Source organism: Lissotriton vulgaris, chromosome 5 (genome assembly GCF_964263255.1).
Source record: "Lissotriton vulgaris chromosome 5, aLisVul1.2, whole genome shotgun sequence".
Lineage (NCBI taxonomy): Eukaryota > Metazoa > Chordata > Amphibia > Caudata > Salamandridae > Lissotriton > Lissotriton vulgaris.
Window position 1 is genome coordinate 1,590,406,147 of NC_141693.1, and position 144,179 is coordinate 1,590,550,325.

The following is a 144,179-nucleotide window of genomic DNA, read 5'->3' on the forward strand; positions in this document are numbered from 1 at the left end:
ACCAAGGCTCCAGCGAGGTGCTCGAAAACAGCTCAGTGGTTAAATGCTGACTTAAAAGCAAGTAAAACGGAATGCAAAAAGTTGGAGCGCATTTGGCGCAGTAAAAATGATGACTCGGCTAAACTCAATTATAAAAAAAGAGTTTAAAGAGTTATCATAAACTGATTAGATCTACCAAACGTAACTTCTTAAAGAACAGAATTGAATTGGCGGAGAACTCTACTAAAGAACTCTTTGTTATTTACAAAGAGCTCACCTCATTGGAGAGAACTATAGCCCCTGATCTGCACTCGACAGCTATGTGTGAAGCTATTGCTGATTTTTTTGTGCAGAAAGTGGACAATATCTATAAAACCTTTCCAGAGGTACTGGAAGAACCCCTTAGGGATACCTCCACCAGCAGTGAGATGACTAACAACGAGTGCCTTAATCAGTTTGCGGTGCCTAACACCACTGAGTTGCTGAATATTATCCGCAGCATCAAATCAGGCTCCCCTAAGGATGTGGCTCGTCCCAACGTCCTTAGGAATCAAGCCGAGCTTCTGGCGACTTATATAGGCCACATGGAGAAATTGTCTTTTCTAACAAGCCATATACCTCAAGACTGGAAAATAGCGCAGGTCACCCCTTAAAGAAAAAACCTCATCTTAGTGCTGCGCGGTTGGATAACTATCGGCCTATATCGCTGCTGCCCTTCTGCGCTAAGGAGGTGGAAAAGATAGTTAACAAGCAGCTCTCTGAATATTTGGATAGGGGACTTCATCTGCATCCCTCGCAGTCAGGATTTAGAGCGCACCACTCGACTGAATCGGCCCTCCTTTTTTCCACCGAGCTATTAAGGAGTAGAGTTGACGAGGGGAAGACAGCCACGCTCCTCCTACTAGATCTGAGCGTGGCATTTGACACCGTCTCCCATCCCCTGTTGCTTTCTCGTCTTAGCGAGGCTGGCATTGAGGGTCTGGCTCACGAGTGGATGCGTACATTCTTGGCGAATAGGCAATTCCAAGTTTACTGTCCACCTTTTAAATCCGAGGTGCGTTCGCTCAGACATGGGGTGCCTCAGGGCTCAATTTTGAGCCCGACTTTGTTTAACCTTTATATGGCGCCCCTGGCCAAGCTGGTTGCGGCGTACGGGGTTGAGATAGTGTCATATGCTGATGACACCCAGCTGGTAGTGACACTGTCTCAGCCTCCCGAAGAGGCCTCGGCCAACTTTACAGCCTGTCTGAGCGGACTAGCGGGATGGATGAATACAAATGGTCTACGCCTCAACGCTAATAAAACTGAACTTCTGGTTTTGGGGAAATCTCCATCCATATGGTCGTCGGCATGGTGGCCTAAAGAACTTGGCACGGTTCCTAAACCATTGGAGCAGGTTAAGAATTTAGGGGTTAAACTGGACGAGACTCTATCCTTTGAACATCACACCAGAGGGATAGCAGGTAAATGCTATGGGATCCTGAAGACCTTACGCAAGACCCTGGACTCGCTCCCTGCTAACAGGAAAACATTAATTCATACTCTGGTGACGCCCCATCTCGACTACAGCAACGCTCTTTATTTACGCCTGAGTAGGAAAGGCCTCCATAGGCTCCAATGTGTTCAAAACGCAGCAGCTAGATTGGCTCTTAACCTATCTAGAAGATCTTCAGGGAAACAAGCCTTAGTGCGACTCGACTGGCTCCCTATACAGGAGCGCATCTTATTTAAAAGCATGTGCATGACTCATCGCATTGCTTATGAGAGAGGTCCCGTCTATCTTCAAAAATTACTTACCAAGTACTACCCCAATCGTTATCTACGATCTCACGGCCATATGCTCTTTCAGGTGCCCAGAATCCAGCGGGCACGGATGGGTGGCCGGGTATTCAAATATTTGGCCAGCAAACAGTGGAATGACCTCCCCATTGAGCTCCGGATGGAGCCATCTGAAGGAAACTTTAGGCGTAAATTGAAAACTTACCTTTTTCCTAAACTCTGAGATCTTTTCGCCCTTTCCTTCAGCGGCCTTTTCTCTGGGGTTCTGTTCTAGTAATTAGTTTTAAAGCGCGGGGACACACTGTTGCCTAGTGTAACCAGGCGCTCTACAAAAGGTGTTATTATTATCATTATTATTATCATCGACGCGGTCTCCTCCACGTGGAGAGCAATCAGCACAGGTCAAAAAGTCCCAGCAGGCCCTCAAATAGCGAGGCTGTCGCATGTGGTATCAAACACACACCTGTGAGGCAGAAATGTAGCCAGTGTCCAATCATGTGGCCAATAGCAGGGACCCAAAGCAACCAGCAACCCCAAAAAGGTCAACCAAGAACGAGGCTGTGCCAGAAATGCCAGCTCTCTATCTAGTGAATACCTCAGCACTACACCAGTCATGGAGCACTCAGGGGGGGCCGAGGGGAGGAGCAAAAAAAGCCCTATTCAGCCCCGCCGCCGCGACTGCTCCCCGCCCGAGCACCGGGACCCACCACAAACCCACCCCCCAATCCCCGCCAAGCCCAGCACTACAGGCCCCGGTCTGGGACCGCCCACAGGGCCGCAGCACCCAGAGTGCGCACCAGAAAGCGCGGGGCCTGCACTGGAGGGCAGCGGGGAGGGGGAGAGCCCACGGGCAGAGCAGAAACCAGCGGAAAGCAGCGCAAGGGTAAAAAACGGGCCAGACCCACCGCCCCAGCCGCGACGATCTAATGCTGTGATGGTGGCCGCAACGTCACACCAGGCCCTAGCGTCAGCTCACATCAGCGCGGATCAAGGACAAATGGCGCACCGTTCCGGGCGTCTAACTGGACACAGCATACTCCGAGCACTGTAAGATGGCGTCCTGCTGCTAAAACAAGCCCCTACATCAAGCTAGGTAGCCGCTTCTAGGCCTGACCGGACGAGCTTCAGGCGGATGCGGCCATCTTGGTCGCCTCCGTGTCCACGCCCCGCGTTTAGGAGTCCTAAAGTTAGGACTCCTAACTTCTGTGAATACCGAAATGAGTAAGTGCCTTCTGTGAATACCAAAATGAGTAAGTGCCTTGTGTGAAAACCAAAATGGTAGTAAGTTTAGGATTTTGTCTTAAGTTAGTTCTGTGAATCAGGCCCACTGTGTGCAAAGTTGGAACATTGCAGAGACAATGGATGTCCTAGTTTGGTTAAATTTAACTTTGCTCTACAGAGGACAGAGCATTTTTGAACCACGTAGTATTTTTTAGCGCTCTATATTAATTTTGCAGATTATGCGTCACTGACTTACATCTGTTTCACCTAACAGAGTTGTAAAAATATTTCTTTTTTTAGTTAGTGCCAGGTAGGTTTATCATGTGGTTTGTATAACTCGCAAGTCAGATTTATTGAAAATATTGAACAATGTGATTTAACTTCCGAAAGACAACTATGCACAAAATAGTGTATTTGTTCTGCAAAACAACATGTAAGGAAGTAACCTGTGTGGCTGAATTCCAAACTGTGCGACTGAAACCTAGGCTAAAATGAAAACTTCTTCAGTAGACAAAATTGTGCGATCCTTGGAAAACAACTTTACATCTGCTGGGGCGGGAATATCCCCTTCATGGTATCTAGTCATGTCACCTACTCCGAGTGCCCAGCTGAGTGTACCTGGTATCCCGGTTTTAGGCCCAAGCCACATTCTATCTAGCATGTGTACTGAGGCTTAGGCCGGCCTTATTATGCAAGTATGGTCCTGGACCTGGAGGGGCACACTAACCATACTCCCTGTAGTGGCAGTAGGCTACGCGCGGTTCTGTCCTATAGAGCAGTGGTGACAGCATACCATGTTTTAGTAATCCTATAGTGTGACTACGCCCTGCACCTTGTTAGCGCTTTGTGGGACTAGCGCCTACCTGCCGCCCTTGCTGTGGTTTGCTGAGGAGCTCGCAGCACCCGCTCCGCGGGTGCCGCTTCGCGCCCGGATCTGTGCTGCCTCTGCCTGTTGCCGTGGGGGTTCCTTGGTTTGGCGAGTGGAACTTGGTAAGCTTCAGGGCTGCGAGCGTGCAGGGACTACCGGATCCAGGTGTCCCTGCAAGACCGAGCCCATCTTCCGGTCCGCTCTCCCTGAAGCTCCGCCCCCCGCCCATTGGAGGAGTGATTTAAGCAACAGGAGTTGCTCCTGACTCCTGGGACACCTGCACCTTGTTAGCGCTTTGTGGGACTAGCGCCTACCTGCCGCCCTTGCTGTGGTTTGCTGAGGAGCTCGCAGCACCCGCTCCGCGGGTGCCGCTTCGCGCCCGGACCTGTGCTGCCTCTGCCTGTTGCCGTGGGGGTTCCTTGGTTTGGCGAGTGGAACTTGGTAAGCTTCAGGGCTGCGAGCGTGCAGGGACTACCGGATCCAGGTGTCCCTGCAAGACCGAGCCCATCTTCCGGTCCGCTCTCCCTGAAGCTCCGCCCCCCGCCCATTGGAGGAGTGATTTAAGCAACAGGAGTTGCTCCTGACTCCTGGGACACCTGCACCTTTATAGCGCTTTGTGGGACTAGCGCCTACCTGCCGCCCTTGCTGTGGTTTGCTGAGGAGCTCGCAGCACCCGCTCCGCGGGTGCCGCTTCGCGCCCGGACCTGTGCTGCCTCTGCCTGTTGCCGTGGGGGTTCCTTGGTTTGGCGAGTGGAACTTGGTAAGCTTCAGGGCTGCGAGCGTGCAGGGACTACCGGATCCAGGTGTCCCTGCAAGACCGAGCCCATCTTCCGGTCCGCTCTCCCTGAAGCTCCGCCCCCCGCCCATTGGAGGAGTGATTTAAGCAACAGGAGTTGCTCCCGACTCCTGGGACACCTGCACCTTGTCAGCGCTTTGTGGGACTAGCGCCTACCTGCCGCCCTTGCTGTGGTTTGCTGAGGAGCTCGCAGCACCCGCTCCGCGGGTGCCGCTTCGCGCCCGGACCTGTGCTGCCTCTGCCTGTTGCCGTGGGGGTTCCTTGGTTTGGCGAGTGGAACTTGGTAAGCTTCAGGGCTGCGAGCGTGCAGGGACTACCGGATCCAGGTGTCCCTGCAAGACCGAGCCCATCTTCCGGTCCGCTCTCCCTGAAGCTCCGCCCCCCGCCCATTGGAGGAGTGATTTAAGCAACAGGAGTTGCTCCTGACTCCTGGGACACCTGCACCTTGTTAGCGCTTTGTGGGACTAGCGCCTACCTGCCGCCCTTGCTGTGGTTTGCTGAGGAGCTCGCAGCACCCGCTCCGCGGGTGCCGCTTCGCGCCCGGACCTGTGCTGCCTCTGCCTGTTGCCGTGGGGGTTCCTTGGTTTGGCGAGTGGAACTTGGTAAGCTTCAGGGCTGCGAGCGTGCAGGGACTACCGGATCCAGGTGTCCCTGCAAGACCGAGCCCATCTTCCGGTCCGCTCTCCCTGAAGCTCCGCCCCCCGCCCTTTCCGTCTACTATAAACATTGTGTGAACTCCCGCAGCGCGGGACGCAGCCCGGGGCAAAGACCGGGCTAAGAGCGGGCCGTTTGAGGCCGTTCGAGGACTGAGCGGACTGGACTGGCCCATCCTCTTTCGCCCGCTATTCTCTACCACTGAGGACCTCAAAGTTCGACCCTCGCCCTCCTTCTTCCCATATAATTTGCTGTGTGGCCTTGCCCCTTGCTTAAGATATGTGCACCAGAACAACCAGGAGTAAGGCCTCCAAAGGTGGTCACCCAATTAGTGGTCCAATGGATGACTTCATTACCCGCACTAACTTCGCCATTGACCAGGAAATATCCAAGCTTCAGACTCGGGTATCTCTCGAGTTGGCAGCGGCTAGAAGATTGTCTGAAGTCATTGCTACTTCCAAAAAATCCTCCTTGGGCTCTATAGCTGTGGCGGTCACTCCAGAGCGTCCTCTCATCCCCCACTGTATAATTTCTCAGGCTGAGGTACACTCGACCCCACCCCAACTCATCCCTTCCCCACACCACACCGCACAACCCAATCTACTGGAAGAGAGCGCGCCCGTCTCCTCTTGTGCCCAGAATGCCATTACTACCCTTCCCCCCCCAGTGGTCTTTAATGCCCCTAGTGCCACCCAACTAAACCGGAAGGCTCGCTCTCGTTCCGCCTACTCACGGAAGAAGGCGAAAATCGCGGTGCCACAGCATTTGACACCGACGAACGGTCCAACACCTACCATCAAAGTTGTCCAGCCATTTGGGGAGCAGCTACCACTGGAGGGAGTTGGGGTGGGGACAACCATCGGGCAATCACCTGCTTCCATCCCAGTAACTGAAGGTTTGCAGATAGATGGTTTGGGTAACAATGATAGGGAATTTATAGATTTGGTATGGGAATCCCTTAAGAAGCTTCTTTCCCCCTTAGACCTCAGACTTTCACGAATCGAAAATAATTTACTTGAGATGGAAAAGAGCATTATTGCTCTGGCCACTCTCGGTTTGAGAAGTCTTGAGAATCAGGGCCTTCCTGTAGCTGATGCCATTTCTCCAGCTCCCACAGCACAAACACACCAAAGTTTGCCCACTATACCCACGATTGCACGCCCGGTTCCTAAACCGAGGACTGTGAAGGTGGACCAAATACCTACTGTCACAATCCCTAAGGCCCCGAAGCGGACCCAAACCCACCTACCTGTTAATTCTAAAGCTGGGCTAACTCCAAAACTTCAGCCTGGCAAGGTAGCTATACCGCCCACCCGGGACTTCCAGGTTAAGAATAACTTTAGAGGGGCTATATTGACCTTCCCCCAGAAGCAAATGATTTTGTAGTTGTGTTGATGGGGGTTCCACAGATCAGCAATGACCAATACGAGGATCATTGGTCCTTGAAAAATAAAATAATGCATTGGCTTAATGTCAATAGACCTATCCCCAATGGCCGTAGAAGCAAAGTTCTGATGGTGCGCAGAACTTCCTGGGTGGGCCCAACTAGGAAAACGAATGCGGGGGATTGTATAGTTGTAACTTTCGATGACCCGCACACGGCACAGCACATAAGCTCGTGGCCTTGTAGTGAAGGGTCCTCTGTCATTCCGAAACCCTTGTCCTTCTTCTATCCCCCACGACCCATGCACAACCAGATGGACAATTGGTCATTAGTCCATCACCAATCAAGGAGTAACCGTTTTATCCACCAAGTGGATTCCCTTTCACATTGGAATGGTTTCCCAATCTCAAATAGATTTGGAGGCCTGGAGGAAGTAGATTGACTCCCCAGGCACTCAGGTTCCTACACAGCTGGCAATGCACCATCCTTTCCAGCCTATGGGCGTCCTGGGTCCCTTTGTGCAGGTATCGAACCCTCAATAACTGTACATCCTTTTGGCCTAGTTCGAACACCACATAGCTCTACTTTTGAGGGGGGTCTGATAGCTAAGAGTAGTGCAAATCTAGCCGAGCTGACTGTATTGGGAGCTGTTAGTTCACAAGGTAGGGATGTCCAGTCCTCGCATATCCTTCCAAAGGCCCCAACACAGGCCACATTATCATCTGTAGGAATCCAGCCTGAGGGAATTATGGTCCCTACAACCTCCCACAAAATTTCCCAAGATGAGTCCCTTGACAGGTCACCCCTAGCGGCTGTCCCTATTTCACCTGCATTTGCTTACTCCCCCAGCCAACCTACCACAGCTGTACCCCCGTTAAAGTTTGTAAGCTGGAATGTGGCAGGGCTAAAGCGGAACTTTGATAATCCCGAATGGAATGTGTTTATAGAGCCATTTGACATTTGTATTTTACAGGAAACCTGGACCTTGGACCCAATACATAGAGTAGGATTTACCACCTATTTTGTCCCAGCTCTCCAACAAAGGGGTTCAAAGGGTCGTCCGTCTGATATGGGTTAGAATTGCTTTGGGTCTAAAAGTGAGTCATAGGTCTACTCATTCTCCCGACTTGCAAAGAATCTCAATATATTGCGAGGGGGGCAAGATGTTAGAGGTCTTCAACCTATATTTGAGGGGTGCTAGGAGCGGGACATCAAGCCTACCTCAGACAGGTCTTAGCAACGACTTAGCTGCTTGCAAGATTGACTCTTATATTCTCCTTGCAGGCGATTTTAACTGTTGTTTCGAACCGTTGGCAAAGGAAGATATTTTGAATTCTTTCGAGGAAGATGCAAGAAGGGGTATCCCGACCTTGTCCCTTGATCCGATCCCTAAATGGACACAAAGTGCGATAGATATCAATGCACTCTGTTTGGAGCATAATCTGAGATCAGCGAATGGTCGTTCAAAATCGGACCCTTTGGGAGCTCACACTTACAATAGACCGGGTCACTCCTCCAGAATCGATTTTATTATCTTGAATTACAATCTCTGGCCATTCCACCTAGATATGGAGGTTGTAGCATCCTGCGACAGTGACCACAACCCCCTTTGCCTAACCCTCTCTCCAATTTGGCAAAACAAGAAGCACAAGCAAGCCCACATTTGGAAGTCATCTCATGAAATTGTTCCGTCTAATTGTGGTAGGCGTTTGAAGTGGGCAAAAGTTAAAGCTGATGAGGCAAGGTTGGCGCAAGCCGGGTCCATCTTGTCAGTGGTGGAGCCTCGGCTTGACGCTATAAGCTCAGCCAGTACTAAAGTCTTACCACTTTTCATAGAGACCATAGTATCACTGAGTAAACTATTTACTATTAAATATACTAAACCCAGGGTGGGTTCCAAAAGAGATTCCAATGCTAGAGACAATTGGTACTCTCCTAAATGTCGTATTGCTAAGGGGGAGCTCATTGCTGCAGTAAAGAGTAGAGACCAGGTCGCCATTAGATCCGCGAGGAAATTGTACAAAAAAATTGTGGCTGAGGCAAAGGTGGCTCATGATTACCATTTCTGGTGTGACCTAACTGAAGCTAGTACCTTGAAGGACTCCAAATGGTTCTGGGATCTCCTAAAAGCAAGGAACAAGCCCATTGACCAACAAATAACCTGTAACATTCCGGGTGATGCTTGGTTCAGTCATTTCTCCAAGCTTTATTCTGTTGCACTGGACTTGTCTCCTCCATGCCCGGGATCTCTGCCCATCACAACAGCTAATTCTCTTCCTATAGACCTCCCTTTCACTAGTCAGGAAGTTGAAGGGGCCATTAGGGGCATTGTCCCCAACAAGGCACCAGGCCCTGATGGGATCCCAGGGGACCTACTTAAATCTTACCCAGCAGCGTGGAGCAGATTAATCGCTTCACTCTTAAATGAGGCTTTGCTAGGGGGTTCTTTTCCTGACTCCTGGAGGGGCGCAGAAGTTGTGCCTATTTTTAAGAAAGGCAGCAGGGACGACCCAGCAAACTATCGCCCCATAAGCTTGCTGGATTCAACCCAGAAGGTTGCGGGGAAAGTTGTCCTGGGTAGGATCCTGCAGTGGGCTGATGAGGGAAAGATCCTGTCTGATTTTCAGGCAGGTTTTAGAACAGTGACAGGCACCATCGAGCAAACATTCCGCCTTCTGATGATATATTGGAAGGTGGTGGTGCTGGGAGGGGGTACGTTATATCTAGTCTTTATAGACCTGAGAACGGCCTTCGACCTAGTCCCACGGGAACTACTATGGAATGTCCTCGAAGGTCTAGGGTTACCCACCTACCTGTTGTTCTTGCTTAAAAAATTTCATGAAGGCAATTTCGCCCAGATCAGGTGGGGTGTCCAGGGAGAAAAAACATCTCGTATCCCAGTAGACAGGGGCGTCCGCCAGGGGTGTGTGCTTGCCCCCACTCTGTTTTCTCTATATGTCAACGGAGTGGTGGAGCATCTGCTGCAACATCCTGCGGATGCACCTACCCTGGCGGGCAGGAAGATCCCAACGCTCCTGTTTGCGGATGACACCCTCCTGATCTCGAAATCCCCAGCAGGCATTCAGAAATTGCTTTCTAGCTTTAAATCCTTCTGTGACAGCAGGGGTTTAGCCATAAATATAAGCAAGACCAAATTCCTTGTCCTTAATCCCCCCAAGAAATCCGTCGCCCCACCTGTTTTAGATTCCACCCCCCTGGAGAGAGTCAAAGAATTTGACTACTTGGGAATTCGCTTGTGTGACTCAATGAGTTGGAAGGCACACCATCAAAAGGTGTTTCTGACTCATAAAAGGGTCACGGGCGTTTTGCTCAAGGAACAACGAGCCTCCTCATTGAAACCAATTGGGGCTGTGCTAGATATCTACAGAGCAAGGGTTGTAAGCGCTGCTTTATATGGCGCCGAACTGTGGGGTACGCAGAGAGTCGATACGTTGGCTAAGATGGAAAACAACTTCCATAAAGATCTGATGAGGCTACCCCACAGCACTCCTACAACCCCCCTCTTGTTGGATGCAGGCACTCACCCAATTTGTGAGCAAGCAAAACTGCGCCCCTTGTTACTTTGGTCCCGGGTATGGAATGTCCCAGAATTGGGTAGTTACGCTGACGCCCTGAAAGATCTGTTGTCTCTCCCAGGTTGTAATAAGATACCCTGGTTTAGGGAGGTAAAACGATTGCTCTATGAGCTGGGATTGGGAGACGCTTGGGCCAATAAAACAGCACCGCCCAAGCTGCTTCTAAAGAACATCTACTGGTTATGGGTAAAAAACAACAGAATGCGTAACCCCAATCTTTGCAAATCTGTTGCCCAGTTTTTACTAGTTAAAGACCTCCCCTTCAGGGAACCTTATTTGGACCTAATCCACAGTTCTGGAGATAGATCACTTTACTTCAAATTTAGGGTGGGTGTTCTCCCCCTAGGATTGTTTACTTCTTCTTGGAATCCTCCTTTTCAAACGGTCCCATTTTGTCCATTTTGCGACTTAAGGGTTGAGTCTGATGCCCACCTTCTGTTTGAGTGCAGTGTCTATGCAGCTCCTAGATTGAAATGGTTAAAGCCCTTGTGCAGAAGTCTGGGAACAAGATCACACTTAGAAGCCCTACGTATATTGCGCTCTGATGCCCGCCCATTCTTTGCATGCTGCATGGCAAAATTTCTTGGCTGGGCATGGCGTATAAGATCTGCAAAAAAGCTATTGATCCAGTAATGCCCTTTTTCTTTGTAACCTGTTTTTAGATACTAGTGCAAACATGTGTAAGGATAGCTAAATTGTGTATTTCATGTATTATTGTCTAATATGATTCCCTACGGTATTTTATATTATGCATCTTGGTAATGATTTTACTTTTTGTACTGCTTTTATGATATGTACCGTATCGAAATAAAGCTATACTACTACTATTAAGTGAATCCAGAAGTGGTGGCTTATCAACTCACTCATGTAAAGGTGAACCAAGCTAATCTAGATCTTTGCACTAGTATCCCAGCACATGTGTGTACAGCTGAGTGAGCCCCTGGCCTACTCAGGTGCACAAGTTGGAGGAGAGGTGACTAACCCAGAAAGTGGAAGTGTAATGCTGGCGTTCCAGAGACTAGAGGTGGTGACGGAGGGGGCAGACCCAGACACCTAAGTGCGGAAAGATGATTAATTCAATACATTCCTTTTGTTGCAGGTGGCTTCTGATTAGTCTCCTGCATACTTCAATTTGGAAGATGATTGGAGTGAAGGTAGGGACTGTAGCCTTTAGAAGAGATCAGCCTTTTGTCTCGCTTCCTGACCATTGATGGTATGGCTGCTTAAAACCAGATGCCGTCTTCCAACACTTCTTTGTGCCTCTTTTGTTGCTGTACTAACTTGGAGTGAACCCTCCTGTGAGAAGCATCACTCTTGAGAAAGGCTGAGCCTGAAAGACAGCCGAAGAAGGACACAAACAACTGACCCAAAATGATTCTGAAAGTAAATATTCCCTGTTAGCTGTGCATGGATTAGAGTGGAAGCTGGTGACTCACTTGCTCCAGTTCCAAGTTCTCCCTGACCAAGTATGGGACACTCCACATAATGGGGTGCTCCACATATTACCAAGATGAGTACTGCACAAACAGAACTGATGTCTGCCTGGCAGGCAGATTCCAAAAGGTAAGGAGACATCAAGTCTGGACTACAGGAATAGCCGTTTCCCCTTCCTGGAATGCATAGGAATACCCTCTTGGGAAAAGAGGGAAGGAGTGAGTCAACCCTAAAAGAGGAGCAGACCACCGATGTGGGCAAGAGCAGCTGATGACGTGGATCCATTGAACAGACTCTATACTGGTATGCTCTCAGCTTTGATCCAGTCACTCTCGCAGGAGATGAGGATCCACGGCACTGCCAAAGGAGTCCTGAGCGAATCATCCCAGCAAAATCTGCCTGCTCCGAATGTGCACCCGAGAGGGACTCAGCTGGTGCCGCAGGTGCACAAAGCCCAGAGTGGGCCAGAGTAGTCTGCACCGCTAAAAAGAGACTTCTGCCAAGCCTGTTGCACTACCCAAGTGTGCCAAAACAGATTTTGCAGTGGCTAGCCATGCAGCATTTCCTCAAAATGTGCCAGACTGTAAGTAAACCTCCTGTCTCAAAAACTTGATCACAGTGGGCCGGAGTGACTGTTCGGCAGCCTGAGAACTGGCCAGAAGTGCAAAAATTTGGGCTACCCCATCCCCAATGAACGGAAGCATTTAGAAGTGGCCTAATTGTCACCACCTGGCCTTGAGACAGAATGTTGAATACATCGCCTCCAAAACCCCAGGTCTGCCCAATTGAGCTGCAAACTCACTGATCGGTGGAAGCAGAGGGGGTGGCCCTCCCAGGCCCTGCACCCCAGCCTCCAACTAACTCAGTATGCACCCAGAAGGCCACAGTCAAGAACACAGCTGCACTCTTGCCACCGCCTCCAGACTCTACTTTGCGGCCCTGCATTTGCTTGCAGAGCCGAGGCTGGGTCACTTACAGCTCTGTAGGCGCATCTTCCCACCTTCAGAGGAAGGCCTACACTGAATCACACAGAGGCCATGCCATGACGTACTGCAGAATCACAGTTGGAGAGTTAAAGACAGGCAGTACTGTACACTCTTTTTAGGTCTCGCCTAGGCAGCGTGCATGCGCTGCTGTAGGAGATGACTTTTAGAAATTGGTCAGCTCTTTTCAAGCACTCGTGCTTGTGCTGACATCCACAGTGCGGGAGCGAGCAGCAGCTGCTCACTCCCGCAAGGTGGATGCCAGCACAAGCAGAAGTACTTGAAAAGAGCCGTTTGCATTTGCCTCCTCGCGGTCAGCTTCGGAAGGGGCTTTCTTTCACTGTGAGAGTTCATAGCGGCTCACGTTCACAAAGAAGTCTGACACGCCACATCTTCCCTTGATTGCGTGTTCTCCCTGTCCTCGCTTTGAGTGGCTGCATCCTTCCGACACTGAAGGCCACGCCGGGCCTTGCCTGGGAAGGAGGTGCACGCTGTGATAACCATGTCCTGCTCCTCTCCAAGGCTGAGTAGTTCAACTCCTTCCATCGCAAACAGCTTCTTTTTTTTTTTTTAGTGTGAAATACATTTAGGATTCAAACACACCCTAATTTTTGATACTCTGTAGGCTTTCTTCTGCGCTGCATTTGAATATGAGCTGGCTGTACCTCCGGACCAGGTCCGACAGTTCTGCATCTGGAAGAGTAGTATGTGTATATATATATATATATATATATATATATATATAAATATAAATATAAACCTGCCTGTTGTCAGAAGCATGCCGAAGAGTGGCTGGCTGAGGACATACAAATTAACAGAGTGAACTCGCCAGCAATATTCCAACACATGCTATAAACACAATAGGATGGTTCTGCAAGGTCAACAGTCACCGTTAGAAGATGCAGTGATCAGAAGGTCAAGAGGTTAAATCTGAGGACGGTACTCTCTGCATTCCATTCTTCTGAAGTTGGTAAAATTCAGCAACATTAAATTACTTACATATACCTCCAACGAACAAGTTACTTCCCTTCGGTAACGCTTTTTCTGGTGAATACAGTATCTGCCTGTGGATTCCTCACATTCTCCAGGACGACGTCACAGAAGCATGAATCACTGAAGCCATAAGAGTCTCGTCGGCGTGATGACGTCAGTTCCGCCCTTTTTTCCGTGCCTTCGAGGCACACGGATGGCCTGACACAAATATATACAGTATACACAGTATTCAAACCAACCCACAAAGTGTGAAATCAATGCAGTAAAGCAAAAAGAATTAAACACTTCCATTGAAAGCAACAGACATAAATAACATCATTGCAGATATACAAGGATGGACAACGGGGAGGCGGGTGGGTCAGTGAGGAATCCACAGGCACATACTGTAGCCACCAGAAAAAGCGTTACCGAAGGAAAGTAACTTTTTCTTCTGATGGATACATCTGCCAGTGGATTCCTCATCTTGTGAATAGAGCCCCACAGCAGTCCCCAGTCCCGGAGGAGGGTGTCGACCCTTCTATACCAAAAAGTCCTGTAGGACGGAACGCGCAAAGTGACCGTCCCTCCTCACCTCGGAATCTAAGCAGTAATGCATCGCGAAGGTGTGGAGGGAGGCCCAAGTTGCCGCTCTACAAATGTCCTCCACAGGAACACCTCTAGACAAGGCAGATGTTGAAGACTTAGCTCTAGTAGAATGAGCCCTTATACCCTCTGGAGGATCCTTACCGGCCAAAGAGTAACAAATCTTGATGCACAAGATAATCCATCTGGAAAGGATGCACTTGTGCACCGCTCTGCCTTTCCTACAGCCAGCAAAGCCCACGAAGAGTTGGTCATCCACAAGCTAGTCTCTAGTCCTATCGAGGTAAAAACTCACTGCCCTTCTGGGTCCAAGCTGTGAAGCCGCTCCTCCTCCTTGGAAGGGTGAGGGGGAGGATAGAAAAAAGTAAGGGTAATGGACTGCCCCAGATGAAAGGGAGTTACCACCTTAGGCAGAAAAGCAGCCAGTGTCCTGAGAACCATTTTATCAGCATGAATAGTCCGGAATGGGGGTTTTGAACTCAGAGCTTGAAGCTCACTTACCCTCCTTGCCGAAGTAATGGCAACAAGAAATACAGTCTTTAAAGACAATAGTCTCAAGGGACACTTGTGCAAGGGCTCAAAGGTAGAACCCATCAAGTAAGTCAAGACAAGATTTAAGTCCCATTGAGGCACAATAAAGGAAGTGGGCGGAAATGTATTACTAAGGCCCTTAATGAACCTTAACACAATGGGTGATTTAAACAAAAGACGGCTGGTCCGGCAAGCGAAGGAATGCCGAAAAAGCTGATAAATAGCCGTTCACAGTAGCCACTGCAAAGCCCTGCTGGGCTAGAGAAAGAGCAAATTGAAGGATGTTGGATAAGCAAGCCCTCAAAGGGTCAATAGACTTCTCCCCACACCAATGATCAAATTTGGACCACCTATAGGAATAGATAGACTTGGTAGAGAGAAGTCTGGCGGACAAAATAACGCCCACACATCGTCAGAAGGAAGAGAGAAAGAATTCAGGTTGTCCTGTTCAATCTCCAGGCATGAAGGTGTAAGCTCTAGAGGTAGGGATGTAGAACCTGCCCCTGCGACTGCAAGAGGAGGTCTGCCCTGAGAGGGAGACAGAGCGGAGGGCACAAGGAGAGGTGGAGAAGATCTGTATACCACTCCCTTCTTGGCTAATCCGGGGCGATCAATATGACTTGGGCCCGGTCTTGGCGAATCTTCCTCAGAACCCGAGGAATCACAGGTATGGGGGGGAAACGCATAAAGGAGTTGTGAACCCCAACTCAACTGAAAGGTGTCCCCCAACGCTCCCTACAACGGATACTGGAGACTGCAGAATGGAGGGCAGTGAGCATTTTCGTGAGTGGCAAACAGGTCCACCGAGGAGTTTCCCACGTCCGAAAGACGTGACAAACCACCTCCGGATTAAGCATCCACTCCACTGATGAAGCCCGACTAAGATTGTCTGCACGCACATTCTAAACTCCAGCCAGATGATTTGCCATCAGACAAATCTAATGGACCCGAACCCAGGACCAGAGACAATGCGACCCCTCTCCTACCTGCTTTTTGACATACCACATCACGGTAGTGCTGTCCGTCAGGACTTGAACGGACTGTCCGCGAAGGGAAGGGAGGAAGGCTTGAGCGCCAAACGTATTGCCCTCAACTCTAGAAGGTTGATATGAAGCAACCTTTCCTCCAAAGACCCGTGATCTACAGATCCCCCAGATGAGCTCCCCATCCCAAGGTGGATGCATCCGTTATCACTGTGGCCACCGATGGAAGGGCTTTCCTTGAGACAGATTGCCCTCCACGCTCCACCTAGACGGATCCACTGCAGCTTCTCTGGAGATCCTCACAGACTCCCTGAGATCTTGTGTTGATACCAATGCCTGCGGAGGTACCACTGGAGCGCCTTCATGTGCCAGCGTGCATGGTCGACCAACAGAATGCAGGAAGCAAACAGACCGAGCAGGCGAAAGACCTTCAGGACTGGAACGACAGCTCCGTTGTAAAACAAGGCAATCATTTCCTGAATGTCGAGAATCCTTTGTGGAGGAGGGAATGCTCGACACACAGTAGAGTCAGTACTGCCCCTATGAACAGGTTGCGCTGAGAGGGCACCAGGTAAGACTTGAGCACGTTTATCTAGAACCCAATTTGTACAACAGCTGAGTTGTAATCTGCAGATGATGAAGCACCTTCTCTGGCGACTCTGCTTTGATCAGCCAGTCGTCCAGATAGGGGAAAACCGGAATCCCCAATCTCCTGAGATGGGCTGCTACCACTGCCATCACCTTGGTGATGACTCGAGGTGCAGTAGTAAGTCCTAACGGGAAGACCACAAACTGATAATTTTGCCACCCTACCGTAAAACGGAATTACTTCCTGTGCGACTTCAGGATCGGGATATGAAAAAACGCGTCCTGCAAGTCGATCAACACTATCCAATATTCCTGTTGCAGCGCTTGAAGAACCTGCGCAAGGGTGAGCATCTTGAACCTCTCCTGTTTCAGAAAAAGGTTAAAGGTCCTGAGATCCAGGATTGGACATAACCTGCCATCCTTCTTGGGAACCAGGAAATACCGGGAGTAGCATCCCTGACCCCTTTCCCGCTCTGGAACCACCTCTATCGCACCCTTTTTCCGTAAAGTTAGCACTTCTTCCTGCAGGAGAAGAAGGTGGTCCTCCGAGCAAGCCCCTTGACAAGGAGGGTAATTTGGAGGGAATTCCCGAAAGGGAAGAGCATACCCATTCTCTACAAGGCTGAGCACCCAAAAGGTCTGTAGTGACCGATTCCCAATCTTGAAGAAAATGAGTAAGCCGACCCCCCCCCCCCCCCCCCACAGGACCAGCATGATCCAGAATGGGGGGATCTAGGGCTGCTTTACTGTGGTAAGAAGAGGGGAGGTAGAGGAGGAGGAGGAGGAGGAGGACTGACTGCCTCGTGGTGACCTCTGTTCTTGCCCCTGTAGGAGTTGTACAAGGTGTTTTGCTGCTGCTGAAGCGGTCTGTAGGTCCGAAAAGACAATCTCCCAAAACCCCTGTACTTCCTGTACAAGGAACCTCTAGGCTGAGCTTGAAGGCCCAGAGACATGGCAGTGGCTTTACGGTCCTTAAACCTTTCCAAGGCTGCATCCACCTTCTTTCCAAACAGCCCTGACCCATCAAAAGGGAGATCCAAAGTGCTGCACATCTGGGGAGAACTCCGATGATTTAAGCCAGGCACTCCTTCTTGTGACGACAGCATATCCCATGATCCTGGCAACAAAGTCTGCAGTGTCCAGACCACTTTGAATCACCTGACGAGCAGACACCTGAGTGTCTGACAAGACCACATTAAAATTCTGGCTATCCTCCTGAGACAATTTAGGGGCAAGTTACTTAGCAGAGTCCATTAGGGCATGAATGTAATGTCCCAAAAAGCCCAAGAAGATATTTTGGAACAAGCAGCTTGAACCGCCAGACTCTCAGGAGAAGGATGGGATGTTAAAAAGTCCAGGTCCCCTGGAGCTGTCCTGTATCTCCTGGCAACAGACTTAGAAACTGCTGTAGCCAAAAAGGGCTTACGCCAAACCTCCATTACAGGCTCAGTGATGGCATCATTGAATGGCAGTAAAGGCTCCACCACAGTAAAAGGTGAATGAAGAACTTCCGTCAAGATATTTGATTTAATTAAATTCAGCCTTGGGAGGCTGGAAGACTAAAAGATCTGCTGCCTTCCTTATCACTGTGTAATAAGGAACCACATCCTTTGAAGGAGCATCAGATGGAGGTGAAAGCTCCCATTCTGGAGACATATCAAGGCCACTTGCCTCCTTCAATTCTTGGAAATAGTCATCCGACTCCTGAATCTCACCTTCCTCCAAACGATACCTCTGCTCTTCTAAAACCCTCTGAGCTTCTCTCCTAGATCTTATTCTCAGCACCAGCATCGATGGAGCCGGAACCGGCGTCGAACACGGATCCGAAGGCACAGCCTGCGTCGAACGAGGTCGAGCTGACGGCGCCAGAGATGAAGGGAATGCCGTTGACGTCCTCGGCGCCGGGAAATGCCAAGACGGAGGCACAGGTAGAAATGGCAAAAAGGGAGCCTGAGCATAGGCTTGAGGAACCCCCAGATTAAACGCCATAGGACCCATGGGATACGAAGGTGCCCCAGAGGGGTACATAGCCCTTTGAAAGACTCCATACATCGCATGTAAATAAATCGATGGCTCTTGCTCCGGGCCAGGGAAGGTGGATAAGCGCCTAGAGAAGGTTACAGCTCAGGCATTACCGGACTCGGGCCAATCGGCGCCGACGGTGGAGCCACTAGAGCACTGGAACTTCTTCCTCTGGAGCAGGAGAATGTGCCAAAGTCGGAGATGGAGCCAGTGTCTGAGAATGTGCTGGTGAAGCCACAGGCAGAGCAGATCTTACCGGAGAACCCTGATTCGAGGGAGAAGTTGACACAAAGTCTTTACGACGTAGAGGAGCTGGCGATGTCAACTTCAGAGCCGTATCTTTATCTGAACGGCATCTTGATCCATGCCTCTTCTTCTTCCTCTTAGATTTATAAGCATGCCCCGACATAGACTTCGAGCCCGACTTCGACCTGGAACGAGACCTCGACCTTCTTCTACCTCTTTTCTCCTTCCTCATCTTCACCATGAAGAGTTTTGATTCTCTTTCCTTCAACACCTTCGGATTCATTTTTCTACTAGCAAGTCAAGTCAATAAATTTATATAGCGCGCTACATACCCAGAGGGTCTCAAGGCGCTTGGAGAAGGGAATTACTTGTCAAATATCCACGTTTTAAGTTGCTTTCTGAATGCAAGGTGGTTCTGAGTAAGGCGAAGGTGAGTGGGAAGTGAGTTCCAGGTTTTAGCTGCCAGGCAGGAGAAGGATCTATCTCCCATGGTGGTTTTGTTGATGCGAGGTACAGTGGCAAGGGCTTGGTTGGAGGATCGTAGCTGGCGGGAGGGGGTGTAGAAGGACAGTCGTGTGTTGAGGCATTCGGGACCGATTTCGTAGAGTGCTTTGTGTGCGTGGGTTAGGAGCCGGAAGGTAATCCTCTTATTGACGGGGAGCCAGTGGAGGTTTTTCAGGTGACCAGAGATGTGATCTTTACGCGGGATGTCTAATATGAGCCAGGCTGAAGCGTTCTGGATGCGTTGGAGTTTTTTCTGGAGTTTTGCGGTGGTACCGGCGTAGAGGGTGTTTCCGTAGTCCAGTCGGCTCGTGACCAGAGCGTGAGTGACTGTTTTTCTAGTTTCGGTGGGGATCCAGCGAAATGTTTTTTTGAGCATGCGAAGAATGTTGAAGCAAGATGAAGAAACGGCGTTGACTTGTCTGTTCATCGAGAGTGAGGAATCCAGGATGATGCCCAGGTTCCGTGCGTGGTCCGTCGGGATGGGTGCTTTTCCAAGGGCCACAGGCCACCAAGAGTCATCCCAGGCGGAGGGGGAGGTGCCTAGGATGAGGACTTCTGTTTTGTCTGAGTTCAGTTTCAGACGGCTGTGCTTCATCCATTCGGCTACTTCTTTCATTCCTTCATGCAGGTTGGTTTTGGCAGTGTTAGGGTCTCTGGTGAGTGATAGGATCAGTTGAGTGTCGTCGGCGTAGGAGATGATGTTGAGGTTGTGTTGGCGTGCGATGACCGCGAGGGGGCTCATGTATACGTTGAAGAGGGTGGGGCTGAGTGAAGATCCTTGTGGTACGCCGCAGATGACTTCAGAGGCCTCTGACTTGAATGGTGGAAGGCGGACTCTCTGGGTTCTTCCGGTGAGGAACGAGGTGATCCATTCCAGTGCTTTTCCTTGGATTCCGACGTTTCTGAGGCGTTGTAAAAGGGTGCTATGGCAGACCGTGTCGAAGGCTGCGGAGAGGTCGAGGAGGATGAGGGCGACTGTGTCTCCATTGTCCAGTAGAGTTCGAATGTCGTCTGTTGCTTCGATGAGGGCGGTTTCAGTGCTGTGCTTGGCTCGGAAGCCGGATTGTGAGGAGTCGAGGGATTTGTTGGTTTCGAGGAATGCGGCGAGCTGGTTGTTGACCGCTTTCTCGATGACTTTGGCCGGGAATGGAAGGAGTGAGATAGGGCGGTAGTTTTTGAGTTCGGTGGGGTCAGCTGTGGGTTTCTTCAGGAGGGCGCTGAGTTCGGCATGTTTCCAGCTTTCCGGGAAGGTTGCGGAGTTGAGGGAGCAGTTGATGACGTCTCGGAGGTGCGGTGCTATAATGTAGTCTGCTTTGTTAAAGATGTGGTGAGGGCATGGATCTGTGGGGGATCCTGAGTGGATAGAGTTCATCAGACGGGTGGTGTCCTCAGTGGAGATTGGTTTCCAGTCATTGAGGATGTTCAGGGGGGGTGGGGGTCCTGCAGGGGGTTGGGTGGGTTGGTCTTTGGGTCGGTTGTCGAAGCACATCCCTCGACGTCGTGATCCGACGACAGGCACCAGACACAATCTTCATGTGGATCTGTAATAGACATGTGTCCCTGCAGGGCTTGAACCTGGAGTTACTCGACAACATCCTCGAAAAGGAAACAAGAAGAAGACCAGAAATACAAGCAGAAACACAAAGTAGGAAGTGAATCAACAGAGAGTCCAAGAAAAACAGTTAGGGTCAATGGCGCTGAAAAAAGGGAACAGACGACATCACGCCGACGAAGCTCTCTTATGGCTCCAGTGACGTCAGACGGAGCCATGCTTCTGTGACGTCGTCCTTGTCGGCGTGGAGAGCTACAAAACAGTTCCGGATATGTAGAGGATATTCACAAGGTGAGGAATCCACTGGCAGATGTATCCATCCAAAATACACACCAGCAAAACACACTACACACATACATCCCACCAACACACATCATATCACAACTCACCACGACATTCCACAACATGCCACTGCCCTTAGGTCACTACACTAAGCACATGTAGCGTGAATGAAGGTATCAAAGCACTTTACCCAAGTACTAGTTCCATTACAGAAATCTGTCCAGTGGGTGATAATGTGCTGCATGGCTAAACACTTATAAGGTCCCAAAGGAGAGACCTATTGGCTATGCCAATGCTTGTTCTCAAAGATAGGAAAGGGAGCACTGCACCCCTGCCCAAGACCCACAACGGGGTACCATAACTATAAGAGTGAGGAGAAGTGACTGAAGAAACAGACTGCCACAGGACCACTCTGAGTGAGGGTGGCAGAGACTCCGGGTACCTGAGCTTTTGTAGTGCATCGTATTGTGTTTTATAGTCTATTAAAGCACTTATTTTATGAAGCTAAGCACTGGTCTGGACAATAAAGTGTTTTACACTATTGGGTGTCTGTTGTAAGCTAATCTCTGCGAGAAGCCGCTCACTACAGGCTCCCTGTCTCCCATTTGGAAATATACCACAACTCGTATGCTAACATCATCCAATGCCAATCTCTTAGGACCCTCAGATACAAGAAGAAAGGTATAGGTGGCTAAAGTTTTTATCAACAGGAATCAACTCTTTGGTAGTCTCTTCCAGTAAAATCTTTCAGACAGGTGTATTGTAGTTAGGTTTGCCTTTTTCAATTGCAACGCAATAATATCCTCAGATACTTTGCGCCAAGAAACTTTTTGGTGATTATACACTTCATCAAATATTTCTAACATAACATACCAAGTGCGGAAGTCTTTTTACTTGGCCCACTTTGCAAAGTCATAGCAAGACAAGCTCTGGGACAGAGGCAAATGATGCCAGCCCCCACAACTAAGGTCCAGTAGTCAGTCCTTGCTTGCCCAGTAGCACTCCAAACAGGGTCAAACAGTGTCCCTGTACCCCTTCTTAAGAAACCCTCTGTCGACACTTGTGATCTCAAGAACTACCGCCCCAGCTCTCTGCTCCCCTTTTCCGCCAAAAGTGCTAGAGAAGGCCATCAACCGACTCAAACATCTGCAGAACAACAACCTACTGGAACCCCCCCAGACCGGTTTCCGCACCAACCACAGCACCAAGACTGTCCTGAACACCAGAAACCTCCACAACCAGGGAGAGGAAACAGCCCTTAGCCTCCTTGGCCACTCAGCAGCATTCAACATAGTATCCCACCACAATTTTAATAGGAGACCCCGTAATATCGGAATCCAGGGAGATACCCTCAAATGGATCGCATCCTTCCTCACAGGACGAACCTAGAGAATCCGCCTGCCACCCTTCACAACCTAAGAGCATCATCTGTAGTTCTCAAACTTCATTCCCCATCCTGTTCAACACCTATATGACGTCCCTGGCTGACATAGTCAGAACCTATGGCCTCAACAACATTCCTTACGCAGACAAAACCTAGCGTATCCTCTCGCTCTCAGAAGACCCCCCTCAACCAACAGGACCAATTTACACAACTGCATGAAGAGTGTCGCAGATTAGATGAAGACCAAATACCTGAAGCTCAACATGGACAAGACCTTTGAAAACAACGCTGTCCTGTGTAACAACACCTGGTGGCCCTCCGAGTCGAACCCACACCGACAGACCTTGCCCACAACCATGGATGGCATCATCCTGGAAAGCAAACACACCATGGATTGCCAGATCAATGCAGTCACCTCTGCTTGCTTCCACGCCCTTCACATGCTCCAAAAGGTCTTCACATGGCTTCCCATCAATACTAAGAAAACAGTCACCCACGCCCTGGTCACCGGCCCACTCGACTAGGGCAATGCGCTCTACGCAGGAATTGCCAATCAAATCCTGAAGAGACTCCATGCTATACAGAACTCAGCTGCCAGACTCCACCTCAAACTCCCCAAATGGACCCATATCATCTCCCACATCAGGAACCTCCACTTGCTCCCCGTCCAGAAAAGATGCCAATACAAGATGCGGATATATGCAGACAAGGCCCTCCACAACCAAGGACCTGCATGCATTAACCACCGCCTGAACTACAACCAACCTGCCAGATATCTGCTGGTCCGCCTCCCTCACCCACCTTCCCTGCATCTGTGGTAGCCACAGTGGAGGATGTTCCTTCTCCTACCTTGCCCCTAAAGCCTGGAACAACTTTCCCCTCCACCGTCGAGCAGCATCCTCCAGCCCGGAATTCAGAAAAGGACTCAAGCCTTGGCTGTTTGACTGAACACAGCATGACCCGAGTGCCTGGATACCCTCACTGGTGATAAACCATGCTCTACAAATCCAGATTGACTGACTGTTCCCAGTTGTCGTGGACTGGGAAATGTAAGGGTAAATTACCAAAGAGTTTCTCTTATATATAACTTAGTACAGTGTGGTGGAAATCCAAATTAACATATTGAACATTTATATAATGTGCACCAAAGATTTAACTATTTCTTTGCTCATGCATGACAAGTTATCCAAATGTTTCTAAAATGTATGTTTCAAAATGACAAATTTTAATAAATGTCATACTTGATTAGAATGGATTAAATGCAAACAGCAGTGAATCATGTAGCATGTTTTTTAGCAGAATGTTACCACCCCCCCCCCCCACCCGCCCCCCGGCATTCCCTAGGAATAGTCAGCAATTTAATTTTTTTATTGATAACTTAGTGCTCCTCAAGAAATGTCTGGAAAACTAGTAGGTTTTTGACCAAAGTCTTTGGAAATGGCCTATTTTCACTATAACACCCTAGTGGAGGAGTGTGGCTCACTGATTAGAGCGGCAGACCCTGATGCAGAGGTCTGGCCCGGGACCAGGGTTCAATTCCCGACGCGGCAGGGTCCTGAGCCCAAAAATGTCCACGGACTCGATAATTCTCGCCTCGGTGCCTACTCTAATCATGGGGTCCCACGCTGCAACTCTGGGCAATAGCTTGCTTAATCTCCACTACGGCGGCCCACCCGCTGCGGGATGCCTGGCTTTCACCTTGGGGATGCCCAGTAGGGGTTATCTCACAGGGAAAAGCCAGGACGGGTTCCCAAGGCAAGCGCCTTGATGCCTTCGGGTGATACGTGCGCTATATAAGTCGCAATACATTTACAGGTCATTTACAATGTGAGGGAAACATGTGTTTTTTGGCTACTCTATGTCCAATCGGGCCCTAGTGGCAGGTGAGACCATAAACCTCAGGTTGTCCCAGGAACCCGGCAGTGGTGACTCCTTTAGGGCGGAGGGGCTTCGCCAAAGTAGCAAATGTAAATATAATAGTGATTACCATTTTATTATAAAGTGCTAAAGTGTTATGGTCAGCTCAAGTGTGATTCCTGCTGATTGGCAGCAGGGGCGACTTGGCCTAAAGTTTAAAGTGCACTTCAGATGGGCCAGCTGCCTTACGAAGACTAGCCTTACATGCACACTTAAGGCCTCTCCAGCTCAAGCTCTGTCAGTCGGGTGGAGTGCAGACACAAGCCCCCGTCTCGAAAGGAGCTCCAACCAAACCTTGCACTTCTCTTATGCCAACTGCTGTTATAAACAGTGTGAGGGGCTAAATCAGAGTGACGCATCTCTCCTCCATTGGCTGGCCTCTGTTTACGAAGCCAGCCAATGGAGGAGAGACAGGGCAGGGAGGCAGGTTCCAAAGCGCTACTAAGGGACATTAAATCTCCGACCCCAGACTGCGCAAGCGCAGCCTTTAGGTCCTCGACCTAAAAAGGGATTTGTTATGGTTGCCTTTAACTGATTTTCTTTCCAAACGTATACCTTAATTTTTGCTTATATATTGTTATCATACAGTTTATATAATGTTTGCATTTTCTTTCTCTTTTTCTCTTTCCCCTACCCCTCTCTCTTTCTTCTCCCTTCTTCCCTTCCTTACAAAACCTTTTAAAAATGCATTTTCGCCGAGTATGTTTTCGTATTTACCTGTTGGGAAATTTCTCGATTTTACCTTCAAATTGTTTATTTCAACTTGTTTTTACTCTTAAAGCTAGTAATTCTGTACTGATGTTTTACATGGTATGTTACTCTCAATAAAGCTTTCTAAACTAAAAAAGATGCATCCAGATAATGGCATGGTAAAAGTGGTAGTTCACTTCTGTCAGAATGCAGCATAAAATGCGTGGGAGTCTGTGCCTACAAAAAGGAACATGAAACATTAGGCATAGGCCTGGCAGGGTGCTGTCTATGGAGCAAAGTTAAGAAGCATTTTAAAGAGATGTTGACTATTTAACATATCTAGAAGGGATTTCAATGGACAATAAAAATCTGGTGTCCATAGTCAATTTCCATGTACCGAAGGACTTTACGGAGCAGGATTGCTGAATTCAGGAAAAGCATAATATAAACCCAATCGTTTTGTGTACATTTTTTGAAGCCTTTTACCAGCAGTTCCAACAATACATTCAAAAAGGGTAGAGGAAACATCTTTTACTGCTTGGTTTACAAGTCATATGCTTTCATTTATCCTTGTTTAACATTTTAATTGTAAACATACATTTAAATTCTAAATGACTTATTAGAATGGACAGCAGCACAGATCTGCATAACCAATAGTTACAGTAGGACTGCAAGATATATATAGAATAGCTAAAATGCAGAAACGTCTAGCTCAAAATCTCCCAGAATCCCTTTAAGTGTTCTTCGTCATCTTTCTTCTGATGTGGTTTCTCACAATGTCTTTCCTCAGCTGATCGTCTTCCTTTCGCTAGCCAGCTTTCTACATAGGACAATGGTTCAAAAGTATTGAGAGGTGGGCCATTAAGATTCAGCCATAAACATGAAGAAATAGTGGCTGCATGAGATGATCTTGTTGGAGAAACAATTACATTCATGGCGCCAAGTCCTCTCTCACAGTCTGCACTGTTTGCTGGCAGAGTTTCCATGCACACAACTAATTCTTTAAGTATTTCTGGGCATCTCTTACCACCAGAATCTGTAAAGCACCTATAAGCGTCTATGGTCTCTCTTAGGGGCAGATTAAAAGTTGAACATAGCTGTGTAACTTCCACTTCTCCATATAAAATAGGTGTGTCACCGACTGGTAAATTCTCCTGATTGAGTACGCTGAAGCTTTCAATTAATTCTGCATCTGAGCCTACCCTACATCGTTCATTAAGCATTTCGGACAGACTTTGATAAAATTGCCTAGGGTTAAGCGAACTGAAGTTGACCCTTTTTTCAGAAATCTGAATACTCATGAACTGCCCTTCGTCTGCTGCTCTCTGAGCAATAGTAGCAAACTTTCCAGGTGTGTCCTTCATAGCTGTAAATCTATAAACCTGATTTAGCAAACATCTGTGGGCATTAACAATGGTCATGTCATGCCTCTTTAACAATTCTGATAAGTCACGGAGTTGCTCGAGCGCATCACACATTAACCCTAAATCTTTTATGAATGAACAAGAAGTGAGTTTATACAGAAGCCCTTCGTATTTACCCCTATCTCGTGTTGGCCTGGACGGGTCCTTAGAGGCATCTTCAAAATGCTTGCACAAAGCTGGAAAGCAGTGCCACACAGCTTGAACAGCCCCATAGCTCGATGCTACCCACCTTGTGTCAAGCATTCTGCCAATTTTCTGCAGCTGAATAACCAGTTCTTTAGCAGTCATTTCCAGCTGCCTTGCATTCCTTGGTGACATGCTGTATGTTGCATACAACGAGTCCAAGAAGATTTTAAAATGATTGGTTCCAGCACCATGGTCGATTGCATCTGCCACAGCAAGCTCCAGGCGGTGTGCTAAACAATGCCACGACAATGCAATATTCGGGAAGTCTGACCTTAGTAACCCTGTGACTTCTTTGTTAAACACAACGGCTGCCCCATCTGAGCACAAGGCAATCCATATTTCATGCAGAAGGCTCATAGATAACCCTATATTTTCAAAATACTGCAAGAGAGCCTTCTTAGTGGCCAATGAATTAATTTCTTGTAGCTCCACGAGACCAAAGAAAACAGTCACTGGTTTACTCTGGTCACCAAAAGCACCACGCAGATAGATAATTAATGCTGGTTTGTTGATTATGTTAGTACTCTCATCAACAATCACAGTAATCTTTGGCTTGTGGTCCTTGATGTAACCAACAAGTTTGCTCTGCATTTCTGCTGCTATGTGTCTGACTATTTCAGCAGCTGTGACGTTGCTGTGTAGCACACGACCCATAGCACTGCCACTTGTTTCCAGGAGTTTAATTAAATTGGGATAATCTGTAAAAGGGCAGTTATGCTTTGCTAAGTAGTAAGCAGTTATAAAAACTCTGCATGTGCTGTCCAGGCGGGTGACGTTGCTTTGCTGAACTGCTTCTTCCACTGTGCGGTTTTGGAGCGTTTTACAAATTTCTTCTGCAACCAAGTGAGCGCCACTTGCCTTATGCTCTGAAATCTTTTTCCTAATCTGCTTTTGCCGGAAAGATTTTTTAGTACCAGAGGGACCAACCTTTCCTTCTGCCCACTCAGAGCTTATTCTCATCCCATGGACACTACCACCAGCTGCTTTCACCTCTTTGCAAACAAGACATCCAACACGACCCGAACTCAGATATAACCAAGGATTTTCCTCTTTAAAATAATACCACTGCTTTGTGTTCCAGCAATCTGGAAGCTCGGTGACGTCTACTGCGGATTCTTCATACAATGTATCCATAGGCACCGAATCCATATCAGGTCAGATATGCTGAACATTATCAATGTGCCAAGTTGGAGTAGCCTTGTCAGTTATTCGTGTGTTGTTTCTGTGGTAAGGGCAAAATAGAAGTCTGCAGAGATTTGAGTTTCAGGAGTGCTCTCGCTGACAGCGCTGTCATATTTAAGGAAGAATGGATGAGGGGGGCCCTCTGCTGGTAATTTGTTTCCTGCGGGTCATTCCTTGCTGTACTTGTCTCACCATCCAATCTGTAAATGAAATGAGACAAGTTTACTTCACTAAACAACTGAACAGCTCTCAATCAGGCATTCGCACCGACCACAGAACACAGACAGCCCTCATTGCAGTCAACAATGACAGCAGAAGCATCCTCGACCAAGGAGAAATGGCAACACACATCCTCCTCAACTTCTTTGCAGCTTTCGATGCAATCTCTCACAAGTCACTCATCAGAAAGCTTCAGCACTTTGGATCTGCAGACCGGCCTACAAGCGGATATCCTCCTTCATCACGGACAGAACTCAACAAGTTAGACTTCCCCCTTACACCTCAGAACCCAAGAAACTCACCTGTGGTGTCCCTCAAGGATCATTGCTCAGTCCAACACACTTCAACATCTACATGCAGCCACTCAAGGACATTGTCAGAGCCCACAGCATCAATACAGTATCCTTCACCCGACGACATGCGTCATCCTTACTGACTTAACCAGCATCATCAAAGCAAACTTAGCCAACTGCATGAGCAACGTCCCTGCCTGGATGAAAAACATGGACAAAACTAAAGTCTTAATCTTCTGCAACTACTCTCCCTGCCACCACTCTTGTGGCCCTCTGAACTTGCCTCCCCCCATGCACCCCAGCAGACCATGACAAGAACCTCGGCATCATCCTGGATGCCAACCTCTCCATGAGCAGACAAATAAACGTTGTCTCCTCATCAGGCTTCCACATCCTGCAAATGCTACGCAAGTTTTTCAAGTGGATCCCACTGAACACCAGTAGAACGGTCACCGAGGCGCTTGTCACATGTACACTAGATTAAGGAAACGCTCTACATTGGAATCCAAGCCCATGTCCTATACAGACTCCAAACCACTCAGAACGCCGCCACAAGATTCATCCTGAACATCCCGCGAAATAACCACCCCTCAACAATCTCCACTGCTTCCCAGTCCAGGAAAGTTGCAAGTTCAACTTACTCACCCACACCTACAAAGCTCTCCACAACACTGGTCCAGTGTATCATAACCACCGCCTCAGCTTCTACCAACCCACCAGACACCTTGGATCTGCATCCCATGCAAGAGCACACCTCCCTCACATCAAGACCACCAGAAGCGGAGTACATTCATACCTCGCAGGTAAGTTTCGGAACAACCTTCTGAAACACCTCTTTGTATTATGAGGCCACTCATGGGGATACCTTACTTTCCAGGTGTTTATACGCTCTCTAGAACTACAGGAGCCTAAGGGCCCAACGTTATTTTGAATTGAATCAGCCCCAGATCTTTGGAGGCACACTTGGTAATTGTATGCCTCACTTATAGTCCATTACCAATTAGTTGTTAGTCTGTTAGTTTACCTATTTTTCTTATTAATCCTAGGTGCCCTCCCCCACCCCACCACACCACACCACACCACACCACACCACACCACACCACACCACAAGCTCTAGTCCTGAGGAAAACCCCATAGTACGGTGAAACACCACCTACATGATCTCGGGGTCGAAACGTCAACTTTTTTACACCATCACCTACCCATGAACAACAGCTTATTGATTACTGTGTCTGATTAGATGGGATAGGCTACCAAATATTTTTCATGTGGGTTAAACATACTTTTGTGATGTCAACTATTTACTTGTGTGACCACACTATTCTTTGAAACTATTCACCTAACCTCTAACCCTCACAAAACCACTTACCCACCCTACTCCCCCTGAAATTTTTCTCTGTGCACGTTTATTTTTTAATACATTTTGTACATATACATATATACTCACACACACACACACACACACAAGGATGTGAATAAACAACATCTCTCATATACGGTTTAAGAATATTTTTGTGCGGGCGTGGCCAAGTAATATGGCGGAGCAGACGTGATCCTGCTCAGCTCCGCAGGCTCCGGATCGGCTGAACGGCTTCTCTGCTGTTTTTCGGCGGTGTTTTGTCACCTACTACCCGTCTGATGCCTGCCGACATGATCCTGGTCCCTGTGTGATGTTTGCGGCGCCTCTCGATCAGAGTTGTGGAGGCTGAGAGGCGGGTTGGTGGGGCTCCCGGGCTTCGGCCGCCATTTTGTGATTCTCTGCGCCGGCCCCAGAGTCCCCGAGCATAGTGGAGGTTCCGCGTGTGCCACTGGAGGGGGCCTCTTGGCTGACCAAGAGGATACCGCACGCCTGCTGAGATGATGAGTCACGGTCCAGAGCTGCAGTGTCAGAGCCGCTGCGAGGCACTCCACGCTGTGACGGAGGCGGCGGACCAGTGAAGCGACGGTGGACTCCTTGGGCGGTTGCGAGTTGCCCCGGTTGTGTGACTTTGTCCCCGCATGAGTTTGTTGTGGTGCCGCCTGCAGCTACCTGCAGTCGGCGAGGGAGCTGATCCCCCTGTGCCTGACCTTAAGATGGCGGCGGCCCTGGCGAGGAACCCTAGGCACTGAAGACTCTGCACCGAATATCGGGCGGCGAGGCTGCGGGCTCTGCTGGGGGGCACGCTTATTGTTGCTGGCAGAGTTTTGGGGAATCTGCTCCTGCTGGCACTATTGGGGGCCTATGTTGCTGCATGCTGTGAAGCCCCCCGGTGTCTCAGATGTCAGTCTACCTTATTTGATCTCTCAGAGCACCCCTGGGGCCACGGTTTACTCTGCGCCTCATTCGCCTTGCCTAGTCTTGGGGCTCCTTGGATCGTATCTAGGTTGGTGGATTGGCTCCTATGCCTCCTAAGAAGGCTACCAACAAAGTCTCCAAGTACTTTAAGGTCTCGGAGAGGACGGCTGCCCTGAGTGACGCTGTGCACCTGCCCGATAAGGCGCTCACACAGGAGGATCTGGTGGCCACCCTCCGTGATTTCAAGGTGGAGTTGTGCCGGGAATTTAAGAAAGACCTTCGCTCCTCTGTGGATCAGTTGAAGGCTGATCTTACTGAAAAGCTCACCACCCTTCGGCAGGACCTCAATGCAGTGGGCACCCGTCTTTTGGAGGTTGAGGGTCAGATGCAGGATTTAGTGGCGACTCAGGCTAAGCTACAGGATGACAAGTCCCTCCAAACCCAGCTTCAGCAGGCTTTGCTTAAAGCGGAGGATTTGGAGAATAGATCCCGGAGGGAGAACATTCGCATTAAGAACTTGGAAGAGGGGGTGGAGGGGCCGGACCTGAAGGCCTTAGTCGCTGGGCTCTTCGCCAAGATTCTAGCTCCTCAGCAGCTCAAAACCAAGATCAACAGGGTCCATCGTGTTGGGTTGCTCCAGGCGTCCCAACGCAAACGTGCTGGTTAAGCTCCACTCCTTTGAGGTGAAAGATGCCCACTTCTCAGCTGCCAGGAAAAAGGATGAGGTTTCCTTCCAGGGACATAGCTGTGCTCTTTACCAGGATTTGGCCTCAGCAACCCTGGCGCGCCGGCAGGCGATGAGGCCCATTACTGCTAAGTTTCAGAGGATAGAATTCACTACAGATGGTCCTTCCCTTTTGATCTCATCTTGGACTATGGCAAAAAAAAAAAAACACCACGTGTCAGACATTACACAGGGGCTATGAGTTTTGGGGATTCCTCTTCCGGAGGGGACTTCTAATGGGGCATCTTCCGCGGGGCGGCTCCGCCAAAGGATGGCCCACGCACCTGGCACACTGTCTCGAGGAGGCGCTAATATGCTGCGGCTGATTGGGAATTTATGACCTCTAGGGGGTGGCAGGGGGGGGGGTTCCAGTGGTGACTGGGGGGGTGGGGGGGGGGTTGATTCGTTTTTGGCCTCTTGTTTTGGGGTTGGTACCATGTGGGGAGGGTGGGCTGCGGAGAGAGTTCTGTGCGTACTGTGATCCGGAGAAAGGCGGGGTCTCTTTTCCTGATGGTTAACGTAGCCTCCTGGAACGTTAAGGGATTGAACTTCCCCCCATAAACGTCATAGGGTGTGGAAATATTGGACCGATCGCAACTTTGAGGTGGTGGCATTACAGGAGACCCACCTCAAACGGACTGAGGTCTCTAGGCTGCGTTACAGGAGCTATCCGTTAATCTACACCTCCTCTGCTCCTACGAAACACAATGGGGTGGCCCTGCTCTTTCATGTCTCCGCACATTTCCAATTCGCGGCTGTCCAATCTGATAAGGAGGGGAGACTACTGCTTGTTAAAGGTCGTTTGAAAGGTACTCTTTGCACCTTTGTTTCACTATATGCCCCGAACTCTCGGCAGTCTGCCATCATTTCACTAGCTCTTGACCTGATAGTGGGCTTTGCCGAGGGTCCTATTGGGTTGTATCACGATCCATCGTCATCATCGCGGGCGATCACATGGCGGCAATTACATCACAAAGGAAGTTACACCGGCCATTTTCTCATCGTATGTAGTTGCGACGCAAATGCGGCCATGTAATAGGATTGCATGTCGCATCAGCGTCTTTACATCGCGCGACATGACAACGCGATGTTTGAGCCCACACGTTTAGAATCTTTTCAGCCAATGGGTTGGTGGGGGTATATATTGTATTAACCACCGTGTCTGCAGCCATTTGTGCCTGTGTCGTGACCCTGTGGAAATCGGTAAGTGTACATTGTTTTTGGTTGTCCTTGTTTTGCCTCCCTCTGGTTTGTGCAGACCCTATCTCTGGATATTTGGCACAAAAGTTACATAAACGATAGCCTTGTTTGCTGAGGTAAGGGACAAAAAGTTGCAGCTTGTTACGTTGCGTTGCGTTCGAGGCAGGGGTGCACGGTCTCCAGAGCATTTCAGGGAACCTTTTCCCCTCCCCAACTATAACATTTAGCTTGAATTTCTCCATTCTTTATTTTACTTAACAATGCAGTGACTTACTTTTTGGCGCCTGATCAAACGTGCTGGCTGTGGAAGGCAAGGTCACTTGGTTCCCTTTCTGAGGCAGACATTAATTATCCAGTTGGCTCTCCTGTGACCTTGAATTTCACAAGCCTCTTTTATTAGAAATCAGCGAAGCTTTGTTGAAGCCCTGTACATATGTGACCAAGAGGAGCTTACGCTAATTGCACGTGGGTGCCATCTTCCTTGTAAATGGTGCAATGATATGTACAGGCCGTCCGTTTTAATAAAGCATTGATTTGCATGCTTATTTTAAAACATCACCCTTTGCTAATAGTCAAAGTCTAGGACTGGGCATGATCTGAAATGATGTGACTATGCTTGTAACAAATCAAGTACAAAAATAGGATGAATTTGGCACATCCAAAACTTCCACTTTAACAGCAACTGTTCAAATGCATAAAACCTCTGTATAAGGAGGGCCACCTTCTATTAAAGAGCAGCTGCATCATTGCACATGTCATGGGCCAGATGTTTGTCCGTCTGTGTGCAAATGTGTAACTCAATGGAAGAAAATTAGGCAATTTTTAGGTAACTTGAAGAGCACTACTTAATTAATAAACATGCACACTTCAAGTAAATGTTTTTGGATCGGAAATAAAAGCATGCATCCGAGTAGGAGACAAGTATTTCGGTCTCAGGAATCTAAGGATGTATGAATAAAATAAACTAAATTGGTCAGTGGCTGCCATCCATCCATCCATCCATCCATCCATCCCCAGCCCCCATACATGCATCCATCCACCCAGCATCCATCCACCCAGCATCCATCCACCCAGCATCCATCCACCCAGCATCCATCCACCCAGCATCCATCCATCCATCCATCCATCCATCCATCCATCCATCCACCCACCCACCCACCCACCCACCCACCCACCCACCACCCATACATGCACCCATCCATCCCACAGAGGGCACCAGTCAGGGGTGCACTCTGTCGCCCATTTTGTTCGCTCTTAGTATTGAACCGTTGGCGGTCCGCCTGCGATCTAATGCTAAAATCAAGGGCATCCCCTTTGGCGGTTTCGAGCATAAGGCCCCTTTCGTTGCCAATGACATTCTCCTCTCGCTTACGGACCAGATGTCTTAGTTACAGGTGGTGCAACATGAACTACATGATTTTAAAAGGGTGGTGGGCTTTAAAATAAATTTCACGAAATCTTTCATACTTAATCTCACCCTCCTTCTGCTGAAGTTAGGCGCTTGAAACTCCTGACACCTTTCCAGTGGGCTAAATCCTCTTTGTTATATTTGGGGGTGCAGCTCACTGCCCAGGTGGGGGACCTGTTTAAAGCGAACTATCCCCCCCTGGTTACTCAGCTTCAGCGTGATCTCAAGCGTTGGTCGCCTCTCTACCTTCCCTGGCTAGGGCGCATCAATGCCATTAAAATGACGGTTTTGCCCAAGTTCTTATATCTGTTCCAGGCACTTCCTATAGAGTTACAGCGTTCTCTCTTACCGAGTCTCCGCATGCTGATCACTAACTTTATTTGGCAAGAAGGGAGAGCGTGTTTGCCCTATCGGGTACTTAAGCGACCTCTGGATATGGAGGGGACTAACTCTCCCAGACTTCACTTTATATTATCAAGCTGCTCAATTGCGGGTCATCGCTGAATGGTCTGCTAGGGATTCAGACAAGCACTGGCTCCATATGGACCATGCTGTTGTAGGTCGCTATATTTGGGATGTGCTGTGGAAACCCAGAAGTGACCACCTGCCTAACGCCTATCTTAGCACACCCACCCGAACGACATTGCTCATCTGGGATGTTATGTTATGTTAAAATGTATTTATTAAGCGCTCGTACGCCCGAGGGCTTTATGGCGCTATCGTAGAGAACAAAACACATTGCAAAACTCAGCAAAAAACATAATAATTGTAAGTGTCAACAGTAAGCCTGATTAAAAAGCCAAGGAATGTCTGAAAGTGAGGAGATCTGGACTCATTTTTAGAGAAAACGGTAACGAATTCCAAAAAGTGGCTGCAAGATGGTCAAAGCAGCAGCCGCCAAGGCGTTTTTTCTTAAAAGGTGGAACAACCAATAAAGCTTTATAAGCAGAACGAAGATTTATTGAGGGGTTATATCTGGAAACAAGGTTTTTTATAAATTTCAGACCCGTGTCCTGTAAAGTTTTGAAAATGATACAACCCGTTTTGAACGCAACTCGCTGTGCAACAGGCAGCCAATGAAGTTGTTTCAAGCCAGGTCTAATAGACTGCCATTTTGCCTGTTTGAGAATAAGCCTAGCGGCTTGATTCTGGACAAGTTGGAGTCTTTTTGCAGGCCTGCTGGGATTCCCAAGTAAAGACTATTTGAGAAATCCAGTCGGGACAAGACAAGGGCAATGACAACCTGAATGAGTGCGGCTTGCGTGAGAAACTGGGCTATTTTTTTTATTTTCTTACGTTGAAAGAAGCTGGCAGATCCGCACTAAGTGTGACTCCCAGACTTTTAACCGAGGAAGATCTCAAAGGTGGAGCCCCTATGCTAGATGGCCAGAAGCATGGACTCCAGCTTAGTTCGCTTTTCCCAGGCAGGATAAGTTCTGTCTTGCCTGGGTTAAGCTTTAGATGATTAAGACTCATCCACCTCTGTATGTGAATCATGGTGTTCTGAAATTCCACCACAGAGTCTGGAGTGTTAAGGGGAAAAACAAGTTGGAGATCATCCGCGTAGTTGTAAATGGTGACTTTGGCGTTCTTTAGGGAGTAAAGTAGTGGGCAGAGATACAGGTTAAATAATAAAGGTGACAATGATGATCCTTGCGGCACCCCGCATGTAGTGGGAGTTAGAGGAGCTGTGAAAGCGCCAAGTCTTACTGATTGCGTGCGTCCTGTGATAAGAGGTAATACAACTTAAGGCAGGACCCCTGAGGCCGACTTGTTCGACACGGTTGATAAGAATGGTATAATCAACCATGTAGAACGCTGCCGACAGATCTAAAAGCACAAGGGCCTGGTGGATGCCTCTGTCTGCATTGCGTCTTAGAGTGTTTTGGACAGCAAGGATCACAGCTTCTGTCGAGTGACAGGGACGGAAGCCGGCCTGATTAGATTCAAGGTATTCAGAATTTTCTATGAATTTGGACAGGGTTTCTAGGAGAGAGGGGTGGAGCGGCTTCCCTTCCCCCTACACACCTATACACTTCAACCCTGCTTTTCCCCCAGCACTTCTTGAGGGCCCATTCAACAGTTGGGGGGAGGGGGATTGCTTAAAAATTTCTGACCTATTCCGGTACAGGAAAGTCCTGATGTTTGAGGAATGTAGAAAATAATTTGCACTTCCTAAAAGTGAACTTTACCACTACCTTCAACTCAAGCACTGGGTTACGACACCCTCTATTAGGGTGGCAGCTACTAGAGACCTTACAGACAGAGAAATTGGTGGTTCATAGGGCAGGTTCTTTGAAAGGTGCATGCTCTGCTATTTATCGGTTGTTGCTCCACACTCTTCATTCCACACAGGCACGCTATATGACTTTCTGGGAACGAGTTCTACGTAGGGACATTTCAGAAGGGGAATGGCTTCACATCTGGAGGGATATTGCACAGCACAACCAATCCATGGCCCTCCGAGAAGACCATTATAAAACATTACACGATTGGTACCTCTACCCGCATCTTCCCTGGTACTTCTGATCTCTGCTGGCGGGGATTTGGGTTGCTAGGGGATTTCAGACACATTTGGGGGGACTGCCCCAAGATTCGGCCATTCTGGGAAGAGATTTTATCCCACCTCAAAGATATTTTGGGCTATTCTATCCCAGTTTCCATCGATTTTGCTCTCCTGGGCATTAGAGATCCCTCCTTGGGCAGGCAATCTAAATCTGATAAAGCGATCATGTGGACCTGTCTTGGGGCAGCCAAGCTTACTGTGGCACCTGCGTGGAAGAAGACGGGCACTCCGGCGACATTGTTGTGGCATGCCAGACTGTGGCGGATCCTTTCTATGGAACGTCTGGCAGATATCTTCCGGTACAACTATGAGGACTTTGTGCTCAGCTGGGGCCCTTTGGTGGCCTTTTTGTCTCAGGGCCTGCCAGCTGCAGTTGCCCTTTGTCGATACGGGCCATGCAACTCTTCCAACTGTAGAGCGCTACTCTGGTATGTCAACAAGCTGTATGTATTGTGGTGCCCCTGAGGGCCTTGCTCTGAGAGTTATGCGTTATATTGATGCTTAATACAAAAGAATTTGACCAAAAAAAAAAAACTTGTTTGCACCTACAATGCACTGCTTATGACCTCACATATTACTCACGACAAGTTAAATTGCATAATAAATATCACTGATGACATCATACAATCAGTGTGACGCCATCCTATAGGACTTGTGGACCTCAAATAATTCAATATGCTACACTTGTGGACAATTTTCCATTCATCTTAATAGGATTACACTCTTAAAAATTCACATTACCCACAATTTGAAGTCAAGAGGTGGACAGATATGCATTTGCCACTGTAAAGACAACTTGTGTCCGGCCCTATGGGCAGCGCTCCCTAGTTTAGTAAAATAGTCTACACCCATTTCACAGATGGGCATAATAAAACACATCCTTAGATCCATGCCAACACCAGTATGAGATAAACTAGCACTAAATGGGACACCAGTACCCTGTACATTAGTCAATAATTACAGTGCCTCAACATCTTTAGGGAAATTCTGGAAATAAAGATGCAGAGCTTATACAATTAGTCTACACTCCTGTATTACAACTGTTTAACGTGGGCACGAAATAGAGATCCACTGGTGGTTAATGTGTTCTTAACAAACATTTTGGCCTTTTACTGAGTCTTTTCTTTTTAAACAAACTTTGGCTTCAAGTCACACCTACTTTCAAACATACTTCTGCAACCCATATTAAACTTCTTTAACATGGAGTACTTACTGCACTCCAACCTTAAGTGATTTTTAGATGGTGCACAACATACCTTTTAAAATGCACAGTTACATTTGCCTCCAGGGCTTTACTATTTCCATACAATTGACCTACACGTGTACACTCAGTCACTCTATGCTGCATATGACTATGGAGTTATCATTGATGTCATCAGCAAATGGGAAACCTAGGTACCAGTCGATTGGTTTCTCTCCCAATTAGCATAACTGTTGGTGCATTTTAGCTACAGGGAGTGGACACATGTTTATCAATGATTTCATTAAACATGTTGTGGCTGATGTTATGCGTTAGGCCATAAGCAGTGAATAGCAGAAGTGCAAGTTATAGTTAGCTCAGAAAAATATAACAAGTGAATATTGGAGGTTATTTTTTCAAAATGTTAGTTTTAACCTTATTTCAACACCTAACTATAACTCCACTTTAATCATTGATTTTGTCAGTGAACTTGTCCACACAGAACAGTCAGTCTGCAGCAGCAGTCACGATGTCAAGGAAAGACAGGGGTGAGGCAAGGTCAGGAACTATCCGCTGTGCGAAGGTGAACAGAAGGTGTCCAATCAAATATCTGTTAAATCAATGGGGTTCACCCACAGAATAAAAGGACCTGGGTATGAATAGTAAAAAGAAAGATGGTCCTTGACTATGATTTAAGTAAACACTTAAATGAATTTCATTTGTTTTTCGGTTATGCAGTTAAATTCGCATACATTGATTCAATCAAAACAGTGGGAGAGATGTATTCAGTAGTAGACAAAACCCAAAAAGTTTGCCACAATTGACTTGGAAAAACCCGGGAATTGAAAAAGCAATCAAAGTATATCCACACTATGTATATTTGTTATATCAAAAATTCAATTATTTATTTTACAATTAGATAAAACAGTTGTCTAAACGGCGCAGTGGACTATCAAGAGTATAGTCAGTGAGGAAGGGAAATGGGTGCTCAAGTGATGAGGAGAATGGAGAAAAAGACAAAGATGATAAACAGTTATATTATTTACACAATACAAAGCGGGATAGCCTCCGCTATCTTATAGGCCTGTCCCCTATAGTTGTCAATTGGGGGGTATGGAGGGGGGTCACTAGGAGGGATACAGGCAGGTCAATTGGTAAGCGTCGACGTTTCGACCCTGATGCTCTTGGGATATTGAGGACCTCAGCTGCAGGTCTTCTTCAGGACAATCGGGGGGGAGGAGGGGGGGGGGGGGGGAGGAGGAGGAGCGGCAATGTAGCTGGGCCGGTATCCAACAGATCGTCTGGATTAAACACCAGTGAAGTGGTAGGAGTATGGACCTCCGTCCACGCTTCTTAATGGATAGGTCACCTAGTGTCTTGTGGTGGCCAAAAGTTGTATTGTCTATCAGGCTGATGTTCTGAGTAGGGCCGCTAAAAAGAAATTCGGCACGGTCCTACCGGTGCCCCCTCGGGCGTTCCGGTGTTGTGAATATCCGCACTTGGTCCGGTATTATGTTACTCTGACAGGTACTCTTGTCACCTCGAGTATTCGTTTTAAACAGGCCGGGTACCGCAGGAGTGATCGGGTGATCGGGCCGGGTACCGCAGGAGAGCTGGTATTGTAGAAAAGCCTCAATCGGCGTTTGCCCGAAAACGAGCCTTGTATGTATGCGAATTTAACTGCATAACCGAAAAACAAATGAAATTCATTTAAGTGTTTACTTAAATCATAGTCAAGGACCATCTTTCTTTATACCAATCAAATATCTGGCTAAATCTAAGGTGGTTACTTCTCTGAATATGTGCTCAATTCAGGTAAGGGAGGATATGGTTCAGTCTAAAATATCTCACTCTCCTCGCACGAGGATACATCAAAAATGAGGCTCTTGCCTGTTCGGATGCCTCTATGAACCCATCTTTGACTGGCTGATAGACCATCTATGTCAGGACTTTCAATTTACCTCTTCCCTCGAGACACCATGCTCCACCACGTCTCATTCTGCCAGAGAACCAAGACTGAGAAGGCATATATGCAGCTCAGGAGACAGATGCCGCCAGGCACCTGCTATAGTGAAAAGTGGTGAAGGCTTCCTGCTACAAAACCACTGATGCTGGAGGTACTAAAGTTAAATTAAGAGGTTGTGGAAAAGTAAAGATAAGTTGGTTATGGTGCAGAAAGGGATCAGGTCATTTCACAACCAATTTGCAGGGGAGCAAGAGAAATGTGCTGAAAAGCAAAGTGAGGAACAGCACAAAAATTGACTCCTCTGTCATGGGGAGGTGGGGGGGGTTACAGTTCGAATTTTTTATTTTTGGGGATTGTGCTTCAAAATGCATTTGCTAATTTAGAATCAATAATTTTTATTGAGCAGTATAACGTCACATAACACAGCTCAGCTTCCTACATCCAGCAGCCGGCAGAGCAAGATTCAGTAATATTAAACACAGCCTTCGGGTCTACACCCCGGGGGCAACCCGGCGAGGACGCATGCAATGCCAGGAGGAATAGCCAGCACTTTTAGAATTTTACTGCATTTAAGAATAAGAACAGGAACAGCAAAACAAAATAGAAACCCCTCCCGCCACCCCTCCCACCACCCTCCTCCACATCAGTCTTGTCTACCCCTCCTCGCACGCTAAGTCACACCCACCCCCCAGCACATCCCAAATCCCTCGAATCTATTGGACTACACCCTGAGGCACCACCGGGATAAGCTGCAGGATCTGCAGATACTTTGGACACGTTACCTCGCGCAGATCACAAGACAGGAGATGAATGAATGGTTCCCACAGCTCTGCATAATCTGCTCCCCTGCCATCCATGCACAAAGAGAGTCTTTCCATCGCCAATAAATGCCACAGCCGCCAAATCCAGTCCCTTGGGTCAGGAGAATCAGTGGATCGCCATTGCATAAGGATAACTAAGCGCGCCGCTAACGAGGCCAGCGCGATCCGTTTACCCCTTATAGAGCGCAAGGGAAAAGCTTTTGCATGCGGGAGCCCTAGCAGCACATGTTCAGGAGCCCTGGGAAATGTGATGTGAAATGCATCATCTATATCATCAAGGACCACCTTCCAGTAGCGCTCTAGTTTCGGGCAGTGCCAGAGCAGGTGAGTCAAGGTGCCCGGGGCACCACAGCCCCGCCAATACAGGCCTGAGCATTTCGGGTCCCAGGCCTTAATACGAGCTGGGGTATGGTACCAGTATGCCACCGCCTTGTATGCCGATTCAGCACCTGCAACATTGGCAGCGGTATGATGCGCGCGATAAAACACCTTTTCCCACTCCTTACGAGACAGCGGGCGTCCCAGCTCCGTCTCCCAGCGCACCTGCGCTTTAGTACGCGGAGTCTTGGGGCGTGCAATGATCATGGCGTATAAGGTAGAGATAAGTTTGCGATCATCTTTTTTGCAAACCACCCAGCATTCTAGGGTCGTCAGTGGGCGAGACATATCAGCAATGTTAGGCTATTGAGTGACCCAATGTGCCACCTGTGAATAGGGAAAGGCATCGGATTCGGAGAGGGAAAAAGTAGTCCCGGCGGAGTGAGGAGAACGAGATCAAGCCGTCAAGGTCAAAGAGTTGGCCCACTCTCTTGCATCCTTCCTCCCTCCAGCGCTGAAAGATTGGGGATGAGCAGCCAGGCGGGAAATACGGGTTATCGACAATAGGCATCATGGGCGAGGGGAAGGTGGTCCAGCCCTTACGCCGCACCAATTGGTCCCACGCCTTCATAGTCGGCGACGTCACCGTGGACGAGTATAAGCCCCAAGCTCCATGTTTGAGGGAGCCATAACTCGCGCCAAATATTTCCGCCCGCCACCGCCTGATCCATTAACATCCAGTGCTTACTGGAGTATGGCCTGTTCCATTCGAGAATAAATCGCAAATAGGCCGCCTGGTAATATGCGTGTAATGAGGGAAAGCCCAGCCCACAGCTGGCTTTAGGGGCCGTGAGTAACGAGGAAGCAAGCCGTGGGCGTTTGAGATTCCATAAGAATTTGGTAAGCATCCCCTGCCACTTCTGTATGCCTCTGAGCCCCCCGGCGGGGGGTTCAGAGGCATATCTGGAAGAGGTATAAAATGCGTGGAAGGACTGTCATTTTGACTGCAGCCAGCCTACCAAACCAGGCGATTCGGAGATAGGACCAGTCCGACAGAGATTTGGTTGTTTGCTCCACTAAGAGCTTGTAATTAAGAGAGACTGTCTGTGCTATAGAGGGGGCAAGGCGAATCACCAGGTAAGGGCTATCTGAGTGAACCCATTGGAAGGCAAAATCCTTTTGTAAGTCTTGCACGTCGGTAGCGGGGACCGACACGTTAAGGATCTGTGACTTAGAAAAGTTAACTTTAAAACCTGCAACGTCACCGAAGTCACGCAATTCTATCGACAAGTGCCGCAAGGAAGTGTGAAAGCACACAAGCAAGAGAATCACGTCATGAGCGTAGAGGCTTATTTTGTGTGTGTCTGCGCCAAACCGAATCCCCTCAATACCTCCATTGGACCGCACTCTCTGGGCAAAGGGCTCCATATAGAGAGCGAAAAGGAGCAGCGACAGGGGGCACCTGGAGGAGGGAGGGCGATATGAATGTCAGCAGCCCTACATGCCAAGAACAGATGCATACTGGTAAGTAGCATATTCCGTTCGAGGCATGTGGGCTGCTGAATTCATATCTTGTGCATAGAATGTATAGCAGTCTCTCCCTTAGCGGTGGTTGCCCATGCAAGCTGTAGCAGCCTGAAAAAGAGTCTTGAGTACAGCCTGTCCTACAGCTGCTTGCTGTTTGGAGTGTACATCTACGCAGTAGTGTTTGGTAAATGTATGTATGGTAGTCCATGTGGCTGCTCTACATATGTCTGCTAGAGGAATGTTTCCCAGGAAAGCCATGGATGCCCCTAACTTGCGCGTGGAATGCGCTCTTGGGGGGGGGGGGACAGTTAATATGCGTTTAGCTTTTTGATAACAAATTTGTATGCACTTAACAATCCATCTGGCTATACCTGCTTTTGAAATGGGGTTGCCTTTGTGCTGTGGTGAAAAGGCAACAAATAGTGGTTTAGTTTTTCTGAAAGTTTTTGTTCTGTCTATATAATGCAGGAGAGCTCTTTTAACATCCAGGGTATGTAGAGCTCTTTCTGCCACTGAATCTGGATTTGGGAAGAACACTGGCAGCTCGATAGTTTGATTGATGTGAAACTGGGATACCACCTTAGGCATAAATTTAGGGTTTGTACCTAGCACTACCCTATTTGCATGAATTTGTATGAATGGTTCCTGAATAGTTAGGGCTTGTAGCTCGCTAACTCTTCTAAGTGATGTGATTTCCACTAAGAAAGCCACCTTCCACGTTAGAAACTGAATCTCACACGAGTGTAGAGGTTCAAAGGGTGGTCCCATTAGTCTGGTTAGAACCACGTTGAGGTTCCAGACAGGTGAAGGTGGGTGTCTTGGAGGAATCACTTGTTTGAGTCCCTCCATAAAAGCTTTAATAGCAGGTATTCTGAAGAATGAAAGCTGTTGCCTGTTCTGAAGATAAGCTGCCACCGCAGCTAAATGTATGCATATGGAGCTATAGGCTAGATTGCTTCTATGTAGATGTAACAGGTAACATATGATGTTTTGGGTAGATGCATCTAGTGGATTAATGTCATTATTGGTACAGTAGATGACAAATCGTTTCCACTTCGCCGCATAGCATGCTCTGGTTGTAGGTCTTCTTGCCTCCTTGATAATATTCATACAGTCAGGAGGCAAGATTAGGTAACCAAACTCTAAGACTTCAGGAGCCAGATCGCAAGGTTCAACTGTTGCGGATCTGAATGCTGAATGTCTCCATGGCTCTGCGTTAAAAGACTGGGGTTAATCGCAGCCTTTGAGGAGGCACCACGGAAAGTTCTAGGAACGTGGTGTACCATGGTTGCCTCGCCCACGTTGGAGCAACTAGGATGAGTGTCATGGAGTGTGGTCGCAGTTTGCGTGCCACTAGTGGTATGAGCGGTGCTGGGGGAAAAGCGTACGCAAACCTGCCTGACCAGTTCATCCATATCGCATTGCCCTGAGACTGCGGATGTGGAAACCTGGCGGCGAAGCTTTGGCATTTTGCGTTTTCTCTTGTGGTGCACAGGTCTATCTCTGGGTGACCCCACTGCTGGAAATAAGGTTGTAGCACTGATGGTGGCTGTGTCTGCTGAGCAGATCCGCCATCTGGTTGTCCCTGCCCGGGAGGTGTTCCGCCATGAGGAATATGTTCCTCCGAATGGCCCACTTCCACATGCTTTGCGCTAGATGTGACAACTGTGGAGAGTGCGTCCCTCCCTGCTTTTGTATGTAGTACATGGCAGTCATGTTGTCCGTTCGGATCAACACGACTTTGTTGCACAAATGGACCTTGAACGCCTTCATTGACATGAAGATTGCCATCAGTTCCAACAGGTTGATGTGCATCTTCCTTTGCTGTGTCGTCCATAGTCCTTGTACTGTGTAATGGAGGACATGCGCACCCCAGACCAGGAGAGATGCGCCCGTCGTCAGCACTATTTGTGGTATAGGCTCTTGGAACGGTCGTCCCCTGCAAATGTTTTGTGGGTTCCACCAATGCAGAGTGGTATGCGCGACTGGTCAACAACAGTAGGTCTTTTAATTGCCCTTGAGCCTGGTTCCACTGCCATGCTAAGCACTCCTGAAGCGGACGCATGTGTAGTCTCGCGTGAGAGACTATGAATATGCAGGAGGCCATCATGCCTATCAACTGCATAAACACCCGCGCTGGGAGCGAGTGTTGGGGTCTGAATTTCTGAATCAGAAATTGGATACTGTTGATTCTTGCTGAGTTTGGCAGTGCCTTTGCTGCCAAAGTAGCCCCCAGGTACTGTTGTACGTGAGCGGGTTGGAGATGAGAATTTGCGTAGTTTAGTGAGAATCCTAGGCTGTGCAGGAGGTGAATGGTGCGAGACATGTGGCTGGCACATTGCTGGGCTGACTTTGCTTGGATGAGCCAGTCGTCCAGATAGGGGTAGACGTGGACATGATTTCTCCTCAGGTGTGCCGCTACCGTTGCTAGGCACTTGGTAAACACTCTGGGAGCTGTTGTCACCCCGAAAGGTAATACCTTGAACTGGTAGTGCTGATTTTGAATGGTAAACCTGAGATACTTCCTGTTTGCAGGATGTATTGGTATGTGGAAGTATGCATCTTTCAGGTCTAGTGTTGCGAGGACGTCTCCCTGAGTGAGTAATGGCAGAACCTGTTGTAAAGTGAGCATGTGAAAATGTTCTGATCAGATGTATTGGTTTAGGGGTCTGAGGTCCAGTATTGGCCTGAGAGACCCGTCGTTTTTGGGGATTAAGAAGTACAGCGAGTATACCCCTGTGCCTTGTTCCTGAATGGGTACGAGTTCTATGGCTCCTTTTTGCAGCATGCTGAGAATCTCTTGCTGCAATAAGTCTATGTGCTCTGCGGACATAGGACGGTGTCTTGGGGGTATGTTGGGTGGAGTGGAAGTCAGCTCTAGACAATAGCCGTACTGAATAAGTTGTCTCACCCACCTGTCTGTGGTAATGCTCTCCCAGACTGGCAGGAACTGTTGTAATCGCCCCCCGACCGGTGTTATATGGTCCGGGGGCAGTGACAAGGCGTCACCGTTTAGTGTTGGCGGAGGATCTGGTATTGTTATTCCCTCATCCCCTGCCCTTGCTGCTGTTGCCACGGTATCCACCTCTACTGTTCTCATTATAGGTGGTCTGCGTGCTCCCTTTATTGTAAGGGATCTGTTGTGATGCCTGTCCTCGTGTGGCTCCCTGGTTACCGAAGCGACGAAAGGAACCGCCTCTGAACTGCTGGGACTGCAAGACACCCATAGACTTGGCAGTTTCATTGTCTTGTTTAATCTTTTCCAAGGTTGTGTCCACATCTGGGCCAAATAGAAAATCTGGGTTAACAGGCTAATTCAAGATAGTGGTTTGAATTTCAGGTTTAAACCCAGAGATTCGCAGCCAAGCAGGTCTCCTGAGCATGACACTTGTGTTGATGGCCCTGGCTGCGGAGTCTGCTGCGTCTAGCGCACATTTTATGGATGCGTTGGATAGGAGTTCCCCTCCTGTATGATCATTTCTGCACCCTCTTTGTAGGGCTCAGGCAAATGTTGCAGCAGTTGCTGTAGAGTGTCATAATGCGCCCTTCGTATCTGGCTAATAGGGCCTGTGTGTTGGAGATCCTCCAGATATTAGCTGCTTGAGCAGCCACCCTTTTCCCAGAAGCTTCTAGTACTTTAGATTCTTTGTCTGGAGGAGGAACATCACCCGTAGTCTGTGAGTTTGCGCGCTTACGTGCATTTGAGACCACCAAAGAGTCTAATGGCAGCTGTCCTTTAATATATGTAGGGTCCACAGGCGCTGGTTTGTATTTCCTTTCAATTCTAGGGTTAATAACCCTTGCTCTAGTGGTCTCTTTAAAAATATGTCCCCTGCGTGTCTGAGGACACCTTTTAGCATTGGCAAAGTTTTCACAGATTTCTCTGAGGTGGAGAAAGTGTCAAACAGGAAGTCCTCTTCAACCGGGTCGGCATGCATGTCCACATCATGATTTAGTGCCGCCCTTTCGATCAGAGCGTTGAACGCAGCTGTATCCTCTGTTGGTGAAGTTTTAACTGGATAAGAAGGAGTATCAGGAATAGTCTGCGACTCCTCTTGGTTAGCAGGGTCTGTCCAGGCTTGAGTCTGGTCATCCTGATCAGTGTCCGCAAGGTAATTGTATTGATCATAATCGTCATAGCACATATCCTCAGTAGTGGGTGTGGGTGAGTATGCAGAAGTGTCCTGACTGTGGAATGCACTGTTTCAAAGAGTACAGGTGATGTAGAAGAATCCCTTTTCTTCTTGAGTGGGATTTTGTAGGATTCCAGAGGACTTGTTTCTGACCTGATTTTTCTTTGATAAATGGTGAGTCTACCGGAGTTGGAGTCAATGTGTAGCTTCGACTGGTCATCACATGAGGGTTCTTGGTAGATAACTGTCTCTTCTAGAGGATGAGGCCTTTCCCACCCCAACAAGGACACCTTTTTAGGTGTTTCAACCCCATGTTTCGGATCGAGTCCCTTAGGGCGTGCAGTTGGGGGCAGTCCGAATTTTATCGGTGGCATAGTGTCTTTAGACAGGCTGACCTTCTTCCGTGCCGGCGTCGATGGAGGGCCGACCGATTTTGCTTCGGATCGAGAAGTTTCCGAGACTCGAGTCCTTTGTTGGTGTCGATGTCAGTTGACGTCGACTTTGTCGGTTCGACGTACTTGCTTTTAATGGTGGACTTTAGCGCACCGATCTTCGGTTCGACACTTCTTACTTTTGACCCCGCAGGGTCGTCAACACATTGTCTTTTTGTCGACTCCGATGGGGTCGATGTCTTCGATCCGATGACTGTTTTCAGCAGTTTCGGTTTCGATTTGTCTTCGACGACTTTCGGTTTGAGTGGTTGGACCGATGGCTCATATTGTATATTCTTAGCAGGGCCTTGACGCGGGGCTATAGAATGTTGTTCACGATCTTGGCTAAGGCCTTGTGGCGATGCCTCGACCTGAGCCTTTGAAAGTCTCCGAGTGTCTGTTTCGGGTCCCCGGACCCACTGTCGGGCCTGGTTCATTGCTCGAGTCGTCATCAACGGCTCCGATGGGGGATACGTCGTCCCTTACCTCGACGACGTTTTCATCTTCGACGTACTCCTAGTCGTCCTCATAATAGTTTGAGTCATGGTCCGAACCGGGATCCGACTGTTCAGGATCCTCCGCGTCGACGACCTCATCATCCTCTTCTTCAAAGATATTCACCGGGTCGGGCGCCGCCTTCGACATAGTTTGCCTCGCTGCACGCCGGAGTCTAAGCGTCTTCTTAGACCTGATTCGAGCACAGGCTAGACAGTTGTCCTCATTGTGCTCAGGCGATAAGCACTTGTTGCACACCGGGTGTACATCGATGTGCGGGTACTTGGAGTTACAAAGGGGGCATCGTTTGAACGGGCTCCGTTCTATCGACGATCGGTCTCTGGTGTCGAAAAGGCCACGCGGCTCTCTTCTACATCCTGCTCGATAATAACTGGAAGAACTCGGCACCGATTGAAACAAATCCGACGTCCGCGAAGGCCTTTTGGCCTTTAGAAGTTTCCGAACTTGAGTTAACAAAATTACATCCGAACCCAATGGCGGAAAAAAACTATCTGAGGATGGAAAGGATGCCCATGCGCACTGTAGTCCGGGGGAGGAGCCACCTATCTCTTGATACTTCGAAGACTCTTCCAGGACAACAATGTGCAATCATCCGGACTCAACACTAGGCGGCGATCTATGCACAAGATATGAATTCAGCAGCCCACATGCCTCGAACGCATTGTGTTACATGCATAAGATTAACTCTGGTGAAGCACCTCAGTACTTAAAGGCCTTGGTACACCAATATTGTCCCCCCCCGCCTGCTTCGATCCTCTAACCAGCACAAGTTCCAAACCCCTAGGATCAGACGAGTCAGAATGGGCGGACGCTCCTTCTCCTATCTGGCTCCCTCATTCTGGAACTCTCTTCCCTATCATCTGCGCACTGAACAACATTATCCCAAATTTCGTAAAGACGTAAAAACGTGGCTCTTTAATCAATAGTTCCCCTTCTTCTATTGCCTTGATTCTCCTTTTCATCTTTCTGCGTTTCCTAGCGCCGGGAAACCTTTGGGTAGCTGTTGCGCTGTACAAATGCAATCAATAAATAAATCAATAAATAAATAAATAAATAAATAAATATCGCCTCCAGACCTCCCACCTCCCTCTCTAACTCTTCGCGCTTCTCCCTATGAAGCCGAGCAAATGACGGAGACACCGCAATAAAGTTCCCCAGCGCCACCAATTTGAGGGCCTCCAAACGACCCCAGCGACATACCATCCCTGTCATTGTCCACGAAATATTGAATAATCGTGACCCGGATGCGGGTAACTACTGATTCCGAGTTGAGGAGGGAGTCCCGAAGACGCCATCCGGACGACAGCAGGCGCTGCTCGTTACAGGCAACCTGTACAGAGATAAGGGCATAGTCAGACTAAGAGTGCAGGGAAATCTCTGCGGCAGACAAATGGGGCATTAGTGACGTTGTAGCGAGGAAGTGTCGGATGCCCCACAAGACTCAACTTTACTTGTGAAGCGATTCCGCAGAGACGACAAGAGCCACCGTCCCTGTACCCACCTGACCCGTGCGGAGAGTGGCACCCAGCAGGGACGGGATGGAACCAGGGAAGGGAGCCAACAAAGGAATGATGATGTCTTGGTGGTTGTGGAGCAGAGAAGGATCTTGCAATAACTGGGGAAGACCCAATTAGGATATACCACACCTCCCACTTCAGGGTAGACCACTAAACACATGCAGGAAGGAGCACCTGCTCCATAGACTCACCATGGCTCATGTGGACTCTGTAACCAAGGAGTGAAATGAGAACCAAGGTAAGCGCCCATGCGCTATTGCAATCAACCAAGAGAAAGCGCTCCTGCGCGGATAAAGGGTAAAGAAGTACAACCACCAAGTACTTAGCGCTCCTGCGCGGTATAATGCAAACCAACGTAAAAGCAAGAGGCACCTGCGTGGTGATTGGGGAACAAAGTATTAACCACCAAGTATCAAGCACTCCTGCGCTCACAAATACAAACAATGCGCTCCAGCGCGGTGAAGAATAACCAAGGATGCAGCGCTCCAGCGCGGTGTAAAGTACAGAACAAACAAAAGCAGCGCTCCTGCGCGGTGTTGACCAAAAGCAAATACCAAGGGTAAGCGCTAGAGCGCGGCCCAGAACAAGGACTCACTAGCGCTTCTGCACTGATAGGTGCACAAACAGTAGCGCTCCTGCGCGTTACTCACAAGAAATAAAGGCTCACTGCAAGTGCTGAAATACGGCCATAGAAAGGTACCAGCAGCGCTCCAGCGCGGAAACGTCCCGTAGGTGAATACCAAGCAAGCGTTTCAGCGCGGCGAGGGCAGAAGACAGGGAGCAGTCCGCAGCGTCTTCTGGGCTCCGTAAAGGTTCAGGACAGGATCAGAAGCACAGAGCCGGCGGGAAACGCAGTGTTTAAGCGTTTCCCCCGTAAGTGCTTAGATTCCAGAAGAACTAGACCGGGACTTCACTTCCGCCCGGAAGTGAGGATCCAGATACCTGCATGTGATTAGAGGCCGCTCGGGACGGCGAAAATGCCGCAATGCGACAGGAAGTGGTCCAAGCGCGCATACGTTTTATGAGCTGCGGAATAGTAAGTGAAGTCGAGCTCTAGTGGATGCTGAGTACGCCAAACATCATGCAGCCCCCCCACTTTCAACCATTGTTTCCCTCCCTGTGAGATGGCCTCCGCCTGATGCGAACGCGTAGCCGATCTATCTAGCACAGGATCCATTACTACATTCAGGTCTCCCCCCACCAACACACATGCATCTGGGGAAGCTAGCACCTCCGCAAGCCCAGTCTTCAAAAAGGGCTCCTAGTGTTCATTTGGGGCATACAGGGAGCCTACCGTGAAATGCCTGGTCCCCCATTGGATCCTGACCGCCAGAAAGCGCCCCTTAGTATCAACCACCTGTGATAGGACCTTACAGTGAGCTTTAGCGCTAAACAGGATAGCCACCCCCTGCTTTTTCGCTGGACTTGAGGACCACAACTGCACTGGAAAACGCCTGTCTCTCATCCTCTTAGTATCTTTGGAGAGGAGGTGAGTCTCCTGTCACAAAAACATGTCCCCCTCCGCACTCTCCAACAGTGATAGTATGGCTGCGCGCTTAACAGGGTTATTAAGACCCCGAACATTCAAGCTAACAATTTTCAAATCTTTACCCATATTCGCTAAAAAAGGACAAAAGCAGTAGACAGGGCATCTGAAACTGGACCCTTACAGGACATCTCAGAGGCATCCCAGCCTACCGCTAATCCCCCTGAGCACTGATGCGGAGCCCCAAAAACATCCCTCCCCAAAAACCATAGCAGAACAGTTCAAAAGAAGTGAACATACGATAGTTCGTAGCATAGGCCCCAAAGGGAGGGGAACATGGTACCAGTCAGCCATTCATCCAATTCCTGATACAGGACTTCCCTTCGAATCAGGACATAGAAGATCAAGTCATTTACCTCCTGTGAACCGTCACCTCCGGCGCCAGCTACTGGCCCTGTTAGGGTCTGGTGGAGGTCCATACCTCAAGTGCTCGCTGAAGCGTCCATCACCTGGGCCACAGAGGCCACTGCAGCCCCACGTTCCAACATACTCGCTGATAAGTCAGGTTTTGCTGAGGGGGCAGGTTTACCAACTCTCTGCCATTCAGTGGATCGCTGCCGTCACCTACTGGGAGAGCCACTGGCCTCAGAAGGGGGGGCGGGCCGGTCCAGCCCCAAAATGTCGCAGGCCGCCTCCAGGGACCGGACCTGGATGAGCTTGGCCTTCCACATGAAGATGAGCCGGAATGGATGCCCCCAAGAGTAGGGAACACTCTGCTCTCGTAGGTAGTTGGCGACAGGTGAGGAAAAATAAATTTTACATGGCCAATATGTCCCCTGCGTGTACCCCAACGTTTAGTGTATGTGCATGTCACCCATGCATTTTCCCTATATGGCCGCAATAATGATGCCTCTGCATTTACGTCCCACATTAGGATGCCAGTCACCAAGTCTTCCATAAAAGAAACGCTAATTTTGCACTGAGGCCCATGTGGCCCATGTGTTTGCATTGTGCATTTTTAATATATCGTGAAGAACCCATTTCTCCATTTCGTGGCTCAGCCAGTCCCCGAATTGAAGTTTCATGCCTCCAGACACTCTGAAGGCTGTAGCTACGTATCCCTGACCTCGCATACTTTTGGCTAAGCCGAGAGGGGCCCAGCACGGGGTGCCAAGACAGTATTTTGCACAACAGTTATCTGCTTGCTCTACAGAATCACATTCCTGCCTGGTGAAGGAGGTAAACAGAACCCGTCTGCAGAGATAGGGCCTAGCCTTTCTGTCTCCGTTTAAGTGATTTGCAGAGCTCGCGTCCATAGAAAGCTCAAGGCCCCCACGCAATGAACGAAGAAATAGATGCCCACACCGGCTCTTGGTGATGAGCGACCTTTGCTTCAGATAATACATCCCCGGACATACGATATCAGATAATACCAGACGTGCTGGTCGCCCTGACACTGAAGGCCTCCCTACCAGACCGAAAGTCAGTTCCCCCCAGTTACACGTCAGTTGCACGTCATGATCAAGTTGCGCACCCAAGTAGGGCAAAGTTCTAGCTGGCCATGCAACCCCTCCTCCATGTACCCACCCACCTATGACTCCTCAAGTGAACGCCCACATGTTTCTTCTCTCTCTTTCTCTTGCTCTGCCAGGAGCGCTCCTCCCTATGTACGAATTGAATGTATAAATATTGTACTCTGTAAATAAAGTTTAGAAGACCCTTCCTGAACCTTAGTGGTGATGGAACCGATTCTCCCCTAACTCGAGTTATTGAAATAAAGCTCTTTTGAATCGGACACCACGGACTCTGCCTCTCATTTTATGCATGACCCTTTGTTTAAGTATAGAAATTATGACAGGGTAATACTTTATTTACCACATAAATCTAGCGCCCGAATAGGGACAAATCCCCTTCCCCACGCGCCGGAGATGTAGGTCCAGCCCTTGCCCCCTGCTACAGCCGTGACGGACTTCAAAGTGTACATGCCAGCGGGACTTCCCGCTTACTCCCTCAGGCCCACGGAGGAGGACGGACTGCGACCAGGCATCCATACGAGGCGGTGAGGATCGCGGATCCCAACCAGAGCCCAACCTGTGAGAGAGCAAGGTCCGAGGTTTCCGAAGGTCCACCTGTTCCGCGCATGCGCAGTATCAAGTTTCTGAGGCCTTCAAGTTCTGCTTCCCGGTGAGTACCACTATGGGGAACGCATAAAGTTAAAGACGGGTTCATTTATATGAACACGGTATGACGGGTTCGTTTACTCGAACACGGTAAAGACGGATTCACGGTAAACGTGAACACGGTAAAGACGTGTCTCATGTATGAGACCGGTATGGTTGTGCTGTATTCCAGTGCATAAAGTTAACTGTTTTCAAGTACGTTTAAATGTTTAACTCTATGTATCAGTTAAACTGTATCTGTTTTAGTGTTTTAGTGTCTTAGTGTTAATGATTGTTTCAGTCAGACTATTTTGGTGTGTATTGTGTTTGTTAAGTTGATTTCAACATGCCACTGTTTTCAAGATTACGTCAGATAGGGACCAGGAAAGGTATATTAGAAGAGCCAGTTAACATCCCGCCTAGAGACACACCTGGTCATTATATGTATAATAAACACGGGCTAGATGCCATATTGTATTTAGACTTCTGGGTAGATTACACAAAGGATTTAGAGGAGAAGTACAGATGGCCTGCCTCGGGAACGTGGGATTCTGAATGCATTATGAGAGTAGAGGAAGCGCTATGGAAAAAGAAATCAAGACCTTCTCAGAAAGATGCCATTGAGTTATGGCGCAAAGAAGCGCATAGGAGAACAGAGAAAGAATTCAACAAAGCAGAGAGAACTAAACAAGCAGCGGAAAAAGCCAAAGAAAAAGAACTGCGGGAAGAGGGGGAACGGGTCAAAGCAGAACAGGCTGATAGAGAAAGAAATACCATCGTTACTGGTATTTATCCCGTCCTCTCAGAAGAACTAGCCAGAGTGACCCCCTCAGAAACACCCCGTAGGTCGCGAACGCTACCACCTGTACCCTATAGAGTACGTAGAATAAAGCCAACAGCATCTGAGGCGTTTATTTCCTCCTATCTAGAAGAGTCCCCACCGGACTACGCAAACGCAGATTTCCCTCCGCCCCCAGCAGCGGACCAGCTCCAGCAGCTCGTGAAAGACGACGTAGGACAAGGGGCCATAGGGGGAGGGGAGCCTACTATAGATGTAGCAATCGCCCACTGTATATACGATCCAGAACCAGGAAAGGGCTCAATGCTCGTGATTTCACTAAGACTAAGACAAGCCGTCGCATATTTGGACAAACTACCAGATATGAAAGACCACCTAGATAGCATATACCGTTTCATTAGGACGGGGGAGGGACCCGAGAGTATAGCACAGGCCATGCAAAACAGAAAGGTGAGGGTTAAGAACCACATCCTCCGTTTTGTTATTAACTGCCTGATCAGGCAACAAGACGAAGGAGACGGGATGTAAAGCCTGGTTTGATAGAATGGAGTGATAACAGATGCCGGTCGGCATGATAAACAGGGACAGACAGATAGCATGATGAAGAAAATACGAAAGGAAATATTAGCAACACACAAGGTAGAGTCTGACGAGAAGGGTGAGTCATCAACGTAAGAGGCAGACGAGGCAAAGGACAAGATAAATTATGTAGGCAATGCACGACGGTTTGACAGGCCCAAGTGCCTCGACTACCGCAAACAGGGGCCGGCTATAAAAGAAAGATATTCCCTTGAAAATCTATTCCAAGCTACTGAAAAAGCACTGAACCGACGGATAAAGAGCGAGCGATCTCACACCCCACACGAAATGGAGTTGGCCCGGTCAGCCACCCAGTGGGTGTCCAATTCCAATATATATAGCAATGATATAGTGGCCCAGACTTTCTTGAGCCTCCCGCCGAACGAACAGCGTTTGGCCGGTATTTACATGGTCCAACATTTAATAACGTTGTATGAGAATCAATATTCCGATCCCGGTCAATTGTATAAATTACTGGACGACATACTTCTAGACAGATGGACAGGCCTGGGTACTGAATTAATTAATGTCATCCTGGATCAACGACATAAGTACATAAATTGTCTGACCACATGCATGCTTCCCGCCTCACACCACGACAGAAAGCACCTATACGTAGACAGACAGAACCCCCTACGAGAGGTACATCCCGTCAAAAATGCAAACAATGAGTTTCAACGGGTGTATGTTTACACCCCCTTGACGAAATTAGAAATACTGGAAATGAAAAAGATGCTGCCCTGCCATGATAAAGACCCGGGGGGGGGGGGGGGGGGGGGGGGGGTTTCACCGAGAATTAAAAGACATCCTCCGCATCGGAGATTATACGTACGCTGACATTCTGAAACTATTGAAAGTACTATTGCCTGCAGGCATTTATGAACAGCTTAAGGAAAAAGACTGGGAGGTGGGCGAGAAAAGGTTAAGCTGGGAAGCATTGGAAACAGAGGATAAAGGCAGGCTCCCGGGGGTTGGTCTTGGGGACAAAGCTAAAGAACTGCCTGAACTCCTAATACAAGTTTTGCCGAGACTATGGATTACTAAAAAGGAAGACTGGGATGCTATTTCAGCCTGTAAACAAAAACAAGAAGTGGACACAAGTGATTTCTATTCTAGATTCGAGAAATGCTTTACTATTAATAGTGGCCTTAAGCCCGGTAGCGAATCATATCCCCATCTTTTCGTGAGCAAATTAGTAGAGAATTCCTTACCCCAGATCAAGAATAGAGTACTGAAGGTTGAGAGTACTTGGCAAGCAAACAGCCCTTCACAAATGTTACAGATGCTACAATATCACCAGAACACGATTAGAGAAGAGCAGGATCAGGAAAAGAGACGCATGAAAGAGACAAAAATGAAGGTGCTGGTTGCCCAAACGGTACCGGCAAATACGAACAAAAATGGCACGACACCTGTCAAAGGGAACTGTAATTATTGCAAACAACCAGGTCACTATGTAAAGGAATGTGCTGTCCTGAAACACAATATAGCTACAGGCAAAACAAAAGAACGACCACACACTCCTAGACAAAATAGCACCCAACAGAGCACACAACAGACAATAGCGACATTTCCACCCCCACCACCGCCTGTTCATGCCACACCACAAATGTATCAGTACACACAGTCAGACTATCGGGAATATCAATCGTTCTCATGAAACAGCCTTGAGAGGGAAGTTGGCTTGCCCCTTATTGAGGTTCCTGTAGATCAAGAGGGTCCGTATGTACATAGTCGTGTACTGGGACAGGACAGGACAGAAAGTTTCTGATTGACACAGGGGCGAGCAGAACTACCATCAGCCATGACGAGGTTCCAGGGGCACCTCTCTCTGGCTCACAGAATGTTTCCCTGGGATTTTCAGGAAAGCCTATTGTTAATGAAGTATCGAAACCAGTCTCCCTCGGGGTTGGTCCACTGTCACGTACCACAGACTTGCTACTTACTAAATCATGTCCAGAAAACTTACTTGGTATAAAGACATTAAAAGAACTAGGAGCAGTTATCTGTTGTTCTCCAGAGGGAGTGCGACTGTTCTTACGTGATTTTAAGGGACATTATGTGTTGACAGATTTTGACTACAGGCTCCAGAATGTACCACAGCACCTATGGGCACAAGGTCCGAATGACGTAGGTTACATGCACATAACACCACACCATGTCACTCTCAAAGCAGGAGTAGTACTACCACGTATACGACAATACAAGTTACCACCTGATGCCGAAGTGGCCTTATTGAAAATTATTGACGAACTCATTGCACAAGGGGTGGTGGTGGAGACTGACTCGAATGTATGTAACTCACCTGTCATTCCTATCCTTAAACGATCAGACCCTAATGCACCACCAGTTTACAGACTAGTTGTTGACCTTCGAGAATTGAATAAATGCGTAGTCCCACAATACCCAGTGGTCCCAGACATTTCTTCATTACTGACTGCTATTGATTCTGAGGCAACGTTCTTTACAGTCATTGACTTGAAAAATGCCTTTTTCAGCATTCCCATTCATCCTGATAGCCAATATCTTTTCGGATTCAGTTTAAAAGGACGCAGTTTTAAATTCACGAGAGCACCACAAGGTTTTACAGAAAGCCCTAGCATTTACAGTCAAGCATTAAAAAGACAGCTGGACAGTATTAATATTTCTACCGACACAGCACTGATACAGTACGTAGACGACATCCTCATTACAGCACGATCAGAAACAGACTGCGAAGATGCATCACTGACGGTTTTACACTTTCCGGCAGACAAAGGGCACAAAGTGTCCCCTTCAAAGTTACAATTCTGTGCACAGCAAGTGGTGTACCTTGGACACTTGCTGTCCAAGAGGGGTAGACAGCTGACAAGAACGTATTCAGTTAATTTCTAACCTTTCACAGCCCAAGACACAAAAGGAAGTACGGGCCTTCATTGGCCTATCTTCATACTGCAGGCAGTGGATTCCCCAGTATGCCTATCTAGCCAAACCACTCATACAATTGACAACACAGGAGGCAGCGTCTTCGACTGTCCTCCCTTGGACCCAAGAACACACTTCGGCATTTGAGGAATTAAAAAGAGCCTTATGTCAAGCGCCAGTTTTAGCGACTCCAAGTTACAGCAAACCCTTTATGCTTTTTGTAACTGAACGGGATGGAACAGCATTATCTGTCCTCATCCAAGATCAAGCAGGAAAGCACAAGCCTTGTGCTTATTTTTCTAGTACACTGGACCCAGTGGCCCAGGCTCTGCCTGCGTGCCTGAAATCGGTTGCGGCAACAGCCCTAGCCATAAGACAAAGTGACTCGATAGTGCTGGGACACCCCCTGACAGTACAGGTACCGCAGTGGAAGTTCTCTTGAACAGGACACAGACACAACACTTGACCGTAGCGAGACTGACAGGATATGAACTGACGTTATTTCAACCACACATAGAGATCAGACGATGTAACATTCTGAACCCTGCTACACTTTTGCCCTCAAGTACAGTAGACACCGCACCACATGACTGTGTGGAAGTAATGAATATAGTGACGAAACCAAGACAAGACCTGACAGATGTTGCACTTCCAGACCCTGACCTAACACTCTATGTAGATGGATAATGCATGAGAACGAGTGCGGGAGAATTAGTGGCAGCATATGCCGTGACCACTGCTACTGAAGTCATAGAGACACAAAGAATAGACACACTGTCAGCACAAGCAGCAGAGCTCATCGCTCTGACACAAGCCTGCATAAGAGCTAAGCACTTGAAAGTGAACATTTATACAGATTCACAATATGCTTTTGGCGTAGTTCATGATTTCGGAGTACTGTGGAGGGAGAGCGGTTTCTTGACCTCTCACGGGGCCAAAATTCCGCACGGCCCGCTTATTCAGGCCCTGTTGGAAGCAATACATTTACCTGCAGCCATAGCTATCCTGAAATGCAAAGCACACACCAAAGCTGCAGACACCATTTCCCAGGGTAATGACCTGGCAGACCGAACTGCTAAACTTACAGCCCAGACACCAACAGACACGACAAGGACAGAGGTACCATTACTGACAAAAAGCATGACATTCAGGGATCCTTCTCAAGATGTACTCGACATACAGACACATGCCACTTAAGATGAAATAAAGAAATGGACTGAACAAGGAGGGGTCCAGACTGACCAAGGTTGGATGACTAAGGGAAAAGCCACATGGTTTCTTCCAGATTCCATGGTACAAGTGATCATAAACACAACACATAGTCCAGCACACTTGGGAGAGAAGGCAATGATAGACAGCTTACAGAATATCTGGTTTAACAAGCACCTGCGTGCAGCAGCGAAACAAAAAGTAAGAACATGTATGATCTGTTGCCAGTTCAATCCAGGTAAAGGCATCCCGGTGGAACAAGGCGGATTTCATCCTCCTGACCACCCTTTTGAGGTCCTCCAGATGGATTATATCCAAATGGACAGATGTAGAGGTTACAAGCATGTCCTGGTAGTTGTGTGTGCACTAACTAGATGGACAGAAGCGTATCCAGTCCCAGATTATACTGCTGTGACAACCGCCAGGCAATTGGTGCGCGAATTCTTTCCTAGATACGGATTGCCCCGTGTCGTTTACTCAGACAATGGTTAGCCTTTTTCCTCTGAATTAATGAAACAAGTGTCTCTTCTGTTAGGATATAACTGGAAGTTCCATTGTGTACGACACCCTGAAGCAGCAGGCCTTGTAGAAAGACAGAATCAGACAATAAAGACGAAACTAGCAAAGATCTGTGCAGAAAAAGGCGTGGATTGGATGGTAGCCTTGCCGGTTGCCCTCTTTTACATGCGTATGGTAGCCCATTCCAAAACAGGACTATCATCATATGAAGTGGTTTTCGGTAGACCGCCGAATATGTGGGGTACGCCTATGCCTAAGAAAATAACTGATGTTGACAGTAACATGCTTACAGATTACCTGGCTTCCTTGATGTCTGCACTACTCTCTTGTCGTTCACAGGTTGCCGCCGCCTTCCCTGACAACACCCAGGTCAAGGAGCACGCCATAGCACCAGGCGATTACGTGCTCGTCCGGAACTTTGATCGATCAAGCCCCCTTGAGCCGCGTTGGAAGGCCTGAAGTTAGTGTTACTAACAACGAGGACAGCCATCAAAGTCGAAGGGAGAAAAGGATGGCTTCATGCCCATCATTGCAAAAAGTACTTTGGAGACTCTGGAACTTTGGTAAAGAAAAAAGACATTACAGACTTTGATCCCCCTTTGCTAGAAAAGACTCCACTGCAAGAGTACAGGTCCAAATTACGATCTAGAAAGCCAGACGACGTTTAATCATTTAAGTCTACTAGGTGGTGAATCGGTTAAACAAGATTTCTGACATGCATAAGATCGCGGACAATAATAGTAAAAAGAGCAAAATGAAAGAGAAATACTGCAAGATATTACGTAGTAGATGTATAGTATCTTTGATTCTTCTTTCTCTTCTGTGCATCACTATAATCTGTCAGCTTAATACTACATGTTTTCTTTCCTCCTATTGCCTCACATATACACTCTTCCATTAATGACACCGTGGAGCATACATTTAGTGAACTGCCACCCCATGAACTGTCATATCGACTAGCCCTGCGCAACAATACTTTCATTCGGATGTTGCACCGTTCTCATCAGACCAGCAATGCGACTGATTGCTGGGTATGTGGCCAACTTCCGCCTTATCAAAAGACGAAGGGAGTTCTGCCCTTCTCCCCTTTTCCGTTCTCCCACAATGGTTCGTGCGGAGCATGGTTTGCCTTAATGTCATCACTAGACAGAAAGTCCATAGTTTACCAGGGTGACTGGATATACAGAAACTTGAATAAAATAATGAATGAGGCATGTTTTTCAGACGAAGACGGACTCCCCCAAAGGAAGGGGACCGATCTAGAAAATGAAGAGTACGAGCAAGGAAATGCTTCCCTCAGCTTTATAATGCTGAATGTTCAGCCCATGCAAAATGTAGGTCCACCGTTTATTTCAGTCCTACCAGTAAAAGGTGATTTGTGCGTTAGAAAGAAAGGATCAGTACATATGGGACACAGCGAGTGTAATGCTGTAGTAGAGTTTAATGATAAAGGAAAGTCTTCTTTCAAAGCATCTCGCCATACCTATTTCATTTGCGGTCAGACAGCTTATGTACATCTGCCCTTAGACTGGGGTGGGACATGCTATATAGCGTTCCTGCTGCCACCCGTCTTTCTGGCCCCATCCCATTGTCATCGAGATTCACGACTAGAGCATGTTAGACACAGGAGAGAGACCGATTCCTCAGAGATTGATCAGACTGAGACAGCTTGGGAGCAATATACAGATTTCAACAAAGGATTCTTTTTCTTCATAGGTCCCGTCCAAAACAGTAAACTCATACGCAGGTTAACAAGAACTCTGGAAGCAGTTGTGAATGAGACTGCATCTGCCCTGGTGAACTTGACCCAGGAGCAGTCTGCCATGAGACGTGTTGTTCTTCAGAACCGCCTTGTTCTTGACGTCATCCTGGCGGATAGGGGCGGGGCCTGTAGGGTGATCGGCTCTAGTTGCTGCGTTTTCATACCTAATAACGCGCCATCTGTGTACGCCATCTGTGTACGCAGCAATAACAAGGCTCCACAAGATTGCTCACGATATACATCAAGACCCAGGAACATGGACTTGGTCCAGTTGGCTCTGGGGTGTAATATCGGCTTGGGGATGGAAAGTGTTGTCATTCCTAGGAATGATACTGCTTATGATATTCGGCTGCTGTCTCTGTCTGCAGTGTGGCCCGGCCATTTGCGGCCTGTGTGCGACTGCCTGTGTTCCACATCCACGTATACAAACGATTAAAGATGAACAAATGATGCTGTATGAACAAATATACGGTCTCATGAAAAGAGATGTGTCCTGAAGGGTACAGTAGGGGACAAGTAGGGAATGAGGAAAAAAATTTTACATGGCCAATATGTCCTCTGCGTGTACCCCAACGTTTAGTGTATGTGCATGTCACCCATGCATTTTCCCTATATGGCCGCAATAATGATGCCTCTGCATTTACGTCCCACATTAGGATGCCAGTCACCAAGTCTTCCATAAAAGAAACGTTAATTTTGCACTGAGGCCCATGTGGCCAATGTGTTTGCATTGTGCATTTTTAATATATCGTGAAGAACCCATTTCTCCATTTCGTGGCTCAGCCAGTCCCCGAATTGAAGTTTCATGCCTCCAGACACTCTGAGGGCTGTAGCTACGTATCCCTGACCTCGCATACTTTTGGCTAAGCCGAGAGGGGCCCAGCACGGGGTGCCAAGACAGTATTTTGCACAACAGTTATCTGCTTGCTCTACAGAATCATATTCCTGCCTGGTGAAGGAGGTAAACAGAACCAGTCTGCAGAGATAGGGCCTAGCCTTTCTGTCTCCGTTTAAGTGATTTGCAGAGCTCGCGTCCATAGAAAGCTCAAGGCCCCCACGCAATGAACGAAGAAATAGATGCCCACACCGGCTCTTGGTGATGAGCGACCTTTGCTTCAGATAATACATCCCCGGACATACGATATCAGATAATACCAGACGTGCTGGTCGCCCTGACACTGAAGGCCTCCCTACCAGACCGAAAGTCAGCTCCCCCCAGTTACACGTCAGTTGCACGTCATGATCAAGTTGCGCACCCAAGTAGGGCAAAGTTCTAGCTGGCCATGCAACCCCCCTCCATGTATCCACTCACCTATGACTCCTCAAGTGAACGCCCACATGTTTCTTATCTCTCTTTCTCTTGCTCTGCCTGGAGCGCTCCTCCCTATGTACGAATTGAATGTATAAATATTGTACTCTGTGAATAAAGTTTAGAAGACCCTTCCTGAACCTTAGTGGTGATGGAACCGATTCTTCCCCAACTCGAGTTATTGAAATAAAGCCCTTTTGAATCGGACACCACGGACTCTGCCTCTCATTTTATGCATGACCCTTTGTTTAAGTATAGAAATTATGACAGGGTAATACTTTATTTACCACACAGGTTTGAATTCCCTTCTTTTTATCAGAGTAGAGGCCGCAAGGTCTTGAAAAAGAAAAGGACGGTGATCGCGGAACGGAAGAGGGACGGGGTCACAGGCTTTGCTCACGATCCGTTCTTGTAGTTTAAAGTCATGCACACATACTAATATGTCTGGAGGAGGGGCCCTGGGTCCCCTGGGGAGACCAACACGATGCACTCGGTCCATTTGGATGTCTTGCAAGTCCTCCTCATTAAGAATGTGCTTGAAGAGGGCTCGCACATATTCTCATAGATACGACCCCTCGCCCTTCCAGGGTACCGCCTTAATCCGAATGTTATTGCGGCGGGACCTATTCTCTAAGTCCTCGGCGTGTGCTTGCAGGTCCAAGTTCTGTTCTGTCAGGCGGATCACGGCTTGCTGGAGGGGATTAATATCTTCCTCTGTCCCCAGATCATGCTCCTCCAGGGTCGCGACCCGCTCACCCACACCATCCATGTCACGCCGCACCTCGCGAAGATCAGACGCTAGCTGGGAGCGCAGTTCCACTAGGTCTGCCTTGATCGCGGAGAACAGTTAGACCATGAAGGCCCTAGATGCCGGCGCCTCAGGATCTTCCTTTCGCTGGGTCTTGTCAGCCACAGGCGAGGCGGATCGCACCGCCACCTTTGGGGTCCCATCTTTCACGGTCTAATCTTTTTTGACCCTGGATGTCGCCATAGCCGACCCCGATGGAGTCTACCAGCAGGTTGGGAAAGCAATGGGGGCCGCACCACCCGGGCTCCCTCCGTCGACGTCTCTGCAGGCCTCCAAGCAGCTCCACTAGTCAGGTTAATGCTCAGACCCCAGGGGCCTATGTACTGCTACAGACCGGGACTGACCGCTGTCGGTTTCGGCGCAATGAGAGGCAGCAGGCGCCACGGCCAGTTCTAGGCCCCTCACTGCCTGGTTATGCTCATGCAAGCCACAGGGGGAGGGGGGGGGCCCTCTCTCGCTCCTCACCTCCAGGCGTCTCCCAGGGTCGTTGCAGTGGAGTTAGTGCAGACGATGGGCACCAGGCATCACCGGGACCTAGTTTGCTGGGCCCTCGATGTCCTCACCCCCTCCGGGCACACTCAGTACTCCTGCGTTGGGACAGGTCGGGTGCACCGGCCCCACGCTTCACCCCTCCAACAGCAGACTGTCTCTTCCAAGGGCCAGTCAGGAGCCTCTGTGTTTGTGTGGCCTCTAACACAGCAAGGCCAGACGGGGACAGTTACTCCTTCTTGAATGACGCCGGGCTAGGCCCCAATCAGTCACCCCAGGCGAGTTCAGCGCATCCGCCTTCAAGAATGCGGTGGAGGCAGCCGATCAGGCCCAGGGCCCACTGTTCCACCTCTGGGCGCTGTGATCCATTCGAAGAGCAGGGGAGGGGGCCCTCCGTCAGCACAGGGCCCCCCAAAGTACTTCAGGCCTGCGGTAGGCCCCGGGCCGCCACCAGGGAGTCGCATAGCTTGTCTGGCCGCTCTGCTTCTGACTAGGACCGGGGCACCGCTCCTCACACCCACGCCGGTCAGCTGCAGGGTCTTAGCGGCATCTGCCGGCCCACAGCACAGATGTCCCCCGGTGGCCCCCACTCGCTCGCCACTCGCCGAAGCCGCAGGCTGAGTCAGCGCTCCTACCGGGTGCCGGGAAGCTCGGGCCGCAACGTGGCCTCGGCGGGCCCAGTCCCCGGCGTCTTCTCCGCCGCAGGGATCCAGCCGTCCCTCCCCTGCGCCGCTGGCTGAGGTTGCTCGCTTCCTTCTGGCTCGGGACAAGCGGAGACAGTCCCCAACACCTCCGCAACTGTCGCTCCAGGAACACCAGCTCCCCCAGGGCAGCCCGCACCTCTCCGGGGCCACTCACTGCTCCGACCACGAGGCACAGCTGGCGCACCACTCGTCTGGGCCGTCCCTCGCCACACCTCTTCCATTTTTTTTTTGAAAATACTTTATTGACAGTAGGGCAGAAAAGTTATTCACAATAACAAGTACGAGTAGTAGACTTGTTTCTGTACTTAGTCGTATCAAAGCTATGCATAGGAAATACCACAGTCTGACGTTCGTGATTAATTCCACAGTATCGAAATGCAAGAAATAAGAGCAGTTATTTTGCCTAGATTCTCATTCATCAGTACCTCACATCCTATTCCTATTCACTATTTACCCAGTTATAATACTGCCTTCTGGTCTTACCAACTTTATCTAACAGTAAGAAGAAGAAATTTTGTAACTTGAAAGCTCAACTAATGTCATCGTCTTAGCAAAGTGTCTCACCCTGTCACAGGTAGTTGTCGCATATTGCACAATGTCAGTACAGTTTAAGGCATTAGCAATGTCCCACTCCATCCCAACATCAAACCCGGGTTCAGCATACAAGTCCACCCCTCTCAGTCTTCATCTTCCTCCGAATCTAAGTCGTCACTCTCTGGTAAGGGTGTGCATGGTTCCCCCCTGTATTTATTCCAAGGCATCCACACTTTATTCCATTTTCTGGGGCAGGCCCGCAACACATACACCGCCCTCTCCTTCACCATCAGAAGGTCCAGATTTCTAATCCACCCAGACACCATAGGTAATTCCGGAGCACCCCATTTTTGTGCGATGTCTCTCTTGGCCACTGTTATAGCCAATGTGGCCCACAATTGTTCGTATCTGTTCAGATCAGTAGGGTCCCAAACGTTTAGCAGACATTTACGGGGCTCAGGCGTAAGTGATACCTCAAGGGCCTGGGAGACTGTGCGCATAATTTGTCTCCAGACATTTTGGATTAGCGGGCAATCCCACAGTGTGTGAAATAGTGTCCCCTCCCCCCCGCACCCTCTCAGGCAGAAGGGGTGTGGCGCTCGTTGAATCTTGTGTAGGAGTGTCCTGGTGTAATACGTGCGGTGTAGAATTTTAAGCTGTACCAGTCTGAACCTAGCCGATATACCCACTTCTCTTGGTGAGGCAAGCGCCTCGTTCCATTCTGTGTCGTCCATGTCACCCAGTTCTCCAACCCATCTCTCCCTAAGTTTCTGTGTGGGGTCTGGCAGGTTATTGACTAGCTTTTTGTATGTGAGAGAGGTTGCCTTCTGTTCCATAAATTCTGTCAGTAACCTGTCTTCTAGTGGGGACGAGTCCGGGAGTGTGGTGTCAGGTGGAATTGCGTGTAACAGTGCGTGGCGGATTTGCACATACCTATATGTCTCAGTGGATCCTAAGCCATACTGCTGTTGTAATTGTGGGAACCCCACCACCGATCCCCTGTCCCAAAGGTCTCCCACCACAGAAATTCCAATTTGATCCCAACGCGAGAAACCTCTACTGGATCTCAAGTTCCCAAGTGATTTTGTGTCCCATAACGGCGTCATCATTGTGATCTTTCCCTTCCACCCCAGTCGAGCCTGCGCCGTGTGCCAGAGGGTCGCGGTATGTAATGTCGGGCCAATCAGTTTCCGCACCTGGGAGTGAGTATACAACACCGAGAGCATGCCGTCCGTTCCCAACTGTGACCAGTCTGCCTTGTAGGCGGGGTCCTCCCGCGGGACGTGGATCCAATGATTGATTATTTTAAGTTGGGACGCCCAGTAATACAATTGAAGATTGGGTAGTGCAATTCCCCCTTCATACCAGCTTTTTACCAGTTTTTCTTGTGCTATACGGGCTGGGCCGTTATTCCACAGCAGAGCAGACACCAGTGCAGCGACTCGTTGGAAGTAGCTCGGAGCTACCACATAGGGGGTGTTCTCCAGCACGTAAAGAAATCTAGGGAGTGCCATCATTTTATATAGCGCCGCCCGACCCAGGAGGGTGAGCGGCAGGGTCGCCCAGTACTTAATGTCGGCTCGGAGACGTGCCAGAGGTGGCAGCAAATTTTCGGTGTAGAAGTCCGCCGCGTTAGTGGTGACGAAAATACCCAGGTATTTAAATGAGCCGGTCGTTAATTGCAGGGGGCAGTCGTCCCGCAGTGTTGGCTCCGGGCCCCTGAGGACGAAAATTATAGATTTGGACCAATTTAAGGTGTACCCCGATGCCTTCCCGTGCTCGTCGCACAGGGTCAATAGAGCAGGAATACCCTCATTGGGATTGGTCATGTAGATTAGCATATCGTCTGCATATAGGGAGACTTTGTCCTCCCACCCCTCTTCCCAGACGATGCCTCTAAATAGTGGTGTTGCTCTAAGCAGGATAGCCAGTGGCTCCAGTACTAGCGCAAAGAGTAGGGGCGACAGCGGGCACCCCTGTCTTGTCCCGCGTCCCAGGGGGAAGGCTGGTGAAATGCGACCATTCGCCACTACCTGCGCCATCGGCGATTTGTACAGTAACCGCACCCACGCGACATATTTCGGGCCGAAACCCATACGTGCCAGGACAGCAAACAGGTACTCCCATTCCACCAGATCGAAGGCCATTTTGGCATCTAGGGACAAGATGACCGTCTGTTCAGAGAGGAGACGTGCACGTGCCATGACTCCATGGACCCTTCGTAGATTGAGTGCCGTACTCCTATGCGGCATGAATCCCGACTGGTCAGGGTGTATTAAGGTATGCAGGTGTTTGGTCAGGCGACTCGCCAGGAGTTTCGCCAGAATTTTCGCCTCTACATTGAGCAAAGAGATGGGTCGGTATGAGGTGCATTGCGTCGGTGGCTTAGCCGGCTTAGGAATGGCAACTATAGTGGCCGTGCGCTGGTCTAAAGGGAGCTCCGCCCTGCCCACACTCTCAGTATACATATCCAGCAGGGGTTTGCTCAACAATGGAGCCGATGCTTTGTACCACTCCACAGGTATCCCATTGGGTCCTAACGCCTTGCCAGACTGCAATGACTGTATTGCCAACTGGACTTCGGTTTCTGTCAAGTCCGTGTCTAGTTCTCGTTGCGCTTCTTGTGAGAGTGTGGGGACTGCAATGTTGTTGAGTGATTCCGATGCCTCCCGTTCAGTAACTGTCCGAACCGGTGTATATATGTCCTGATAGTGGCGCGCCAGGGTGCGCACTATCTGCTCAGGGTGCGTCAGTAGCTGGCCCTCCTGTGTATAGAGTCTCTGAATGCCTCTGTTGCTGCCACCCCGCTTGTCCAGCCAGGCCAGCATCTTCCCGGCCTTGTCGCCCACATCATATATCCTGTTTGCCGTGTTTGCCAAGTGACCTTTTGTGATCGACGTGAGATGGGCCAGGTGCTGCTGTTGTTTGAGATGCAACGTATGTGCAGTGCCAGGGGTAGGGTTTGACGTGTGGGCGGCATGTGCAGTGTCGAGTGCCAGTTCTAACTGAGCCAATTCTTGCCTTGAGTCTCGTTTGTGCCCTGTAATTGCTGCTATGGCTGCGCCGCGCAGGACTGTCTTGTACGCCTCCCAGAGTATTGCTGGTGAGGAGACCGTCCCTGCATTGTCTACAAAATAGTGCGATGTGGCCGTTTTAAGCTTTTTCCGGATAGTAGGGATGGTTAGGTAATTGGGATAAATTGGATAGAGCCTGGCGCGCTTCCTGTCTTTAGACGTAATATGGAGGGACACAGGGGAGTGGTCAGATATACCCCTGGGCAGGATATCTAGTTTATCTACTGACCCCAATCCCACCCCCAAGAAGAAAAAGTAGTCTATGCGCGATAGGCTGTCATGTGTAGACGAGTAGTGTGTGTATTGAGTCGCTGTAGGGTTCAGGTTACGCCATATATCTGTGAGGCCAAGCGCGGTCAAAAAACCAGGAAGTGCGGAAGTCCCCCTCTGTCGGTCCCGTATGGGAAAGGTGTCCAGCAAGGGGTCTGTGATGGCATTAAAGTCTCCCCCAATGACCATGTCACCTTCAGGGAGGTCAAGAAGGAACTGGCCCAGTGCCGGCAGCGCCGTAGAGTGTAGCGCCGGAGGGATGTATACAGACACCACGTTGAGGGGTTTACCCTCCCATTGGCCAGACAGTGCCGCAAAGCGACCCTGGTCGTCCGTCTTACAACTTCGAGCCATGAAGGGGGAGTTCTTTTTGAGGAGTATCCCAGTGCCCCTGGACCCTGTAGTGAATTCTGCATGTGCCGCCATGGCATACCCACGCCTGTCGAGCGCTTTGCATGTTGACCCAGCCAGGTGTGTTTCTTGCAGCATCACCAAGTCAGGCCCGTGTCGTTTAATGGATTGAATGACCAGGCCTCTTTTAATTTTATCCCCCAGGCCTCTAACGTTCCACGTGAGCAGTTTTAAAGGGGGCACCCCCGTCATTGGCTGGCCGCCCTCAGCGGGTACATACCGATCTTGTCGGGCCATTCAGGTAGATATGTAGTGGTGCTGATGTGTGGAGGTGGATTATGACATATGTGCAATGACCTGTTTCGGGGCATCGTGAATGTATGGCCCGGTGTGTTACCGTTGCCCATATTGAAGTGACGATGACTGAGAACATTAACCATAACATTATAACTCCCCCCCCCCCCCTGCCCCCTCCCTGCTCCCCTGCACCACGGACGAACTCCCGCCCGCTTCCCCAACTTTGCAGAGTGCTTTGTCCCATCCCCGTTCATCTTACTTGCTCGTGGGGTTGGTGAGACCCCTACAGGCACCGGCCAGTGCCCGCCCTACTCAGCTCCATCGGCATCAAGACCCCAGGGGCTATAAACTTGTCGTCCCACCTGCAGTCCAATCAAATCAGCCCCGAACAGGTTGTCCGGAGTCAAGCGGGTCCCTTTCGAGATCTGATTCCAGTTCCGTTGCATCTCTCCCATTCGCGGGGCTGCTGGACGGATGATCTGTTGGCCCTCCGTTGCGTTGATGTTGCCTTTCTCTGTGCGGGCGTTGGGGCTGCCCCACTTGCCTCCATCCATCAAGCCATTCTCGAGCCACCTCCGGCGTATCGAAGAACCATGTTTTTCCTTCAGCCACTATGCGTAATTTGGCGGGAAATAGCATAGAGTATGGCAGGCCCTTGTCTCGCAACGCCTTCTTCACATCTGTGAACGATTTCCGCCGCCTAGCCACCTCCGCCGTGTAGTCCGGGAAAAAGGCTAAAGTTGAGTTTTGGACCTTTATCGGCGGAGAGACCCTTGCCGCCTGCAGAATCGCGTCCCTGTCTCGAAAGTTGAACAGTCTAGCCAGCACCGGTCGCGGGGCAGCGCCCGGCTTAGCCGCTCCACCCGGGACCCGGTGTGCCCGTTCTACAGAAAAGAAGTGTGACAGGCCTTTGGGTTTCAGCTGGGTTTTGATTAGGTCCTCAATGTATAGATCCATTGCGGCCTTGCCTTCCGATTCTGGCAAGCCCAGGATGCGGACGTTGTTTCTCCGGGAACGCCCTTCCTGATCGTCGAGTTTCTCTTGCAACTGTTTCGTGACCCTCTCCATGCGTTCCATGGCTACTTGCAGGTCCGAGGTGTCCTCAACGAGCGACTTCGTGACCACCTCCACTTGGGACACTCTCTCCGCCATCTTCCTGAAGTCTGCTCGGAGCAGAGTCACCTCGGAGGAAATGGAGCCCACTGTCGTCCGGACTTCAGTAAGGGTTTTCATGACGTCCTCTAAGGTCACCTTCGGGGTTCCGCCCGTCTCCGGGGCTGTGCCAGCAGAATGGCGGCCGCCACTTTGCGAGTGCCCAGACTGGTTGTACGCAAATTTGTCCAGCTTTGCTTGGGTCGTCGCACTCCTTGTGCCTTTGCCCGCCATATTGTTGCGCTGGCGTGGGGAATCGAAAAACTTAGCTGCCGGGCCAATCTTGTCTTAGGAGGTGTATAGTGTCTCTGGTCGCCAGGCGGTCAATTTCGCGCTCCACTGAGGTCAAGGGGCACTGTGTAGGCTCCACAGGGCCCAGGCGGGCTGCTGCTGGTGGCTGTGATGAGTGGCGCACCGGCCTGCAAGGCGGTCCTGCGCAGGTCAGTGCTCTGCCGTGGCCTGTCTTCGCGCTCCCTGTAGCGCTGCTAGTCTCTGTGGTGCTGTGGCTCTGCACAGGAGGTACCCTGCGGGGCGCGCCTAAATCCCCCGTGTAGTTGTGTAGTCTTGTTAGAGTAGGACAGTCAATGCAGCAGAGCGTCACAGGAGGCGGGCGCCACTGTTATACCTCACACGATGCTTCCCTACCGTTATCTGAGTGCAAACTGGCCCCCCGCTGACTCAGGGCGCAATTCAAGTCAATTGTGGCGTGGGGGGGTAACAGGGATCCCGGTGCAGATTGTGCAGGACCGCTGCACATATGGTACGTCCGGCCGCCCGACCTCGTCAAATTGGCGCCTCCCGGGGTTCCGAGAGATCTTTGCCGTCACTGGTAGTTGTGCTGCCTCCGGGTGACTCCTGCAGTTACACTGGGTCCCTAACGTTCTTTCAGGGCTCACCGAGGCGGGCGCTTGACAGGCGGCGCGTGCCGGTACCTCCAGCGACAGGGACGCTTGCAGTCGGCTTTTCTGAGGGTGCCCCCGCCGATGTGGACGAACTTCCGCCCAGGGTCGCTGGCCACTTCAGGCCGGTGCGCCCAGGCAGGCGCGGGCCGCTGATCGTCGCTGCAGGTTGAGGCAGATCCCGGCGGCCGATCACCACCGGGGCTGGATCTTGCTGTGCCGCTCGGTTCCCCGAGCCGATGGCGCTCCTTCGAGCGGGCGTAGATTCGGATCACTGTACGGATATGAGGTACGGGCCGGTCAGCCTGGAGGAGCTCCCGTCTCAAGCTGCCGCCATGCTCGGCAGTTGGCCACGCCCCCACCTCTTCCATTTTTATCAAATTGTGATAGGATATATCTCTTTAACTACTCACGAATCAATCCAGGACCTGGACAACATTCACCATTTCCAAGCTGTTTCAACAGGTTTCTACAAAGTACTCCAATTAAAGCACAGGCACATGCTTCAGCAGTAAACCCAGTGTCAAAGTTGTACCAGTTATTAAAGGCGCTTTGCCAGAAATCTGGCCTGACCGGTTAGTGAAGGAGATGGCTATTAATGACCACTAGAGTACTGCGCAAAATGGCTACAACTGTATTATAACACCCAACAATTCCAAAGAGGGAAGAAATCTTTAAATTAAGAAATAATCCAAAAGCAGTTTGTTTTATAGGCTATAACCGAATGGCAGAGACCATATTCATGTCACTTCTCAGGAAAAGAGAAAGGTGGGAAATAATATTACTCCATATTCTATTTTTACCTCTACTAACAGTTCTCAGCAGCGTTGAACCTTTCATATTATCTTCCCTATTCTAATCCCTCCATTGTGGCTACCTCTTGCAGCTCCCTCCCTTCGTGTGCTGCAAGCCTGTAGTTTTTGCTCATCATTAAACACCCCCTCAACTCACTCCAAATTCCCCTCCTTGTTCCCCTTTAACCCATCTGCTAATTCATCAGCTTCTCTTCTAGAGCCCATGTTGTCTTTTCATTTCCATCTAACCACACTCACTCATAACCTTGCTTTCCCTACTCTACAGATCCAGCTATGAATCATCGCGTCTCCACTCACTCCTGTATTTTCAATTGCTTTCTCTGCCACACCAACACCTCATCTCCTACCTACCTTCCATCACTCCAATTTATAGCTCCCACTCTGCCAACAAACTATCTATCAGCAAAGGCAGCAATGCCTATGGGGAAAGCAGTCTGTTAGATAAAAGGATGGTCCTCAAAGGTACTAAGGAGCTGAGGAAAAGCCAGGTGCTTTTCATGTGCCTGGCAACAGGTTTTCACCAACTGGATCTTTCAGAAATCCAGTCAATTTGTTATTTTATAGTGCCTCACTTTACCAATGGCATTGCTTAGTTCAGGCACAGTTTCCAGGTGTCAGTTTTCAGTCAATTGCACTGTTTGCATTTCAAATGTCCGACAATGCTTTTCGCACATTACTGTGTGCCTTAATGCATACAGGTCATAAGCGATAAACATCATTCAAATGCTCTCACTATTATAAATGTAGCCTCGAGTAACAACCCGTCATTTGTTTTGGGGAAAGACACAGCCTGGGACAAGGATTTATGCCAGTCTTCATTAAAAAAACCTATGGAAGGCAGAGATTGTTAAAGAGACGGACCAGTCATTGTCCGCAGTCACTTGAACATAAAACCAGTATCTTCATTTTATGAGGCTCATGTTGTGTAATTTAATGAGTAAGATGATGACCGTTGACTCCTTTTTGAATGCACAATTAAATTTGTGCTCTCGCGCAGTTACAAGGAAGGTATGTTTTTGCCCTTCACCGTGCAGAATAAGCTGGAACATATCATGTGGGATGTGCACTTGGTACCGTTCACAGGGTTGAGATTGTTTTTGCCATTGAAATGTACGTAATGTACAGCTTTGCCTCGGAGCAAACACAGGATCCTGGCAAACTCATGTGAGTGACCTAGACGCAGACAGACAACAGAACGAAGGGGGAAGAGGTTTCTAGACATCTCTCCTTGGATTGATTAAAGGTTTTAAAGACTGGGAATCGTGGCTCTCAGACAGAAGCTCGCCTGTGGAGCGGATGCGTTGCCACAGGGACCTTTTTGTAATCTTGATCGATACTTCTGCCTAACAGTGAGAGATCCCCAGTCATGCTGGCCAGAATGTTCGAAGACACTATCAGTGATGTATTTCTATTACTTACTTTGTGTATATATTCTATACGCTTTCTTGATCTTTGTACATATTTCATATGTTTTTTCTGCTTTGTATACATGTTCCCTAAATTTGACTTCTTTCATTTGACATCTGGGAAAATGCATCAATAAGTATATTTTGTCTTCTTTTTAAAATGTGCTTTATTTAGAAAGTGACTTGAGAAGTTTACTTGCCTCATTTTGAGAGAACGCTGAGTTTCTTTTGAGTGTGTCTTAGTGTTTCAAGTCTGAAGCAATACATTTTTGGCGTCACAAACAGGATACAATATTAAAGGGGAAGATGTTTTCCAATAAGACAAAGCCAGATTCCCAGATAGCAAATGAGATACTAGGTGGGAAGAAGTGTGCTTGCCGTAAAATTCATGAAAAATGTGCTTAGTTAGAGAAGGAACGTGAGCAAATTGAAAAGCAGCTGGTGGAAGCTAAAAATAATATCAGAATCAGAAAAATGCTTTATTCGATTTTAGCAAATGTATAAAACCATGAAAGCAACAGTTAAAAAAAAAAACTAATTCATGCAGAGTCACAATTAAAATTATTCCATACGAAAGGTAGTGATTTTCCCTTTCAATAATATGGCTAACAAGTTATAGAGTTCCGTTTCTTCAGAATAAATTAAAAGACCGGTTATAATTACAGTACAGTACTCATTATCCAGTTGTTGCAAGAATAAATAAGCTGGGCGGCTTAATCCACCTTACACGTGCTTTAAAATAATAATTACAAAATAAAACCACGTGAATGGTAGATTGCAAGGAAAGATTATCACATGGTCAAAGCACCAGATCCCTCGACCAGTCATTTTTAGTTGGAAAAGTTACCAGGCGATGGAATGTTTCAAATCTAAACCTGGTCAAAATGTATCTATCAAAACCCCTTAAACAGTAAACCAAATAGGGTTGGATCGTAGAACAGGCCAAGGTCCTCTGGTGTTGAATGACGGGTGTTTTGTTGATTTCCCCTGATAATCTAAGCAGTTCGAAGTGATTCATGCATAATATTTTCAATTCCTCTCTGGATATGGAGCAAATCAACTGAAATGAAGACAATTTGTAAAGCGTGGTGGCTACCCTGAGGCGTCCCAGCGCTGCGGAGGTTGGAGCAAAGGAAGAAATGCGGGGAATTACACAGGTTTGTTAAAAAGCCAAGTTTTCAGGAGTTTCCCGAAAGTCAATAGATTGGGCTCGGCTCAGAGTGTGGGGGGAAGGGAGTTCCAGAGTCCGGCAAAGTTGTGGGAGAGTGAGCGACCTCCGCACCTAGCTCTCGACACGGGGTACTGTTACGAGGTGCGAGGTCGAGGATCTCAGCTGTTTGTTAGGGTGATAAGCGTTTATAAGGGGGAGGTTGATGGAGGGACCTGTGCCCCAATAAGACCGGTGGGCAATACACATGACCTTGAACTCGACCCTGGACTTCACTGGGAGCCAGTGAAGGTCTTTTAATTGGGTTTTAACTGAGGTTCTGCGGGGGATCTGGAGAAGGGTTCTAGCTGCGCAGTTCTGAATTATTTGGAGTTTGTTAAGAGTGGACTGTGGGGCCCCAAGGTAAAGGGCGTTCCCACAATCTAAACGAGACAGGATGAGGCCTTGCACCATGATCTGTCTTGAGTGGAGGGGGAGGATCTTTCGCAGTAGTCTAAAGAGTACAAAGCTGTTTGCCGATAATTTGGTGGCCTGGTGGTTAAAGTTGAGGGATCTGTCCAGCCATATACCGAGGCTTTTGATTACTTCTTTTGTGGGGGGGGGGGAAGGGTGGCCCAAGCAGGGGGGCCAAACTGGGTCGATGGTTTTGGTCATGGTGTTTCTGAGGAGCATGAGCTCTGGCTTATTGTAGAATTCCGGTCTATTTAGGTCATTTAACAAGCCTCTGACATAGTTTAGCCATGGAATGATCTGTAATAAACTCAATTCCCAATTCAGCGTGGCAATTAAAAACTGGTGTACTCTGCGGAACAGCTAAAATGTACCTTAAAAATGCATTTTCTAAAGTTTGTAAAGACGCCACATTATAAAAACCCCAAATACCCGCCCAGTGGATTGCTATGCTTCTGCATTTTGCTATGTATATTTTTAATAGGATCTCCGGTGGTCTTTTTCCCAATTTTTGTGCAAAATTCATTTGTGTAGCGGTCGATCATTTAAACAAAAGAGTCCTGCTCTTAACCGCTGGGCCCCATGAGCCTGAACCCTCAAGGAGTATACATAGATAGGAAAATTTTCTGGTGTATTCAATTCTAAACGTCACCCACTACTAGGTACTTACATTTGTTTAGTCCTTTCCCGCACGACATCACAAAGGACTTCTTTGCATTGAGTTTTAGGCCCATACTGCTATAAACTCAATGTAGGTGGAAAGTGCTCTCTGTATACCTATCTTGGTTCTGGCCATTAATACTGCATCATCCGCGTAGAGAAGGGAGACAATCTGCTTGTTATTATATCTCGGCGAGTATTACTTTGGCCCTAAATTCCTCCTCCAAAAGCGTTGGTATATATGGAAAAGATTAATGGAGCCAAGACACAGCCTTGCCTAACTCCCCTCTCTTAGCGGAATGGCTTGGTGCACTCACCCTTTAGGCCATGTCTCACCTTTGCGGTGGCTCCTGAATACCATGGTCTTAAAAATTGCACAATAGAGGGTTCTACCCTTATGTCCTCTAAGATACTCCATAGCTTATTGTGGTCTACACAGTCAAAGGCGGCCGTGAGTTCGACAAATATTGCATACAGACACACAGTCTTTGCTTGGGTATATTTCCCTTGAAGTAGCATGAAATTTAAAACCTGTTCTACCGTGCCCGTCCCCTCCATAAAACCATATTGAACCGGGCTCAAAATGTTATTGCCTTCAGCCCAGATTTGAAGTTTATTTAGCACCACCTGGATATATCCGTGTGGGATGGCATCAACCAGGTCAGGACCAGAAGAATCCTTGGCCCTGGTTTCCGTGTAGGAACACCCAGTCTTGCTTTTGATAGGGAACACTTTAACTGATCTAAAGTGGACAGTGATTTCCAAAATAGAGCATGAGATGAGAGATGGAGACCTAGATGCCAAGCTTTCCACAAGGGAAGCAATGCTCATTGTCAAATTTAATACAGCGGTGAACGGCTTGAATGAACTTTCGGAGATTTACAAACTAAATTAAAGCACAAGTTAAATCTTTTGAAATCATGCCTCCAGTAAAAAAAAGAAGATTCCAAATGTCAGTCGCGCTGCAGGACATAGAATAATAAGTCACTTCAAACAGTAGGGATCACAAAGATTGGCATAAAACATCATGCGTAAGAACCTGTCTTAACATGTGGAAAACATTATAGACTACAAATTCCATAAACCCTTATTGGAACACCAAGTGATGTGCAAACACTATGACCAGCAATGTAACAAATAAATCTATACAACTCTACAGAAATAGTTGACAATATTCACAACAATGCCCAATAAATGATAATAGAATTGAGTTCACGAAACTAACATTGCGCTCATTCAAGTATGTATCTACACAGATGCGCGGAATTAATATTGAAGCCATTATTATCGGCAATGGCATGAAGTACGACTCGATAATTATATCTATGTATAGAATTGGCAATAAAGGAGCATATCCTCTGCAAAACAACAACACTCAGGTTGAGAATAAAATATTTAAAGATGGCAGGGTCATTCATCTTAGAAATCAATGAAACACTGCACTGCATTGCGCAAAAGGCAGGACATCCTCGAACATAATTATAGAACTGCCAATTGAAAACATACTGCGCCAAGCTACCAACAAATGCGCATAGATGAGAGAGATTCATCCATATATTCATTGTTCACCTCATACATCATTGATTAAGAACACTCTGTCCATTCCAATATGGCGGCTCCAGACGGAAGCGAGGCGTCAAACTACAATTCCCAGTTCTAACCAGGAAGTAACACGCGGACATTAAACACCGGTGTAGCCTTCCCTCGAGGTTACGAGAAGGAGCCGGCCAAATCGCTCCCCCGCCGACATGTCATTCAAACAAGGTAAGCTTTAGACATACAAAATGCCAAATATAAACCGGTCTGCAACAGAGACCTTTGAACAAACCCTTTGTTTCTCATGTTTCGCTCCGCAGACTGCCGTACAGCGCCAGCAGTTCTGAAGCCCTCCGCAAGGCTTGGGCCTCACAAATAAGTAAGCATTGTTGCCTTTTCGCATGTCAGCAACGTTTTTATTTGATCCCAGCAAAAAACCAATACTCTGCTTTCCATTGATGGTTTCCTGTAGGGCCCAGGCACCATAACACAGAATGGTTGCATGTGGAGACATATATCATGTAAGTCTGCTTTAAAACTGTTGTTTAAAGGTTGATGTACAGACAAATGACATGAAGTTTATGGGCATACTTTTTTCCTTTCATTAGAATGTCCAGCGTCAAGTTTTTTCTCAATAAGTTCCCTAATTGGAGGTAAGAGGTGGTTACAAATAATGGGTGAGCTTAATCTGAAAAGAATGATCAAGTACTAAAGATAGGTCTCCCCCCTCTTTTGTTCACATCTTTGGTCCTGATGAGAACTCTTAACTGATTCAGAGTTCGAAACGCGAAGACCTGATTTGTTGAGCCATGAGAACCACATCATTTATTTTTTCTAAAAAACGCTCCAAATTTCAAAAAGACTTTATCTACTAAGTGTCTATGGTGTTATATGAATATTGTAAATGTAAATGTTTTTGTAAATAGATTGTAGGAGTTGTGTGTATGTGTGTGATTGAATGTTTGATCTGTGCAATCACTTCGAGTATGGAATGTAAATGAATATGTGGAGAGTGTCGTATGATGATATGAGAATAATTTTTGTATTGAATGTAAAGATGTTTGTATAAAATGTTTCAAATACTAAATTGGTGAAAATTAACCAAACAAAGAATCTGAAGTTAAAGAATAAAAAACAGATTGATTCTGTCTAAAAAAGTGTGGTTCTACTTGTCGGTCTAATCGCAAGTATTGAGAAATACGTATCAAGAATCAAGTGTGCAGTATTGTCTTGTGTGTGGTTTTCTACGGAGTGCTCAACGCCATGAGTACCTGGTATCCTGACTTATTTTGGCCCAGTATCATGCCAATCTTGTGTGGGCATAGAGGCCTGTCTGTCCTTTGACTTGGAATGACATGCCAAGTGTGCCTCCATGGTGGACAAAGGACTACTGCCCATGTCCCAGGTTTAGAGTATAAATAAATGGAGGCAACATACTGTGTTTTTGTGATCTTATAATTGACCAGACCTTTTTTTAATATCTGTATCGTTCAGTGTTTCAAACACTGAACCAGTTACGTAAAGTTCCACTTTGTGTTACACCCAGCACCTTGAACAGACATCCTGCGTCTATATCATGTGCTATACATGTATGGGGGTAGGGCGCCGTGTATTCTCTGTATTCCTGTTGATGGAGCGTAATTAGGATTACATGATTTGTCTCGATCAAATCCTGCTAATTAGATAGAGTGATATTAACACATACTTAAGAAACATGGCTAACAGTGTGACTTGTAAACCATGTGGAGTCCAATCTGCATTGTAAAAGCATGCAGTAAGGTCGCAAACTAAAAAGTAAGATAAAAATTAAACATGAGAAAGAAACTGATGATGTAAATGAAATTCACAGTTGATAATGTGCTATGAACACTTATAAATATTAGAAAATAGACATAATGGTGCATCTTTAACAAATGTAGTTATGAAAAGGCTAAGATGAGTGCTCAATTAGTAAATAAAATGGATTAACTTAGGTTGACGGCTAATAAAATGGTTCTGGATCACGTGGCAGCACGGACATGAAAACGTGCAATGTCAAGAGTTATGTCATGCATTAAAAGGGTTTGCTATTGAGTTAATGCGGTCTGAAGAATAATGGGGTGTTTGCATAATAATTCAATTAAATATTAAAATTACAATGAGAAAATTGAATAATTTCGGTATTTATTGAAATGTTTTTAAATTTCCGTAATTAATCACATTTAGCAGGCTTCCATGTAGGCCTCAAAATGCATTTAATTCTTCATCATTTCCTTTAAGTAAGAATTACTTTGCAATAGACGGTGGGAACTTTAGTTGAAGTTTCTCTCTCTCGTTTCGAATAACGGACACCCCCTCTGCTAGTACGATACTGTGCCAACTTTGTTGCAAGCTCCGAAGATAGCGCTTGGGAACGGACATGATCGATACAAACAAAACCTTCTAATTCCAAGGAGGGATGAAATTGAACATTCAGCGAAATAATGAACATTGGACAATGGCATTCCGTACAATTTCTGGATCAATCAGGTAAGGAGACGAACACCCCATGGGTAGACCATAGACTTTGACCAATGGAAAACCTACAAAAACTTTGAAAAGTTACTTTTGTGGGAAGGATCTATGACGAATTGGAAGTATAATTGCCCTGTGGGAAAATGACTCGCCCCGGCTACCTTTAAAATGTTCTTATGGGCCTGACATGCTGTCAGACTGAACTCTGATTTCCTTGAACTGAACTCTCCTGTTGTTTCCCTGTACTTTGCTGGCAGGTGAAGTCGAGCAGCCCAAATCCTTTTGGCTGAAGGGTTTATCTGACTCCAGCTATTGCACGCTATGCTCTAGCCTCCCTGGGCACGCCTTGAGCCCGTTCCTGTTAAACTGCAAACTATTGTTGGTTTATAGGATTCTTGATTTCATACTGATATTGCATTATGTTCTCTCTCTCTCTCTCTCTCTCTCTCTCTCTCTCTCTCTAATTGGGTATTATGTTGAGATGTATTTTGCTCAAACTGTGCTGTATTGTGAATTTACCTGTACTCAATTGATAACAGTATTAAATGCACTAACGTATCTAGGTAAAGTATTGTTGGTTGTAACTATTTATGCATATGTCTTTTTTGCTTACTGTTAATAATTCTACTTGTGCAGATTTATAAAATTGTTAGGAAGGCACTTCTTTATTCCAGGTCCTCAATGAAGGAGTGGTCAACCGTCTGATTATCCAAGTCCCCATTAGCACAATCCAAAGATCCATCAGAGGACTCTGTTGGTAAGGTGACTTGGTTATTCTTAGTGATGGTGAGTTTTATGGACCAAACTGTAAGGTATTGAAGTATTGTGGTAGCGAAGGTTGTATGTACCGGTTGTTGAAAATATTTACACAGAAGTCTTATGCTGCATCACTGTGGTGGAGGATGGAGATTGGGGCACTGCAGAAAGGAGAATTAAGACAAGATCACCTTGAGAAAATTCCATGAAGACTATGCTTACCACGTGTAGCTGATTATTTCGTTCAGAGCACTACTATTTAGTCGATGGAGGGGGATGACAACTGGGACTGCACTTTCTGTTGTTCAAGGTTAGGAATTTTCTCAGTCAGGCCTGTTCTTTTGTCTTTTTTCTGATACTGCTTAGTGAGTATGCGCGATTGATTAGCGCTGGATTAAAAGCCGAAGGACTAGGACGCGGCCGGACCCTTCTCTACTTGTAAGGCGTCTTTGATGAAGAAATTACCCATACAACTTTAACTAATATCGCTACGATTCCTCCAGGAGTGCACAGCCCTGGGACCATGGGTCCCATTGCAGCGGACTTTTATATTCTCTTGCCATTCCGGACACTTTTACACCTAGGATTAAGGTCTTCCATTCGCGAATTCGTTTTTCTGGATATAATCCAACTGAATAGCCTGGCCCTGAGGAGAATCCCCCCGACCACTAGGGATTCGAAACGCTGTTTTAGTCTGCCCTTGGTTGTCCTAGTGTTAAAACTGTGATTCACTAGTTCTGACAATTTTACACCCACTTTTGTCAATATCTTGAAAAAATTGATTCAATTTGACCCCAAGGAGTATATTGCTTGGAGTTGAATGTTCAAGTGTGCAGCAGACTTGCTACTTCCCCCACTGGTGTATGAATTCTCCAGTCTGTGTGAAGTACCCCAGTATGAATGTTTGTGGTATGACTGACATGTTTGATTTATGACTGTATGGTTGATATTTTACCTTGTGCTGTGTCCTTTATTTTCATTATTGTCACAAAAAAATTATTGTTGACTATACTCACTAAGGTCAAAATTATTGTACCTTTTAATATGTTTTGCAGAATAAAGTAGCTATTCAATAGCATCTCCCAGTCGTGAATGATAATCTTTTTCTGGTTGATAATTGGTACATTAATTATATCATCAGTACTGGCGTGTCTCCTCTGTTGTGTTGTTAGTGAGTATCATGACATTCGGGTGCAGTAAATTCATGTTTCATTATGCCCCAGCTACGGCTGCTCCCGTAATGGAACTGTCCCAGTGCTACCTACGGGGATAAGGCTGTATCTAGAGAGAATCCTAAGGAGGACACTTTGAAGAGAATCACCTCAAATAACTTATGAGATTTAAAGCCGTGAATGGAAGGCATCAATTTTCCTACAGTGGACTACATTTCATTACCCGCAATCCATGAACAAAACATGTATATCCAGTCAAAATCATAAGCAAGCTGGGAATAAGCGACCAGTATAACATTTGTTGGGTGTAACGGGCCAATGCAAGAGTGTGCGCAGGATGTCCACACACACACACACATGAACAAAGATCAAGATACACTGGTTCACACTAGTGCAGAATAAGCACGTTACCGTGGCATAGCACACCGTTTCCTTCAGGCATTTCTTAAAAGGGCTCAGGTCGTCTCAGACTTCGGGAGTAAGGAAGAAATGCATTATTCAAATAAAGGCGTATTCGTTGGGGGGGGGGGCAGTTTTCGACACCACATGGAAACTAGAATCCTCCTGCTATCGAGGGCCTGATGGGACTCCCTTACACTCGACCCCTGCTATGGCCAGTCTCGCCTGACAACAATATAAGGAAAAGCCAACACTATAGCGCACAGACAGCCCGTTTCACTGCAATTTAGGTAACCGCCTCTTACTACATAACAATATCACCGCCACCACCCTTCTGGACCCCTCGGGACCAGGTCCCCCAAAGACCAGAGTAAACAGCCCGCAGACGTAGACTCACCTCCTCTCCAGTCCCAAACCCGCGTTCTGCTGGACCAGAGATGCGCTGGATCAGGTACGGACCAGCCAGCAGCCGCGCTAGACTCGCAAGCACCGCCCTTTCCGCTTCCTGCTTGTGGGCGTTCCAGCATTGTTACTCGCTGCCTTAAACAGAGCGCCAGGCAACTTTAACGCCTTGCTGCTATTGCTAAAGACAGATTTCTAAACTTGACCATTATTTATTGTAAAATCTACTGTATTTATTTTGTTCTTTTTAACCCACCCGCATTTCCAGTATATCATCCTGATTTCACAGATGCTCAGTTTCACCCGCCAGCAAAGCAATAATGCCTGCATTGATGAGTTTCCTTGTTATCTTCCTAAAATTTTCGTTTTGCTTGCCTTTTGGCATAGAAATACTGACCATGACCGTGTGGGTGCGCTGTTCCCTTGAAAATGTTCATTTCGACGATGCGCCGAAATGGGCGGACCAAGGACAGTGTTAACTTCAAATCATGAGGCAATATGTGCCAGAGACAAGGTTCAAGACCAGGGGAGTAGTCAGAAAAACAAGCATTGGCAAAGTCAATAGGTCTCTCCTCTCGATTGTAATTATTTGGTGTGGGGTGCAATTGTGTGGCATGTAATTGTTGCATTAAGTGGAATTTTGTGGAATGGAATTATTTTGTATAATATAGAGTGAAATTATGTGGACTGTAAGTATGTGGCATGGGTGGAATGATGTGGAGTGGTATGGAGGAGTGGTATGGATTTGAATTATGTTTTGTGAGGTTGAATTATGTTTTGTAGGGTGGAATTATATAGTATGGAGTGGGATGGAATCTACTAGACACCATCTCACCGGACGTCGCCTTCCTAACAGAAACATGGATGAACGCCTCCTCAGCCCCAGACATCACCATTGCCATCCCAGAAGGATACAAGATCATCCGTAAAGACCGCGTCAAGCACACAGGAGGAGGCATTGCCATCGTCCATAAGAATTCCATCCGCATCTCAACCAGCTCAGACGTCAACCTTGCCAGCGCCGAGCACCTTCACTTCCAGATCCACACCGACCCCAAGACCACACTCAGAGGCACCCTCCTCTACCGGCCCCCGGGACCCCTTGCACAATTCAATGACGACATCGCTGACTTTATCACCCCACACGCCCTCCCCTCCGAGGACTACATCCTATTGGGAGACCTCAATTTTCACCTGGAAAAGAGCAATGACAACAGCGCCACCACGCTTCTGGACAACCTCGCCAACCTTTGACTCAAACAACTTGTCACTTCCCCCACCCACATTGCAGGTCACACACTCGACCCTATCTTCACCTCCAGCAAACATGTCTCTTTCAGCCACACCACAGCTCTTCATTGGACGGACCACAGCTGCGTTCACTTTATCTACAATAAGACCACAATCCACAACCACCCTCAACTCACCCTGCGTAGAAACTGGAACAAACTCACCATCGACCAGATCTCCTCATCGCTCCTTCAAAACCCTCCTGTCCACTCTTCAAACCCCGACCAAGCAGCCATTAACTTCACCCAATGGCTATCCAACAGCGCCGACATCCTAGCACCGTTGAAAAAACGTCAAATCAAGCTAGGCAGCAAAAACGCCTCCTGGTTCAACGATGATCTTAAGAAATCCAAGAAACTCTGTCGCTCCCTCGAGAAGGCCTGGAAAAAAGACCCAAACACCAGCACCAAGGACGCCTTCAAAAACGCCACCCGCATACACCACCAACTTATCCGGTCTGCCAAGAAAGCCGCTTTCAAAGACCGACTAGATAACAACGCCCACAACAGCAAGGAATTATTCAACATCGTCAAAGAATTTACCAACCCATCAGCCAACTCCAACGACATCACCCCCTCCCAAGCCCTATGCGACTCACTAGCTTCCTTCTTCCACAACAAAATCGCAGACATTCACAACAGCTTCGACAACCGACCCGGAGACCAACCCACTCAACCTACTGCAGGACCTTCACCCCCCTTGAACATCCTTAACGACTGGAACCCAATCTCAACTGAGGACACCATCCGCCTGATGAACTCCATCCACTCAGGATCCCCAACTGACCCATGCCCTCACCACATCTTCAACAAAGCAGACTCCATCATAGCTCCACACCTCCGTGACGTCATCAACTGCTCCTTCAACTCCGCCACCTTCCCAGAAAGCTGGAAACACGCAGAACTCAGCGCCCTTCTGAAAAAACCCACAGCTGACCCCACCGAACTCAAAAACTACCGCCCCATCTCGCTTCTTCCTTTCCCGGCCAAAGTCATCGAGAAAGCTGTCAACAACCAGCTCGCCACCTTCCTCGAAAGCAACAAATCCCTCGACCCCTCACAGTCCGGATTCCGAGCCAAACACAGCACTGAGACCGCACTCATCGCAGCAACAGACGACATCCGAACTCTATTGGACAATGGAGACACAGTCGCTCTCATCCTCCTCGACCTCTCCGCAGCCTTCGACACAGTCTGTCATAGCACCCTATTACAGCGCCTCAGAAACATCGGACTCCAAGGAAAAGCACTGGAATGGATCACCTCGTTCCTTACCGGAAGAACTCAAAGAGTCCGGCTCCCTCCATTCAAGTCAGAGGCCTCTGAAGTCATCTGCGGCGTGCCACAAGGATCCTCACTCAGCTCCACCCTCTTCAACGTATACATGAGCCCCCTCGCAGCCATCGCACGCCAACACAACCTCAACATCATCTCCTACGCTGACGACACTCAACTGATCCTCTCACTCACCAAAGACCCTAACACCGCCAAAAACAACTTACACGAAGGAATGAAAGAAGTAGCCGAGTGGATGAAGCACAGCCGTCTGAAACTTAACTCAGACAAAACAGAAGTCCTCATTTTAGGCACCTCCCCCTCCGCCTGGGATGACTCTTGGTGGCCAGAGGCCCTTGGAAAAGCACCCATCCCGACGGACCACGCACGGAACCTGGGCGTCATTCTGGACTCCTCACTCTCGATGACCAGACAAGTCAACGCCGTCTCATCATCTTGCTTCAACATTCTTCGCATGCTCAAAAAGACATTTCGCTGAATCCCCACCGAAACTAGAAAAACGGTCACTCACGCACTGGTCACGAGCCGCCTGGACTATGGAAACACCCTATACGCCGGTACCTCCGCAAAACTCCAGAAAAAACTCCAACGCATCCAGAACGCTTCAGCCAGGCTCATACTAGACATCCCGCGTAAAGAACACATCTCTGGTCACCTGAAAAACCTCCACTGGCTCCCCGTAAATAAGAGGATTACTTTCCGCCTCTTAACCCACGCACACAAAGCACTTTACGAACTTGGACCCGAATGCCTCAACACACGACTGTCCTTCTACACCCCCTCCCGCCAGCTACGATCCTCCAACCAAGCCCTTGCCACTGTACCTCGCATCAACAAAGCCACCATGGGAGGTAGATCCTTCTCCTACCTGGCAGCTAAAACCTGGAACTCTCTTCCCACTCACCTACGCCTTACTCAGAACCACCTAGCATTCAGAAAACAACTTAAAACTTGGATATTCGACAAGTAACTCCCCCCCCCTTCCTCAAGCGCCTTGAGACCCTATGGGTATGTAGCGCGCTATATAAATCCTGACTTGACTTGACTTGACTTGGTGTGGAATTGTGTGAAGTATAATTATGTTGTATATGTGTGGAGTGACAGTGTGTGGTATGTAGTGCAATGTATTTTATGTAAAAAGAACAATTGATGGACAGAATGCTAAACAATGTCAAACATTCACACCTGTACAGAGATCTGGGCCTAAATCCGTTTGTTTGCCCCCCATGCCATTCCAGTTTAAGCCCAGCCATACGCAAACCAGTCGACCTGTCTCCCCATGGGAACAATCCAGCTCGAACTTGAAGGCTAGATTCTCACATTATGTGGCATCTTATTGTATTAAATTGTGTGGACTGCAATTATGTGGTGTGGAGTAGGATTATGTGGGTCGGAGTGAAATTGTGTTTCGTGAAACTGTGTAATGGAATTCTGTGGCGTTCGTTGAGTGGAGTTATGTGTAGAGGAACTATGTGGCATGGTGTACAGGGATGATGTGGATCCTAATTATGTGGTATGGAGTCTATTGGTATTATGTGGAGTGGTACTGTGTGTTATGGAGTGGAATCATGTGGAGTGGTATTGTGTGGTGAAGTGGCATGAGTGAATAAGAATTATTTGGCATGATGTGCAATTATGTCGTATGGATTGGATGTATAATGCAACTATGTGTTGTAGAAATTAGTTTTTAGGTGTGCAATTATGTGGTGTAGAGTGGAATTATGTGGCATTGTGTGGAGTGTATTTAGGTGGAGTGTGGCTATGTGGTGTGGAGTGGATTTATGTGAAGTCTAATTATGTGGTAAGGACTGGAGCGCAATTATGTGGAGTGAAATTATATTACATGGTGTGGATTTATGTGAGATAGTATGGAGTGGAATTATGTGAAGTGGAATTATGTGACATGGTGCATAGTTGAATTTTGTGGATTGTAATTATGTGTTTTGAAGTTGAGTGGATATATGTGGAGTAAAATTATGTAGCATGGAGTGTAATTATGTGTAGTGGAATTATTTGGAGTTTAATTGTATTGTCTGGTGTGTAATTATGTGGAGTGGAACAATGTTTTGTGAAGTGGAAATATGTGGAATTGAATTTGTTGGATTGTAATTATGTGGCATGGAGAGGAATGATGTGGAGTGGAATTTTTGGGAACAGAATTGTGTGGCGTGGAGTTGTGAGATGTTGAAAGGTGTTGTGTGCAGTGGAATTATGTGGTGTGAATTTGTGTGTGTGGTATTGCATGGGACTTAACTGTGTGGCATTGTGTTGAATTATGCAGTGTTTGAATTATGTGGAATGTATTTGTGTTTGGCATGGAGTGGAATTATGTGGAGTGGACGCGGTGGCAGGTGGAAGAAGAAGAAAGAGGGATGGGCAGAAAGGGATGGATGCAAATCCCCCCGATAATATTGCTCTCTTACCACATGCTACTGGCAGTTGGTGTATCATTCTGCCTCCTGAGGAGTCTGCATTGCAATGCATGAGGGGACTATTTCACATCTCAAACATACACACCGAAGCATCACACATAATGCTTTTTGCCTCCGAAGCATTCGGTGTACAGTAAAGCACTCTTATGTTTTTATTTTTAACGCAGCCGGCTTTTATTTTTTTTAATTCAAAACCTGCAATGTAAGCCAGACCTATTGACTTTGTCAATGCTTGTTTTACACACGAGTCACATTGTTCTAAACTTTTCATAACCCTCGTACTGCTACGACTGCTTGAAGAGTTTATGAGAAGGGTTCGCACTAATAGCTAGCTGCCACTACTCTGCAAGTAGGCCTATCAGAAGCCCTAAGATGTGCAAACACACCCAAGTGCCCTGAGGAGGGAGAGGACCATCATGACGTGCTGCAGGGCAGGAGAAACCCTCATCTTGCTTCTCTTTACCAGGCCTCACAGCTTTGCTTGAATTTAGGTAGTGCATGTTTTCTGTGTGTGATGTCTAGGTCCGGGGCTTTGGTGCTAAGGTGTGGTGAGGTATCTTGTATGTTTGTAGTAACTCTTGAAACCGAGGAGCATACCACAGAGAGCAAAGTGCCCATGTTCATTATCCAGTAGGAAAGCTCGGGGTTGAGCCCATGCTGGCTGCATAAGTGCATATTATATAAGGTTATCCACAACCTTTTTTTATAGAAGAGTTTAGAAATATCACTTGAATCACTTCTAATGTAATAAGGAAAACATATCAGACCAGCAAGCCTGCGTGTCACACGGTATCAACATGTGTCACATGGCGGCCAGGTGAACAGACTTCATCACGCTGGGGACCTGAAGGTGGGATGGGAATACACACAGAGTATGTTTTCACCTGGCGTCTGGAGAATGTGCCTTGCATTCATCCATTTTGATTTTTACCAGTGCTTGATGACATGGAATGTCCTTGCGCTGTCGGGAAGGGTGGGTGCAGCTTCAGCTGGGTGTACAGAATGGTCCCTACAAAGTCCCTCGACAGACACACTATTGTAATTTACTTGCATGCCTAACCATAGAGTTTGGAGATTACTTGCATGTCTTGGTAATGGAATTAGAATCCCATTACTTCATGGTCTGTCCTGTGGCATTCTGACTCTGGAGGTGCTGCAGTTGAGGCCTACTTATGTCGATGGCTGCATTTGAATAAAGCCTAACTTGGACATATCTTTGAATACACACCCCTCTTCAAAGCCCCCCAACTACCCTACCTGCCCATGGCTGGACCACAGTGGACATCAGTGCAATTCTGCTCAGGCTGAAGGACACCTGTGGGAACACACTGAACTCAATTACGATAATGCATACATGCACTCTGACCACAACCCCCTCTTCCCACTAGACAGATGGCCCACTGTAATCTAGGGTATCTTTTCACAAGCTTTCACGATAAGAATGCCACTGAATTGCTAAACACTCATACCATTTTAGTACCAAGAGACATGAAGTGTGTGCGCTATGAGATAAAACAACTTTACGAACAAGTACAGATCACGGAGCTATTTTGAGACCCGCAGGCCTGTGCCAGCGCCAAGGCAGACCCGTGCAAGCGCCAAGGCTGGCCCGTGCCAGCACCTAGGCAGACCCCTGCCAGCGCCGAGGCTGACCGGCACCAGCGCAGGGGCTGACCGGTGCCAGCGCCGAGGCTGACCTGTGTCAGCGCCAAGGCAGACCCGTGCCAGGGCTGAGGCTGACCTGTGCCAGCGCCAAGGCAAATTAATGCCAATGCCAAGGCAAACAAAACCATGCCAGCGCTGAGGCTGACCTGTGCCAGTGCTGGATCGGTTGTGGCAACGTAAAACAAACAGTGCTGTAGACGAGAAAGCCTTGCACAGGGATCTTCTGCAAAAGAGAATTATCTGGGTTAAAACAATGAGATGGGCGGGAGTGAAGACAACATGAGGAGCGCTCAGAGACAGAAGAAGATAACAGACGCGCAAAGGCAACGAGAGGCCGGGGGCAAGCACAATTACATCACGGGCCCACTGAATGTAAAAAAAAGAAAATAGTGTGATAAATAAACCCCAAAGTAAAGACACGTGTAAAAGGGTCAGACGCCAGGAAAGTCAAAACACACCCAAAAGCGGGACAAAGATGAGCGTTTTCACCAATAAAATGAAAGGATTTTCGAAAGGCACATTAAACAACAAATAGAAAGTGATGGGCTGCATCTAAGCCCACAGAGAGATTACTGGATGCCTCGCATTGAATCGCGTTTGACATGCTCTTGAATGAGTCAGCATTGGAAATGTGCAAGCCCAAATGTAATTAGGATAGTTTGACGTGGTGGGCTCTGTACAGTGTAATCATTGAAGAATTTACAAAAATCTACACGTTTCCTAGGCATTTTTGAAGGAGTTCTCAAAAAACATCCGGGTCTCTGCTCACTGAGGTTGGCCTTCCACAGAGTTTTTTATGGGTTCCTTCCAGGAACATAGCGCTGCGTATACATTTAAAACATCCAGATGGTACATCTAGCTAATGTACCCAGATCACACATCTAATCTGCTTTAATCCACTCCTGTGTTCGTATTGCAGTTTTTCAAGTTAGAAATGCAACAACTAGTGTATATAAAATTCATTTAAAATTCTTTAACAAAATACCCTGGGCAATACCAATCTTAGGAGACAAGTTTCTTACATTTTCTCATCACTTAAGGCAGAAAGCTGTTGAAGGAATCCGGCCAGTGAAAACCTTTAATGTATTACTGCGTGCAAGCTCAAGGTCCTTGCAAAATGTTACAAAAGTACTTCTTCTAGTGAGTATATAATCATAACAAATTAAAAGTATGCTTCTTGCTGCAGGTAGCTTCAATCAGAGATATACACAGAGAATAAACATAATGATATGGCATCCATTTAATTAAAATTGCACCAAGGCCTAACTGAGGCTTTGTTAGCCTAAGCCAAAAAAACACACTTTACAACATCATAGCAAATTTATTTAAATTCTAATAGCTCCAGGTCAGTATATACATGTGAATTCAAGTATGGATTATTTGCTCTGCACACTATTATTAATGCACATTTTGATATAAATTCACAAATGTTTTCACAGCTTCCCACCTCTGATAATTTTTATCATCACTAACACCGCAAACGATAACAATGCAGTTTGCATCACTTTCTGAATCTTGCACCTCCATTTTTCCCATATCTTTTCCTACATCTTAAGCTGTTCGTACACTCGATCTCTGGGGTCTTCCATCTCTAGGTCACATAATTTAAGTTGGCTCCTTTTTTAACACCCACACTTTGAATTCAATTGTTCAGAAAATTTAAACCAAAAGAGGAAAACAATTGCACAAATTAACACAATAATGATGGGTGTTAATATGAAATGTAATATGCATACCCCGAACCTATCAAACCATTCACCAATTTTTTTAAAAACACTTGCTAATTTTACAAGCCATAATCTTCAACGGTTTTGACTTCACAAGAAATATCAGTGATGTTACTGACATATGCATTATTAAGTTTACTGTTATCTGGGATAAAGGTGCAACTCACAACTTCAAAACCCTATGGGCTATGCCCTCCTTTGCAAGAAGGATGTCTAGTGCAAGACAGTTCTGCATAATCATAGCACACATTGGGATTAATTCATTATTGATCTGAGTCAATGCACCAGTAGTGCTAGAAGAAGTTAGGCGATCTATAAACGTTAATGATCTTTGCAGCTAAGACTTTTGAGGGGGTTATTTCCAACGAGGAAGACCGCAGGACTACAGGTCCCAGGCATCTACGGGTGCACACAGCACCTGGCCAGCCCTTGCCCCGCCCGCCTGCAGCAGCATTTAACCTCTCGCGTCTCCCGCTTTGCGGGAGACGCTTCGCAGCTAAGACTCTTGCGGGGGTGATTTACAGCGAGGAAGATTGCAGGACTACAGGTCCCAGGCATCTACGGGGGCACACAGCACCTGGCCAGCCCTTGCCCCGTCTGCCTGTAACGGCGAAATATTGGACCAATCTATCCGCTGCGTTGAACGCGTGCGGTTGTGCGCCGGCTAAGCCCTGGCAAAGGGCGGGCCGTCTGGGGCCGTCAGGGGCCGTACGAGGCCGGGCTGGGCCCTCCCCCTAAGCTATTCACGAGTGCTGTAATTAAGCGCTCTGTCCTACGGCCTGTATTTCTTTTGCCATAGTGCATGCCCACACGCCTGTAATGCCCCTTGGGCAATCATACAGCGCTTCTGGCACCAAAATATATATTTATGGCACCAGGTCTATCTCTAGACCATTCTACAGCGTTCGTAACGCAGAGACTGTCCTGACAACCATAAACAAACATTAATTATATGTCTTGTCCTACATGTATGTTTGTCTTTCTTTCTTTTCCAGACTATACAGGTTCCTCTGAGTGGAGGTAAATCCCACAACTTGTGGTTTGTGTTTTGTTTTGCACTTTTTTACACATAGCACAATTTTTAACTTTCACGTCCTTGGTCAGGGTGGGCCTTAGCGCGCCCATACCGCCAAGGTACACGCTACATGGTCCTGACGAATGCCCACGTAATTCTTACACTTATAAAGGGCAGAAACATGTTGACCCCACTTTAAGTGGAAACTCCCATCATAATCTGTGGTAGTTCTTCCACACATAACCCTTTTTAACCATGTCTAAACTGACCAATAAATAAATCATTTTGGTTGGTACAGAATTAGACATTTTTAACATCACGTTTTCACATCACTGTCACGAAATCCAGCTCCGCAGTAATCTGGCGTTGTAGCACACCAGGGAGGCACTCGGCTTCTCCTGGTGGGCCCGATGATGAAGCATGTCATCAACCAGGTTGGTGAGTGAGGGCTTCCCATAAAATCCTTGAAGGTTTCTAATGTGTTAACAAGGAGGTATTTTTCTATTGTCCTTTTTCACAGTCTTTGCTTCTGTGTTTCTACATAGACACCTTTGCATATGACACTCTTCTTTTGTTTTGCATACCCTTCCCCTAAGCACCATCAGAAGGTGAGAGTCATTGTTACACCATGGGGAAACGTACAGTATTAACTGGTTCTAAACCCTCTACTGTGACCACCATTGAAAGTATGCTTGTAGAGGCTGTGGACATGGTCTCGGCTGAGATTGAGCTAACCGAAAGAACACTCTCTATGAGCCTACCGGCACCCCATAGACACTCACTGGGCGGAGCAGAACAGGGTAATTTACCTATCCCTTTCCCACTGTCCCCAGAAGTCCTGATCACCACCCCCAGCCAGCGTGATATGTTATCCAAGGGCCTCAAGACTGAGTCTGAAATCACTGATTCTGATACAGTCAACATAGTATCCCAATCGGGATCGCAAATCAATGACAGCAGCGGTGACTTGTCTTCTGCTACCACGGCTACCAAAATAGTGGTGGGAAAGAGGAAGAGAGGAGTAACCAAACCTACTATTAGCAAAAGGAAACAGCCGGCTCTCTCAAAAACTCAACCCACCCCGCAAAGTATGTGGAAACGGGGTTCGACTGCTGTCACAACGAGCCCAACGGAGCAAACACCGAATAATAATCCCATGGACTTGACCACAGCTGCAGATGGTATCAACTCGGCCCATACACAAACTGACGATATGATTACATATGGCATACAGGGAAGACAGGGGGACTTTTTAATTGATACCATAACGGATTCAGTTTATGATCGATTAAAAACATTAATAGATAAACAATTCAATACTTTGTTCAAACGGTTGGACAGATTGGAAAATTTGGTAAAAAAACCTGAAACAAAGAAAAATAATGTCCCCATCGCTGATAAAATTGTGGGGGGCAATAATCAAATGGGAGAAACTGTCCAGGGCATGTTAAGGACAAGTGGTACCTGTACACCCCCAATTGCTAACGCTGCTTGTGACAAGCATGGCAATTCCAAGGAAAGTCCCCCTCCTAAATCTACCCCATTTTGATGCCCTTACCAAATGCAGTGGCAGTTGGTAATGGGACCATTAGTAATAGTCAGCCACGGATCCCAGTGTCAGCTTCTCCCGCATTATCAGTGTCAGTGCCCATAGGTGGAGCAACTGCTCCGAAAGATATTCATATTTTGGCTAAAGATGTCCTTAATTTACCCCCGAGAAGCCTGCCCATACGTTGTAATCCTAGCTGGCGTCCCTCCCTTGAAGAAAGACCAATCGGAATCTTGGGAACAACTTAAAAAGAAGAGTACCGGTTGGTTAATAAAATATAAAGGCTTAGGGATTGAGTACGCCAATGATATTTTAATGGTGCGACGTGTAGGTTGGGTAGGGTTTTCAGAAAAGAATATCCCAGGTGATTGTATAATTATACATTTTAGGTGCCCCCCTTTGGTGAAATGGCTATTGCAAGCTCAAGTTAACTATAATTCTGTCCCAACCCGTATACAATCCTTACCATTGGGCTTTTTTTACAAACCCCCATTAGGCCTATGTAACCCCCCTATACCAACATTGAACACACAGAATCGGTTTACTGTTTTGTCTTGCTCAGAGGGCCCACGCAATTCCTTACGCCAACATGGAACTTACATAATTGGTTTACTGCGCTGTCCAGTTTAGAGAGCCAGGATTGACTACCTAACCATCAATCCTCTATTATATCTGAGACAGCAGATCCCTTAATAACATGCATAGGTGCTAGCGAACCCACAATTCCAGATCTGAATCTAAATGTTCTAAGCTGGAATATAGTAGGGCTATAATCTAAGCTGAATTCCACGGAGTTGGTTGACTTGGTTAGTACTTATGACATCTTGATGTTCCAGGAGACGTGGTGCACAAATGAATTGTTTTAGAAGGGTTCGTGTGCCATAATGGTATTGTGGATAGACCAAAAACACGTCGACCATGTGGGGGGTTATCAACATGGTTAAAAATATCGGCTGAGGGCAGTATACAACCTGTAATGACAAACAATATAAATTTCCAAGCCATTGTTTACACAAGGGGGGCCTAAATATGTTTAATTAATTTTTACCATAATGATTTTACGTCTCTACCAAATAGACGTTTTATTAAATTGTTGGAATTTATCGATGAATTAAATGATGAACAGAGGTATGGCAAAAGAGATGGAATACTATTAGCTGGGGATTTTAATGCTCGATTGTTTAGCGCTATTGATAACACCATCATTACCTAGGTTAGTGCTAACCCATGCAGAAAAGGGGAGGAACTTTGCAATTTTCTATTCCCCCGTAATTTGATTAATGTAATGGAAAAGGTTGGTGTAAACCCAACTGAGGGGCCATTGCCTACCTATAGAGGACGTGGATTTTCATCCATCATAGATAATGTTTTTATATCATCCTCATTGGAACATTTTTTTGGTAAAGGCTGAGGTTTTATGTACTAGCCAAGGCGACCATAACCCCATTTTAACAACAATTAGACTTCGTTCTAAATTCATTGCACAAAGGGAAATAGGGGCTAAAAACTTGGTGGTATCTACCGACAAGCTCAGGTTGATATGGAAGGGGATAGACAATAAAGCCCTCCTTGTACGTATGATAAGAACGTATACCGCACGTGTAGAAATATGTTTGTCAAGCAGCTCCACAGGTAGGGAGATTATTGAGGCTTTCAGTGGTTTATGCACCGGCATTAAACTTATAATCTCTAAACCTAATACTAATGTAAGCAAGAATCCCAGGTGGTTTGATAGCTCTTGTTCGCGGGCCAATAGAGATCTGCGTGAAGCATTAGCGGCTTCACCCAGGGAAATAACTTTAGTTAGAGCATTAAGAGCCTGCTACAAGAAAGCTACTAAGACACGCTCAGATGAGTTATTGAAAGTACGCTGGGATAATCTAGCCAAGGCTTCCTCCTTAAAGGATACAAATGGATTCTGGAAGGAAGTTAAAAGCATGAGGTCCATGGATACAAATGTTACCCCCATAAGCTGTAACATATCTAGTGAGCTATGGGAGGAGCCCTTTGCTGGAATTTATACCGCTTCCTTAACTACCAGCAATAATATTTGTACCCAAGTCTTAAATGTCACTATAACAATATCTGAAGTTGAAAAGGCTATACAACAAAGTCTAGGGAATAAAACATCAGGCCCGGATGGGCTATCTATTGATCTTATAAAACAGGAACCAGACTTTTGGGCTCCCCTTTGTGTAATGTTTTTAATAATTTGACTAATGCAACCATCCCGAGCACTTGGTCTATTAGTATTATCGTGCCCATTTTTTAAAAAGGGGATCGGAGGGGGCGTGGCCAAGATGGCGACCGGGTCGGAGGTCTAACTGCGGAGCTCCTCGCCCTGATCCCCTGTAACCCCCCACAATAGCCCCGACATAGCCCATTTGGCCCCTCGGAGTGCAGACTGTAGACGGCGAAACTGCACCTACTCGCCGCCATTGCCGGCTGGACCCGGAGCGGGCCGAGGTAGGGGCTGGGTACGAGTCGGGCCTGCTTCCCCCCTAAGCCGACCGTCCCGCCTACGGCAGTAGCGGCTAGTGATCGCGGCGAGCCCTCAGCATCTGGATCCCCCCGGGGCACTGGGGGCCACCTGGGAGAGAACCTTCGCCCCGCGGCTACGGTGACCCGCGGCCCGGGTGCCTTTTTCAAATCCGGCCCCTGGTCTGGGCCTACGGCCAGTGAAGATCGACGGAAAGGAGCCGAGGTGGACCCGGACTGAACTGCACCACACTGCCAGGTCGTTGACTCACCGCGACCAGCACAGGGCCGCCGCTGTCCCCGGGGCCACGGGGAACCAGCAGAAACCAGTGATTGCACCCGAGGCGGACTGCGGCCCGGGTGCGCGATACTCCGGACCCCGGCTTGGGCCTGCACTGCGGTAGGGACCGGCCAGTGAGCATCTCCCACCAGACAGGGAGACTTGTAAGCCGGCGCAAGAAGCGGGTGCCTGAGCACGTCGAGCACGACTGAACCCGCGCTGGCCCTCATCTTGCCAGGTTCTTGGACATTGCGAGGCATCCCGCCTTAGGGTGCCAACTCGAGGCCCCGGCTTGGGCCTACACGTCACGACTGCAGGCGGAACGACCTCCGAGAGCCCGGAGGGAAGAGACCCGCCCTCGCACCACCACCTGAGGCGGCTGGGGATCGGTCCGGGCCGAGGAGCCAGAGCCCCGACCCGGCCGGACAGGGCCAGCTACTGGGGGCCTGGAGGATGCCTGGAAGGCGCGAACTGGTGGCAGTGCAGCGGCCGCACGCTCAGAGGTGAGGAATGGGGGGACCTCGGGGGGCCTGGTGATCGTGCCCCCGGCGGGAGGAATACAGACACCTATTCACTACTGGACCCCTCCTCCACGCCCACTGGGGACTGCTTGAGGGGACTGAACAGACGGTGAACGAATCCACAGAGCGCCAAAAGGACGCACTACGGGGTCCCGTGGTAGGCCCCAGCAGCGGTGCCCCACCCCCACCCCCGCTGGTACCTGAAGTTCGGGGGGCACAAATCGAGCCCTCGGTGTGCACTCTGACACAGTCGGCTCCCACCTGCACGTCGAGGCGCTTTGTTGGGGTTGATCGGGGGCTATTGTGGTCTGGGGGGCCCCCACTGGTCAGTGCTTTGAGACAGTGCCAAGTGTCACACGCCTGTCCTGCTGAAAACAAAAGTGAGCTGCAGGACACCCGCGGACGCGGCCCGCTACTACCTTGCCCAGCCACTTTCGGCTTTCTCAACAACACAAAATATGAACCCGCAACCACCTCGACAAGAGCGGGGGACGCTGCGCCCGCCCACTGCACTGACTAGGTACCCTAGTGGGATATCATCAAGACCACTTGCGGCCGCAAGTCAGCCCACACTACACGGACAGACCGATCACGCCACAATGTCCAACACTAATCGCAGAGGGAGCCGACCGATTAATGAACTGCTCATGAAAACATCCACCAAAAACGAGAAATCCCAAACACCCACATCACCATCGGCATCGGAGGCCACTCCACACAAGGACGCTGAAGACGCCCCTATCACAAAGTCGTTTCAGGAAACCCTCTTCAATACGCTGCGTGAAGATTTTAAAACAGGAACTGGTGAGTGAGCAGAGGGAACTGCGCCGGGATCTGGACGGACTGGGGGAAAGAGTAGTAGCGGTGGAAGAATCTAACCATGCATGCTGTGAAGACCTGGTACACCTCCAGCAAGAAGTTCTCCGTCTTCAGGAGCAGCAGGTGGGCCTCCAGGCTCATGCGGAGGACCTTGAAAACCGCTCTCGGCGGAACAACATACGGGTTAGAGGAGTACCATCGAAAGCAGAGGGGAACAGCGTCACAGGGTATCTCCAAGAACTCTTCCGAGAGATCCTCAACGAACCTGCTGACTTTCCCATCCGCATTGACCGGGCGCACCGAGTGGGATTACCCCGCCGAGCTCCCGCCCCCCCTCCGGACATCTTAGCGTTCCTCCCGGACTTTCCCCTGAAAGAGAGGATACTAAGGGAAGCACGTCGGGCACAGCCCATCCGCTTCCGAGACAGCCCTGTTGAACTCTTCCAGGATCTCTCAGCTATAACGCTTCAAAAGCGCAAGGATTTCAAAGCAGTCACCATGTTTCTAAAGAAAAAAGGGGTGCCCTACTCCTGGGGCCACCCGTTTCGCCTGATCTTCAAATGGGAAGGTTCCCTACATCAACTCCGCTCGCTTCAGGATACCTGTGCCCTGCTGGGCCTTGAGCTGCCAGACGACACATCAGAAGGGGACTCCACCCCGGGGTCTACCCAAGCTAATCGGACACAATCCTCCGGAAACGGCTGGAAACAAGTACGGAGACGCCGCACACCTAAAAATCACCTCCGCCCGGATCCGGGGACGATCGCCAAAGACAGGGCCGCAGCCATCAAAGTAGTCGTTAAAGACACTGCCACCAAGTCCTAAGACTGTCTCGGATAGGGAGCCATACTTGACGCACTCTTTCTAAGTGGGGGGGGGGAGGGAGAGGGGCGGGGGGCCACATGAGTCAACCTGCAGGCCTGAATTGACTCTGGATAGGCCTGGGACTATGACTTTGGTTTGGGAGCCTCAAGTTGGGGTTAGGGTGAGGGAGGGAGGGGTTGTTGGGCGGGGGGGTAGGGACTGCTCTGGGCTGGTGGAAGGACGGACAGTGGAACACTCAGGGGCAGACATCTGCTTATTGCAGGAGACTCCCCTTCTACCTAAAGACTGGCACAGGATGCGCTCCAGGGCCTTCCCTCAACAATTTTTTTCATCACTCCCAACTAAGAAAGCAGGAGTGGCCATGCTCGTGTCCCGACGCTTCCGGGGCCGCATAGGGGTCAAGGTGGGAGAAATTAAAGGACGCCTCCTAGCATACACCCTCCTCATAGGGAATAGAACAATGACAATCGGCTCCATTTTCGCTCCAAACTCAGGCCAGGAACCATTTCTAAAAAACGCACTCTTGGAAGCACTACAGCCCCCTAACTCTCACCTGCTCATTGGGGGGACCTCAACCTAGTTATGGACACGAACAATGATAGGTCCGGACACCGGTATGGGGAGACGGGAGCGTTATCTGAAGCGGGTGGGGTGTGGCTACGTGAAAGAGGCCTGTTGGACCTTTGGAGGGCGATACACCCCAACATGGTACATTTCACCTTCTACTCACATGTACACCACACATACGCGCGCTTGGATCACTTCCTAGGCTCCTCAGAATTAACCACCCACATCACTGATATCTCCATTGTCCCAGCGGCCCTCTCTGACCACAACGTGGTAGAACTGACGCTTACCATGCCCAAAACCACGCGCACCCCGGGTTCATGGCGGCTTAATGAGACCCTTTTGCAGAGACCGGCCATCACCAAACAAATCCATAAATGCATTTCGGAATACCTCGCTGTGAGAAGTTGGCCCGATATGCAGCGTTCGCTATTCTAGCGACCACTATGCATCGGTCCAAACGACCCTTATGGTGATTGGTTGTAAGTCAACCTTAGACCAGCTATCCTTGTAGCGTGGATACGAGTAGTCTTCGGGCTAAACTCTAGAGGGCGTGTTAAGCCAGCTGTTATACCATCACATACCCCTTGAACACCAAGTGAAAGGACACCACACAAGTGTTATGAAAATAAACAGTGTATTTATTAGAATCACAACAGCCCTGTACTCTTTATGAGGACAGGGTACTAAGCACAGAACAAAACTCTTAGGAAAATACTTCAAGTGCACAGTTAAAACAAATTCCAGAGGGCACAGGGAATGTTCTAGTGGGCTCGGGCGGACCCGATAAGGCAAGTCGGAAGCGAGGGACTCAGGACCCTTAAGTAAGGAGGCTATGCAGGCACCGAAATGCCGAAGTTACCTAGCCACGAGGGCTGCGGCTGCACAAGTCTTACAGGCGTCGGGGGTCTTCGCTGACGAGCCAGGAGCCGGAAGAAAAGGAGTTGCTGGCCGGCGACCAGTGATGAATAGTTCGTAGAGATCCAAGCCTGGATCAGTGATCGTTGATACCTGAAAGCAGAGGGGACCAAGTTCGTACTACTAGCCAGTAGTCAGAGGGTACCAGGAAGGCACCGGATGGCCGTCACCTCGACTAGGTGAGTGGGCGACGCTAGGCTCTGCAGTCTCACGGACCAGGAGGCGTTGTAGGCGACCAGGATGGAGGTGCGAGCTGTCCCACGAAGGTTGATGCTGTCGGCGTCGCTGGGCCCAGGATTGGGGCAACAAGCCTTGGCAGATTTCAGGGCCACGTGGTGGGCCTAAAATGGCGTCTTGAGTGGACCAGGAGGGTCCGGGGTGCTCCTCTCAAAGAAGGGAGCAAAGGCTAGTCTGGAGCAACCAGACCAGCAGCGTTGGTTGTCGGGTGTCGTCAAGGAAGGGCACAAGCCAGCGGCTAGTGACCAGACAACGTGCTGAGCGGCGAGCAGAAGGGCCCCACGCAGATCGTGGAGATGCGGGGAGACTGCACTTCGGTGCTGGAGCTGCTCAGGGTCGGGGCTTCTCGGACCCCAGAGCACTCACCAGAGAATTCCTTCGGTGGTCGTGCTGGATAAGAAAGCGTGCAGGTTTTGATGATGGCCGGTCCCTCGAGGTCTCGTCGCACCCACAGGTCTCAGCTGAGCTGACGATGTGGGTAGAGGTCAGAGGTGCCAGGGAAGCCGGTTCGCGTCGAGCTGGGTCGTCGGATTCCTGAGGAAGGACTTGCAGCAAACCGCAGAGTTCTTAGATGGTGCCTGCGGATGCAGGGTGACTACTCCTTAGCCACAAGGGAGACATCTTGAGAAGAGTCTCGAATGTCCTTTCGTAGAAAGTAGTTCTTGATTCAAAGATGATCTAATTTGGAAGGGTCCCCGTTCCGGCCGTTATCCTAAAGAAAGGGGTGGGTACATGACTAGGTCCTGCCCTAGGGGTGGGACCAGGAAGGGGGGTAGTTACACCCCTCTCCCCTGCCAGACTTTCCCCAGGTCAGGGGCTGCGCGCCCCTGGAACTGGTTCTAACCGGCAGATGCGTAGTGAGCACCGGGGTGCCACTCCGCAGTCACCTTCTCGCAAAGCCCTACCTACCCAGAATACACAAACCCTGTCTGGGACGGTGCGAACACCGCCCTGGACAGGAAACCCTTTGTCCAAGCTCTCCTCGCTGGAAGGACTCCCAGCAGCAGGAGGTCAGACTCGTGTCTGTGGTGGCAGCATCCATTTTGTGGAGCTGAGGCTTTAGTTAACTTTAACCGGGGTTCACAGTTACGTACATGTCGTGTCCCTCTAGAAGGGTGGAATGCTAACCTCGTCGCCAAAATTGGTGAGGGGGCAGCACCCCGATTCGTATGACACCTTACTCGACATGTCTTGATAACGCTATACCGAAGTTACAGATATGATACGCGTTATCATGGAACAGCTGTTGGGTCTTGGTTCCGCAAGCTGCAACCGGGCTCGGCTCGTGCCAGAGCCCAATTCACACGGGTCCATGCACTCTGCCTTCAGGATTGTCAAGGCCTGCCATAGGAGTGACTGATAGGAACCCGGGTGTCCATTGTGAGGTTAGATATAGGGATACTATACCTAAAGCAACGGGCGAGTACGCTACGTTGCCCCAGCTGTCGTGCAGCCAGTTGTGTCAGATTTAGATGGCCATCCAGGGGTGGCACAATACATGCTTCGGTCCCTGGTAGGCCCTGGGTACACCGATGCCCTGAGTTACAGGGTCTGACAAGGTGGCCCAGTTCCAATTGGGTAATGCACCTAAGGTACACGCATCAATTTAGTGAGAGAACAGCTAGGCTGTGGGTCTGATTAGCAGGCCCACAGCCCGAGAAAGTCGTAAACCAGTGAAACAAAAGCAAAAAGTCCGGGTGATTATAGGATTGCAGACCCTACTCTCCTACATGACCCCCCCCCCCCAAACGTTGGGACAATAAGCTAACCTTGACCAGGTGAGTCTTCTTGTTCTAAGTGGAAATACCTGGAGAGCCCATCTGCATCGCCATGATCAGTGCCAGGTCTATGCTCCACTGTGAAGTCCATCCCCTGTAGGGAAATGGACCACCTAAGCAGTTTGGGGTTTTCACCCTTCATCTGATTTAGCCATAGGAGGGGCTTATGGTCGGTCTGAATCTTGAAATGAGTGCCAAACAAGTATGGCCTCAGTTTCTTCAGGGCCCACACCACAGCGAAGGCCTCCCTCTCTATAGCTGACCAATTTTTCTCTCTGGGGGTCAGCCGCCTGCTTATAAAAGCAATGGGCTGGTCATTACCATCGAAATTCAGTTGAGATAGAACAGCTCCCACACCCAACTCAGACGCATCTGTTTGGACAATGAATGGTTTGGAGTAGTCTGGACTCTTGAGGATAGGTGCCGTGCACATGGCCTGTTTTAGGTCATCGAATGCTTTTTGACAGCTCGCTGCCAACTGAACCTTTTCTGGCATTTTCTTACTCGTCAATTTATTAAGCGGAGTCACAATCGATCCGTAATTTCTGACGAACTTCCGGTAGTAACCAGTCAGGCCCAAGAAAGCTCGAACCTGAGTCTGGGTGGTTGGAGGAGCCCAGTCCCTGATTGACTGTATCTTGCTCTCCAGTGGTTGAACTTGGCCTCCACCGACAAGGTGGCCCAAGTATACAACCTGTGTCTGCCCTATCTGGCACTTGGTAGCCTTGATAGTGAGACCTGCTGCTTACAGAGCCTCTAACACTTTCCGCAGGTGAACCAGGTGATCCTCCCAGGTGGAGCTAAAGACAGCAATATCGTCAAGATACGCCGCACAGAAGTCATCCAGCCCAGTGAGAACGTGATTCACCAACCGTTGGAAGGTGGCAGGTGCATTTTTCAAACCAAAGGGCATCACCACGAACTGATAATGCCCACCAGGGGTAGAAAATGCAGTCTTAGGCTTGGCGTCCTCAGCTAACCTGATTTGCCAATACCCAGCTGTTAGGTCAAACGTACTTAAGTAGTTGGCCGAAGCCAATCTATCGATAAGCTCGTCTGCCCTTGGTATTGGGTGGGCATCAGTCTTAGTGACTGCATTGAGACCCCTGTAGTCTACGCAGAACCTCATCTCTTTCTTACCGCCCGGGGTGTGAGGTTTCGGCACTAGAACTACGGGACTAGCCCAGGGGCTGTCCGAGGGTTCAATGACTCCCAGCTCCAACATTTTCTGCACTTCACTTCTGATGCAGTCTCTAACGTGATCGGGCTGCCTGTAGATTTTACTCTTGACGGGCAAGCTGTCACCAGTGTCGACCTCATGGGTACACCAATTGGTCTGACTGGGTGTTAGAGAGAACATATGCCGGAAGGATTGAAGAACCTGTTTACAATCCTCCTGTTGATGTTCGGAGAGGCTGCCACAAAAGACAACACCATCTACCGATCCATCGTCAGGATTCTGAGTGAGCAGGTCTGGGAGAGGGTCACTCTCCTCCTCCTGTCCCTCATCTATGGCCATGAGCAAACTCATGTCCTTCCTGTCGACATATGCCTTGAGCCTGTTGACATGGAGCACCCTGTGGGGGCTCCGGGGAGTTTCAAGGTCTACCAGGTAGGTGACCTCTCCCTTTTTCTCCAGGATGGTGTAGGGCCCGGACCATTTGTCCTTGAGTGCTGCTGGGGCCACTGGCTCCAACACCCACACCTTCTGTCCGGGCTGATAAACAGTCAAGACAGCCTTTTGGTCATGCCAAGCTTTCTGGAGTTCTTGGCTGGCCTTAAGGTTTTCGGATGCCTTCTCCATGTACTCAGCCATCCGCGAGCGGAGACCAAGCACATAGTCCACTATGCTGGTTGCAGGCTTTTTGAGAGGTCTCTCCCATCCTTCCTTCACCAAACACAGGGGTCCTCTTACAGGATGCCCGTACAAAAGTTCAAAAGGGCTGTAGCCAACCCCCTTCTGCGGGACCTCTCTGTAAGCGAATAACAGGCAGGGAATCAGGACGTCCCATCTACGCCGAAGCTTTTCAGGTAGTCCATGAATCATCCCTTTTAGGGTCCTGTTGAATCTCTCAACAAGCCCATTGCATTGTGGGTGATAGGGTGTAGTGAACTTGTAGTTGACACCACATTCCTTCCACATAGCAGTTAAGTAGCTCGACATGAAGTTTGCACCTCTGTCAGAGACGACCTCCTTAGGGAAGCCCACTCTGGAGAATACTCCAACTAGGGCTCTTGCCACCACAGGGGCTGTAGTGGTCCTAAGGGGAATAGCTTCAGGATACCTGGTGGCATGATCCAGTACCACCAGTATAAACTTGTGCCCTGATGCTGTTGGTGGTTCCATGGGACAGACGATGTCGATCCCCACCCGTTCAAAGGGCACCCCCACCACAGGCATTGGTATAAGGGGGGCCTTTGTCGTGCCACCTGACTTACCACTGGCTTGGCAAGTGACACAGGAGCGGCAAAACTCCTTGGTATCTTCGTTCATGTGAGGCCAGTGAAAGTGCGAGACAAGCCTGTCCCACGTCTTCGTCTGGCCTAAGTGTCCTGCTAAGGGAATCTCGTGGGCCAAGGTAAGGAGGAAACCACGCTGAGACAAGGGGATAACCAGCCTCCTGGTCATGCCAGGCTTGGGGTCTCTTGCCTCCGTGTACAGGAGTCCATCTTCCCAGTACACCTTGTGGGTACCTGTGGCGTTCCCAGCAGCCTCAGCAGCAGCCTGCTGTCTGAGGGGTTCAAGGGAAGGGCAGTCTAACTGATCCTTCCCCAGGTCCTCTCGTGTGGGTCCCCCTGAGCCCAGAAACTCAACTTGATCAAGTTCGAGTTCTTTAGGTTCAGTTTCCCGCAATTCCTGGAGGTCAGCCTCCTCTGAGACTTGATCCTCGACCTGGGGCAAGGGGGAAGGCGAGTCCTTAACCCGACTGTTCTTCTTCTTGGGAGGTGTCTGTTCCATTGTTCCAGGATCCAGCACCTGTTCAGTGGGGCATCGTCTGACCTGTGACCTGGTCACAGCAAACACATGTGCTGGCAAGCCTAACATCTCCATGTGAGTCCGTTGCTCCACTTCCGACCATTGTGATGACTCCAAATCATTGCCCAACAAACAATCCACTGGGAGGTCTGAACTAACAACAACCTTTTTCTGGCCACTTACCCCTCCCCAGGAGAAAGCAACAATCGCCAAACTATGACTGGTAGTGACGTTGCTGGCATTGGTCACCAGGAAATCTGTACCTGGCATGATCTGTCCAGGGTCCACAAAGTGAGGTGTCACCATCGTGACACTGGCACAAGTGTCCCTATAGGCCTGAGCCATTCTTCCATTTATTAAAGGCGTCTGTCGGTATTTGCCCAAAGTATTGGGACTGACATCAGGGGATATATCCACATCCCCCGTACAGACAAGGACAGCCTGAGTGAGCGTACCAACTAAGTTGTCACACCCCTCAGAACCCAAGGTTAACCCAACTAGTCCCTTGGGAGGCGCACTACTACTGCTGGCTGTACTAGGGGGCACAGGTGCCTTAGGGGCTGCAGTAGTAGGAGTCTGCCCTCCTTTCTTGGTGCACTCACTAAACCAGTGAGTTTTACTTTTACAGTATTGGCACCACCTTTTCGATTGACCTTCTTGATTCTTCTTTTTCTGGGAAGCCTGACCCCCCCCCCTCTTTGGGTTGTTGGGGACCTGTCGAAGACTTCTGGTCAGTTTGTTCCCCTTTCGAATCTTTACCCTTCTGGTCTGCTTTCTTCTGACCACCCTGGTTCTGGCCCTGGTTTTGCTTAACCCTTGTTCTGACCCATCTGTTTGCCTTCTTTCCCAATTCTTGGGGAGAGGTCAGATCCGAGTCGACAAGGTGCTGATGCAACAACTGGTTCTGACAATTGTTTAAAATCTGTTCTCGCATGATCAAATTATACAATCCTGTGTAATCAGTAACCCTACTGCCCAGCAACCAACCCTCCAAAGCCTTAGTGGCACAATCAATGAAATCAGACCAGTCCTGAGACTGAGTTTTCTGGGTATCCCTGAACAGCAACCTGTACTGCTCAGTGGTTAGGCCGAACCCATCAATCAGTGTGTTCTTCAGGACCTGGTAATTGTTAGCATCCTCGACTCTAGTAGTGAGGAGCTTATCTCTACCTTTACCTTCAAAGGAGAGCCACAAGATAGCTGCCCACTGACTCTGGGGGACGCACTGTACAGTGCAGGCCCGCTCCAAAGCAGTAATCCATTTGTGGATGTCGTCCCCTTGCTTAAAGGGGGGCACTATCTTATTCAGGTGCTTAGTGTCTAAACTCCTGGGTTCCCGTGGGGGAATGCTGCCACCAGTGGGAATTGTCCCACTCAATTCTTGCTCTCTAGCAAAGGCGAGTCTTTCTTTGGCTAGGGCAAGTTCTTCCCTTTCGATCCGCAGATTGACTTCCCGCTCCTTTGCTTCGTACACTCTCCTCTGAGGGGACGTCATCCCTCTTCGAGCAGAGCCTCGAGAGCCATTGGTTCGAACAGATCTGTTAGAGCCTCTCGACAGAGATCTAACTCGTCCGTTCCCAATGTTAAGCTGGCCCGAGAGAGGGCCCAGGGGTCTCCTAGTACCAATCTCGTGCCGGCTTAAGTTGTCCTGGGTTAGCTGGCTAACTACTACTGGACCTTTGTCTGCCTCGTCCCCAGATGTCTCTGGCTCCTCGTCCTCCTCTTCGCCCTCTGCGGAGAGATGGATAAGGTCAGGGTCACCTCGGGTTCCCTCGAGGGGAGGCATATCCACTTCCGGATGAGAAGGGTCGGTGTTACCCGCCCTCCTGGCATCATAAGTCTCCAAGAGACCAATCAGAAACGGAATGGTAGGGTTGGCACCCTGTTTTAGCTTTCGAGATGTACAGATCTGTCGCATCTCGTGGAAGCTAAGCGCAGCACATCTGGAGGTGACCTGTGGAAGGTCGACTGACACAAGGGGAGACTCAGAGTTTCCTCCTTTGTCTGACATGCTGCTTCTAGTGTGGTGTAAGTGATGCACCTACCTACACTATGGGTTTACCTACTGATCCCTTGCTAAGAGTTGTAGCCAAGGTGTGCTAAGCCTTGAGGAGCTACAACAGCTGGTTCAGTAGAACTCAGAGTATTCTAAGCTAAGTTATATGTACCTGGAGTACTTATGCGATCTTTCACAAGATATTCTTAGGATACGCGTGGTAAAACAACAGCAAGCTCAAATCCCAACCGCTGCTCACCAATGTGAGAAGTTGGCCCGATATGCAGCGTTCGCTATTCTAGCGACCACTATGCATCGGTCCAAACGACCCTTATGGTGATTGGTTGTAAGTCAACCTTAGACCAGCTATCCTAGTAGCGTGGATACGAGCAGTCTTCGGGCTAAACTCTAGAGGGCGTGTTAAGCCAGCTGTTATACCATCACATACCCCTTGAACACCAAGTGAAAGGACACCACACAAGTGTTATGAAAATAAACAGTGTATTTATTAGAATCACAACAGCCCTGTACTCTTTATGAGGACAGGGTACTAAGCACAGAACAAAACTCTTAGGAAAATACTTCAAGTGCACAGTTAAAACAAATGCCCAAGGCACGGAGAGTTCTAGTGATCTCGGTCGGACCCGATAAGGCAAGTCGGAAGCGAGGGACTCAGGGCCCTTAAGTAAGGAGGCTATGCAGGCACCGAAATGCCGAAGTTACCTAGCCACGAGGGCTGCGGCTGCACAAGTCTTACAGGCGTCGGGGGTCTTCGCTGACGAGCCAGGAGCCGGAAGAAAAGGAGTTGCTGGCCGGCGACCAGTGATGAATAGTTCGTAGAGATCCAAGCCTGGATCAGTGATCGTTGATACCTGAAAGCAGAGGGGACCAAGTTCGTACTACTAGCCAGTAGTCAGAGGGTACCAGGAAGGCACCGGATGGCCGTCACCTCGACTAGGTGAGTGGGCGATGCTAGGCTTTGCAGTCTCACGGACCAGGAGGCGTTGTAGGGGACCAGGATGGAGGTGCGAGCTGTCCCACGAAGGTTGATGCTGTCGGCGTCGCTGGGCCCAGGATTGGGGCAACAAGCCTTGGCAGATTTCAGGGCCACGTGGTGGGCCTAAAATGGCGTCTTGAGTGGACCAGGAGGGTCCGGGGTGCTCCTCTCAAAGAAGGGAGCAAAGGCTAGTCTGGAGCAACCAGACCAGCAGCGTTGGTTGTCGGGTGTCATCAAGGAAGGGCACAAGCCAGCGGCTAGTGACCAGACAACGTGCTGAGCGGCGAGCAGAAGGGCCCCACGCAGATCGTGGAGATGCAGGGAGACTGCACTTTGGTGCTGGAGCTGCTCAGGGTCGGGGCTTCTCGGACCCCAGAGCACTCACCAGAGAATTCCTTCGGTGGTCGTGCTGGTTAAGAAAGCGTGCAGGTTTTGATGATGGCCGGTCCCTCGAGGTCTCGTCGCACCCACAGATCTCAGCTGAGCTGACAATGTGGGTAGAGGTCAGAGGTGCCAGGGAAGCCGGTTCTCGTCGAGCTGGGTCGTCGGATTCCTGAGGAAGGACTTGCAGCAAACCGCAGAGTTCTTAGATGGTGCCTGCGGATGCAGGGTGACTACTCCTTAGCCACAAGGGAGAAATCTTGAGAAGAGTCTCGAATGTCCTTTCGTAGAAAGTAGTTCTTGATTCAAAGATGATCTAATTTGGAAGGGTCCCCGCTCCGGCCTTTATCCTAAAGAAAGGGGTGGGTACATGACTAGGTCCTGCCCTAGGGGTGGGACCAGGAAGGGGGGTAGTTACACCCCTCTCCCCTGCTGGACTTTCCCCAGGTCAGGGGCTGCGTGCCCCTGGAACTGGTTCTAACCGGCAGATGCGTAGTGAGCACCGGGGTGCCACTCCGCAGTCACCTTCTCGCAAAGCCCTACCTACCCAGAATACACAAACCCTGTCTGGGACGGTGCGAACACCACCCTAGACAGGAAACCCTTTGTCCAAGCTCTCCTCGCTGGAAGGACTCCCAGCAGCAGGAGGTCAGACTCGTGTCTGTGGTGGCAGCATCCATTTTGTGGAGCTGAGGCTTTAGTTAACTTTAACCGGGGTTCACAGTTATGTACATGTCGTGTCCCTCTAGAAGGGTGGAATGCTAACCTCGTCGCCAGAATTGGTGAGGGGGCAGCACCCCGATTCGTATGACACCTTACTCGACATGTCTTGATAACGCTATACCGAAGTTACCGATATGATACGCGTTATCATAGAACAGCTGTTGGGTCTTGGTTCCGCAAGCTGCAACCGGGCTCGGCTCGTGCCAGAGCCCAATTCACACGGGTCCATGCACTCTGCCTTCAGGATTGTCAAGGCCTGCCATAGGAGTGACTGATAGGAACCCGGGTGTCCATTGTGAGGTTAGATATAGGGATACTATACCTAAAGCAACGGGCAAGTACGCTACGTTGCCCCAGCTGTCGTGCAGCCAGTTGTGTCAGATTTAGATGGCCATCCAGGGGTGGCACAATACATGCTTCGGTCCCTGGTAGGCCCTGGGTACACCGATGCCCTGAGTTACAGGGTCTGACAAGGTGGCCCAGTTCCAATTGGGTAATGCACCTAAGGTACACGCATCAATTTAGTGAGAGAACAGCTAGGCTGTGGGTCTGATTAGCAGGCCCACAGCCCGAGAAAGTCGTAAACCAGTGAAACAAAAGCAAAAAGTCCGGGTGATCATAGGATTGCAGACCCTACTCTCCTACACTCGCCACTAATGATAACTCCGCAACCTCGATATCGGCCCTCTGGGGAGCCCTGAAAGCTGTAGTTAGGGGGGAACTGATCGCAATAGCAGCTGCAGACGCCAAAATCCGCAAAGAAAAAATAGATGATCTCACAACACAAGTAGCCGAGTTAGAAAGGGTTCTGGCGCTCCGAGAATCTGGCGACAGTTGAAGGCCGCTAGGGCCCAACTGGCCGGCCTTGATACCGACAGAGCGGAATTCGCCGCCCTCCGACTCCGCCATTCCTACTACGTAGGAGGCAACCGCACCGGGCGCCTTCTAGCTAGTGCCCTAAAGGGCAAGACCCAGTGCTCTAAAATCACCACCCTCCTGGACGACTCAGGGGAGGCCCTCACCGAAGAGGCGCAGGTTGCGGACGCCGTACGCTCGTTTTACGCTTCCCTATACAGCGAGGAAAAAGTACCGCCCGCCGACATCGACGCATACTTGCAATCAGCGGAAATCACACCGCTGTCTCGAACGAACGCAAAGGCCTTAGATGCTCCTATTCGCCTGGACGAAGTCCTAGCCGCTATCTCCCGCCTGCGCCCGCTTAAATCACCGGGTCCTGACGGCTTTTCATAAGGTTTTTATAAACTCTTTGGCCAACTCTTGGCACCGGTACTCACGAGATTATTTAACTCGTTCGAAGGCCCCAGCTCTATACCCCCAGATATGCTTGCGGCGGAGATAGTGGTGCTGCCTAAACCGGGCAAAAGCCCAACACATTGCTCAGCGTTCCGTCCCATCTCGTTACTTAATCTAGATTTAAAACTGTTCACAGGGGTACTAGCGGCCCGTCTGGGCCCTTGCCTTCCGGGAATCCTCGAACCAGATCAATCGGGCTCTGTTCCGAACTGCCAATGCAGCGATAATACTAAACGGCTTCTGCACCTTGTGGATAAGGCCCACTTCCAAGACTCGGACTCGGCGCTGTTAGCTGTCGACGCAGAGAAAGCGTTTGACCGAGTCAACTGGACCTACTTACAGAAGGTCCTACAACGATATCAGTTGGGCAATCGCTTTCAAGCCTGGATAGCGAGCTGCTACTACCACCCTCAAGCTGGGGTTCGCTTGGGAGGTCTTAAATCAGACCCCTTCGATATACAGCGAGGAACACGTCAGGGGTGCCCTCTTTCGCCCCTCCTATTCGCCCTTTACGTGAAGCCACTTGCGCAGAAAATCCGAGACAATCCTCGTATCTGCGGTATTACCTTCGGCCATGAACCTCACGTGGTGGGGCTGTATGCCGATGATATCATTGCTGCCCTTGACAAACCATCCCACTCTATACCTGCTTTCCTGGAGGAACTGGAGAGCTTTGGGGCAGTGTCCAGCTTCAAATTCAACCGTGGGAAATCCTTGATTCTGCCTCTGGGTAGCAATGCCCACCTTCGCACTCTGACACCTGACTTTGGCTGCGAATTGCACACGTCCGCACAGCTCCCATATTTGGGAATCACTCTCACCTCCTCCACTGACTCGACAGTGTCCCTTAACTATAAAACACTCACCTCCCAGATTCGAGCCGATCTCGCGCGTTGGTTGAAACAACCCCTTTCCTTACTGGGCCGCATAGTGGCAGTAAAAATGTCAGCCTTACCTAAGATTCTGTATGTCTTCCAGACTCTCCCGATCCTACCGCCACCTGGTGCACTGACTGACCTACAAGCTGCCTTCCACCAGTTCATCTGGGAAAAGAAACGCGCGCGCCTGCATAAACAAATAGCGCACAGAGCTGCTCACCCACGCACACAAGGCCCTCCACGGCACCGGACCAGCATACCTGAACAGCCGACTCAAATTCCACGCACCCCAAAGGACCCTACAATCAGCCCAGCTTTCCTACGCTGTGGTCTCCCGCACCAGAAAGACCAGATCGGGAGGCCACTCCTTCTCCTTCCTCGCGGCCAAAGCATTAAACGCCCTTCCGCTCCACCTCAGACAGACAACACCGCTCCCCATCTTCGCAAGAAACCTCAAAACCTGGCTCTTCGACAGACCCCCTCCTTGATGGAATGGAACCTGCACCCCCCCACCCCCCCACCTCTAGCGCCTTGAGACCCTTACGGGTGAGTAGTCGCGCTTTAACAAACTCCTGATTGATTGATAGATGAAGGTGGTCTCGGAATCCCCAACCTCTTGCAATATTTTCAGGCTTCACAACTCCATTACTTGGTGGAATGGTATAGGCCAGAATCCGAGAAGAGGTGGTTGTTTCAAGATATAGCGATGGCCCAAACATCACTATGGAAGATACCATTCCTCGCTCGCCAACACAGACCGCGATATCTTCTTCGGTCCCCCATCACGCGCACATTATGAAGACTTGGAACATGGTGGCGGTCAAGAGAGGCCTAACAACTTTCCCCTCCCCACTCACTCCGATCCTAGATAACCCGGAATTCCCACCGGGCATTGACCCTCGTGCCTTTCCACAATGGCGTGGAACGGACTGCCGTTCGGCCGGCTATTTCTTTGATTTGGAGGGCTTTCTCCCCCTCATCGATATTGTACAGGACTATGGAGTGACCAAACCTCACATGTTCCAGTACTTCCAACTTCTTCACTGGCTTTCGAGTCCGGAATGCGCTCCCCTAGTAAGTCAGCGACTGACACCATTCGAGAAGTGGCTGATCACGAAAGATTCGGACCGGCACCTCATCTCGGACCTTTACAAGATGCTATCACCCGCGGCCGGCCCAGGTAAGACGGCGGGACAGAAACGCTGGGAATCGGAACTCGGCAGGGCATTGTCACCCAAGGAATGGGGGTTTATATACTACAGAGCGGCACACACCACTCGTAATACTAATGCCAGAGAAGCGGCGGTAAAATTGGCCATATACTGGCACCTTACCCCGGTCAGACTCAATCGAGGCAATCCACTTCGAAGCGCGTTGTGCTGGAGGGGCTGCGGCGAAAAAGGCACCTTGACCCACCTCCTGTGGGATTGCCGCGCAATCCAAAATTACTGGAAGGCGGTCCTAGATGATATCGACTCCACCTTTCAAACTGAAATTCCACGCTTCCCCGCATATGCCATCTTAGGACTACCCAACGCGCTTACATTTCCTCTGAGATCCCTGCGCGGCAAACAGATGGGCATCGCCATGCAAGCAGCGTCACAACATATCCTATCACTCTGGGGATCAACCACCACTCCCACTCACACTGGATGGCTGCATAAACTATGGTTCACGCTAGGCATGGAACGTATTCAAGCCACACTGACACACACAACAGACTAATTTCATAAAGTTTGGCAGCCGCTTTTATCCCTTCTGTCCAAAGAATTTCACGAAATCACTTGCCCAAAATATCTTCGTATTCTACGACTTACAGGACCACCACAAGATCCCCCATAAGCTCGAATACCCTGCAGCATACAGCTCTAAACGTGTCATACCAGAGGTCCCGAGTAGACGGCATACTGGTCGGGGTGGGGGGAAGGTGGGGATGTTGGGAAGAGGGAGGGGGGTTTGGTTCCTTTTCCTGTTCTGGTCGGTTGACCTTTTTGCATGGCACCTTATTCGCAGCACTGGCTCTGCATATTTGTGTTGGCATATTGTTCTTCCTTACTTGATGACATTTAGAGAAGACGTGCCTGTCTGTCTCGCTCGCTATATATGCCTGCTACTCACTTGCTGTTTTGAAATGCCTACTTTCGCTCTTAAAACCAATAAAACAAATTTGAAATTAAAAAGGGGATCGATCCAACTCCAGCTGTTACCGCCCTATCTCTTTGATAGATAACACCTTGAAGATCCTGGGCAGGGTTGTCTTTAATAGAATTAGGAACTGGGCGGAAGACAACCATATTCTAAATTGTTGCCAGCTGGGCTTTATAAGCAATGTTGGAACTGTGGAACAGTGCCTAAATTTGAATCTTATCTTGGGAAAATATACGGTTGCACAAACAGCTCCACTTTATTTGGGTTTTATGGATTTATCCTCAGCATTTGATTGTGTTAACCGATCACGTTTATGGGAAATTCTTTTAAATTATGGGTTGGATGAGGCATTGGTTTGTTTTTTGGCGTATTTGCACAGGGATCTGAAGGCACGGGTAAGGATAAGTAATGACCGGGAAGTTTCTGGGGACATCACCATCGGCCGAGGGGTCAGACAAGGTTGTGTTCTGGCCCCTTTGCTTTTTATCCTTCATATAAATGAATTACATAACTCACTGTCAAGAATGTCTATCGATGTACCCAAAATTAATGGCAAACTTCTGCCCGTGCTTTTATACGCAGATGATGCGGTTCTTATGGGTCGCACGCCCAATGCACTTCGCACTTTAGTCATGGGATTTTTGTCCTTTATGGCAGATCTTGATCTTTGTACACATTTTTAAAAGTCTTATATAATGAGCTGTGGGCCGAAGAAACACTGTATTAAATCAATTTCAGCGGGCAGCGAAATGTTGACATGCACCAGTACTTTTCCCTATTTGGGCTTAGTTTTCTGAGAATCTGGTTCATGGAAAGCCCACACGGCCCATGGAAGAAGTAAAATTACTAAAGCAGTAAATTCTATTATCAGTCTTCGGCAACCAATACAATCTGAGGCAGTGGTACCATTGATTCAGATATACAAATCGCAATGTGTACCAACGGCTACTTATGGTGCTGAAGTCTGGGGGCATGCAAATTGTAGCGGGATTCAAATTGAAGAGAACAGATTCTGTAGGAAAATTCTTGGTGCACTAATATCATCTCCCAATTATATATGCCACAAGGAATTGAATTTACAATATGTGGAGGATTTTATTAGGTCACGCCCAGCGATATTCTGGTTGAAAATATGGCAGAATCCATCGGCAATTTTAACAAGAGAAATAATTATCGATTGCCTCAAGTGCGACAAAGGTGGCTGTATACCCTGGCTAGCCGCTGTAAAAAATAGTTTAGCTAGCGTGAACATGGAGTACATTTTTTCAAGCCCATTAGCAGCAGAAGGTATAAATATAAGATCAGTAAGGGGGGAACTTTACGACTTGTTTCGTAAAGAAAGACAAGATATTGAGCATTCTAAACCATCGATTGCTAGATACATGCCCCTTTTGGAGACACCAAGTACCCAACATCATATGCCACAACAATATCTCAGGAAGAATATGGGGTGATGGAGAAAGAGTCTACTCTATTGGCTCAGGGATGGAAGCATTAAATATTCACTCTGCCTTCCAATAGGCTTTAATAATAATTTAGAGCAACTGAACTGCCCCTGTGGCACTGGCAGCAAACAAACTCTGACACATTTTTTACTTTTTTGTAAATTTTATGTAAGATATACTAAACGGTACCTCGCCCCATATTTTAAAGCTCGGGCTATTATGGACTTTGAATTTGCATATCTTGAAATACTAAAACTAGGAAGCGATGATCTGATTTTTCGAGTAAGGACATTCCTCCAGGCTGCAGAACGCTCTCGTGCCTCAATGTATGAATTTTAATGTTGTATGCACTCATTACTTTGCTCAATCATTATTTTAACTTTGTTGTAGGTTGCCCCAGTGTATAATAATTTTGGGATCCATTCGGAAGATAGTGTTGCTTCATTGAATATCAATGTATTTTCACGTAAATTATTGCTGACTTTGCACAGATTTATATAAAATCTTTTGCATTCCCAAGCCTGACTGCACATTATCGCACTTTACCTGAAACCTTTAGTTGATTTGCACAAATTGTTCCGATTTATATTTTGCACAATGCGATTTAAGCTGCTTGTCCTCAGGCCCATCCAACCGTTTTTATCATGTTTTTATTTCTGTATTGTGTATTTGTATTGGATGATAATGTATATTCATATGTTTTTAACATTTATTGTATCTGTTTTGGCCACTCATTGGTTTGGGTGTGTATGAGATGACTGCAGTATAGTCTCTCAGTATTAGTGTAGTTTGGTAGTAGGTGTAGTGCAGTGTTCTTCAATCTGTGGGGCGCGCCCCACTGGGGGGGCGCGATACCTTCCCAGGGGGGGCGCGCACTCCACTTCAATTTGACCTTTGTGCCCTGCAGTCGTCTGTCTGTCCGTGCAAGTCTTCTTGAAGCACTCCGGACTCCGGTATGTGGAAGGGGGAGGGAGAGGAGATCGATAGCGCAGGAGGTGCCCGTTCTTTTGTTATGTTAACTCTCCCAGGAGGGGGTTAATCACAGAGCTGACAGCTTCAGCTGCAGTGGGACGCTTTTGTTTTTTAGCAGAGAAGACCCTGCCTCCCACTGCACCTGAAGCATGTCAGCTCTGTGAATTAACCCCCTCCTGGGAGAGTTAGCTCTTCCTAGAACGGAGACAAAGTTTCCAGGGACATAATGCTCCGTTTACTTTCTCTTGTATTTGTTTGCTCATGATTGTCACTTTTGCCTCATGTAATTTAGCGTTTGCTTTTGTAATTTGTTCACTTGTAATGTTCTCTCATGTATCAGTTCTGTTCCTATTGTGAAGTGCTCTGACCCCTTCGGGTAAAGTCTGCGCTATATAAAAACGCATAAATAAATAAAGGGGTTGGGTGGGGGGGGGGACTGAAAGTGCCAGCTCTATTCTACAGTCTTGCCTCATGACCTTGAATCATTTTAAAACACAATGTTGTAAATATCGTTTTTCAACCGTTTATTTTTAATGTGTAAAAGTCTATTACATACATTTTACAGACAAAATGTGTTTATGCGTCATGCGACTTCCATATAAAAAGTTTATTTTAGATCAATACATGACCTCACATATGAGAAATAGAAGGTGGTGACAGATTATTTACAGTAATATTAGTGAACTGCTGTTGTGTCACATACTGAAAACACACATCACTATCCCTGAATATCCGATGTACACACATTTAGTATTTGACCAAAGAAGGCATGAAAGAGCAGAGACTTGATCATAAAATCAAAGCTGGTCCGAATAGGGGCCCCAAAAATACATTTGGCCCACAGGCCCCAAAATCCTTAAAATGTCCCTGAAAGTTTATTTTAAAATTACACAGGCAGGCTTATAAATAAGAATTATGTATTAATTTGAGCTGTGTAATAAGCCTCTGTCATTTCACCACACCCACCTACTCACAAACCTGCAGTTTACTAAGCACTCTTATTGTATTGAATGTTATTCACTGAATATGCCCGGAATGTGTGCGTGGCGGTCGAGTCCAGACATTTCTGTCAGGTGGTGGGGGGGCCCAACATCTAAAGAAAATCAGCTGGGGGGGCTCAACCTACAAAAGTTTGAAGACCTCTGGTGTAGTGTCCCTCCTTTTTTATGGTTGCGTTGGGATTGTCCCTCACACGTCAAGGTTGTGTTGGGAATGTATTTTGCCTCGCAGGTCATGGTTGTGCTGGCAGTGTCCCTCACACATCAGGGTTGTATTGGGAAGGTGTTTTGCCTCGCACGCCAAGGTTGCGTTGGCAGTGTCCCTCGCACGTCATGGTTGCGTTGGGAGTGTCCCTCGCACGTCAGGGTTGTGTTGGGAATGTGCTTTGCCGAGATGGCTATGTTGTATGTGGTCGATCATTATTAGGTATTGGGTTGTGTTGATTGGCGCATGAATGAGTTTTGTGAATGTTTGTTCATTTGTCTGAAGTGTACACGTTGTTTCCTGATATATATGATGTTAAGGTGTGTTCCTGTGTGTGTTGCTCGTTGTACCGGTCTGGCCAACTGGTATGATTTGTGGCTTATGGGTTTGTTGGTGTAAGATGTAGGATAGTGGTTTATTTCAGGAAGTTATGTGATGCTCTGCTCAGATTATAGTGTGGTGTGTAATCCCTAGCATAGTTGTGTGTGAGAGGAGATGTTATATATGGTCTCAGGATGTATCTTCTGTTATCTATGGTCTCAGGATGTATCTTCTTTTTCAGTTTGATGAGTTGTGGTATGGTGTGTGACAGGACGTATCTTTTTTGTCAGTTTGTGACTGGTTGGGATGCGAGGTGTGTGGAATTGTATTACATATTTATTTATTGCATATTTATTATTGGTGCTGTATTTAAAATTTATTGAGTATTGTTTTCAACTTATTGTCTATATGTACTATCCATATTGTCATTATCTTAATTGTTTCATCTATTGTATTTCATAAGGCAATTGTTCCCCAACGAAGGGAGATATGTTGTATCTTATATCTTCCTGCTACTCAGCTAGAATGCATGTGATGTAGAATGTTGAATGAATGGAATGTTAGAGGTTTGTGAATGTCAGTTGGGTGAGGGCTGAGCAGCAGGACAGCTGCTCCTGATGGGGTTATCGCTTTATCTTATTATCTAACATCTTAACTTAAATAAAGTAACTTACTTAATCTACATGAAAGTACCAGCTTCTTTCTGATTACTTCAGAGGCTTTGGCCCCTAATGCCCAAACTCTGTGCCCCTGCTGTATTGGGGGGGGGGGATGTACCTGTGAGTCCCACCCCCCTTTTGGGTCCTATTAAGGGTCTTGTAGTGTTAGCCTCCATTTGAGGTCCATGGATGTCTCCTCCCATTGCCCGACCTCCCTGTAATGCCTCTTGTTTGGCCCAGCTTAATTCAGGGCCTGCACTTTTAGTTTTGTTAATGTGCGACTTGTTTTTGCATGGTTTTTTTAAAACCTGATTGGTGTGGGAGCTGCTGAGCCCTCACCATTATAACAAACATTGGCAAAAGCAAAAAAAAGTTTGGTCTCAAAAATCACACACTGCCACAGTAGTTACTGGCACTGAACAAAACTACTTTGTGTGTGGATATGCTCCTTGTGAAAGAGCAGAATACTGTCTCTCACAGTGAAGCCAGCCGATACAGAGAGAGGGAGAATTTTAATAAACGCAAAAGGTCATGGTCAACAGCAGACCAAAGTAGGGCCTCAATTTTTAAAGAAAGGCTTAAAAGTGCACCCATGGTATATGTCCTTGCATTAAGTGCAGCTATACTGCTTTCGTGAATTCCGAAGAATTTACAGAAGTAGGACAAGAAATGGTACTCCTAGAAAATATCTGTGAACTGCATTTTAGCATCTCCAAATATGCATGTGTAGATTTTCTCATGCAAAAATCTGAGTATGGGAAAAGATTAGAGAAGAGTTGTTAAAAACCCTTAAAACATGCAAGTTAGTAGGTTTGCACAGACTGAAAAGGGCATCCTAACCCTGGTACTATTGCTTACCACTACCTTCAGCCCCAGTATGTAGATCTGCAGAAGTTACTATAGTATGAGCCCTGGCATAATCAGAGAGGTTATATCAGAGCTCTTATATAATGAGATTGCTGCCATAGTTTGTAATCGCACTACATGGCACCAAAGGGACAAGTGGTTTTTGGTACAGGACAAGTAGATTTATGAAGCAACCTGCCCCATGGACAAGTAGATATGTTATAAAATTCCACACCCCTGCTTGACTCATTCTACGTTCGGGTGCCTCCCGCGCTGCAGCGCAGTGAAGCCCTCTTTATGCCCCCCCTCTCTCCGCGACGGGCCAGGAGAGGCCGCATCAGCTGGGAGTCGCGTGTGCAGGCTCTGACGCCTGCCCTCGCGCTTCATGGGCTCCTTCTTCCCTTGGCCCCGCCCCCTGTACAACGTACCTCTCTTTCCCGGTGGTGGCTCATCGAGGCATGCCACCACCGCAGCTGCTACTCCAGCCAATGCCGACCGAGGGGTACGGGCCATCCCGTCCCACACTTGGTCAAGCGCTCCAGGTCGCAAGATGTCTTTACGGCCTGCCTGGCCCAGCACCCCCAGGGCAGCTTGGACGACCTCCGCATCAAGCTCAGCCATGCTGCCCTACAAAGGTAAGGGAAGGGGAAAAGCCCGGCTACACCTGCTCTCACTGCCATGCTGACCTGCCCCTACCAATCGGCGGATTGGCTTATAGAACAAAACCTTTGGGCCTAACTACCGCAAACATCTTCCAAAATTAATTCAACCCTGCCCAATGGTGCCAGGTGCAGGAAGAGCAAGTGGTCTTTATTCAGGAACAACGGTTCAGAGCAGCCACTCCTCTGCTGGCAAGTGTCCACCAGCACACCAAGGAACGCCTGCTGCAGAACACTAAAGTGGAATCCTGTAGTGCCAGGATTCCCTTACAATAAAGGCATGAGTCTAGAGTGAGCCCGTCACATGCCCTTGATACATTATCAATGTAAACAGAGAGCAAAACCCGAGGTCCCGTAGAGGTGGAGAGAGCAGGGTACAGGCTTACGGAGAGAGAAACAGAGAGAGAGACACATAGATTGAGACATATAGGAGAGAGCAGGGTACAGACGCGAGAGAGAGAAACACACACATTAAGACATAGAGGAGGAGAGAGAAGGGTACACACCCACAGGCGGGCATCTGGGCACAAATGCAGAGAGGGGAGAGCAGGACAGGGAGACTGAAAGCAGGAGCGTAGTACATGAACCCGGAAGAAAGTGAGGTACAGATCCATAAAGGAGATAGAACAGAGCACGGAGCCATAGAGGGAGACAGTATGGGACGTGCATCAAGAGAGGGAAGAGGGCAGGGTACAGACCCAGAGAGGGATGAAGGCAGGGCACAGCCCCAGAGAGGGAAGAGGGCAGGGCACAGACCACTAAAGGAGGAGAAAGAGGATTATCCCAGTTTACTAGATATTTGTCAGTAGGCAATATCGCACACTCAAGAAGTTTTCACTCAGCTACTAATAAACACAACGAAGAGCTGCAGGAATTTTTCAATTTTATCTGCATACACATAGCAAGAAGTTGAAATAAGAATTGACTCAGGTCAGAGGCGTAGCGATCAGTGGTGCACCCGCTTCAGATATATATATATAAATGTGATCAAGGTCCAGGTCGGACCGAAACGCGTCATGGCGGCATACGGATGCGTGGCGAAATAACTTTGAATAAATAATGAAGCACGAAAAAATGGGTCCGCGTTTGTCTATCTGAGTCCTGGCTGGTGATTGGATTCCGTGAGATAGAGTACTGGAATATATATATATATATATATATATATATATATATATATATATATATATATATATATATATTACCTACTGGCGGTCGCCAGTAGGTATATATAGTTAGGATTTTTTCTCTATGGGATTTTTGAAAATTCTATGTCTAATAACTTTGACGTTTGTGGACGGAATTGGCTGAAATTTTCAGGAAAATGGAACATTTTGTTTCTGAGCAGCCCCTGACAATTTGGGGGGGGTTTCATCAAGGGGGGGCCGAGAAAAAAGGGGGGTCCCAAAACGCGTTTTTCCCATGTTAATTTCCATAGGGCGGTTGGCCTCACTTTTAGCTCGAACGGCTGAATGGATTTGCACAAAACTTGGCAAAATTGTAGGGACTGTTAGCCCGATGTGCCTTTGCTAGGTCTCAATATATGTGCTCCAGTGGATTTTGAGTAATTTAGGTTCAAAAAAAGATATATATCTGGGCGGAGCCTAACCACACATCTGATCTGATTGGCTGTCAGCACTTCATCCAAGAAGTGTTGGCAGCCATCTTGGGACCAATATACATGATAGCACCTCATTAAAAAGCATTGTAGTTAACCCCTTCAGCGCTAATGACAAGGGTAACTCGTCATGGAGTTTCCATTGATTTCAATGGAAATTACATTGAAGCAGCAGAAGAAGCATAGCATCCAAGTGGTTAATAGAGGGTTTTAGGACTTTAGTTACATTATAAATCATTTGTTGATGGTACCATACTCGTTTTAGGAATTGTGGTGGGTTCTAAGGTGATTTTACCATGTGAAAAAACCTTCTGCTGTGATATCATGAATATTGTTTGAAAGAAAACTAATATCTCATGATTTTCCCACAGTGGTTTGGAAGGGGATCTATAAGCTAAACTGAAAGCATATTTTCTGTAAATTCACATTATCTTTCTCAGTCATGTGAAAATGAAGTCTGACATTCTCAGTAAAACATGTACATCCAACAAGGACAGAGACTGTCAGTTGATTCCTTTGTGTTCTACTGCAGCCTCCTAGAGTGTTCTAAAGAACAACTAGAGCGCTAACAGTCCTACTTATTACAAAGGTATGGCACACCTGAAGCCATCTTGGTTGGAATAAAGTGGTAACTCTTAAAACATTTAATTTAAAAAGAAACAACATGAGGGGGTATATTTTGCCATAGAAAGTATGATTAGTGCTGCAGAATGAAAAATTAGGGCACATTTTGAGTGACTTCTCAAATCCTTTTCTATTTCATTAAAACATTCTGACATGCAGTCTCCCAAAATGGCCACCAGAGACAAAAGAGCCCAAATGTAGCCCAAATATCACCCAGATGTAGCCCAAGTATAGCCCAATGACAGAATGTCCCAGAGTGTTCTAAAGAACAACTAGAGCGCTAACAGTCCTACTTATTACAAAGGTATGGCACACCTGAAGCCATCTTGATTGGAATAAAGTGGTAACTCTTAAAACATTTAATTTAAAAAGAAACAACATGAGGGGGTATATTTTGCCATAGAAAGTATGATTAGTGCTGCAGAATGAAAAATTAGGGCACATTTTGAGTGACTTCTCAAATCCTTTTCTATTTCATTAAAACATTCTGACATGCAGTCTCCCAAAATGGCCACCAGAGACAAAAGAGCCCAAATGTAGCCCAAATATCACCCAGATGTAGCCCAAGTATAGCCCAATGACAGAATGTCCCAGAGTGTTCTAAAGAACAACTAGAGCGCTAACAGTCCTACTTATTACAAAGGTATAGCACACCTGGAGCCATCGTGATGGGAATAAAGTGGTAACTCTTAAAACATTTAATTTAAAAAGGAACAAAATGAGGGGGTATATTATGCAATAGAAGGTATTATTAGTGCTGCAGAAAGAAAAATTAGGGCACATTTTGAGTGACTTTTCAAATCCTCTTCTATTTCATTAAAACATTCTGACATGCAGTCTCCCAAAATGGCCACCAGAGACAAAAGAGCCCAAATGTAGCCCAAATATCACCCAGATGTAGCCCAAGTATAGCCCAATGACAGAATGTCCCAGAGTGTTCTAAAGAACAACTAGAGCGCGAACAGTCCTACTTATTACAAAGGTATGGCACACCTGAAGCCATCTTGATTGGAATAAAGTGGTAACTCTTAAAACATTTAATTTAAAAAGGAACAAAATGAGGGGGTATATTTTGCCATATGAATTATGATTACTGCTGCAGAAAGAAAAATTAGGGCACATTTTGAGTGACTTCTCAAACCCTCTTCAATTTCATTAAAAAATTCTGACATACAGTCTCCCAAGATGGCCACCAGAGACAAAAGAGCCTAAATGTAGCCCAAATATCACCCAGATGTACCCCAAGTATAGCCCAATGACAGAATGTCCCAGAGTGTTCTAAAGAACAACTAGAGCGCTAACAGTCTTACTTATGACAAAAGTATGGCACACCAGAAGCCATCTTGATTGGAATGAAGTGGTAAGTCTGAAAACACTCAATTTAAAAAGGAACAACATGAGGGGGTTAATTTTGCCATAGAAAGTATGATTAGTGCTTCAGAAAGAAAAATTAGGGATCATTTTGAGTGACTTCTCAAATCCTCTTCTATTTCATTAAAAAAATTCTGACATGCAGACTGAAACATGCACTTTGAATACCAGCAGCAGACGTCCCCGGTGAGCAGTAGCTTTACTACAGTGATCTAATGTGCAACTAGAGTGCTAACATTCAGAATTTATGGCAAATGTGTGACACATCTGAATGCCTTCTTGATGGAACCAAAGTAAACAAGCATTGAAAATGCAATAGATCTCGCCCTCGTTTAAGTTAAAACCATTCTGTTTGTAATGAGGTGGCTTTTTAGCTTTGCTTTTATTAGTGTTTTTTCAACTTTCATGTAAATAACATGCATCTGTATGCATATAAGTATATGTATGCATGCATTTATGTTTGTATTTATATAGATATACAGATGATATATGTTTATATATGTATGTATATATATATATTCACTGAAAAAACCATAGGCTATAGACCATATATAGTTAGGAATTAGCATTTACAAAACCTTGAAAATTCACTGAAAAAACCATAGGTTATAGACCATATATAGTTAGGAATTCGCATTTACAAAACCTTATTTTACTCACACAAAACCATTGAAATTCCAAATATAGTTAGTTGCACTAACTATATATCGCGCACCCCCAATCCACTGCTGATGATGTCACATATTACATCATTCATGACATGGTCAGTGACATCACTGATGACATCACTGATGACATCTCAAATGACATCACTGATGACATCTCAAATGACATCACTGATGACATCACTGATGACATCTCATTTGACATTACTGATCACATCACTGATTATATCATTCATGTGATAATACGATGAACCTCTTCAGACTCTAATATAACCTTAGATACAATCAGTGTAAACAGACACTCACAGACTGTCACTCATCCATGGAGTTACTCACACACCTAGTCAGTCATGCAAAGAATCAATCACACCTCCATTTCCTCAACTATACAGTTATACAAACTTTACTTATTCAAACATATACTAACACATATTTACTCTCTTATACAATCCCTGATACAAGTTCACAATGATCCATACAGCCACTCACACATTCACTGGCTCTTATGCACAGTTATTTATATATGTCAACTCTCACATGTACTGTGTTTTACATATGTACTTACTTTGACATGTAGCACTGAGATATCCATTCACTCACCAATACACTCATGCACACAGTCAACCGCCCATACAGCTGTTTCCACATGCACTTTTGAAACCATACATCTAGTGAATCAACTGCTCACACATCTATGCACAGAGTCATACATCTCCCAGCCACCCACACACACTCAGTCTCCCATACAAATACTTGGGCAACCAATCAATAACCCATATAGTTACTCATATAGCTACTTATCAACACATGCAACAGTTTACAGAACAACAGACATAATGATGCACAAATTAAGACAGTTTAGTCACTAACCCATGCACTCAGTGAGACACATTTAATCACTCACTCATACAGTCAGTCATGCACCTACTAAATCCTTCATCCAGACACTTATACATCCACTCATTCTTCAATATGTAAGACATATTTTAACTTTACAGAAACATACAGTCACTGGATGTTGTCATCAGTGATGTCATCAGTGATGTCATTTGAGATGTCATCAGTGATGTCATCAGTGATGTCACTGACCATGTCATGAATGATGTAATATGTGACATCATCAGCAGTGGATTGCGGGTGCGCGATATATAGTTAGTGCAACTAACTATATATGGAATTTCAATGGTTTTGTGTGAGTAAAATAAGGTTTTGTAAATGCGAATTCCTAACTATATATGGTCTATAACCTATGGTTTTTTCAGTGAATATATATATATATATATATATATGTATCTGCCTAGAGCTTTTTAGGTCTCGTCTGAGGTAAAGTATACGCTGACATTTGCTATCTTAGAGTTTGCCCATTACTTACCATTGGGTGGCTTCATTGTCACGCTCATATCCTTGCTTCTCATTAGTGAGCTTCACTTCCTCTTTGTGCGTTTGTCCCTTCCCTGGAGCATGGACCAAGTACTTCTTCCTTTCATCACCCTGTGTCTTTTCGCTGCTCACACTCTTTCGGAGTTACTTTTTAAAAAGTTGAGTTGCAGTACTCCATAAGAGTGCACGTTTGCAGGCCATCTCTCCTCAAGCTTTGCCCCGTGTTTTTGCTTGCATCTTCCCCATCCCTTCCACCCCTTCTACATTCCGTTGTTGCTTGCTCCACCCACTCTCATATTCTGTTCTTACTTGCCCTATTCCCTGGCCACCCTGTTTGCCCATATGCTCGCCCCCCCCCTCCCACATTGTTTGTCCCTTCCACACCCCGTCACTTCAGAAAACAAGTGTTATGGCACGGCTAGCGGGGGACGCATCATGAAGCTTTTTTCCATATCCCAGCTTCACAGTTTTTATTTGCCTGTACCCCCACGTGCTCCGATTATTTACAGCTCGACCACCTCTCCTGTTGCTTTTTACCCGTTATCCCTACCCCCTCCTACCATAAAAATAGGTGCTATCATGCGGCCACGTCATAGCGATTTGTTTCCTAACATTTATCTATGCTGCACAGCAGCAAGGCCTTTCAGCTTTCAAATGCTTGTTGCCCTCGCAGGATAATGAATGCAGAGTTCTGTTGGGTCAGCAGTGCACCAGGGTACTGAGGTAGTGCGGAAGAGAGAGTACGAGACAGAAGACAGGAAGGATAGAGAATGGAAGGAAATGGGATGGGAGAGGTATTGAGGAAATGTTGGAAGAACAAAAAAGTGATAGAAGGAGAGATGGAGGAAACCAGGGAGGCGGAAAAAAGTGAGAGTGGAGAGCGTGCAGTTAAAAAGGTAGGGCAAAAATTGAGAGGGTGAAGACAGATAGATGTAGAAAAGAAGCTGAGGTATGGTGTTATGTTATGTTAGTTAAGCGCATTATCACCCGCAAGGGTATCCTTGTACTGACCAGGTGTGTGTGTCTAGCTTTGCCTAGGACAGGGTACTAACAGGCAGGTCTTCAGCTTTTTCTGGAATGCAAGAAAGGAGGAGCAGGCTCTGATGTGCGGTGATGTAGGAGAAGGCCCGTCTTCTGGATTGGACTCTATGTATGCGAGGGATGTGTGTGAGTAGGAGTCCTGTGGAGCGGAGGTGTCTAGTAGGTTGGTGAAAGGAGATGTGACTGTTCAGGCATATGAGGCCTAAGTTGTGTGGAGCCTTGAACGTGTGAGTGAGGCATTTGAACGGAGCGTGTGTGTATTGGGAGGCAGCGGAGCTCATTGATATGTGGTGTGATGGAGGTTCTCCTTGGGAGATGAGTCAGGCAGCTGAACTATGGATGGTTTATAGTCTTTTGGGGAGTTCTTTGGTGATACCAGTGTAAAGGGTGCTCTTGTAGTCCAGCTTGCTGGGGACAAGAGTGTGAATGAAATGTTTTCTGGTGTTGCTTAGGAGCCATGTGAAGATCTTCTTAAGTACCTTTAGGGTGTGTAAGCATGATACAGTGACGGTGTTGACTTGTGCAGATATCTCCAGTTTGCTGTAAATGATGATCCTGCTTGGCATGGGTCAGAGTTTGGCAGGCCACCAGTTAGCATCCCATGTTTAGGTGTCCTTGCCAAAGATCGCTAATACTGTCTGGTTGGTGTTGAGCTTGAGGCGGTTGGCTTTCATCCAGTTCTCTGAGAGTGAGAGTATAAGCTGAGTTTCGTGGACGTAGGAGAGGATGTTGATTACATGAGTGTGGTGACATTCGTCACAGGGATGATGTATGAGCTGAAGAGGATGGGGTGGAGGGACGAAACTTGAGGCACTCCACAGATGAGTTTGCAGGCTTTCGAGGAGTAAGGTTCCAGACTGACAGCTTGTATTCTATCCATTAGAAAGGAGCAGGTCCAGCAGAGAATGGTTTCTTTGGATGCCAATTGTCATTAATACAAGCAAAAAATAAGGGCCCGCACACAGTCCAGGCTGGTATTAAAAGACAGTTTTGGTTCATTGAGCTGTGTGAACACCTGAGCAATAGTGAATTTGGACCTTCTGCACTAATGCACTATTTACTGGACCTTCTATCTTCTCAGTCTCCATCCCTCGTTCCTCTCTCCTCCTTGTTCTCTTTGAGACTCTGTCCTCCTTACCTGCATCCACTCTCTACACCCCCTCCTTTCACTTGTTCTTATCTCCTTCCTCCTTTTTTATTCTCTCTTTGCTCCCCTTTACCTCCCTTTCAATTTCTTCTCAATTCCCCCTCATCCTCTCCCATACCTTTCTCTCCTCAAAATTCGTTTAGTCTCCCTATTCTCTCTATCCACTGACTCTCCTTCACATCCATATTTTGTCTTTACTTTAATCTCTCTATTGATCATCTCGCTCCTTCAGATTCTAAGGGCCAGATGTAGGTAAATATCATTTACCGATTCTAAAATACCAAATTTTACCGATTCGGTATTTTAGAATCGGTAAATGATATGTAGATAATGATTCGGTAAATTTTACCGAATCGGTAAAATTCGGTAAATACCGATTCGGTATTTACCAAATCAGTATTCCCCATTCATTCCTATGTGCCTGGAGGCCCATAGGAATGAATGGGTAATTTACTGATTCCTTAAATTACCGATTCGGTACCGAATCCTTAAATTAGGCCCCTACATCCCAAAAGCCTAATACCGGTCGGTAACGGCCGAAATTCGGTATTTCGGCCGTTACCGACCGGTATTAGGCTTCCTACATCTGGCCCTTAAACTCTTATTTCAGCCCCTATCTTTTGCTTGTTTTGAACTCTTTTCTCTCTTTCTCTTCCTAACTTTTTTCCATTTTCTCTCATATTTTACTTTCCTTTCTGCTTTTCACTCTCTCTTTTTACCGCCCTTTTGTCTCTGTCTTCGGTTTCTCCCAGCTCTTTTTTTCACGTTTTTTTTCTCCTCTTTCTGTCACCAAGACGAGATACGCTCCGCAGCATTAGACACGGTCTTGCACCCCATCTTCTTCAGGTGCTGTAGGAGGCTGGCTTAGTATATGGTGCTCACTTATGTAAGTGTAGCACCCTGCACTAATCCAGACAACCCTTATGGTGATTTAAGTGGTCTTAGACAACCTTAGAAAGCTCTCTAAGTGGTAGATGTGGAGAGAAGCCTTTAGGCTTAGTCCAGAAGGAGTGTAAAGCAGCTTGTTTTACCAGAACGTAATCTTATTGGTATAGATCAAGTGAAAAAGAACCAGACAGTGTATTTATAAAAATAGATATTTATTATAAGACACTCACTAACACATACAAATATCTCCTACCCGGAGATATGCACAATGCACACAATATTTAGAAACAGTAGGTAGCACAGAATACACAGTGGTCCCCAGGGGTAGACCGAACTATAAACTAAAATAGTGATATGCGAACTACGACTCAGGTCAAGACAATAGTCAGAGGACGTAGAAGTGCCGGGGACCCAATGAACCACCCAAGGTGAGTATCTATGGGGTCGTGTGCAGTGTAGGAACATGACTGCGTTCTCCGTACAAATCAATGTGTAAGTCGTGGTTGCAATTTTGAAGAAAGAGGACCCTTCCCAGTGGACCCTGAAGAAACCCAGTGGAAGACAGAAGGTTGGAAAGCCTCCCCACCCGTGCATACCTGCACCAGGGAAGCCGGGTGCATAGGTGCGCAGTGGCGTCGGAAACCGCCATCAAACGCAATGGAGGACTTCATGAAGATGCCGCTGGCAAAGAAGGTGAAAGTCTCCGATGGAACCCAAAGGGGATTTAAGTTGAGAAGTACCTGAAAGCACAGGGGACGGAGTCTATGCCACTCAGGAGTGACCAGAAGGCACGAAAGACGAATGCCCACCAATGACGGGTGCTGCAGGTGAGTGGACGGTGACCTTAGAGCAGCAGCTGCGTGGACCAGGCGACACTGTGGAAGACCAGGAGCGGTTCATGAGCTGTCCTATGTCGGATGTCAGGAGTTGAGGGGTCGGTGTCCGTCTGAATCACCAACAAGCCTTGGCAACTGCAACCAAAGCGGCCAGACTCTCACAAGGACCCACAGGCCGGAGACCCTGGAGTCACTAGAGGACCTCGAGCAGCTCACTCAAGATGCAGGCCCACGGTGCAAGCGATGAGATGAGGACTAAGATCTTGGTCACAGGAGATGCTTGAAGTTGTGGCTACTTGAAGCCTGGAGATCTTGGAGGAAGGAAGCTAACAAGCCTTTGCAGCAGCAAGTCAATGCAGTTCACATGGGTCAGGTTCCTGCGGTTCCGATGAGGGATACTGGCCTCAAACTCGGTAAGAAGACAGTGCAGGCCTCGAAGTAGGTGTAGAACTACCACCTGTGTTGCTGAGCCTTTTGGAGTCAGCGGGAGTCCAGGAGCAGCAGAACAGTCAGCTTGGTTGCAGTGCCTGCAGATGCAGGGAAATGACTCCTTCAGTTCACGGGAGATTCCTTCAGGTGTCTTGGATGTCCACAGGCCTTGGAGGGTTCCTGTATGGAGCACAGGGACAGACGTAGCAGTGGATGAGCAGAAAGACGAGACCTGGAGCAGCAGGAGTCTTCCCAGTTGCAGTCTCGGTGCTCAGAGCAAAGTCCAGCAAAGTCCAGAGTGCCCAAACTGTCGAAGATGAAGTGGTGCCTTGATATGAATTTTGTCCCACAATAAATCTAGGGACCCACCTACAGGTAAACCCTTAAATACCCTGAGGAGAGGATTGGGAACCATGCAGGGCTCCCTCCCAGAAGAAGGGCTAGACAGTGGGGAGGACACTCCCATGTCCTTTGTCCGGGTTTGCACCAGAGCGGGAGCCAATAGCTCCCTGAACTGGAGTATGCAAGGAGGGCGGCAAGTGTGCTTTTCAAGCAGTCTCAGTGGCGTTAGAAAGCACCCCCACCCTGCCCCAATACACTAAACCCTGTCTGGGAGGTGGTCACACCTCCCTGTGACAGGATATCTATTGTTCTGCCTTCCCATGCTTGAGCTTGGCTCAGCAGCAGGAGGGCAGGAACAGGTCTCTAGTCGGCAGCAGCCCTAGATTGCTGTCTGGTTCTGGAACACTGGTACCAGGAGCACTGAGGGCCTCCCAGAGGAGCCTTTCAGTGCATGGAATCATACCCTCACACCGTTTATGGTGTGGGGGTATGATTCCAACATGTTTGATACCAAACATGACAGGTTTTGTTACAGCCAGTTTAGAGGGGGTAATAGCGTAATGACGCATGGCCCCTGTATATGTTATATCGCTGATGCACTTACAACCTAGGAGAATGGACTCCGTAGTTTGTAGGGGTGTCTTGCTCATGCAGGGGCACCCTCACACTTAGAACCGAGCACCTTGCCTTCAGGATTGAAAGTCCTACCTTAGGGGTGACTTATAGGTTTTAAGTGCAGTGACCTCAGATATAAGCAAACATTATATCTGTTGTAGGTGGTGCTAGCACCAGCTTACACAGGCTGCAATGGCAGGCCTGTAGTCACAATTTGAGTGATCTCCCATGGGTGGCATAATACATCCTTCAGCCCATGGGGGACCCCTGGTGTACCTATGCCCTGGGTACTTCAGTACCATGTACTAGGGACTTATAAGGGTACCCCAGTAGCCAAACTGGGATGTACCTAGGTACTCGCCATAACCAATTTAGGGGAGAAAGCAGAGAAACGGGGGTCCTGATTAGCAGGATCCCAGCCAGAAACAGAATAACACCAGGCCAAAAGTAGGAGTAACCATGAAAGCTGATCCTACTTTCCTACAGGTGCCTACACAAAATGACACCCTTGCTATGCCACTCACTCAGGAAATTTTAAATAAAAGTTGAGACAGGGCACAGAGCTGTGGAACATTCCAACATACCAACATGGGGTGTGACGGTTGAGGAGGTGAAGGAGACCGGGCTAACTGCTTGTGCTGGGTCAAGTAAGAAAGATTGTTGTACCATAAGACATTGAAGTAATGTATGGAGTGCTCGGTATCTTTAAGAACTTGTTATGAGCAAGCGAGTGCCTGCTTTGCGGAGCGAGCTCAATTATCAAAAGTAAATGTGTTCCGGTTACTATGTTTCCTTTGAAGTTACTGCTTTATGGCTCGCGCTGCTGTCCCGCATCGGTTGAAAAGTCTTCCTTGGGTGTCTGATCAATGAGGACATGCGGTGTGTGGACTTCTTATTTATTACCTTGTACTTCAACTAAGTCAAAAGTCAAAAAGTTTTATTTGTACTGGTACTCAACCGAGGACCACAAATATATCTCAACATATACATAATTAAAAAATTTATCAATTTCTTAATACAAAGGTAAAAACAGTTTCAAGAATTTGTACAAGTTATAGCAGATGAATTCATTCGGGGGTTGTTTACTTCAACTAAATAAACACTGTACTTATCCCCACGTGGCTCCCGAAGTCTCTATGTAACAAAGATTAAATCAAATTTAGCGCAGCTGGGTGAGTGACATTCAGACAGGGGCACTAAAGTAACAGATGGTGGTCTACGGAATACTAGGGATAGGTCTATTAATATCAGAGCTCTGGAAAGCCCTCCTCCGCCATCACTAGCGGGGGTACTCACTCAGTGCCCCTCCTCGAGTGGAAGGTCTGGCTAGATTCTGTGCTTGATTGGAGTTAGACTGAATCAGCTACTCGCTGACACTTACTCAAAGGACTCCTGTACTCACTCAAAGGATTACTGTACTCACTCAAAGGACTGCAGTTGTTTACTGAATAGCCGCAGCTACTAACCATAGGGCTTCTGCTACTCACTGAAAGGCTGCTGCTACTATTCATTGAGTGACTACTTCTACAAAGTGAAAGAGAGGCTATTACGAGTGGTCAAAGTAGACGGGTTCGGCTGGGCACGGCGTCCCCCAACTTCTTTCATTGATTCAGTTCCCCTACTTTCTTTATTTTAAAGATGTGTCCCAGGATGACAGAAATAGCCCAGGCCCATAGAGAAGTGTTGGATTTGGCCCTTTTAGCAGGGTCATCCCTGAACTGTTTTCCTTCCTCCTGTATTGTTTCTGACCTGTTTTTGTTGGTTTCTAATACTCTGGGCACTTTACTACTGCTGATCAGTGTTAAAGTGCAAGTGCTCCCTGTATAAAGTGTTATGGTAATTGGTTGTCCATAATTGGTATGTTTGCCTTACTAGTAAAGTCCTTAGTACAGTGCACTATGTATGCCAGGGCTGATAATGCAAATGCTACTAGTGGGCCTGCAGCACTAATTGTGCTACCCACACAAGTAGCCCTAAAGAGAGAACTCAGGCATGCCACTGCAGTGCCTACGTGCAGTTTGCTAACTGCCATGTTGTCCTGACAAGTGCACCCACTTGCCAGGCCTTACCCTTCCCTTTCCATGCACACCAGCCACCTCTATAGTAGGCCCATGGTACCCCCCTGGGCAGGGTGCAGTGTCTGTGAAAGGTAGGATATGCACTGAGGTGTGTACCATGTCCTAACAGTGAAATACTCTCCATTTAGTTTTTCACTTTTGCAAGGCCATCTTGCCCATAGGACAGAATGGGGAAGGCTGTGTAATATGTTTCCTGCCTATCTTCCCACAGGCTTAAGATGGAGAGGTGACGTTTAGTGTGCCTGAATTCACAATTTAATAAAAAAAAATTGTGAAGGTGGTTTTTGAATTGTGTGTTTAGAAACCACGCTTCTAGAAGTGGCTGTTTTTTTTGTTCTTACAATTCTGTGTGTCTCTGCCTGGTTGTAGATTGACTGTCTGGATTTGAATGAGATAGGATCTGGGAAATGTCTTGACCCAGGGGTGGAGTAGGTGAGACAGCAACATGCTAACCTGCATCTGGAGTGTAGGGGGAGGAGTAGCCCCCTGGATGTGAAGAGGCCTGGGCTGCTGCCATAAAAGAATGGTCCCACCACCTGCTGAGTGATTGAGGAACCAGATCCCCACTATCAAAGGAAGAAGGTGTCACTAGCAGGGAGACACCCAGAACTGGTTTGGACAGGGGTTTGTGCCACCTGAACACAAAGATTTCAAAGACATTTAGGGGTATAACTATGAGAGTTGAAACCCCTGAACGCTGGACTGATCAAAACTGAAATGTATTGAAACTACTTCGTGGTCAAGAGGAACCTCTGCCAAGGAAGAACAGCTGAAGAGAAGGACTCACCCTTGCTGTGTGTTCTGGTGCTGGCCTGCAGTTTGCTGATTTAACTAAGGAGAGGCTAAGGGACTTTACTGTGTGCTGTGTCCCAAAGTAACTTGTCTCCAAGGGCCCGAGGGTAGCTGGCTCCCTGTTGTGGAAACTCAAGGACATCAAAGTTTCCAAGTGTGTCTCAGCGACGCTGTGTGCGTGAGCTTTTTGCAGCCTGAGACCTTCGTAAGCATTGCCCCGGGACAGTGTGGCCCAGAACTCCACCGAGTCTCAGCGACGCTTTGAGCATACGCAGCCTGAGACTGCTTGGGGTCAGTGGTGCTGGTTGGAAAGTGCCCTGTGACTGCAGTGCCCCTGCAGTGTGAATCATCGTCCACGCTGCTGTGTAGCTGTTTGTGGCCCGAGCTGTCATTGTAACGGAGGCTTTGGATCAAGATCGCTGTCGCCGGTCCAACCCGCATTATGCGGAAGGATTTCATAAAGCTATGGAAGTCATAAGGCAATCGTGATCGTTGTTCGCAAGAGGAATCTGCCCAAGATCGTCAGCAACAGAGAAGGCAGCGCTGTAACCTGTCCGGCTACAGCGTTGCCTGGCATCGGAGCTGCGTCGTCATTGGGAGCGCCCAGCAGGACATCGAGGCAGCGTATCCCCCAGGTAAGGCTTGGACTCAGGTCAGGAGCCGCAAGCATGTGTGGCCTGGGGAGGCGTGCAGGAAGAGTATAGGAGTGCTCCCATCTCCGCCGCTGCATCACATTAGACGCGCTGAGTCCTTGAGTGGCGTGGACCAGCCCAGCAGTACCGGGGCCGCCGTCGGATGTTCAGGACTGCTATCTGTGGTCAGGGGCCTACTGGTGTCCGCGCTAATGACGTCAATTGGCCTGGTATTATTCCTGCATTACGAAGTGCCTGATTATGTGCATTGAGGATTGAATTATTCTCGCATTACGACCTGCCTCATTACTTGCATTAAGGAGTGTGTTATACTTGCATTACGTACGGCCTGATTACATGCATTGAGGATTGCATTACTCTTGCATTACGAACTGCCTGATTACGTGCATTGAGGATTGCATTATTCTTGCATTACAAACTGCCTGATTACTTGCATTGAGGATTGCATTATTCTTGCATTACGAACTGCATTGGTCTGACAAACTGCATTATGAACTGCATAGCATTAGGACTGCATTTGAACATTGTGAACTGCTCATTAATACCGCAAGAACCTACAAGTGTTTGTTAGCCTAATAACCGGCAAAGTGAAATATTATGAATATGTGTGAGAAGTTGGCCTGATATATGATGTCCACTATTCTAGTGGGCACCCTGTATCAGTCCAAACAACCCTTCTGGTGATGGCTGTAAAGTCAACCTTATAGACCAGCTATCCTAGTGGTAGCATGGACAAAGCAGTCTTAGGCTAATACTTCCGAGAGCATGTGAAGCCAATTGTTTTACCAATAATAACCCCTTGAATACCAAATGAAAGGACACCACACGAGGTATATATCAAATATATATGTATTTATTACTAACATAATCCCTCTGCACTCTTTATGAGGTAAGATTTCGAGATACAGCACAAGTGACTCAATAAGCATACTATAAGTTGCACAAATACAATTCTGCCCTAGGGGCCTCACGAACCATATACTAAGTAAGTGGTATAAGAACCACTTCAGGACAAGTGAATAGGCCTAGGGCCTAGGGAATCGCTGGGACTACACTGAGTAACCAAAGGTTAGGAAGCAGGAGTCCTACAGGATGCGTGTGCAGTGTCTAAATACACACGCGGGTTCTCATAGACTTTCAATGGGAACTTAAAGTTAACAAAGTAGTTGATTTCGGACACTTCCGGGTGGACTACGGGAAAACCCAGTTAAAGTAGGACACTTGGATAGTTATTACCCACGGGAGCACCGGAGTACTCGAGTTACCTCACCCAGGGAAGCCGGGTGCATAGGTGTTCTTTCGTGTAAGGTTTCTTCGTCGAATCCTATGGAGAACTGCACAAAGATGCTGCAGGGGACCAGGAGGATGATGTCCAGTTGGATCCAAGGGTGGATCGAAGCAGTGAAGAACCTGAAAGCAGAGGGGACAGAGTCTGGGTCACTAGCCAGTGACCAGGAAGGAACCAGGCGATGTCGAGCTGCAAACAGGTGAAAAAGTGAAGCTTTTCTCTGCAGCCACGTCGACCAGGAGGTGTCGACGACGACCAGGAGCTGGATACGGACTGTCCCACGAAGGATCTCGCTGTTGGCGGTGTCAGCTTCCGGATTGGAGTCAACAAGCCCTGACAAAGGCAACCCACGCAGGAAGGGAAGATCGGCTTCTGTTCAGACTAGCAAGGTCTGGAGAGCGTCCCCTTAACAGGAAAGCAGGAGCAAGCCTGGAGCAATCAGGCAAGAGGTGTTGTTTCGTAAAGATGTCTTCAGGAGGGCCACATGCCAGCGAGCTAGCAACCGCGAAGACGCGTCAAGGAGAAATGCAAGAGCAGTCCCCACCTGGCACTCGTGGAGTGTGGAGGGCTGAGCTTCGGTGCACTTAGATAGTTATTACCCACGGGAGCACCGGAGTACTCGAGTTACCTCACCCAGGAAAGCCGGGTGCCTAGGTGTTCTTTCGTGTCGGGTTTAGTCGTCGAATCCTATGGAGAACTGCACAAAGATGCTGCAGGCGACCAGGAGGAAGATGAAAAACTGAATATATGATGGACCCTACCTGAAGTAAGCACCTGACTACCTTTTCCCCGTGAGGTATCTTAACCCTTAAGTTTAAATAAGGGGGTTGTGTGCACACTGAATGGCACCCATCAACACCGTGCCTATTCCCTAGGGAATTCTATTCAGAACAAACAGCAGCAAAGGTGCACCACAAACATAAAACAGTGAGTATAAACGACGTTTAAGCAACAATAAGAAGATATTCCTCGGAGATGTTTAGAGTTCTTCTTTGAATCTTTATTTTCAATCGGTAAAAAAACACATACAGCCGACGCGTTTCGTCCCAAACTGGGACTTCTTCAGGGCTTTTAAGTCAGTTGGACGTCGCATGTGTGAAAGAACATGTGAGGCAGCGGGGTCCAGGGGTCACCTTCCCGGCTGGTGTAATCCTGTTCTATAATAGATCTCTCAGAGGCTGATTATATAAAATGAGTTCGTGGTATCGGTTTATTGGTGGTTAACAATGGAAGAAGTATCTTTGAAGTACTTGGGTGGTGCGAAAATTCATGTCACCTAGCTCAAAATGAGTGCTCAGTCCATTTGCTGAGTCAAAGAAAGAACTGGTGTAGGACTGGAGGTCCTGTAGTCCATTGGAAGAGGGAGTGGGCAATGTATCCCAGTAGGCCGTTCTTGATAAAACGGCCGGCACCCATCCACAGCCCTCGACCCGATGACACACCCGTGGCAAGGAGGAAGATGTCCGGTTGGATCCAAGGGTGGATCAAAGCAGTGAACAAAGCAAACCGGCAAGTCACTGATGGTGCCTGTTTGCACAGGGTGGTCACTCCTTGACCACAAGGGAGATTCTTCAGTCTTCTAGTTGCAGTAGAATGTCAAAGGTCCAGAGTTTCGTTTCAGAGTTTCAGTTCAGGATAATCTAAAGTCTCTAGACTCAGCTCCTAGCTTTATACCAATCTAAGGGGCTGGGTTACCTGCTAGGTCCCTCCTATGGGTGGAACCTGGGAAGGGGGTGGTTACACCCCTCCCTTTGTCCAGTTTTGCGCCAGAGCTGGGGCTGGAGTGCCCCAGCAACTGGTTTGAACCGGGCTATGCATGGAGCACCTTGTGTGCCCCAGGGAGTGTCTCATTTCATTCAACCCACCCTGCCCCAATACACTATAGCCTGTCTGGGGAGGTGCTAGCACCTCCCAAGGCAGGAAATCTATCGTCCAGGCCTCCCTTGCTGGAACGGCTCCCAGCTGCAGGAGATCAGACTTGTGTCTGTGGCAGCAGCATCCATTTTGTGATGCTGAGGCTCTGTTTAACTTTAACCGGGTAAAGCTACAACTACATGTCTTCTCCCTCTAGAAGGGTGGAATGCTACCCCGTCACCAAAACTGGCGAGGGGGTCGTATTCCAAAGTTTATGACACCTTACACGACATGTTTTGATAAAGCCAAACCAAAGTTAGCATTAACCGGGAGGATTACAATACAGTTAAGAGTATATGGTATGGCTATATCATAGAACAGCTATAAGGACATGGTTCCGAAAGCTGCAGACAGGCTCAGCTCATAAAACCAAGCACTCTTCCTTCAGGATTGTCAAGGCCTGCCATAGGAGTGACTTATAGGTATATATGTGTCTATATGTAATGGTAGGTATAGGGATACTATACCTAAGCAAGGGGTAATTACACGACCTTGCCCAAGCTGAGTGATCAGCCAGTTGTGTCAATGTGGATGGCCAGCCAGGGGTGGCATAATACATGCTGCAGCCCCTAGTAGGCCTTGGATGCACCTATGCCCTGGGTACCTATGGTACGCTATACAGGGGCTCACAAAGGTATGTACCTAAAGTACATGGTGTGAATTTAGAGAGAGAACAGCTGGGCTGTGGGTCTGATTAGCAGGCCCACAGCCACACTAAAGTCGAGAAACCAGTATATCAGAGCAAAAAGTGGGGGTGACTATAGGAAGTGTAGTGTAGTTCCTATTTTCCCAATAGGCCCTGCGCATTGGAATAACATAAACAGTAGTATCGACGTAGAAGTGTGGATCTTCCAGGCCTCTACTGACTATGCTAAACTTAATTAGGGTTGTTACCAACTAGCTCAGAGGTCACTGGAAACTTTCTTGACTGAAATAGGAAGTGATCAGCTTCCCTGGCACAGCCAAGAAGGGATTCAGTTTTCCAACAACCGTGCAACATGACAACTTTGCTCCTCAGATCAAGAGTCAATCTCTAGGGTCGTGTGAAACAATAGACAGTTATTTTACTCAGTCAGTGGTTGTGCAGTTTACTTTCACAATATGTAGAGAATAGAGAGACGGGCGTTTTCAATAAAAGGTAACATTTATTGACCAGTCTTTCTTCTCGTACAAGAGAAATGAATTGCCACAATTGCAAGACTTGTTATTATAAAAAGTACGTACCGTAAGATAAGTATTACGAAATAATACTGTAATAGCCTTGATATGGTTTCTTAGCCATACAATGGTTTAAAATGAATAAAACATATATGCATTCATATATACATTAGGCTAAAATACTCAACTGGTGCTTCTAACTACGCCTACACCAGTGTACCTGACCTAAGCCTAATACTTGGGAAGGGAGTAAGTAAGTAGCTTTAAGTTAAGTTGGTTTTGCCAAGGTTTGCTTCAAGAATTCTCTCTAAGGGTTTAGTCAACACCATACCTCTGGAATAGAATGATGGAGGTCTGGTATCTCCTTCAGGGGGTCGATATCCCAGTCACCCGCAAGGGTAGACTAGAAACGCCGGAGCTGGATTTCTCTGCAGGAGAAAGACAGTGTCTCTTCTCAGCGCGTCGAGGAGGAGGAGGAGGAGGGGCAGCGTCCGCGGGCAGCTTGCATCTGCTGGGCTCTTGCAGGGGACGGCTGTTCAGCTCCTAAGTTCACCACACCATCGTTCGCTAGTTAGCAGCGATAGCAGTAGCGATAGCAGCTATGGTATCATCAGCATGACAGCTTCTTCAGCAGCAGCGAGATAGCTGGCAACATCAGCTTCAGCGAAACAGCAACGAGACAGCAGCGTTTGCTTAAGGCAACGTTGGTAATATTTATACCTGAAAGGTGCCTTGTTTGACGTAAGTTTTTGGACATAAGACGTCAATAAAGATGTCACTAGGAAGTGATCGTTTATCAGTGCTCATTAGAGTTCTATTACTAATCAAAACACAGCAAGCGGGGATTTCCAGGTTGCTGAGTTTTTATCTTGTTGAAGAACTCGGAGTGTTAATCTAGGAATCTCAGACAGTAACTTCTGCTATGTCATAGCACTAATTGGTTGCAAAGGAAGTGGCAGAGAAAGCTATTCTGAAATATGGCTCTGTTCGTGTGAGGCCAGAGACGAGTTTCTGAATATTGCACTTGAACGGTTATGCCAATATAGGGAATAAATGGATTTATAGCCGAATAGGGGCATAAGGTCACAGTATCGATCAGGGTCCTAGATTAGAACGCTACAGAAGCAGACCCTACTCTCCTACACAACCCCCCCCCCCCCACCCCCCCAACGCAGGGACATTAAACTAACCTTGACCAGTTGAGTCTTCATGTTCAAAGTGGAAATATCTGGAGAGTCCATCTGCATTGTCATGGTCAGTTCCAGGTCTATGTTCCACTGTAAAGTCCATACCCTGTAGGGAAATAGGCCACCTGAGTAGTTTGGGATTTTCACCCTTCATCTTATTTAGCCACAAGAGGGGCTTATGGTCTGTCTGAATCTTGAAGTGAGTACCACACAAGTATGGCCTCAGCTTCTTCACGGCCCAAACCACTGCAAAGGCCTCCCTCTCAATAGCTGACCAACGTTTCTCTCTAGGGGTCAGCCTTCTGTTAATAAAAGCAATGGGCTGTGAAAAAACAGCTCCCACACCCAACTCAGAAGCATCTGTTTGGACAATGAATTCCTTCGAGAAATCTAGACTTTTCAGAATAGGTGCAGAGCACATGGCCTGCTTCAGGTCATCAAATGTCTTTTGACAGCTTACTGTCCACTAAACCTTTTTTGGCATTTTCTTTGAGGTTAAGTCATTAAGTGGTGTCACACTGGACCCATAGTTCTTAACAAACTTTCTGTAAAACCAGACAGGCCCAAGAAAGCTCTGACCTGTGTCTGGGTGGTTGGAGGAGCCCAGTCCTTGATGATCTGGATCTTACTCTCCAGTGGTTGAACCTGACCCCCACCGACAAGGTGGCCCAGGTACACAACCTTACTCTGCCCTATCTGGCACTTAGTAGCCTTGATAGTTAGGCCTGCCTTTTGCAGGACCACCAAAACCTTCTTCAGGTGGATCAGGTGATCCTCCCAGGTGGAGCTAAAGACAGCAGTATCATCTAGTTAAGCTGCACAAAAGTCATCCAGGCCAGAATGGACTTGGTTCACCAACCTTTGGAAAGTGGCAGGTGCATTCTTCTTCAAGCCAAAGGGCATCACCACAAATTAGTAATGACCTCCTGGGGTTGAAAATGCTGTTTTGGCTTTTGCATCATCAGCTAGTCTGATTTGCCAGTAGCCTGCTGTCAGGTCAAATGTGCTCAAAAACTTGTCAGAAGCCAATCTGTCAATGAGCTCATCTGCTCTGGGTATTGGATGGGCATCTGTCCTAGTGACAGCATTAAGAACTCTGTAGTCCACACAAAACCTCATCTCTCTCTTACCATCTTGGGTGTGAGGCTTTGGCACCAAGACTACTGGACTGGCCCAGGGGTTCTCTGAGGGCTCAATAACTCCCAGTTCCAACATCTTTTGGACCTCTGTCCTTATACAGTTCCTGACATGGTCAGGTTGCCTGTAGAATTTACTCTTCACAGGCAGACTGTCACCAGTGTCCACCTCATGGGTGCACCAGTTTGTCTGACTTGGGGTCAGGGAAAACATATGTCTATAGGCCTGTAGAACTTGTCAGCACTCCTGTTGCTGCTGGTCAGTGAGGCTGCCTGCCAAGGCCACTCCATCAACTGAACCATCATCAGGGTTCTGAGAAAGCAGGTCTGGGAGAGGGTCGCTCTCCTCCTCCTGTCCCTCATCTGTAGCCATGAGCAAGCCCATGTCTGCCCTGTCAACATATGCCTTCAGTCTGTTGTCATGAATCACCCTGTGGGGGCTTCTGGGAGTCCCAAGATCAACCACGTAGGTTACCTTTCCCTTTTGCTCAACAATAGTGTGGGGTCCAGACCATTTCTCTTGGAGTGCTGCTGGGGCCACTGGCTCCAACACCCACACTTTCTGTCCTGGCTGGTACACAGTCAGCACTAAGCATGGGCGGAAAATCCGTTACGCACGCGGATTTTGCGGATTTTCGGTACATTCGCAATCCGCGAACGCTCGCGAATTTACCGAAAATCCGCAAATTCGCACGCAGCGGATTTTTTTTCTTTGCGGTGTAAGATTGCAATTGCGAACATGTAGGTGCGGCGGGCAGCAACAATCTCACACTCGCGAAATTACAAAAATTGCAATTCTGCACAAGAAATCAACTAGCAAGCAGCATAGACCTTCTGAAAATGATGATTTTATCAGAATAACTCCTCAGGTTGACATTTGCCTGCACTTTTTTGGATTTGAGGCCTTTTGATTTTCTTTGGATAACTTTTGGATTAGAAATCAACTTTCTCATATAAGCTTGGTGGGGCATTACAGTTGCTGTAATGCTGTTCTGCAGAAAAACGAGTTTTGCAAAAGTGAAAGCAGGTTCAAAAGTTCAAACTCATCATTAGTAACCGTTCCCTGTAGTGCTTCCTGACCAGGGCCCCTCCAGAGTTCAGTTGCTAGTTGCAACAATTGCATGACCCTGCTCTGACCCTCACAGCAGGCTCATAGAATAGCTACAAGCAGGCCACATAGGTCCTGGAAAAAAAATTGCACTGCAACAGAAAGCAAAGTACAGATAAGGAAGCAGGTGCCAGACTGGAATTTTAAAACAGTGACACATTAATAAATCAACCCCAAATTAATTCATGTCAGTTGAAGCAGGCAGGTGTGCTTGCTTTTTCCCCCCATAATCGACAGTGATGATGAACCAGAGGGTGGCATTGATGTACCAGAGGGTGGCATGGGTGAAACAGAGGGTGGCAGGGGTGAAACAGAGGGTGCTGGGAACCTGTGATGATGAACCAGACGTAGAAACAACATAATTGTGACCGTTGCGAGCCGACATGTAAGTTCGCAATTGCGAACTGTTACAAAACCCTCGCGAACTGTCAGAAATCCTTGCGAACTGGCAGAAATCCTTGCGAACACAAAAAAAATCTGCGAATTCGCGAGAATTCGCGGATTTTGCGGATTGCGAGTTCGCAAATTCGCAAAATTCGCGAATGCCAGATTCGCAAAATTCGCCCATGCTTAGTCAGCACAGCCTTTTGGTCATGCCAGGCTTTTTGAAGTTCCTGGCTAGCCTCAAGGTTTTTAGAAGCCTTTTTCATGTATTCGGCCATCCTGGAGCGGAGACCAAGTACATAGTCCACTATGTCCTGTTTAGGCTTTTTGAGAAGTAACTCCCATCCTTCCTTCACCAGACATAGGGGTCCCCTTACAGGATGCCCAAACAAAAGTTCAAAAGGGCTGTATCCAACCCCCTTTTGTGGGACCTCTCTGTAAGCAAACAGAGGGCAGGGCAGAAGGATGTCACATCTTCACCTAAGCTTTTCAGGTAAACCCTTGATCATGCCCTTCAAGGTCTTGTTGAATCCTTCCACAAGACCATTGCATTGTGTATGATAGGGTGTGGTGAACTTGTAGTTCACACCACATTCCTTCCACATAGCAGTTAGGTACCCAGACATGAAGTTTGCACCTCTACCTGATACAACCTCCTTCGGAAAGCCCACTCTTGAGAAAACTCCCAGGAGGGCTATTGCCACAAAAGGTGCTGTTGTGGTCCTTAGGGGAATAGCTTCTGGGTATCTGGTGGCATGATCCATTACCACCAGAATAAATCTGTGCCCAGAGGCTGTTTGGGGATCCATTGGTCCAACCATGTCTATACCAACTCTCAAAGGGAACCCCCACCACAAGTGGTGGTATAAGGGGGGCCTTTGTTGTTCCACCTGATTTGCCACTGGCTTGGCAGATTTCACAGGAGCGACAAAACTCCTTGGTATCTTCTGACTAGTCTTCGGCAGCCTCAGGCTGCCATAAAAGAACACCATGCCACGTCCGCGCAGCGGGCGGGCGCAGCGGGCGGGCGGGCGCGCCAAAGGCAAGCCCAACTGCGCCTGTCCGCGCTCGACCCGGGCTCAAGGCAACCCACCCTGCCCGATCCACTCTAGACAGGGTGACTTATAGATCCAGCAGGGAGACACTGATAATGCTTGATCCATTGGCCGGTAAGGCAACCTGCCCATGACTAGCTCCCAATATAACATCCAAGGACAAGAAACCCTGCCCAAACTGTCTAACCTGTTTGCCGCATATAAACCCTGTAGGAAGGTGGCTACCGGACTATGGTTACCCCAGATTTTTTGCCTTGTGTTTAGCTGGTTTTCGACTTAGTTGGCCTGGTTCCCTGCTAATCAGGGCCCCAGGCTATCTGCTCTCTCTGTAAAATGGATTCCATGTACCCTAGGTCCATAACTAGATTGGCTTGGGTCACCTTATCAGCCCCTGTACAGAGCACTATAGGTGCCCAGGGCATAGGTGCATCCAAGGCCTACCAGGGGCTGCAGCATATCTTTTGCCACCCCTGGCTGGCTATCTAAAATTGACACAACTGGCTGATCACTCAGCTTGGGCAGGGTGGTGTAATCACCCCTTGCTTAGATATAGTATGCCTATATCTAAACCTAACTGGACACATATATACCTATCAGTCACTCCTATGGCAGGCCTTAACAATCCTGGAGGCAGAGTGCTTGGTTTTATGTGAGATGGTGCTCTAGCATGAGCTGAGCCTGTCTGCAGCTGTCGGGACCAATTCCGTAAGCTGTTCCGGGATAATGCCATACCATATACTATTAGGGGCCAGATGTAGGTCACCAATTACCGGTCGGTAACAGCCGATTTCGGCCATTACCGACCTGTAATTGGTTTTTGAGATGTAGGAGGCCCGAATTTTACAGAATCTGTACATTTACCGATTCGGTAAATTTACAGATTCGGTAAAATACCGACTCGGTATATTTACCGAATCAGTAATTCGAGATGTGGGTGGCACAGTTTGCAGTGCCACAGGCCCTTAGGAATTCTTATTTTACCACCCAATCCAATTGGGTGGTAAAATACCGAATTCCAGTGTACATGCACATCAGTGTATGTACACCTATGCCATGTGACACACAGACATGCCCTTAGGGCATGTATGTGTGCCACAGGGCACACAAGTCTTCAATTGGGGTGCTACAGGGTGTCAAAGTGACACCCCGTTCCCCCTGCCAGGATTCGGTATTTACCGAATCGGTAAATACCGATTCGGTATTTCTGATTGATTCCTATGGGCTTCAAGGCCCATAGGAATCAATAGGAAATACCAATTCAGTATTTACCGAATCGGTAAATACCGAATCTTACAGATTCAGTAATTCTAAAATAAGAATTACCTACATCTGCGACCCTCCTATTTACCTACTCTCAAATACTGAATCGGTATGATTCGGTATTTAAGAGTAGGTAAATAGACATTACCTACATCTGGCCCTAGGTGCCTTATAATCCTCGCAGTTATATAGCAACTTTGGTTTGGCTTTATCAAAGCATGTCGTGTAAGGTGTCATACGATTTGGAATACTACCCCCTCGCCAGTCCTGGCGACGGGGGTAGCATTCCACCCCTCTAGAGCAGAGCTCTTCAAACTTTTTGATGCCGAGACCCCCTTGTAAAACCTTTTTAGGGGTAAGGACCCCCTTCCGACAAAAGTTCCTAGAAACTGGTACTCCTCATCATCAACTTTTGACAACCATAAATGCGCCTGTTAGACCTCATCACATCCATCCATCATTCATCCACCCACACTTTCACACATCCATCCTTCACCCATCCATGCAACCTTTTATCCATCCATACATCCATCCACCCTTTTATCCTCCCATCCATACATCTATCCATCCAATCTTTCATCCATCCACCCACCCACCCTTTCATTGATCAATCCACCCATCATTCATCCCCCCACCTTTTCACACATCCATCCATGCATCATTCATCCATGCAACCTTTTATCCATCCATACATCCATCCTTCATCCATCCACCCTTTCATCCATCCATCCACCCATCATTCATCCCCCCACCTTTTCACACATCCATCCATGCATCATTCATCCATGCAACCTTTTATCCATCCACCCTTTCATCCTTCATCCATCCACCCTTTGATCATTCCATCCATCCATTCTTTATCCGTCCACCCTTTCATCCATCC

The 144,179-nt window shown here is 47.9% G+C and overlaps 1 protein-coding gene across 1 annotated transcript; it reads right to left on the minus strand.

Moving 5' to 3' along the window:
* Window positions 1-25,014: 25,014 nt before the first annotated feature.
* LOC147716756 (E3 SUMO-protein ligase KIAA1586-like) lies at window positions 25,015-81,530 on the minus strand. Its single transcript, XM_086923701.1, has 2 exons — window positions 81,411-81,530; window positions 25,015-27,960 (listed from the first exon to the last, which is right to left on the minus strand). The coding sequence occupies exon 2, from the start codon at window positions 27,725-27,727 to the stop codon at window positions 25,676-25,678; it is 2,052 nt and encodes a 683-aa protein (XP_086779827.1). The 5' UTR covers window positions 27,728-27,960; window positions 81,411-81,530; the 3' UTR covers window positions 25,015-25,675.
* Between the last annotated feature and the right edge of the window lie 62,649 nt (window positions 81,531-144,179).

Excerpts from the sequence above, each read along its gene's own strand:
- LOC147716756 (XM_086923701.1), bottom strand. The coding sequence starts at position 27,727 with ATGGATTCGGTGCCTATGGATACATTGTATGAAGAATCCGCAGTAGAC.